The sequence below is a fragment of the Hirundo rustica genome, chromosome 13 (assembly GCF_015227805.2).
Source record: "Hirundo rustica isolate bHirRus1 chromosome 13, bHirRus1.pri.v3, whole genome shotgun sequence".
Lineage (NCBI taxonomy): Eukaryota > Metazoa > Chordata > Aves > Passeriformes > Hirundinidae > Hirundo > Hirundo rustica.
This window is the reverse complement of record NC_053462.1, coordinates 520,013-663,342: the sequence shown is the minus strand read 5'-3', so window position 1 is coordinate 663,342 and position 143,330 is coordinate 520,013. Positions and strand designations below refer to the sequence as shown.

Below are 143,330 nucleotides of genomic sequence, written 5' to 3'. Positions count from 1 at the left end.
TAAAAAAAGTTTTTACAAATATATCAATGATAAAAGGAAGGGTATAACCAACCTCGGTTCCTTACTGGATGAGGCAGGCAACTTAGTAACCAAAAATGAGGAAAAAGCGGAAATGCTTAATGCCTTCTTTGCCTCCGTCTTTATTGGTAGGACAGCTTATCCTCAAGACAACTGTCCTCAGGGGATGGTAGGTGGTGCCAGGGATCAGAATGGTCCTCTTGTTATCCAAGAGGAGGCAGTCAGAGAACTGCTGGGACACTTGGATATTTATAAATCAATGGGACCAGATGGGATCCACCCTAGGGTGATGAGGGAGCTGGCAGATGAGCTTGCGAAGCCGCTCTCCGTCATTTTTCAGAAGTCGTGGCTCACTGGCGAGGTTCCAGGCGATTGGAAACTGGCCAATGTGACACCCGTTTACAAAAAAGGTAGGAAGGAGGATCCTGGTAATTACAGGCCAGTTAGCCTGACCTCAGTACCAGGTAAGATAATGGAGCAGTTCATACTGAGTGCTATCACACAGCACTTACAAGATGGCCAGGGTATCAGACCCAGTCAACATGGGTTTACAAAGGGTAGGTCATGTCTGACCAACCTGGTCTCCTTCTATGACCAGGTAACTCGTCTGGTAGATGCAGGAAAGGCTGTGGATGTTGTCTATTTAGACTTCAGCAAGGCCTTTGATACTGTCTCCCACAGCACACTCCTAGATAAGCTGGCAGCCCACGGCTTGGACAGGAGCACTCTGTGCTGGGTTAGGAACTGGCTGGATGGCCGGGCACAGAGCGTGATGGTGAATGGTGCAGCATCCAGCTGGCGACCAGTCACCAGTGGTGTCCCTCAGGGGTCTGTATTGGGACCAGTTCTATTTAATATTTTTATAGACGACATGGATGAGGGCATTGAGTCCTTCATTAGTAAATTTGCAGATGACACTAAGCTGGGAGCTTGTGTTGATCCATTGGAAGGGAGGAGGGCTCTGCAGAGAGACCTAGATCGGTTGGATGAATGGGCAGAGTCCAACAGCATGAAGTTTAATATGTCTAAGTGTTGAGTTCTACATTTTGGCCACAAAAATCCCCTACAGTGTTACAGGCTGGGGACAGTGTGGCTGGACAGTGTTCAGGCAGAAAGGGACCTGGGGGTGCTGGTTGACAGCCGGTTGGATATGAGCCAGCAATGTGCCCAGGTGGCCAAGAGGGCCAATGGCATCCTGGCCTGCATTAGGAATTGTGTGACCAGCAGGAGTAGGGAGGTCATTCTTCCCCTGTACTCGGCTCTGGTGAGACCACATCTTGAGTATTGTGTCCAGTTCTGGGCTCCTCAGTTTAGGAAGGATGTTGAGATGCTTGAGCGTGTCCAGAGGAGGGCAACGAGGCTGGTGAGGGGCTTGGAACACAAGCCCTATGAGGAACGTTTGAAGGAGCTGGGGTTGTTTAGTCTGGAGAAGAGGAGGCTTAGAGGTGACCTTATCACTCTCTACAACTTCCTGAAGGGAGGTTGTAGACAGGTGGGGGTCGGTCTCTTCCACTGGGCAGCAACTGACAGAACAAGGGGACACAGTCTCAAGCTACGTCAGGGAAGGTACAAGTTAGATATTAGGAAAAAAATTTTCACTGAAAGAATAATAAAGCACTGGAATTGTCTTCCCAGGGAGGTGGTGGAGTCACCATCTCTGGATGTGTTTAAAAAAAGACTGGACATGGCACTTAGTGCTATAGTCTAGTTGAGGTGTTAAGGCATAGGTTGGACTTGATGATCTTAGAGGTCTCTTCCAACCTCATTATTCTGTGATTCTGTGATTCTGTGATTCTGTGATTCTGTAATAAACATATTTAGTTTTTTTTTTTTTTTCCTGCATGTTCCAAGTAGTTTCAAGCAGGAGATGTAAATAATCCACTTCTGGAGTCTAATTTCTGTAGGAGTGAATCAAATTACCTTTTGGAAGAAGTGACTTCTGGCTAGCACTCTACTTAATTCATTCTGTCAGCGTGTACTTTAGTGCTCTTGTGCGGGAGACTTTGTCCAGGACTGATGCTCTCTACACTATAAATTGAATCCACTGATGCATAATTGAACCCTTGACTGTATCAAGCATTTGCTTCACCAGACCCTCTTCTTAGTTACTTTTGCTATATTTGGCCTGTGAAAAATCTGCTGTTTTCATTCTGGGAAATGAAAACCGAGAGCCGTGCTGAGCATGCTCGGAGCCCTGGTAACATTTGATAGGTGTCACGTAACACCTTTGGTTTCTATTTTGCTACTTCTTTTGTTTTTACAACATGTTTTTTAAGCAAATCTAGTCTTTGTGTTGAAACATTAATTATATATTCTGGTTTTGGAAAGACAAGAACCAGGCAGCATCCTGTGAAGCTGTATGCATCTTACAAAGCTTACAGGGCTGCTCTTGGGGCAGTAACCCCGAGTCTGAAGCCTTTTGGCAGAGCCCACTCAGCACTCTGTGGGGCCCATGGATTGTACAGCACCCATAGCACACACTCTGTCACACACCTCAGATACTTCACCTGCAAAAAGAGGGAACACGTTTTTCCTTGATGAAGAAGTGTCCCATGGGGAGGTCAGTTTCCTTGTCCCTCTGTCAGTGCTCATTAATAGCACATCATGATTGGTTTTTACTCATTCAGAAAGAAGCACATAACAGCAGGATTGCCATTCTAAGTGCCATTTGTCTCTCTGTTACTGAACTTCCAGGCTTTGTTCCAAAGAGATTTGAAAGATGTTAGCAAGCAGCTGCTCAGAGCTGATGTCTGACAGGCACAAGTGCCTGAGCACAGCAGCCTGAGCCAGGAGTAAGCAGCTCCAGCACAGAGCCCAACCCCACGGGCTGTGCCTGTCCCACGGCTGCCCTGCCCTGGTAGCATTGCCTGCACTCAGCTGGAATCCCACTTCTTGCTGCATTTGAACTGTCAGAAAGCTTGCCTACTTCTCTGTGTATGGTGAAATGTAGAAAGGCACCCAAGTCCCACTAGCACCATGCAAAATGCATCAGTAAGGAGGAAGCAAAAATCAAGTTTTAGCCAACACACCTATTTGGAGAATCACATTTGTGGCCAAACATCACCAGACCTTTTGACAGAGGGGTCTGTGTGTGGGCTAAGAGGACAGAACAGCTTGAGATAATGGTACAGGAAAGTCAGACCTTTACTGCAGGGATTGCTTGTAACCCTCCTTAAACTCTTTTTGCTGTAACCGGGTGCTTTGTGACTATGCTAGCCTGGAACAGAGAAGCTTATTCCACAAACATAACATAATTACACCTCACTTGGTTATAGTGGGAATTCTGCCAAAACTTTTGAGGATCTCGTTAATCTTTCCTGGCTTAATATACAACAACTTTGTAATTCTGGAGAATTTCAAACCTAGTGTTTGAAAGAGAGGACAATGCTGGGGTTACCAACTCCAATGCAGTTTACCAGCTCGATTAAAAACCGTATCTGCCCCAGACTTCCTGCATGATCTGGCCAAGCTGCTCCCTGCCTACCTTGCAGAGAGAGAAGAACACTCTTCCTTCACCAATTGGTGTCCCCATGTGGGAAACTACAAATGGATGCTCTTTGGAGTAGTGTTGATGTTCCAGAGTATACAGCAGCACTCAGTGCAACAGGGCTCTGATTTTAAACCACTTAAAACCTAACAGTGTGTCACAGTGTATATAACAACAACCACCTCTGGATGGGGGATTTTCTGTTTGACAAATCTCTGCTTACCAGCAGCACGCATCCCCACCAAGAGACATGATCTACAACTTTTGCACAGGAAATAAAAAGAAGTCATAACAAAGAAAATTGAGCACTAAGTAAAAATAATTTCAAGTAAAACAAGCTGTAGCTAAACTTTTGGAAATAACTGTGCTGGGAATTCTACGTTGCACATACAGAAATTTGCCATCATTGTACATTTTTAGGTTTCCCTTGTTGGGTTTTGTCAAGAATGTATCTGTGGTATTTTTACAACACTGATGTCACTGGCACATGTAAGCTATCTCATGATTGTCATTCGTAACAAAATGGGGACAGGTTGTTACAAGTTTAACTTTTTCTAGAAGCCCTTGGGTTTCTCTGCACCAGTTAGGCAGATTGCTTTTGACATGTGGGTTGCACTTGCAGATGCCAGTCACAGAGCAGCAGAGAGCTTCAGAGCAGCCTCTGTCATCCCTCCAGCTCTAGAGGTCACTGCACAACCAGGATTACACTCAATACTGCATCCAGAGCCTCTGACTCACCCACAGCTGAACAGACCCTGTAGTGCCATTGGGCAAGGCCCACGTCCTTAAATTTCTCAGGTTCTTCCTACATGTATAATCAATATCATATTCTGCACCTTGGTTTATAGTAGTCCTAAAATAAAGAATATTTAGAAGACATTCAAATGAAGGCTGCTATGAAAAATAGTAAGAGTACTACCTGATAACACGAAGTTCCACATTTTCTGAATTTTTGGAAAGTATTAGGGGTTTTTTGTTTGTTTTGGTTTGGGTTTGGTTTTGTTTTTTAATGAAGTTAATGCAGAAGAGCTTTCTGCAGGTATAAACTGTCCTGCCTAGAATAACTGTAGATCAGTATGTACTGATCAGGAGCAGGACCTCAGGATGTGATTTCCAAGTTCTGAAGCACAAAGGAGTAAATTATTTGCAAACATATTGTGTAAAATTTGGCTGAATTACACTGCAGAAAATCTGTTCCCAAGCTCTTAAAAGCCCAGTAAAGGTTGTTCTATTTGATTTAATGCCATCCTTTGCTTATTCTGTTTTCACCTTACAGAACTGCACAGGACCCAACACAGCAGCAGTTGGTGGGTGAAATCAGACAAGCCCTTTCCTAGGAAGGCTGAAACACAATCAGCTCCATTTCCTGCATTCAAAAGGAGGGAATATGGTGAATATGATACCCCACCTTAATGTCTATGTACACATAGGAGAAGAGACATCCATGTGAGCCTCAGAAGCATTTGGAAAGAGCCAGAGGAAAAAAAGCCAGTTTCCAGTTCCCTCAAACATCTTTCCACTGTGTCTGCTATGATGAAGATGGACAGTGCTGATGCATTATTTACAGTGCTGTTGAGAATGCCTCAGAGCCAGTGGAAGCACATTGTAGGGAAGAGAACTGCTGCTGCTGTGGAGACACAGTGAAGAGCAGGGCAGGCTCCCCATGGAACCACAGCAGTGAGGGCACAGCTGAGGCTTTTGTGGGGGGAACAAAATTATTCTTTCTGGAAGGAATTCAATACTCATGAAGCAAGATATTTCTCAAAGGCACAAAGAAGCATAAAAGCTCAGCTCCTACCTTTAACAATGCTAACTTTCCATTATTTCCTTTATTTCATGGGCCTGCCTAGAGGTCATATATTAATTATGACCCTCTTTCTGCTGCAAAACAAGGCTCTTCTCTCACCAGACTTCCCTCTCCAGATTTCTTCCAAAGTTGTTCTCTTATCATTCACTTCCTTCCATGCTCCATGCACCAGCTCTCACCTCTACTCAAATCCTGCAATGTCAAAAATCCTCGTTTCAAATCCACCATGTCAAATATCCCACAGGAAAATGCTTTCAGATCTGCCCCAAGTTAAAAAGGCACACCAGTATCCTGTCTATAAGTTGTCTTTTCCTCAGTTGCAATGTATTAGTATCCAGTTGCTTGGCAAGGATGAGATGCTGCAATGGTTTTTGCTGCTACTGCAACTACAAACAGCTGAAAGCATCAACAAAGGTTTTACTGCTCACAGAGGTGGCACTAAGCTTTTAAACTCAAGACAACAGGAAGCATCCACCTCCCTCTGGCACAGCATCAAGAAATCTGCTGGCACTTGACAAATGAGTGCAATAATGACAGCAGCAGCAACTTCATCAGTAGGGACCTGCCTGGGCTTTCGTGCCTCTTTCTGCCTTCCCGTGCCTGAGAACCTGGTGGGAAGTAAGCCCTGAGGCAGCATCACAAACTGTGAGCAGAAGGCTGAGTATTCAGAGGGTCAGGCTGAGGGAAGAGCACTTTGCACACATGTGAGTAAAGACCTAGCACAGACGTGTCCAATGCTCAGCCAGAGCATCCAAGAGCTGCTGCAGCAACCAGCAGTGCAGAGAACTCTCCTTCGAGAGCTCAGATGTTTTCAGCCTGGGGCTATCGAGAGAGGATTCATTTCTCCTTCTGTATTTCCCTACTTCCTTCTGTATTTCCCTACTTAATTTCTTATTTTCAGGTGGCTGTTTTAAGACATGGTGCCTTGGTAAATATAAAAACATCAAATATTTCAGTAAGAAACATAGTTTCTTCTCAAGCATGGCCTCAGAGGGAAAGCTGGAACAAATCACAGCATTATAAATTACTGTGGACTGACCGCACAATGAATGTTATAAATTATAGACTAATATTTTAATGCCAGTAGCCAATCTGGATTTATATGCTACTCAATTATTTGTGGTCTTTTCTGTACAGGTCTGTGAGAAGTTGATGTAGAGCTGCAGGGTATTTTGACACCAGAAATTTTATCAAGCCTATATATTTGGGTTCTGAGGTTTTTTTTTTTTAATTGGTATTTTGACAATAAAGAAATATTTGAACCTGTAAGGGGGAATTTTGTTTTTAAAGACATGCCCTCTCTTTATTAAGTGACCAAATGTGATCAAAAGGGCTGGCAGATGAGATTCAAAGCCTCCCAAGCGTAATCAAGACCTCACTTTTACCCACTGTTAAACAAAAAGCAAGCAAACAAACAAACAAATACACAGGAAGACAAACACATTGAGCGCTAGCTCTATTCCTACTGGCCTAAAAGCATAAGGATCCCATCCTCAGGATGACTCCAGGGGTTTACTCTCAAGTGAACTACATGAACAAACCCAGCACACGATGAAAAGTCTGCATCTCAGGAGCAGGTGCAATTCCAGCTCTGAAGGGGTCGTGCCAAAGCTGAACAGGCATTTTGAAACCTGCAGCTCCAGTGAAACAAAGCTTTAATGTTACAGTTTGCTCTTAGCAGGTCATTCTGGTGAAGCTGGCCAAAGCTTTTTGCATGTTGATTAGCAGGCAGGAGCTATAAGCATGGAAATGCCATTTGAAACACTCATAGCACAATTTGCACATATTTGCTGCAAAGCCTAATCAGGATTGCAGTGCTTGAGATAGTAAACCGAAGATAAGTCGTAAGTCATAAACTTCTCCAACGAGTCAATGTCCAGCATTTTGCAGGAGCCAGGCAAACATAAGTGCTAAAATAAGAGTGCAGTCCAATGTAGGTTCCCACATCTACAGAATTAACACAAGTCCATTTATATTTAGAGAAGATGTATTGCACTCTGGAGTTTATCTGTTATGTGACGTATGAAAATGCTGCCTAATGAGGATTGACCTAGTTTTAAAAATGGAGTGAACACCCTCTGTTTGCTTCTCCTTTCACTGCTCACGAGCAAGTCCCTTCCCCTCTGACAGCCCTGTCCAAACAGTACAACACAAGGCTGATAATGGCATTTTTTTCACGCTCTCTTTAGGATCTCATTGTGTAACAGTAACCTTAAATTCTCCAGGGAAAAACAAAAATCACCACTTCCCTGCCCCTGAAGCTCAGGGGCTTCTCGATACTCCTCCTCATAGCAGGGGCCAGAGGAGGGTTCAGAGCCTCTGGCTGGGGAACCTGTTTGAAGAGCAGTTACTTCAGCAGCATTAATACACCATAAGGAGGAGATAACACTGCAAAGCTAATTAAAATATTTCTCTGATTGCATCAAAAATTCAGCTCCAATTAAAAATCATTGGGAAAAAATGGGACACTGGAAAAAGAAAAAGAAAAAAAAAAAAGGATCTGCTTGTCTCAAATGGCTCCTAAAGTAGAAGTCTGAGACAGGCCTCTCATCCAGGCAGATTTAATGAAATATTATTTCAGAAGCAGAGATAAAGACTGCACAGCAAAAGCACTTCATCAAAGGGAATCTGACTCATAGTGCATCTACATCCTAAATAGAAAAGGTATAGCCAAGGTCCAAGGGAAGGTAAAAGCTGATGGGGTGGAGGCAGTGTGCCCAAAATCATGCTGCAGACCTGAGCCAGTTCTGCCACTGGTCCTTCAAACCGTCCTGAAGGGCTACTGCTTACTGCATCATCTTCCTTCAGCTGGTCATGTGCAGATCACACTAAACACCTTACATGCAATTTCTGAATTAAAATACTTTTTTGTTTTATTTTTGGTCATATAACCAATGTCTTCCATATATACCTGGAAAACTTGCATTTGCTTCTGCAAAAATTCACCACTGCAAATATATCACACATCTTTCTATAGTCAATAAGCTTTAAGTTTTTAGGTGTCAATTTATTTTCTCTACTATTTCTATGACTTTTTTTTATAACACGGATACAGTATAAAGAAAAAATAGTAAAAGATAAAATCCTTTAGTCATGAAATGATGAAATTATCAGGATGAGGGAGCTGCTGAATAATCTGAAATTATTTAAGTTTGTATATGCATAGAAATTGCACCTGAATCAGATTAATAAACAAGTAGTTGCATGAAAAGCTATTGGATAAACATCCAATATTCAGACCAGTAATGCAAAAAGAAGCATTAGTGCATTTCTCACTGCCTCTTAGTACACATGTAAAAAAGAGAGGTGGTCTGCTCTTTTCACATCTGGCAAAAAGGAAAATTAACAGAGTCATTGTAGTATGAATACAGTAATTGAGTGAGATAGCACTTTCATATTTATAGGCAAAATTAAAAACAGTAAAACATTCATTTTAATCCTTTGAGGATCAGCTCTATAAAGCACAGCTCTACATACCAGGGTGATTTGACTTAAATGTTCTTGACCTACAGCCAGATGAAAACCCTCAACTCTTCCACAGAGATGAAGAAACACGTTTTTAATCTTAGCTAAGACACACAAGGCAAGTCCATATGCAAGGAACCTCTGATTTTCCAACTGAGACTCCCTGGCCTGCATTCTAAAATGATATGCAATTGGCAGTGCATTAAGCTGCCATCCTTGAGACATTTTCTTTCCCTGCTGCCTGCCCTGCCTGTGTGGACTGACATTCCCCACAGAGACCAGCACACAACCCACGCCCAAAGCACTGCCTTCCTCAGTCCTGCACTTCAAGGCAAATCCCACTCAGTTTGGACTCACTCGTGTTTCAGGCTAAAGATTGCAGCCTGTCTGGTGCTGGTTTGTGCCCCGTTGAGCTCGCTGGCACAGGGAGGAGCGGTGCAAAGGGTCACAACCGGTTTATCCTTTTCAACTTAATGCACTGCCAAGTGCATGTCAGTCCTGAGAGTGAGCTGACATGAAGTTTAGCCCTGAAAATGAACTGTGGCCAGCGCCATGTCACAGCGATCATTTAATCCTGTTCTTATTTACATTGACTACTAAATCGTGGCTTCCTCCAGTCAAGCAGGCTTAGCTGCTTGCAGTCCTGCACACGCAGGAGCAGTTCAGGTGAGGTACTGTGGATAAACAGTGATGAGTTCCTCTTGGTTCACTGTTCACTGCTAAAAGCAGCATCTACAAACCAGGCTAAGAAAAACACACCTGTCTCACGTGGCTCAAAAGGCCTCTGGAGAGGCAATGCCTGTGGTTTGCATGCATCACACCTGAGGGGCAAAATCAAGTCCAACTTCTTAAGGTAAAACATTCAATGTTAAAAAAAATACCCAAACCATAAAAGGAGCTGGCTAGTATCTTCCTCTCTCCTCTGCTTGCTTTATGCTCTTAGGTGGGCTAACCAGAAAGGGAAGCAGACCAGCATCAGGAAGGAGATAATTAAGTCATCCTGCATTATTTTGTGTATGATATTGACCATACACAAATATAACTGGCAGCTAGTGGTGAATTAGTGCTGCCAAGTCATCTTCTCTCAATTTTTCTCAAATAATTTCCCCTGGGGATGTGCTAGAAAGGAGACATTCCAACCCCCTTTAACAGGAGTTTATTTAATATAGCCACTGCCTTTCAGATTAAGTCATCAAAAAGGACAAAGCAGAGACAGTGATTTAGGAAATTAACTTCATAGACTGGAAAATGGATTTGTTCTCACATCAAGTGAAAAAGAATGTGATGGTCTCAAAGAAATCCCTCCTGGATTTGTCCAGGTCACATCACGTACAATGCAAAAAGGAAGCTCAGAGCTATTATATATGCAAATTTCAGCCTCAGACAACTCACCCAGGGCATAAACTCACGTCACGTACCATTGACCCAGCCCTGCCCCACAGCTCTGGGCAGCCCCACAGTGGGCACAGCTCCTCAAACACAGCCCCCCAGGGAAGGACAAAGCAGGTTTTTCCCAACAGGAGCTGTTCAATATTCAGAGGATTCACTCCTGGCAAAGTTAAGCGCTTTGTATCAAACAAACCCGGGCGTGCGTGGGGGACAAGGTACCGAGTCTGAAATGCATTCCTTCAGGTGAAGCAAATGGCTTACGGATGGCTGCTCCCAGGATACGTACTCTGAGCATCCCACAGCACCTACGGGTGGCTATAAACCATGAGGGGCACCCTTCCATCCAGTTTTCTTGATTTTATAGCAGTTATTTCCTCCTGTAAGAGCCTTTAGTTCTCTTTAAAAAAATTGTCCTCCAAAGAGTTTACCTTTCTCATCCAACCCCTGTACTTGCTGAAACCATGTCAAAGTGATAGTCCATGAGGAAATAGGAATTATGAATGCTTTATTACTCACATTTTATTGCATCTTTATGGAGAGGAGGCTTCACTTTCCTTATGATTTAAACAAGCCTTTTCTGTTCTTTACAATTCATAAAGAATTAAAAACTATTTTCAACTTTACTCTGTGAGGTTCATTTGTGATTGCTCTCCCAGCACTGGTTTGATTTTTTTAAATCAATTTTACCAATACAAATACTTATAGAGCAACTATATTATCAAGTGTTACCAAAACCCCTCCTGCTGCCACAATCAGTAGGGTTTACAATATTTAGATTACTTCAACATATTAATTATAGTTATCTAAAGTTATGGGTGTAAAAAGCAATACTGCAACTTAATTTCTGTCCTTAAATATCTAAAACAAATGTGTTTTCAGTACTGTTTCCTAGGAAAATGTGCATTCATCGCTAAATGCAAGAACTGCATTAATTCACAAGAACAGAAATTGAGAGTTTGAGTAGCTTGTCCCTGTGCACACCTGTGAAGTTTGATACTGGACACAGAAGGTTACTCTCCTCATTATCCACAGGCCTCATTGTACTTCTAAAGGCCTGGACTTCAGCATTTTCCATTTTATTTAGACATTTAAATCTGAAAAATAAAAGGTTAGCAATGCTATACCATCATTAGCAGAATAATAGCAGCACGAAAATCTGTATTTGTATTCAAAACATACACACATTCAAAATGCCTGTCTGAAAGATAATTTGCCTCACAGTCACACAATTCAGTGACTTGAATAAGAAACTTGCTTGATTGGTTTGGTAAAGATAGAAAGTTATTTCAGATAATTAAACCTAAATGTGACTGCAAGGAGTTACAGAAAGATCTCACAATGCTGAAGGAGTATTCTAATTCAATATCCTTAAAACACTGTAATGCACACAAGGGTAGAACACTGCTAACTAAATATACTTCTCAATATATACTCACCATCCCTAAATAAATATAAGTCATCATGAATGGATTTATGAAAGTGTTCGATACTCACAGGCAGCAAAAAGGCAGATATGTCTGGAATTCTTAAAAAGAAAACGTAGATAAACAGAAAAGATGAGCTTTTCTTAGCAGAAATCTCTGCATTTTGATCACTAATCAGTTTCTTTTATCCTTCTCTCAGTATTCTGTGTATTAGGGTCCCCTAGACCTTAACCTCTCCTATGGACTCCCTGTTTAACTGGTAGGTTGTCAATCAACCTCAGTGCCACACGCCCATTGGTCCATTGGCTGTTACTCTCCCCTGTATGACCTATATGGTCAGGTTTCTAGTAGTTTCCCAGTTCTTTGTAATCCCATTGGTTTGTACCCCTATCTGCTTACCCTTGTGTTTTCCTATTGGTCATTGTACCTCCTTCTCGCTCCCACAGCTCGCAGTGATTGGTTGTTACTGTTAGCTCCACCCCCTCTACCCACATACAAACCTGAGCCCGGCAACTGTTGGTGTTTTTAGCCTCTGGACCTCTTCAGTGTGTGTGCAATAAAAACGCTCTGGATTTCTGTGCAAAGGCCCTTCCCATCCTCCATCATCAGCAAGTCATCTGTGGTGTGTGTGATTGCTGTGCATCTGCCCAAACCCTTTCCTCTGGGAGACGCTTTTGGGAGGCTGCAGCGAGTCATCACTGACCCGCACTGCAGCAGTCAGCAGAGATCAGCAATCTGGGTCAGGACCTTTGTTTGCTCAAGAACAATTGTTCTCACCTATGTTTTAATTACCAGTCACCTTTCCCTACACACATTTTTGGCGGGATTATGTTCAAAAAAGATATAACTATTTATTATTTATTTTTCAACCCTCGCATACAGTTGAGCTGTGATGGCAGAAATTAGTGAGCAGTTATCACCGTTGCTTGCAGAAGGCATGAGCCAGCACTTCCCCTGCACCTGAGTGTCCCAGGAAACCCTCACCGGGATGTGCCCCAGCCCTGCCCTGCCTGCATTAGTTTGAAAGACAAGTGTCTGTCTGCTAGGGAGGGCAGGGCCTCCCTTGGAATGGACAATTCAAACCCCTTCCCTCCAAATTGTTATAATTTTGAGAATTAAGTGTGCTCTCAGGCAAAGATACGGGGATAGGAATAACAGTTCTTTACTAGTACGTATAGTATAACAAGGCAAACAAACAATAACAACCACAGCATTAACAATAAACAGAACCAGGACCCCAGGAACAGCTTCCCTGAGCGCGGCACTTCCCCCTTTGGTGCAGTTCCGGGCACAGCCGGCAGGGGCGCTGGTGGCTCCCGGTGGGCGGGGCAGGTGCCATGATCCCCCCGCGGCTGCAGGGGGCGCTGTGGGGCGGGCTCGGGGAGCGCGTGGTGATGGCGGCTTTGTCCGGGATGGGAAGGGATGGAAGGGATGGATCAGGAACTCCGGAGCTGAGGCTGAAGGGATGGAAGGGATGGATCAGAAACTCTGGAGTTGTGGCTGAAGGGATGGAAGGGATGGATCAGGAACTCCGGAGCTGAGGCTGAAGGGATGGAAGGGATGGATCAGAAACTCCGGAGCTGAGGCTGAAGGGATGGAAGGGATGGATCAGGAACTCTGGAGTTGTGGCTGAAGGGATGGAAGGGATGGATCAGAAACTCCGGAGCTGAGGCTGAAGGGATGGATCAGAAACTCCAGAGCTGAGGCTGAAGGGATGGAAGGGATGGATCAGAAACTCTGGAGCTGTGGCTGAAGGGATGGATCAGAAACTCCAGAGCTGTGGCTGAAGGGATGGAAGGGATGGATCAGAAACTCCGGAGCTGAGGCTGAAGGGATGGAAGGGATGGATGAGAAACTCCAGAGCTGAGGCTGAAGGGATGGAAGGGATGGATGAGAAACTCCGGAGCTGTGGCTGAAGGGATGGAAGGGATGGATCAGAAACTCTGGAGCTATGGCTGAAGGGATGGAAGGGATGGATCAGGAACTCTGGAGTTGTGGCTGAAGGGATGGAAGGGATGGATCAGAAACTCCGGAGCTGAGGCTGAAGGGATGGATCAGAAACTCCAGAGCTGAGGCTGAAGGGATGGATCAGAAACTCTGGAGCTGAGGCTGAAGGGATGGAAGGGATGGATCAGAAACTCTGGAGCTGTGGCTGAAGGGATGGAAGGGATGGATCAGAAACTCCGGAGCTGTGGCTGAAGGGATGGAAGGGATGGATCAGAAACTCTGGAGCTGTGGCTGAAGGGATGGAAAGGATGGATCAGAAACTCTGGAGCTGAGGCTGAAGGGATGGAAGGGATGGATCAGAAACTCTGGAGCTGTGGCTGAAGGGATGGGAGGGATGGATCAGAAACTCCAGAGCTGTGGCTGAAGGGATGGAAGGGATGGATCAGAAACTCCGGAGCTGAGGCTGAAGGGATGGAAGGGATGGATCAGAAACTCCAGAGCTGAGGCTGAAGGGATGGATCAGAAACTCTGGAGCTGTGGCTGAAGGGATGGAAGGGATGGATCAGAAACTCCGGAGCTGAGGCTGAAGGGATGGAAGGGATGGATCAGAAACTCCAGAGCTGTGGCTGAAGGGATGGATCAGAAACTCTGGAGCTGTGGCTGAAGGGATGGAAGGGATGGATCAGAAACTCCGGAGTTGAGGCTGAAGGGATGGAAGGGATGGATCAGAAACTCCGGAGCTGAGGCTGAAGGGATGGAAGGGATGGATCAGAAACTCCAGAGCTGTGGCTGAAGGGATGGATCAGAAACTCTGGAGCTGTGGCTGAAGGGATGGAAGGGATGGATCAGAAGCTCCGGAGCTGAGGCTGAAGGGATGTAAGGGATGCATCAGAAACTCTGGAGCTGAGACTGAAGACACGGGAGGTCTCAGCAGGCAGGGGGTGCAGGCCACAGAGCAGCGAAGGAGAGTCATAGCAGTGCCCAAGAAGCAGCAGGGTGGAGCGATCCCACTGCCAACATGGCAACAGCCCCTCTTTAGTGAGGCAGGGGATAACCAGATCCCAGTTCAGTGGCTGCTCCCAGGAGCAGGAGCTCACCTCACACCAGAAGAAACAGGACCGAGCTGGACTTCCAGAATAGGAGTGAGTTCTTTTCCCCAAGCTGCAGCCTGGCCGTCCTCTCTCCAAAAAGCCAAGAGCAAGAGCGAGCTGCTGCCCCCAGACCAAGAAAATCCCCGAGACAGAAAAATAGTGTCACCTGGTGCTACAACTCCTCTCCTTTGGCCCCTTTGTTCTGCTTAAGTACCTACAAGTACCAAGTATCCTAGCAATTTATAGGGAAAAGTTCTATAAGTAAAGAAGATAAACAAATCTAATGCCCAACACTGCCCCACGGCTGGACAGCCCATCAAATGCTCTGCTTGCCAGACATGTCTGCAGGACAAAGATGGGCTGAAGTGCGACTAATGCTGGTTCAGAGAGAACACCTTCCAGGCTGTCACAACACAAAGGTGTCAGAAGAACTAATAAATAATGAAACCTGACTTTGCTTTTCAATATCTGCAAATCTGACATTTAAGAAGTTGTCCGCAAACCCAAAGTATAAAAAACTTGATGATTTGAGGAGAATAATCAGTTATTGTATAAAGAGCAACTAATTCAATTCATGATAAAGCAAATCAGTTTCCCTGCATGGGCACAGCAGCGCAGTAAGCAGTGTTTGCTGAGCATCCCTCCCAGCTGCTGCACCCTTGCAACACAGTCACAGTGTGGCTACAGGGATGTAGCGGGACTGAGTGGCATGAGAAGGCAGCAAAACAGTCACATCATCCCCCTGGGAACTCACACATGGCCAGTGAAAGTCCAAGGCAGTGCCTCAACCCACCAGGAGATAACACTGCTGAAGAGGATTTCAGACGCAGACCAATATGGACACAAAGGTGCACCTGCAATTATCCAGGAATGCAGCACCTCAGTTTATTTGTACTGTTGAGAAATCACTAATCCTGCATAAGAGAAAACAACTGAAGGCAAGTACAGTCTTTATGGTGATTTACGTGGTCCTTAGATCAGGTTTTAAATGTAGTGTGTTCAACCACTGCCCCTGGAGACACTACAACTGCTCACAGCTTCCACACATGGAAAGCCCATAGCAGGTTCCTCCTGTGCAGAGTGATTCCTCTTCTGCTGTGTGTGCCCTGCTCTGCCTTGGGAACTGACAGAGAAAAACTTCCAGTTCCCTAACCTCCTCTCTGCTCCTTCATCTCGTCCCAGACAAAACTAGAGTGCTTACTCCTAATGGCCAGTTCTTGTCCTTCACAAATGAGGTCACTTTCGGTATTTGCACATTTCAGAGTTTGGAGTGAGCCACTTGAGTTTCTTCATCAGTTTCTGTATTTATGAAAGGTGGTAAGATCTATAATGTACAGACAGTCCTCCCCATTATGAGAGTATTGCTATAGATCACTATAAGCAAAAAAGTTCACATCATAAATGAGAGGACTTTTTGGTAACTATTTCATAGTGCTGGTTATAAATGGGGTCATTGATTTACCTACAGCCTGGTGCACACACCCCTGCAGGGCCAGACACCATTCATTTTTGCAACACTTTCCATTGTCTTCAAGTAGGACAGTGTTCTAATACCTAAATGCATTTGTAGAGTGAGTAGATTTCTCTATTCCCATTACTCATTGACTTTTCATTCAATGTCCTGCAAGTCTCAAACATTCTGAAATCAGCAGTGACTTCTTAAAAGAACCTATTATTAGACCAAGGCAGGAGCCCAAAACCATGAAGATACACTTTCAAAATCCCTTTGTCATGATTATGCATTTGCTATGCAGAAATGAACCTTCCAACTCAGACAGTGCAGAGTTCTGGCAAACAGGCAAAAGAGAGACAACATTAATTGTTATAAATTCCTTTTCTTGGTGTCAGTTTTCCATCTTGGAATTTTTACAAGGATGGCATTGTTCTACCAGCACTTGCTGGGATAGGAAACACTGAAAGAAACTGAATTAACAAACAAACAAAACCCCCAAAACAACAAAAAACCCCAGCAACAACAAAAAAGACATCAGCGTGACACTCAGTATGTCTATTTTCTTACTGGTCTCTGGGATAGCACGATCTAAAACAGCACACCCTCAGCAAAAGTGGAACAGAAAAGACACATATATTTAAATATTAATAACTTTTACTGCTCTGAAGCATTAGAAACAGATCTGCTCACTACACACTAGAGAGCTGATCCCAGAACTAGAGGCATAACCCATCATTATCTTCCTAATGTGGGTAACATTGATTTTCGTTCCTTTTGTTCATGCATCAGGGCTCCCAGTGAGTGCACGTGCACATATGTGTCTATTTGAGTGTGTGGAGTAAAAACCAGAGATGGATGATTTTCTCGGAGATTTCGATCCATGTCTCTGGACACAATAGCTTTTGCCCTAACATTTTATGGTTTTTCTGCTCCTTCCTGTAGGAGCTGTTGTTTCTGCACTCACCCTGCAGCTGTGAAATGAGAGTCTGAGCTGTGTCTCAGCTGAGAGCAAGCGGTGAAGCGTGATACAAACCTGACCTTCCATCCTCTCTGCAGGCAAATATGTTGCTTTTACAGTGCTTCCAGCCTCGGCTGAACTGAAGTTGAAAGGACAGACTTATTCCTGATCCTGCAGCTAGTGCAGGTTCTTGCACAGTGCACACATCAGATCTCAGCTGAAGTCCCTGTCAGCAAATTGAACCGTGTCAGAACTGTCTAGAAAAGCAGGAGAAATGGAGAGGAGAGCTAAGTAAATTCTCAGCAAAGTCAACTGACAACCCTGTATCTTATCACTCACTTAGCAGTATTTCTTTCTGTTTAAAAAAAATAATTGAGAGTGTGTAGCAATTGTTGTAGTTCTTCTGGTATTTTACTGATGTGGGAAAAGGTAATAGAAGAGACTTTGCCTGACACACCTTGCTGACATTCCTTACTCCCTGTTAGCCAGAGACCAACCCTGCATTTCAGGATAAACCTTTCTTGCAAAGGTAGAACTGGCCTCAAGTCCCATGCACATTTGGATCTTTGATGTGTCCTTACTACTTTCAAAAGAAAAAGATTTTTCCTACGGGGGAAGGCAGAAACCCCTGAATGAGTGTTCCAGAAGGCTGTTTTTGGAAATGTCTGAGCATTTGTGTGGAAGACATGGTTGCAATTACAGGACACACAACATGTGAATGGGAATGCCAGGGCTCATGTGAGGTCTGTCTGCAGATTCCAGCCTGTAGTATTTCTTCTCCAGCCACGACTTGGGAAATATATAAATAACACTTAGCGTGCTGGCAAACTGAGCTCTGACAAACTGCTGGGCTGAGTGCTCAGTGTCATCCTGAAGGAATCAGCACTTTTTTGCCATGCTACTTCAAATCTTAATAATTGGAATAGATTGAAAAGATTAAGTATGCCAAATACACTGATTCCATTTCAGAGCAAAATTGTAAATACACAAAAATCAGGAGCATAGAAGGAAAATTCCCTCTAGAAACAGTCTCTTTCCCTCTCTCATATCTAATCCAAAAGGATTTAGCCTAGTACGTAATGTGCACACTGGTTAGAGAAAACAATCTATCCAGCATTAAGTGCCTTCCATGGCATCTGCTGCACAAATCCAGTGTCCCCACTTAACCATGCTGGTTTTATGTGAGCCCACGGACAAAGGCAAGAGGAAGAAACGAATACAGGCAGATTGGACAGAAAATCCATTTCTAGAAATTCAGTCTCATCTTTTCACTGACCTCAGGGAGACTATAACAGAGATAATTCTGCTCCAAGTGTAGCATGGTGATGACTTTAAAAGGCTGTGCAGAAGAAACAGAGAGGAGTCTAACAAGGAGCTGTGCTTGGAGCATGTACAGGCCCAGAAAAGCTTCCCTGACTTTGTCCTGTTAGAACATGGAAAGTACTGAAGAAAAACCAAACCACCCCTTCCCTAGAAGTTTAGCTGGACTAATTTTCAGCTATAATTCAAAATTCATTCAACCTAGCCCTTGCCAAGAACTGCCTAAGTAAAACCAAGGTGACTTCCCCAGCCACCTCACTCTCCTATGTACACAAAAGGATCATGTGTTTCTCTACACTCCCCAAGAATAACCTCACTGGCTGGTAAAAAACCCAAGTATTCCTTTTATTATACACCTCTTTCAGACCCTAAAATAAAGACACTGTGTGATGACAAACCCAACAAAGGAGGCTTCAAACGTCATTTCAGAGACTAAAATAAACAAAATTGTGGTCTTGTCCAGACTTGCTATGAAGCTCTACCTCCAAAGGAGGCAGCCTGGGACTTTAGGCACTGAATGCTCCTGCTCAGACTGAGGAGGTCTCAGCAGAAGTCCGTGCGGTACCCACCTACATAAGCCTTTCAAGCACAGAAGAAAGGAGTGGAATCTAAAATGTCCTCTTTTCCTAAGTGTGATATCAGTAACTATTTGCCAAGATGTTTGCATCTAGGTATTACTCAGAGGTCATGATGTTCAGTGTGAGCTCTACTGCCTTATTAGGCTGTTAATGAACTCATAAATGTCTGAAGGGGACATACACTGAATGTCATTTTGAATTTCTGTAGAGGCCAGTTGATTATCATGGCCCTGAGTAAGGTGCTACTTGACCTACTAAGAGGCTGACTGCACGAAGATTCAGGCTCAGGAGCTTCTATGCATAGATGCACTTTTCATGCTCTGTATGCTCTAACTTACTGGGTATTTTTGCCTTACTAGAATTAATTTACTCTTATTTCTGTCAGTTTAGCTCAATCTCATAGAGCAAAATAATTGGCCTTTAACAAAGCAGGCATCCCAAAATATAACTGAAAGATACACTGACCAGAACTCAGACTTTTTGTTCCATTCCTTTGCTTGTATTTGTGTATTTTTCTGTTAAATTGCATTTTTCTGTTAAATTCAGTTGAATCTGACAGAACAGATTCAAGAAAGGATGGCAAAACCTTCTGTCAATAAATCCAGTGGGAATGGGAGTCGGAACTTTCTATTCTCCTCAAATACAGAACATCTTAGTTTTAACCCCATTGGTTCGATATTCAAGCTGCTGCAAATAGCTCTTTTTGGTCTTAAGAAAGTGTTGTTTGCATAAACCTAGCCTAAAGCAGACACCACTGGAGCAATTTTTAGAAACAATGCTAAAGCAACTGAATATCCTGGAAAAAGTGCAGCTCGACTGGCACATGAGTCAAGCTGAAGGGGTAAAATTCACATTAAGACATTATATAATGCATGTATTTGATCCCTGTTAACGTAGGATTTCACAGCCTCCAGCTTTGTAAGTCATCCTCTCAATATCCCAGTGAGGAAGCAGAGAGAAGCTAGAGGACTTAGCTTTAAGCACACAGAAATTGTGGGGAAGAATAAGGAATGCATCCAACCTAGACAAACCAGACTGTGTGCAGAGTCTGCTCTGCTTGTGCCACAGAGCCAATCCACCTGCTGAACTGTCCATGCAGAAAGAAAAGTAATGAGAACCATAGGAAACATCACACAAGAACCTAGATCTTAGGCAAAAGCAAGATTTCTTTCCATGGCTCTCCTCCCTGGTTGCTGGTTGCCTGCTCCAGTGATTTCAGCAAGGCCCAGGCTTACTCCAAATGCTTTTAATGAAAGACCAAGGAACCACCTGAAGCAACTCTATTCTCTGTTGCATTCAGTTATAAAGAATTTTTATGCTTCTGAGACAAAATTCCCGGATACAGAAAAAAATAATTAAGAACTGTCTCACATTTTGGTTCCTTCCTGCTCATTAGATGATTTATTAAGTAAATTAGCAGAAATAAAACCTAGCCAGTTAATCATCCTTTAAAATGGTAGATTACTTTGATTTTTTAACTGATGTAAGATTAAAAAAAAATCCCCAAATTAATGTGCCACACTTTATGAGCCAAACAGGTGAAGCTCATTATATGCCTCCCCCAGAAGCACATAACCCAAGGAGTCAGCTCAATACTGTGTCCCCTGGGAGCTACACAGGAACAGCAGTCTCTCTAGAAGAATACACAGCTGGCCTGGGCTCAGCAGCTCAGGAGCTGGGCTATTTATTTTTTGCCTGACAAAAGTAATCAGCTATGCTGCAGTCACCAGAAAATTCCCCCTGCAGGAACCTAGTGATGGACCCAAATGGTTCTCTAAGTGGTGAGAGAAGTAAAAATAAAACACATGACTTCTCCTTTTTAAATTATTTAAACTAATATTGCTAGCAATAAATACTGAGCCAGTAACCAGGAATTCTAATATCTTATTGCCAGACTTAGAGGACACATTTTTCATCCCGCCTGATTAGGGTGATGCTGATTGTACACAGGTTAGGATCTGGGTCTGCAGAAATGGCATAACTGATCTCAGAGGGGGAAGAAATCACTGATAGTAAAGCAAAAGTAAAATTCAGCCTTCCTCATGTGGAAAGCTACCAGTTGCTGCACCTGCTGCTTTCTGAACCCAGCCTCCTTCCTCCTTTACAAGAGCACTTGTAAATCTACAGATTAGTAATAAAAGTGAAAAGCTCCCATAGAGCATTTCTCTGTAATTCTGTGCCAGCAGAACATGACAGATGATCGCCCTTAGCTCCCCTACGCCTCTTGTCTACCCAGTGTGCACAAAACCAGCTCGAGTGTTGCTCTCAGAGTCGTAACAGAAAGGAAACAGAGGATGCACAGAAAGCAGTGGGTGGTTTGGATCTTACACTAATGTGAAGTTCAATGAAATTAGACTGAATCTGGCTTACCAGCATTTAGTTCTCCAGCTGGGTACTGGCAAACATAGCAAGAACCATCAGTGAAGTGGTTGCATGCATTTGCCAACCCACTGGTCCCCCAGTGCTGTGATAAAATCGGAAGATGAACCAGCTGATGTGTTAAGCAAAAGAGAAGGAGGTGGGTAAAGGCAAGGAAGTAGTAAGAGGGTGCAAAGAATCAAGTTAGAGAAGGAAAATATGTCTCTAGAAACTCAACAGTAAAAGGGGTCTTGTGGGTAGTTAATTCACCAAGACATTGGGATTAACAAATTGTGAGAGGTTTAAAGGAGCAAAATCAGAGAGGTTGGGAAAAGAAATGTAAATGTAAATACCATCCTAGTATGAAAAAAAAAGCCCCTATGAGTAAAAGCAAATACAACAAGGAAACGCCTATCTCCTTAACTTCTGTAGGTAGTGATCTTATGCTTTATATTCAAAGCCTTGTTTCGTGGTAAGAGTTCTTATTCATGTCACAATCCTGCCCAATAGGCCCCACTCACTTTGGAACTTCACAGCTGACTGAAGCTGTGCTCAGCAGAAGGGAAAGGCTTTGAACCACTTCAGTACCTCTGCAGACAGGCAACCACCAGCAGAGAGAAATCCCAATACTCTCATCTTGATTAATCAGGGGACCTGTACTAGAAAGAGCCTTGCAAACCAGACTCCATTTTCTGCCAGTTCCGAAATTCCTGGGTCTGACCTACTCATGACTGCAAACAATTCTTGAATGACCCAAGCAACTGAAGAGAATAAGGCTGGGTGTCAGAGTTTCTGGGGTTTCTTGGTGTTTTTAGGCAGTAGAAGCTGCTTAAATTACGGCACAACATAGCATTGTATGTAGTTGGGTGCTAACCCCAAATAAAATACTTAGCTTACCCTATATAAAATCCCACTACCTATCATGGGGACCGAGAGCCTTAATTCTTTGCATGACCTCAGGCAAAGCAGGGTCTTCAGATACTTTGAAGAGTTGACAGACAGTGGACAAAGGATTTTCCCATGGATACACACAGACATCCCCCCCAGGCATTCTGGTATTCAGTCAGTGCTTCCAGCTCTCACCTACACAAGCGTCCTCCTTGCCTTGACAAGCTGGCTGCGTGCAGTTCTGTGGAACCTGTCTCCTCAGACACCTGCCTGACTTGCAGCATTGCAGGGCTCTAAGCACAAGCTCCAAATCCTCTGTACTTCTGGTTTAGATCCCTATTTCTCAAAGCGCTCCTGATGGCAGCGTAGCCACGAGCAAGTGGTACAGCCCTTCAAGTGGTTTTAAAAGCACTGCATCCTTTCCAGCACTTTAGTTTTGGAGTGTGGTTCCTAGTTAGTTCAGAACTATCTTTTGTGAAGACTGCAATATAAAGTGAAGTATCAGGCACAGTCTTTCCAGCTGGGAGTCATTTATCCTCTGTACCACCTTCTGTGAGATTCCGTCTCTTCCTATTGCAGCTGCCTGAAAACAGCCTGTACAAATAATATTAATAAAACACTAATCTGCTTTAATTGAAGTATTTTCCAAGTGTACACAATAAGGTAATATGAAACACCCTGAAGATAATTTTTTTGAAAAGCACTGGAGCCAACATAAACCTCAATAATTGCTTGGCAAAGCATAAGGAAGAAAAAGACCCGTGGGATCTGCAGTTTCCTGCAGGCTCACATCCGTGCTACCCTCTGCTCAAACACAATACAAGGGCCAGGACAGATAGGCTCCACTGACATTTCCAGTATAGCTGTGCTTTGGAGAGTAGAGCTGGAATATTAACAACATGGCTCTTGGTTTAAAGGAAGCAGCACTTCACACTAACAGTGTGTGTGCTCAGTAGAGAAATAGAAATCAATTCTATTGCTGCAGCTTTGGAGGTGTCCCTGGGAAGGGAACCCACACAGACATGGGATGGGTAGTGGGAAGTAAAACATGAGGCAGGAGAGTCCTTTGAATACAAGCTGGCAGAGGCAGAACTTGGGAAAGCTGGGGGATGTGATATTTCCTCTTGCCCACCACTCAGCAGCTGACTTCAGTCAAAGAGGAATGCAAGGGGTGGGGGAAAATGCTAATACATGCAAATATTCAGTGCTCCCTCATGACCACCCTTCTCTGAAACTGTTCTACCAAGAGATCCAGCTGGTCACAGAAAGTCTGGAACAGTTCCTCCGATTCCTCTGTCAGCAGAGAGCTGTTCCATACAACATGAGTTTCCCAAAGCCACCTCTTGAAAGCCTTGTGCACTAATGAACAGCTCCTTCCTCTCTCTTCCCTCAGCTCCAGCTAACAAACCCCTACAGATCTGCTTTGAGAGCAGTGGGGAAATTCTGTTCGCTTGAAAATCCAATTTCATTCCCAGCACAGATATTTGAATCTTCATAATCCACACATTTCTGCTCTCCCGTGCCAATCACCGCAGCCTCCCTGATCCCAGTGCTGGTAGCCCAAAGCCAGAAAGAACCACTAGGCTCAGAGAAACACAAGACAGTTTGATTATAAGTGGATCATAAATTTTGCAGGTTAAAAGAGAGCTTTTTCTTGTGAGAATTAGGCAAAACCCAAGGGATTTATCTAAAAGAGAAGTTTTTGAATCTTGGAATGATACACTTTATCAAAGTTAGCTTCCCTTGATGTTGCTAAAGACACTATGAAAGGCCTGTGGCCTCTTTAATAGCCATTTCCATATACTAGGGGATGATGATAAATTTTTAAAAACCAGCAATTTAAAATTCTTTGTCCCAACACATTTGGCCTTTAAAAAGAAATCAAGCATTATAAGCTCTGAGCAGCTTGTCCCCCTTTCTCAGATAGAGTAACTGCATCCTGAAGAAGCTGGTTTTCAACACCTTGATTTCCAACTCCTTTCATGTCACATTCTAAGACTGCTTTACCTCTGTGTCTCAATGCCAGCAGCCTCAGGGACATCGTTTTCTCAAAGTGCAGGGATAAAGGATCCCAGGTCACTGGGAGGGCTGGGAGGCTTTGGACAAACCTCACAGCACCAATGACAAAGGATTCACCTTTCTCTCAGGTGCTCACATTCAGCAGCTGTCTTCGGGTGAAAAGTAACTCTTGACTGACAGCTGTTACAACAGTTAATTGCTCTTAGAACTAACTGAAACCTCAATAAAATGATATCTAAGGAGAAAAGAGTCATGTAAATCATAAGAAGTCAGGACACATCTGTCAGACACAAGGTAGGGGCAGGCAGAGATACTCAGCCTGGCTCAGAATTTCAAACGAGTGCACATGCTTCAAACCAAGCATCTTCCTACTCCCAGTGGAAAACAGCCATCTAAATGAAAAGAATTTTTAAAAGAGGAATGTGAGTATTTTTAAAACTCTGGGAGAGGAAATCAGTGGCAATCAGAAGCATTTCACCTCTGGGTATCTCCAGTTCAGTGCGTGCAATATTTACAACTTATTCAAAATTAGAGCATTTTGATTGGAATGATGGGAATACAAAACATTTATTAAAACATTTTCAGCAAGAAAAATCCTCACAAAATTGGTTCAGTGTTGATCTGACCTGATCTGTCTGATCTGCCAGTCCCACTAAATCAATTACTCTACTGCCTCAAATGGGACTGTAAAAAAAATATAACAGACATGGTTCTGGCCTAGTCAAAACAGGGTGGCTTTTGTCCCCTTGCAGGCTGGCATGCTTCAGACTGCCATAAATAAGGAGCAGATGGAACACAGATTGCACTGGGTAGAACTCAAAATAGGTTTTTGGCTATGGAAGAGAGTTGTCTCTGAAGCCTCTCAGTAACATATTAAAAACTGTAAGGTTCCAGTTGAATTCTAAAAATACACCACCTTTACTGACAAGCAAATGTATCCCATGTTTATATTTAGCTCATAGCCACTTCCAGAGCGACTGCTGTTGAGTTTTATGTGACAACAGGGCCACTATTGTTTTTGACCACACACAGGGACAGACATGTCACAAACCCAATTTGACAGATTTTATGGACCGCTAGAGAGGAATCGCACAGACATGATGCGGCAGGCGGCGGTCAAAGCGCTATGACCTTCCTGGAGAAGCATCCTTAGAAGGACGGCCCAGAAGCACAGGCGCATCTGCTGCCTGCTGAGTGATTTCAAGCTCTTCAGTGAAATCAGCTCTTCAGGGCAATGCTGAGTGATTTCAAGCTCTTCAGCCCTTCGAGGTGATGCTGAAGAAAGAGATGGAGCCTTCGTATGGAGTTCTACAGGAGTCTTTATTCAGCACCTTCTTCCTCAGAGTCCAGTGATGAAGTACTGAAGAGTCAGCGAAAACGGGGTTATATAGGGAAAGCAGGGGGCGGGGTAAAACATCTGAGCCAATCAGCTGAGGGATTCAGGGCAGAGCCAATCAGCTGAGGGATCAAGGGGAGGACCAATCAACAGAGGGATTAGGGGGGAAGCAAAGAGAAAGGGCCAATGGGGTACAAAAGATTTACAGAGCTCTTGCAAAGCCTCTTGGGGGTAACGCATTTCCTCACCATAGCAGAGAGAGCTGTCTGCCAAGGTTTCTTCCTGGGGGGGTTGTGTTTATACACTCTTTGGCTTGACTGCTCTTTTTTCCAGGGGAGCGTGCTTATATTATTGTCTGGCTTCTCTCCAAGGGAGTGTGTTTATGTTAATGCTATCTGGTTTAACAACCTCCAGACAGACATACATAAGTTAATTATACAGGATTAAACAAACAAACAAACAAACAAACAAAAAACCCCCAGAACATGTAGTAAGTCATATGCTTTGTTTATCACTTTATAATCACTTTATATGACTATTAGGAAACAAATGAATGACCCAGTGAGTCACATCTATTACCTGCTGAATCAAATGTTTTACTATCCAATCAGATTCCTCATCTCTTCAAACAGAAACATAGTTTCTTAAACGAGAGGCAATATATTGCCTTGTATATCATATAACATGGTTTCTAGCCACTGAGAAAAACCACAGAGGCAATGAGGTGCACATGGAAGGTAAAGATAAGGTCACAGATGCTGCTGGGTAGAGCTGCCCCAGTGAGCTCTGTGTGGCTCAGGGACAGCACAGGCTGGAAATAGAGAGGAGGTGTGCTCGCCTTGGGCACTGCAGCTGCCCACTTGGCACCAGCTTGGTGTGCTGAAGGCAAGGCCCATCAGCTCAGCCCTGGAAGGTTAAGAGCTACAAATAACCAACAAATGTCCATCCATCAATCTGGGCTGTCACAGGAGTTTACTGTTTGGGAGGAAGACCCAGCTTTTCATTCAGCATCAGTACCTCACTTCCACCAACCCCCTGAAATATCAATAATTTGTGTGGGTTTCCTTCCTTGGAAAAATGAATGTCTCCTGGGTTCTCATAAGCACAATTGCCACAAAGGATAGTAAAGCCCAGAAGTGGTTACAAAACTGAGGCACTCATAATGATTTCCTTTCAGTCATAAATTATTAAATTGACACAACAGAATCCCAAGACGTCACTAATGATAGAATCTGTCAGTATGTGAGATGCTATGAGACTGTGAATTAAATCCCATTATTGCCCTAAATTATGGATAAATTTCTCCTTTTCCTCAGTGATATGAAACATATTTTTTCTTCAGGGCAGTTAGATGATGTCAGCACAAATTACTTCTTTTCACATAGCGCAGATGATAGAACCAGAGGCATTAAAGAAACTTTAAAAAGCCGAATGTGAAGAGACAGAAGGAGCTGCTTCCTTTGACTTGGAAATAACAAATTCTGCCGTGGTATGATGGGTATGGCTAAAGAAAAAAAACTTTAATTTGGGACACTGATGGAGCTTCAAAAGCTTCACATACTTAAAAAGCTTAATTCAAGCCTGGATTCTTGCTCCAAATTACCAAAACACCCATAGAACAGAAGTGCTGTCTTTAGATACTCATGTCTCTCTGTTAAATATATATTGATGTGTAATACTGAGAGATTGAGTTATTATCTAGCAAACTAAGGAGCTCTATTTTCAGCTTGGAAAAAATAATGAATATGCAATTTGAGTGTTTTTCTAAATGGCTTCCTATTCTTTTAATTTTTCTTAGTATATCAAAGTTGAAGGAAAGGCAGAGGAAATGCTAGTGGTTACATGACTGTTCACAAGTTCTATACATGGCAAAGTTTGCAGACAGTAGTAGGATCTTTTACTAGATCAAGTGAGATAACCACAAAAAATCCCAACAGGCTGTCAAACATATGACTCTGTACTGGATTATGTAACCTAAAAATGTGTATTCTATTTCATCTGTTGAAAGCTGGTTTTTGGGAGATGTTTTATCCTTCTCTCACCCTTTCAGTGGAGAGGGGGCAGATGCCTTCTGACAATGGCCCAGCCATTAAAACCAGATGGGGCAGTGTTCCTTATCTCTGTCACCACCCCTCCACCCTCCAGGGGACATCTTCTGATAATGGGCCATTAGGGGCCACCAATGACATGACACATTCCATCATCCCATTGTGAGATGCTCCACCCAGTGGGGGAGGAGCCAGCTGTTCCCAGCTAGATAAAAACTGGGACTGAAGGACACAAGGCATCTGGGTTTTTCCATTGGATTCCTGGAGGAAGACTGGACCCATCTCATCACCACTGGACCTTCTAAAGGACCATCTCTACTCCACAGAACCACATCTGTTACTCCAGGAGGACTTATTTAGACTGCTTCCAACACCCTGATCAACAGGGTGCCAGGTCATATCCCTGACTCTGTCAGGGTTTACTGTTACCTGTTCCCGTATCTCTGCCTGAAAGCCCCTATTTGCAAAATTATAATAATTTGGAGGGAAGGGGGGTTTACATTCTCCATTCCAAGGGAGGCTCTAGCATTTGAAAGACAACTGTCTTTCAAAACCACAGACTCTATAAATTTTTTTCTTACTTGAGATAGAAATACTGAATTTTCAAATCTAAGACCTGGAAATTGCTTAATTATCCTGCATAATATTCCTTTATTATGCTTCCACTACTCCCCTGTGCACACCAGCAGCCAAGCTCTTGGTTGCCATCTGCTGTTCCTGCTCCTACAAGTCACCACTTTTGTCAGCATGGCCAGGCGACAGCAAGGAGTCTCCAAGAATTGTTAGGAACAGGCACAGCTGCTGCTTTCACACACAGCCTGGGGTCCAGCTGGTCACATGGAGAGGAATCAGTGTCCTCTCAAAATGAAGAGCACGAGTGGGGAGTCCAGGTTCAGTAGCAGCAGATCCACGAGATTGGCTGTAGATCATTTGGTGACCAGGGCTTTGGTATGAAAGCCTTCCTTGCCAGGGCCGCCTTCCTTGTAGCCAAGTCTGTACTCGCCATCTGTGTGACTGGCAGCACTCCCTGCTCCTGTCCTGTCCCTGCCTGTGGACAGAACTAAAAAAGATCCTGCTTAGACTTCCACTTCAGCTCTGGCACCATTACTTCCTTCATCCAACACGGAGTTCCATCTCCCACCTATCTGCTCTGGTATTAGACTTACGAGTTCCAATTCTCCCAGTGCCTGCTGCTTCCCAAGCTGAGAAGATACAAAGGCCCTAAATTTAAAGAATTAATTTTGGAGCTTCTCTCTAGGCAAAAATTAAGGCTGTATCTGCCTCTCCACCTGTGAGACGTTTTCCACCTGTGTTTTCAGTTCCGTCCTTCTCTGCAGTGCAGCAGGAACAATCTGACTTTTACCCAAACACTTTTAAGTGACCTTGAGGAAAGTCGTATTGAAAATTTTATGTATAGTGTCCTCCCATATTCACAGAGCCACATGCCCTGCTAATCTGTCCTAGACACATTTCTTTACATTTAACATGTTCAATTAATCAGTTTAGAGAGACCAAATTAACTCCATGGCAGACAAGCCCACTATCCATTTCATTTGCTTGTTAAGGAAAGCAAAAGCCTCTTTGGTAGCAGAAGTGTGAAAACTAAAATACTACACAGCTTCCCTGTGTTTTCATGATTCTTTTCCATTCCTTGCCATCCAGGCCCTTTACAAACATTAGTTAATTCTTTGAAAATCCTTATCTTTGTGCTACACCCGGGGAAAATGAAGCACTGAGCAAGGGTGGTACTTATTTAAACACAGCCCCAGAGGCACGTGGTAGAGCTGAGAACAAAGCCCATGTCTTTTGGCTCTCAGTCTTGTATCCCAAAGCTGTATTTTTTTAGTGCACTTTTTCAGTTTTCTCCTTTTGAAATGCAGCAGTTCTAAATAAAAAGCTCAAACAGTACAGTTGTCCTTCACTCTTCTCTTCCTTCTCCATTTGAAGGGATGTGCCACAAACGGTTGAGAGTTTACTTCTTTCCTGGCACACAGTGATCTCAGTAACAGGCAATTAATCCACAAATGCCAATGTCTCATCCTAAAAGACCAGAGCTATTACTATCCTGGCATGGGCCCAACAAGAAAGCAAGGAGGGAGGTAGCAGTGGGCTGGTCTGTTTCACTGAAGAGCAATGGTTAGAATTCAAGTAAAACTCTTCACGATTTTGCAGTGAATGTGTTCTGCACCACAGCACTGCTGGCTTTTCCAGATGACTGCCTATGTACTTATCTATTCCTACTGACATCGTGCAGTATGGAGAGGCATCTTGAGAAGGAAAATCATTTTACTGCCAAAAAAGTGATCCTTCTAAGAAAAGTCTGGCCAGTACAAAATTTGCCAAGCTCATGGATAAAACCCGTATCACTCTACAGTCCAAGCAAACCTGCAGGTCTGGCTCTGCGACATTAAATTCCACAACAGCTTGACAATATCATGTTTGATTTATTCAGTGTCCACTTTTGGTAGACAGTAGAGCTTTTCTCAAAAGCTTACCAATTACTGCAGAAAACACAGCAGTAGATGGTACTAAAATTTCAATCTGCATAGCTGACTGTGCATTTGCCTTAGCACAGGCTGCTTACTCTTTATGCTTGAAATAATGACGTTATATTTCACAGCAATGGTATATGCATTATAATTTTTGACACCTATGGTAAATATTTTTTTTGCCGTAGGTTTTTGCTAGAGGGTTTTTCACATATTTCAGTAGAAATGTGTAAATATTGAAAAAGCTGGAAATAAATCTTTATAATAAATTCTTACTAGGCTTTGTTTGATAATAAAGAAAGTGATGAGGATTAAGAGGGGAAATTCTAGAAAACACTGTGAATACTAAAAACTTACAAATGGACTTTTACCAAGGGATGTAATACACTCTGTTGTTACACCAAAGCTGGAAATTGCACAGCAATTACACTGATTTGGCAGGTAAACAAGCACAGTTTCTTAGTTAGAATAATGTAGCAAGATAGATAAACTTAAGAAATTGTTTCCTACTCTACATTTAGAGGTTTTACTTCAGAAAGTAAGAGCACACAAAAATGCTTATGCTGCATATAGAAGACAGATATTGCCAAGGATGTGCACATATTTAGCTCCTTTTTATTAACTTCATACAAAATACAGGCACTGCAAGAAAGGCTACAGCTTCCAATATTTTCTCAGAATGCATTACAGTTTGCCAGTCATATACTGGGCACTCAACAAGTTTTCGTGCACTAAATCTCAGAGCAAGTAAGAGGAAGCAAAAGAAGACTAATAAAAATAAGACTATCAGCTCCAAAATAGCATAACCACCTCCAGCTGATGCTTCTGCAGTGCTTTGGAGAGCTCTCTGGACTTGTTACACTTGTGCACTTCGAAGGCTAAAGATGTTAAAGGTAACCAGTGAGTGTTAGAGGCTTTAATATTATTGACTAAATACTCTACAAGCACAATACACCTGGAGCTCACAAAGCACATGGTGACAGCTTCCAAAATTAACCAGAAAAGGAAAGCACTGTTCCTCCAGGAGTGACTTTGTCTGCCATCAGGCGTATTCCAGAGCAGAAAGGTGGCTTTTCATTTTTCCATAATAATTAGTATTTTAACCATGAAAGCTGGAGTTGCATCCATTGCTACAGAGTCATTCCTGTTATTAACATCGTCCTATGAGTGGCAATTCTCTGGAACATTTTGGGGATTTGGAGCAGATTCTGATGGGATAACATATAGGATCATCTTCTGAAACCCTAAAGGAGTGTTATTTTTCTGATAATTTGTTATCATCCACAGCTGTTTTGCATGGCCCTTTGCAAAAGCTTAATGGTGTTTTGCCTTGCCTGAAGATAGCTTATTAGAAATACCTGTACAAATTGGTTAGAACCCATCTGGGAAGGCAAATGCATTTACAGAAATGCTGTAGGAAACAGACTTTATGACACGATTACCCACATAGACACAGTCCATCACTGTAGAGTAAGCCTCTGGATGAAAATTAGTTCTCCAGTATAAAGCATCTACTAATCCAAAAAAAGCTTACTAAATTCCAAAGCTTTGGATTACAGTGGCCTAAATGTTCCACATACCCTTGCCCTTCCCACTAATTTCTACGAACAGTTGTGGGGACTTAGCTAAGCTCATCCAGCTGACAGTTACTGGAACTACAGTGCCACAGTTTGGGTTGCCCTGCAGATTTTAAATCGGGCTGCACTACAGCACTGTGAAATGAAGCCGCAGCAGTACGATTTAACCCCAAAACATTAACACCAGAATGACTGAGGCATCCCACTTCTCTAATAGGACTGTAAGTGCACTTGTAAAGAAAAAAATTCCAGGAATGCAAAGCGTTAGCTCCAGTACAGCTGTTCCAATGAACTCATCTAGTAGTGGTGAGCAGGGAAAACCAGGATTTTACCAGCAGAGCCCTCTGGGTATTTGCAGAAGTTACCTGTAAAAAGTTCAGTTTTTCAAGCGAACAGAAAGCAACGTGAGCCTTGGTGCTGATGACATGAGCCAGGACTTTGGCAGATATCATTAACTTCACACTTATAAGGGGCTAGGCAAAAAAAAAAAAAAAAAAAAAAAAAAAGGCCACTAGTTAACATTTCCTGCAGCAATTTTCAACCAGAAAGTGACAGCTGTTCTGTTAGTGCAACATCAAGTCAGTTCTAAGTTTTCTGAAACTTCATTTCAGGATCACAACTGCTGGAAACTAACTGTGCCCTTCCACCCAGAAGCAGTTATTTTTGCAGCAAACTCCCTGTACCTATACTTGTGTCATTAAGGAAGCCAGCTCTACCCTAGGTTGTTTCCACTTTGAAAGCTCCAGCACTTCTGACTGGTTCTTTCCTAATGCAAACAGCAGCTGGAAATCACCATGATAAATTCACAGAAGGGGACTGCCTGCTTCCCTGGACACTTGAACATCTTGCGTTCCTCACGCACCTACGGCACACAAAGCATCTCAGCACCAGAACACCCCCAGCCAGTTCAGGGGATGGCTCCCTGCCTGCCATTCCCACACTTTCACAGTGCATTAACATGCAAATCCACAAGATCACATATATTAATATCTGCTAAGAAGGATTTCGTTTTGGGACCTCAACTTAACAAATGGAATCCTGCAACATCACTGTGGCGAAAACAATTGCAGAGCAGGAGTGACGAAGGAAGACGTTGAGTGCTCTGTGAGAATACGTGAATGCAAGTGGATGGCAAAGGAAGGAATATGAAAACCAGCTGTGGTAATTCCTCCCTTCCACCTCAGCTTCAGCAGGATAACCCAAGCATGGTCTGTATCCCTTTGGCTCTGTGCGGGCCCACTGCTTTGGTGAAGCAATCCCAACTTGTTTTTTTATACCCTGAACTGCGACTCAGCTCTCAAGTACCAAGCAGCAGAAGATGGTACAAGCACAGAGACTTCAGGGGCCACACATCTGCTCCTTCTACAACCACTGCCGAAGAGGCTGGGTTGGCAGATGGAAGATTTGCCTTTGGGGAGAACTAGGTCAGATATCATAAAGTAACAACTGAGAAACAGATGCAGTCTCTCTTCCCCATCACACTGGTACTTTGTTCAAACACACTCTTATTAACTGAAGGTGCAGCTCTGTGAGAGCAAATCCCTGTACACTACGAGAGACAGCCTTGCCCAGCAGGCTCAGGAGTGTAGCAAGGTCTCTGATGTACGAGCATCTGACAAGGTACGTGACAAGCACACTGTCCTGAGAAGCACAAAGTGGAAGGCTTGAGATAAAGACTTTACTTGGGACACATCTCCTACCTTTTTTGACTGTCATAAGAGAACAATTTTCTAAGGTCTCTTTTTACATGCCGTTGATTAAACATGAGAAAAACAGAGAAATAGTGTTATATTTTTATGCAGTTAGTCTATTTGCCAGGACTGCACTGATCTTTTTTAAGTCAAGTAGATTTCCCCACCTTGACTGTTCTGTTTGTCTTGCTGAAACCATCCACAATCCCCCTTGGGTCCCACACTATTTAGAATCATAGAATAATTTCAGTTGGAAGGGACCTTTAAAGGTCATCTAGTCCAACTCCACCCTTTAAAGGTCATCTAGTCCAACTCCACCCTGCACCCAGCAGGGACATCTTCAACTACACCAAGTTGCTCAGAGCTTCATCCAATCTCACCGTTTCCTTGGATGGGGCCTCTACCATCTACAGCTTCTCTGGGCAACCAGTTCCAGTGTCTCAACATCCCTATTGTAAAAAATTTATTCCTTATAGCTAGATTAAATCCGCTTCTTTTAGTTTAAAAACATCACCCCTTGTCCTATTAAAACATCTGTCCTCATCTTTCTTACAAGCCCCTTTAAGTACCCAAAGACTACATGAAGGTCTCCCAAAGCCTTCTCTTCTCCAGGCTAAACAGTCCCAGTTTAAACCAAATCTAGCTAATGGATAGTGAATAAGAGAGAAAAGGGAGTGATGAAAGCAGAAAAAAAGACTGGAAATAACAGGGAGGAACTTGCACAGTTGATCCCTGATACCAGGCTCAACTTAGTAATTAAGATATGCAGCAAACCCAGCACATTAATGTTGGTATGTTTAACAATAGGGCAATTTCTCAGTGTCCTGAGAAATTTTTTTGAGTACACAGAAGTCATCAAGTATCAATTCTGCTACATAGTCCACAGAACTTTCTATCATCTGAGACATTTGCATAGCATAAATACAATAAATGCACCTCTATACAAAATTGATTACATGTACGTATAAAAAAATTTTGAAGTTACAGGGAATCAAAGTTGGCTTGGGTTTTTTTTTTTTCTATCCATGGACGTCAGTGTCCTGCAGTGCTTGCAAAGTGCACATAAGATCTTCTTGCCCCCTCCTTCTACACAAATCTTCCCATAGCATGTCCCAAAACACAACACTCTACAGTCTGCTAAGCCCTTCAGCTCTAAAAGATGAATTCTACAAAATTTCTCTAATGCTCCTCTGAAGTGTCTTTATCCCTACTGCTACTTCACCACAGATTGCTTTAGCTTTCTTTTAAAAATCCTATCAAATGCTAATGACAACTAATTTTCTGTTCCTCTCTTGACGCTCCCAAAAAGTTTTTGGAGCTCTAGTTTAAAGAGATCACACATGTGGGTCTTGGAATTGAAAAGGATTAGCAATAGGTTATAATTTTTCTCTCTCGACACAGAAAATAACCCTCTGCTGGGGCTATAATTTATTGACACTAAGAGGTTTTATGGCACAAATTTATTACCAGCTCTTCTCACACAGCTATTCCCACCCAGTGCACTTATTAATCAGAAAGCCTTTTAAATGTGATCTAGTAGCGAGAATTAAGCAGTTGTGTCCTGCGCATCGTGTCCCTATTTCATTTTCTCTTTTTCAACATTATCACATTATGTTCACTCTTTTTATTTGCTTTTCCTCTTCACAAAGCTCTTTAAACAGCTGCAAAGGGGGAGGGACCACTATGCTCATGAAAATTCCACTTTGCAGAACGCTTCTGTCAGGTCCTGCTGTCTGTCTCTTTCCAGGCATTTCATACCTCCAAGATTCAGGTTTGCTTTTACATCTCTTCCCTTTGCCAAGAGAGCCTATTACCAGCTGTCTAAGCTGAAGAACAGTAATCCACATCTTACTGCCATGAGGAAAATGTACACCCTCCTTCTCTTTGTAGTGAGCTCCTTTTGTCTGAACGGTAAGTGACCTTTTCTTTCTCGTACAGTGTCAGAACAGCGAGAGCTTTTGGGGGTACAAGATAGGACAGTGACATGAGCTCCGTAACCATCACCTCGGGAGGTTGCTGACTTTGAGAGGATGTAGAAAATTGATTATTTAGTGTTGTTTTGGGCTTGTTTGGTATCAGCACATGCACTAGGATGGATATGGACAGAGAAGTTGGATATAAAATTACATAACTGTAGGAGATGACAATGATAATGACTAGATAATATCCCTTTAGATGCTCCCAGGATCATCTGTGATAGGAAAAGCAGATATTCTGCTGGAAGTGAAAAAATGAACTGTGACATGATCCATAAATATGACAGATCTCATCCCTCAACCATCATTTTATCAAGTTCCTATATTTTGCAAAGTTCATAATTCCTGATTTTTAAAATTAGAATGGAAACAGTTTAAATTAAGTTGTCATATGTAACTATATGCTACGAAAAACATATTTATGGTTTTTATGCAAGAACGTTTCCCTCAGTCTGTCAGGATTTCTTGGATATGTTTTAGGCAGCACAAACAGCCTGACAGCAGCATGGAATAGTGCATTTAGCATGGGAGCTTCTTCCCATGGAGAGGCTCCACTGAAGTGCTCTGAGAGAAACTAGCTGAAACTGAACCAAGATCAGATCACTTTTCATTATCACCTATTCATTCCACACTTGTTTTGTTTCTTCCATCTCTGAAAGGCAACTTTTGAAAACATCGGCTTTGTAACAAAAGGAGAGTGAGGGCCCACTTCAGATTTTTAAATTATACACTTCTAAACCCCTGAGTATTTCCTTTTTTATTTGCATTAATTGCAGTGTAAAAATTAAAAGTCTTTAAAATCCAGTAAATTCACTGCTACTTCCATTGGATCAATAAGCATTCCAAATCAGCATGTGTTCTTCTAAGAGGTTATGAAAACCTTTTTGCTTGAGAACATGTTGAGAAGTAACAAGATCCTGAAGTAATTTCAGAGAAAATAATGGGACTGTTTCATTGCTGCTTCTTACTTGCTCTTTACTAATTACAGATAGGAACTTGCTATGTCACTTGTTTGTGAGAGAGTAATGGACTGAAATGATTTCACATGCTACAATACTACTTCTGAACAAATACTATTTCAACATTTATTATGATAACTAAATTCAGAGAAACAATAGAAATATGTCTTATGTTAAATTTTGAAACGTAGACGGTGATAACAGTGAACTTGCCTGTATCTCAGCATTGCTCCTTTTTTTTTTCCTGTGGAAATCACTCCAACAAATTTGTCATTACACTGAAATCAAACAGCGCAACGCAAGATGTTTACTTATTTCATTTTATGTATTTAAATTAGATGATGTAAAAAGGAAAGTCTCCAAGCAGAGGAATGAAATCTGTGGTTTAGTTTCTTCTGCTGTGAAATCGGAAGCATCTTGGTGCCTTTTTTTTTTTTTTTTTTTTTTTTTTAATGTTCATAGTCCCACAGAGAAAACAAACTTACTGAGGAATACGTACTGCAAGTTACGTGGCAATTGCTCTCCTTGTCCCAGAGCAGATGTGTAGTGTGTTCAGTGATGCTAAACTAATTTCCCCAGCTCAAGATCTACCCCAATGGGCTTTATTTATTACTGCTTTCAGCACACAAAGATACTCCACTTCCAATTTAGGACTGCCTGATCATTATTGTTAAAATCAATTGTCTAAAAGCATCAGGCTACCTTCTTCAACATCTCTGGTGATTATTGCTATTTGGAGGGGAAAAAAAAAAAATTGTGGGGGAAACTGCACTTCTATTTCTTCCAACCCTGAGTGGAAAAAGAGAAGTTTCACAGGCCTGGCTACTGACATACAATGCACATAAAGATGAAACTAGATAGCTGGTAATTTTGTTCTCATTAAGTGCCATCTGGTTTATATGTGGATTGTTAATGGAAAGTAGACTATAAAAATTAGACAAGAAACAGTCATTTCCTCCGCAGTATTTACAGAGAGAGTGGTTTTAACAAGTTTTAAGACAGTGCAGAGCTGACACCTAGTGGTGTGGGATACAGGCTCCTGACAGAGCAGCCCCCTTATTTCTGGTCACTAAGCTACAAAGGCTGGAATGAACTGGCAATTTTAAAAAGGATTATCCCTAAAGAAGGAACCACTAAGAACAGGTAATAATTTCTCAACGGGATTCACTGTGGAATAAACATTTTTTATAACTGAAGTCATGGCTTGTCATTAATCCTCATAGTTTATGAACAGGCAGTCCTTGGAAATCTGAGCTGTTCTCATCAGACGTGCACACCCCACACTATGTTTGGATTTGCAGACCAGAAGACTGTGATGGCTAAACGCAGTTTTCAGAGTAAAAAGTAATTACAAATCCAGAATTAGCTTTCTGCAAATATTGTACAATTCCTACCTCTTACTCCCTGTTTAGCAAATACTCTCTGTGCTGGAATATTCACAAAGGCAGCAATGCAGTGAAAACATAGTTAACAATTCATTCAAACAAGAACTCATATCTTTGCTGACAGTATTCAGTGACCACTGAATGAGACAAACCAGCCAACAATTTATTTATCTTTGAATTACAGCCTTGTGTTTACGTCACTTACATAGCAACAGTGGGAATGTCTACTAAAAAAAAGTATCTGCTACAAACAAATCCAACATAAAACTCCACCAAACCACACAATAAAATAACTTTAACAAGGATTCTCTCTTATACTACCACAGGACTTCTAACCTATCCTTATAACTACAAGAAGATTCTTTCCTAGAACATGGTCCTCTTTCCTTCACAGTATCAAATTTAGCTTTTCTTTGATTGCTATACACAAAAAACCACCCCAGAATCTGAAGCTTAGCAAGACTCAGCATAACTTTAGCTTGATAAGCTTTTGATTAGACACCATGCACTGAGAACAAATGTCATATTAAAATATCACATGGTATAGGGCTTTTATAATTACTTGCAGGGAGGTGAAAAACAAGTGTGAATCAAAAAACAAACTGACCCAACAAACACAGATACATTCATCCAAATTTGTGTTCCCAAGTGCCTTGGAAAGTATTTGAAAAGCCTGTTCTGAAGGGAATTTTTTTAACCTGAGTTGGATTCAGGAGAGTTTTGTTTCAAGAGAGACTTGTTCAGCCTAGCAACTTGCATCCCAGTTCACAAGGAAACGTGGCACCTTCCAGACATGCACACAAACTTTGGCTGCTTATTTGATCCTGGCCTTTTGGTGTCTGCCTTTCCCCAGATTCCATGAATATGCTACAACATAAAGACAAACAAAAAAACAAACAAACCCAGAACAAATTAATGTACCACAAATTTAAAATACTTGCATGACTAGTGTTTTTTACTGTGTGGAATTGCTCCGGGAAATAATGAAGCAAGTATGCTGTAAGGACACTGCCCTCATTTCTGCAATATCTAGAGGTGAATTAGCTGAGCTGAATTAGGTGACCTTTTCTATGGAAAAGTCATTCTATCAATTGAATTGGAACCTGCTTTCACTAACACTGTAATTTCATCAGCATCACAACACAGAACTGCCAAACCACAGCCCAACGTCTCTGACTCAGTTCTGTTGGCAGGAGGTTATCAGGACCTCACGCATCAGTATTGTCAGGTGGTCAACAGTGGCTTGAAAAGTCCACTGGGATGACTTTAAAAAGCACACAAAGAACATGAGAACAGAACAAACGACCTGGGGTTGTGCCAGAAGCTGTTCTGCTCCACGGGGAATGTTCAGGCTTGTTTGATAGTCACCTGTAGATACTGTATTTTTGTAGTCACTGGACTCCAGCTTTGGCAATCAAAGATTTACAGTATTTGTGCTAGTCCATAAATCAGGTTTTACTTCTACACAAAATAAGCCTAATATACTGCCTTGGGTTTTCAAATTTTGAAACAGAAACATCACTAGGTACCAGAAGAGTCCCCAGTCATTAAAATATCCTTTATGACTCCTACAGCTTATCCCCTCATTTTCTCTACATAAATAAGAGTCTTTAAATTTGTACATGTTTCTGCAACTCTGTCTTCTACAGCAATAAAGAGAGAAGTCCAGCTGGACTCCTCCCTTTGGATCATAGAATAATGCTTCCCCTGCTATTAAGAGGGTGGTTTGCTCCAAGTTTCTGAGTATCTACCAATTTGAGCTTCACATTTTATTGCAAAAAACCCCAAAAGGGTTCTGATTGATCTGCTTTGATGTGTGCTCTGTGAAGGACAGTCAACTTCAGCAGAACAGATATCAGTGCAAGCACCATATCCTCCTGTTCACACAAACCTACAGTCTTTAGAAAATCAAAAGCTGTCATTATTTCTCAAAGATGATCTGGTGCACAGATATTCTGTGACCCCTACATCATGTTACTTTAGTCTTCCTTTCATAATCCTGTTTTGTGATGCTTTACAGGAAACATGGCAGCAGATGCTGAAGAAAAACTAATGAACCACCTACTGAGCCCAGACAGATACAACAAGTTAATTCGACCGGCTGTCAACTCCTCCCAGCTGGTATCCATAGAACTGCAGGTTTCCCTGGCACAGCTCATCAGTGTGGTGAGTTCAAATTAGGCTATGCCTTTACATTCAATACTACTGCACAGCATCCTAAGTAATAGTAATACTGGTATTGCTACGTCTCTGTTCTTTCCTCATTTGTGTAACACTATTAATAGGCAGAGCCCATACATGCCATTAATTGGTTTTATGCCTCACAATGGAGCTGCAATGAGGAAATCAGTCTATGCCTAAGCATTGAAGGACTGGGGCCAGATCTTCATGCAATAGAATTCCATCTAGCTAAAACTGAAAATCATTCCACTGATTTCAGTACAGTTACTGTAAGTTACCCCAGGTCAGGACCTATCCTGGACTGTGCACACCAGCAATGTGCACACCATCCACCATCAGTGGAATGCTAATCCATCTTCTACAGAGGTGGTTCAATGGCCTGAAAACAAGCTACAAAGCCACATCCAAAACACATGACATATCAGGGCTATCAATAAAGAACAGTGGAATGTTGTAAAGAAAAGCACACATTAATTTTGGCTGGAATAGCTTAACGTGGTTAGAACAATCCTCATGAAAGCAACTCCTCATATTCAATAAAAACTACTTCAGTGAGTCTAAAAGACCTTTTCACCCACAAGGTTAATATGTGTTTGACAGTTATTCTAAGGTATAAACACATCATTACTAAAAGAGGTTAACATTAACTGCAGTGGGAACAAAGAGCCAGAATATAAGCGGGAATAATTTCCTGAATTGGGGCTTTCAATTCTGCTGCTCTCTCCCTGGATGACAAGGAGATACAGATGACTGCCTCCCTGTCAGAATTTGTGTTAAGGGCTAGTGACTGGACTGCTGCAAACTTTAAGAGACACAGAGAATTTATGCTCTGAAATTCAGGAGAAAATGAGAAAGACTCTGTTGGAATGAAAGGGAAACTGTACAAACAACTGAGGTTTCATACACACATGCAGACTGGATATAATATATACAGACACACATAGATGTGTATGCACACAGGATTCAATGCCATGTATAGCAGATTATTCTAGTTAAGTGCCCTCTCTCTCCTGGGGAACTCTACCTGGACACAGGCATGCCTCTGTACATCCTGCACTACCACCACGAGAACAGTGTCCCCCCAGAGTGCAGATTCTGGGCATACAAAGGGAGGCGTCTTGCTCCAGAGGCCCCAGTGATCAACAACCTAAACAAGGTGCCAAATTCTGTCTGGGTTTGAAAGACAGATATCTGCTAGGGAGGGGTGGGGCCTCTCTAGGAAGGGGGAATTCCAATCCCCTCCCTCCAAGTTATTATAATTTAGAAAATTAAAAGGGCTTTTCAGGCAGAGCTATGGGGAAAGGAATAACAGTTCTTTACTAGTAAGTATAACAAGGCAAACAAACAACAGCAACTATAGCATGAATAAGAAACAGAATCAGGAACCTCGAGGGGCTTTGGCAGTCTGATCCCTTGGGACTCTGAGAGCACCAAGCTGGAAGGGTGGAGCACTCTGGGGCTGATGGCTGGAATGGCAGGATGTCCCAGCAGGCAGGGGGTGTCCCGGCAAAGTGAGCAGTGCTGAAGGAGCCACGATGGCTGGACAGGGCTGGCCCAGCTCCAGCAGGGCAGGTGAAGGGGCTCAGAATTCCTGGGCACATGAGCAGATGATGGTAGATTTCCCAGGACTGGACTTTCTGTTGACTGTGGACCCCTCCTGCAGCCAGCAGCAGCCTGACCGTCCTCTCCAATGCCGAGAGCAAGAAAATGCCCCCAGCCCCCCCAGCCCTGTCCTTTTTCCTCCCCCAAAACTTGTGTGTTGGTCAAACACCATCTAAGCACTAGCCCTTAGTCTCTTAGCAACTTATGGGGAAAAGTTCTCTCAGACAAAAAAAAAGGGACAAATCTAACCTCCAACAATGAGCAAGGATAAAGACTAGCACAGCTCAGTCCCTAACCCTCTATAGCCTCATTCTTTGAACAGAACAAAATTAAGCATCTTGTAGGCTCCAACAATCTCAAGTATCTTCAGGATCTGAGAATCAACTTATTTTCCTACAGAATTTCTCCTGACAGATCTTCTACAGGGAGGTTTCTCTTCTGAACTGCTGTCTAGAGACAGCAGCTCATGAAGCAGAGCCTGCCAGCTGAAAGATTAAATGGCAAACCTTACACCAACCTCACATAACCTCATGTAAGCCTCCCCGATGGTCAAATGTCTCTCCTGTTTCAAATCAAAGGTGGAGAAGTGGGATGGGATGGGGGAAGAAACCAGCTTAGCAAGGTGGTGGTCATTGTTTCCAAATAACTACTCTCACTCCTGCCCTAACTGTTCTTGTTAAAAGGCATTTGAAATTCTACATTTCTGGGGTTACCATTTATCATCACTAAGACTGCCATCTTACCTCAGAGAAATGTCTGTCTTGAAATACACTAGGCAAAACCATGCTCAAAAATCCACCGAATAAATCCTATTACTGCAATGAAATGAACCATTTTAGAGGCCAGTTTTTGTCTCCGTTTTTCCCTGCAGAATGAACGGGAGCAGATCATGACGACGAATGTCTGGCTGAACCAGGTAACGCACAAACCCACAGAGAAATGGCTCTTGCAAACCACAAATGTGATTGCTTTCACTGCATCACATGATTGTTTTGTTAGTGCTGGTCAGGACACTCCCATCACTACTGTACAATTCTTCTCTTAGGAGTGGATTGATTATCGGCTGGCTTGGAAGCCCTCTGACTATGAAGGAATAGATAAGCTGAGAATACCTGCCAAACACATCTGGTTGCCAGACATTGTGCTTTACAATAAGTAAGTAAAACGGGTGTAGTTTACGCAGACAATGAACAAAATTTTAACCAGGGAACAAACATCAGAAACAATGAAGAAGGAATGGTAAAATTTTAAAAGTGAATTTTGTCATTTTTAGATAGTAGCAAGTGTATCTGACTGGGCTACTGGGCTCAAAGATAATTTTAGTAACAGCAGCGCTCCGGTTAAAGAAATTCCAGCAGAGCTGGAAGATGTCTGCAGTGTGAGCAGTTACAGCAGAGGATCCATGACAAGGCTCAAAACCTTTTGAGGTTTGAGAGGTTTGAGACAGATTTATATGAAAATAGACTGTATGGAAAGAAGAAACTGTAGGTGTAAGTGCAGTTGCAAGAAGACATCTGAGATCCTATCAGACATCTTAGGGTCTGAGACAGTTTTGTCTCCTTCTTCCCCCACTCATTCTACCACAGACCCCAGGACATAAATCTGTTACAAAGTTCACACATACCAAACTCCATGAGTTCATATTCATGTATAAAACCAAATTATATTCAATTTTCATAAAACATTGAAAAAATCCATTCTATGAATACATAATAAATCTGTCAACATTTGACCCTCTTGCTTTATAGTACTGAGAAAAATATTATACTCCAGTTCCTCTTTCAAACAAACAGCTGACAACTGTTTTCCTCTGGTTTAAATCTCTAGCAAAAACTTGAAGTGGATGATAAACATTTTTTTTTAAATAATCAAAATTTATTTTTTTATGATACTTTGAAAACCAATGAATTCATGTACACATGATGATTTATAGACATATACAGATGGGAAACCTAGGAGATTTATATATAACTGATTAAGTCCTTGGAATCCTACTACTGGAAACTAGATTTGATGAACTCTTAAAATTAATGTATTAGTCACAAAATAATTCAGCTAGTGGATTAGGATGTACTGTGACTGTTCAAAGCTTGTTCTGGTAAATTGTGCCTCTGCCCTCTGTTTCTTTTTGCTACTGGCCAAGTGATACCATTTAACAGTTTGTAAAAATAGAAAGAAATAATTTCAAAAGGTTTCTTAAATGCACAGGAACAAGCCTCACTATATTGGATTTCTACATTAGTATAAAGCTTCAATTAAATTTTAGCTAAAGGACAGGTCCATGTAACTTCCTGCTGCTGGAGCAGAGTTTTACAGGCGTCAGTTCAAGGTGCTCAGGAAAACACAAAGCTCAGTGTGTGGCCTGTGCAGAGGGCTGTGAGACTGCAGCCCAGCCTCTTCCCACAACTCAGACAGGGCAGTCAGTGACAGAACTCACACATTTCCAGCCCAGGAGTGTGCCCAGCACATGGCATGGCACGATGGCACGATCAGGAGTGCAGATATGTCAGAACTAAAACACAATTCATTTCTCAAAAAAGAGCTAATTTATTGGCAATGAACTAATGACCCCCAGCAGTGGCTGTAGCCCCTCACTCCTGCATCTGGTTGTTTCACTGTCTGCATGAATTAGCTGCAAAGGTCTCAGCTCAGTGCCAGGCACTCATTGCCTCACCCAGGTGAGCCCTTTCCAGAGCCAAACCTAACTGATCCTAACTGATTCAGACACATGTGCCAAGCCTTAGATATTTGTAGGATTTCCCTGCTTAGGAAAAAAAAAAGAAAGTCACCCTTGGTACTGAAATAACTCTATTTTCCATGCTGCCTCGTCAACAAACACAAATACCACCTCAGGATACCTAATGGCTTAAACAGCCCTACCTTATTTGCCCAGACTGTTGGGCAGCAGAAGATACTGACTGATAATGATCTTCTCCCTGAGTTAAAGGCCCCATCACAACATAGAAGACTCCCCTGGTGGAAGTTCAGCAGTTGGAAGAGATACAAAGCCAAGATTATTTGTGGGCACTAAGAATGCCGTGCCTTGTCTGTTCTGATTTTGTAATAAGTAAACATTAACTGGAGTGACGCAATAAATTATAACCCGTATAATTACATTTCCTCTGCCTACTCTCTCTCTGCATTTCTAACTAATGCTGCTCATCCTTATTTCCTTGTCCAAGTCATTTAGGAGTGATGCACTGTGTTCGTAGCAGTGGCTATGTTCCAGATCAAAGGTACCTCTGCTTTCACATGGGATGATCTCATTTTTGCACAGCCTTCAGAAATGTAGGAAGCTTTAATTACTTAAGCAAACATTTAAAAAATATATTGATTTCTTTGGATGAAACAGAGGTGTGTATTTGGTATTTATAATAATTTTGTAACTTTTTTTTCCTGTAAGTATTGGACAAAAAAATCAACTCCCTAATTGGGAGAAATGCATACATTGATCTCCCTATCAAGTTATAGCTCCCTACAGCATAGATTTCAGAACAAAAGTATTACTAAATTTGATTCTTGGAACAACTGGGGCCCACAAGACCAAGAATGTCAGACCCTTTCTGTTTTGAACTATGTTTTTCCTCCTAATATTTTATGACTTTCTCCCCTCTCTCTTCTCTCCTCTCATTAGTGCAGACGGCACGTACGAGGTCTCGCTGTACACAAATGCCATTGTAAAGAACAATGGAAGCATTCGCTGGTTGCCACCAGCCATTTACAAGAGTGCCTGCAAGATTGAGGTGAAGCATTTCCCATTTGACCAACAAAACTGCACCCTGAAGTTCCGGTCCTGGACATACGACCACACAGAAATTGATATGGTGCTTAAGACTTCCATGGCAAGCATGGACGACTTCACGCCGAGCGGAGAGTGGGACATTGTAGCACTGCCAGGAAGAAGGACAGTAAATCCTCTGGACCCCAATTATGTCGATGTGACATATGACTTCATTATAAAAAGGAAACCACTTTTTTATACCATCAATCTTATAATTCCCTGTGTGCTAATTACATCCTTAGCCATCCTAGTATTCTACTTGCCTTCAGACTGTGGTGAAAAAATGACCTTATGCATATCTGTGTTGCTTGCCTTGACTGTGTTCTTGCTGCTGATCTCCAAAATTGTCCCTCCAACATCTCTAGATGTTCCACTGATTGGGAAGTATCTCATGTTTACAATGGTGCTGGTGACCTTCTCAATAGTTACCAGCGTCTGTGTGCTCAATGTCCACCACAGATCTCCAAGTACTCACACCATGCCCCCCTGGGTAAAGCTGGTTTTCCTTGAAAGACTCCCAGCCTATCTGTTCATGAAGCGCCCAGAAAATAATTCTCCACGGCAAAAGCCGTGCAACTGCAAAAAGACGAAAGCAGAGAATCCTTGTATGGAGCCATCTGACTTCTACAAGAGCTCTACCTATTTTTTGAATACAGCTTCAGCCAAAAGATATGATATGAAAGTCTCTGAGACACTTGACAATGTCAGCAGTCATCGAGATTTTAGGTTAAGAACAGGCACGAAATTTTCTCCTGAAGTGCAAGAAGCAATTGATGGAGTCAGTTTTATAGCAGAGCACATGAAAAGCGATGACAACGACCAGAGTGTAAGTAAAAATGAGAAATCCCTGTCCTTCCCAACTTCATCTTCTGTCCTCCTCTGTAACATGCTGTTCCTCAGAAAGCATATTTCTGAGAAACCAGGACAATATTTGAACTCTCTAGCTATTGTCAAGATTTTAGAGAGGTTCTAGGTCCAGCTCATAAGAGGAAATAATTTATACCATTAATGAACTGCTGTTTTGCTAACTGCAAATACTCTCCTGATAAATAACATGGCTATTTCTACAAAAAAGAGGTTGCATAGTAAATCCTGAAACATTCTTAAAAAAGCTTTGTTGTCACATTCAAGTGGTGATTGGCAGGGCAAGAAAACAATATTCAGTTTCAGGTTAGTAATAGAATATTTTTCACCATTGTTAATCAGTAAGACTGTGATTTGACCTATGGCCAGGCCAAGTTAACCAGAAACAATGTACCTGCAGCTCATGCATTTATTTACCTAACTGAGCACAGCAGGAGGATTTAGCAAAACTGGTAGAAGGCCTTTGCAAACACCCTTTCTTGGCTAAGACACCTGTCTGTATATGGCAAACACCATGGGTAGGATTAAAAACTTCAGCAGAGCTGACACTTCTGTCATTTGAGTTATTTTTATATATACCAGACTCACTACTGGTTAGGAGAAATACTGTATTTAAGCAGTGCTGCTGCTCTATTCCCCTGCCCTACTCATAGGCCACTAGCTAGCACAACAGAGCTGAGAGAAACACTCTGTGAGCAATGCTTGGAAAACTCAGGTGGGTCACAGGGTTTTTTTCAGACAAGCAACAAGCTGGGAAAAGTCATCCTCATACCTACCATTGTCCTGCCTCTAATCCAGACCCCAGTGAGACTCCAGGTTCCCTACTCCTATTGTGCTTTCTCTCCCTCAGCCAAGCGGATTAAATAAAGTCTGATTTCTGATCTTGCAGAAGTCCCTAGAGGAGCATGCTGCTGAGTAGTTCATGTTTTCTATTAACTGAAATTACTGTCAGTATAAATAAAGAAGTTCAGCTATTAACATTAGACACGAGCTTGTAAACATTGAGACTGACTGAACAGAAGCTGACTTCATAGTGTAGGAAAAGGTTTTCTAATAGCTCAGAAATTCTTGCAAGGATGTGTTGCACACTAAAGGATCTACAAAGCTTCCACCTGATGGTAAGAACAATTTTCAAGAGCATTTTATATATTGAAAATCCACTTACTGCTTTGCACATAGGGTCCTCTGATATTACATATAATTTTTCTAGATTCATACTTTATTCTCTGCTTCCTTCCCTCATCACAATGGTCTGATAACAACGGTTCATGTACATTTATATCGTCTGACTGCAGAAGCATTCAATTCCCATTAGCAGCAGCAGGAATTAAAAGTGTGCACCATTGGAAAAATATGTAATATTTTAATATCAAACAGGATTCAACTGACAAGGATGATAAAGTCACCAATGTGAGGACATTCCATGCATAACTACAATCAATGAGAGAGGAAAAATTGTTTCTGAGATGCAAATGAAGGTTGATATATTTCCCCTTTACATTAATGGCCCAATTAGTCACTTCAGTCTGAGACAGAATCTAAGGCTATGACTTTCACAGACAACACATGCAGGGCAAAAAGGGATTTTAATAAAAACATCAGTATTAATATTCATTAAACCCTCTGAATAAGATGGTTGCTGATAAGAAAGCAACTCTGAAGCTAACCATGTTTAACAGCAGTAAACAAGACCTATTTTTGCCCACTGAGATTAATAGCATTTACAAACAAAAAAAAAATTCCTCAATTAGATTGTAGTGTGGGTCCTTCAGGGCTGGCACCACACCAGGCAGCCACACTCAGTATCTCATGTATCCAAGACAGATAAGAAATATTTACTGTATTTCTCTCCACTGCTCAGATGGCTCGTAGGAGAAAAATCCCTTACCAAGGCTAAAGCCAGTTTATTCCTTGAACCTTGAGATCTGTTTCCATTTATTTTGATAAACAAAAAATCAGCATTAGCAAGAGGAAGACCAAAAGAATATGACAAATTGCTAATATCTTTAACTGGCTTTTTCTTCCAGGTCATTGAAGATTGGAAGTATGTTGCCATGGTAGTGGACAGGCTGTTTCTCTGGATATTTGTCCTTGTTTGTGTCCTGGGGACTGTTGGATTATTTCTGCAACCACTTTTTCAAAACCACACTGCTGCCATAAACCCTTAGCTATTATTTAAAACTGTCAATACTTACACAGACATTTGGTCTCATTCTGCTCTCCGTTCCCCTTTGTTAACTCCACAGAGGTGCCAAGTGAGTTGCACATCCCTTAAGAGTAGGGAAAAGGAAAGTAGAACTTGACTTACTGGGACAGGAAAAAAAGCAAAACAGAAAACTAATTTTTTTCTCCAGTGAGTCCAGTACTTCTGGTGATATCTTCCCTTTTTTTCAATTATTTGAAGTCTGAACATTACAGTGAAAGACTTCTACAAGATGTCATCCTGGCATCATCATCATCATATTACTATTATGTATTTTAAATGTATTGCCTTAGGAAGGATATTTTCTTTCCTTAGAATACTGCAGTTTCCCTATTACAAAGAAGGTACTGCTGTGAAATTTATTTCATTCAAATATATCAAAATTATTTGTGTCTGATTTATAAAGAGCTTTGCAGGTGGGTTTGATACTTAAATCTGAACTGAGAAACAAACTCTTCTGAGGTAACCATGGAAAGGTTTCTCACCTCGCCATCTCTGGTAACTAATGGATCAACAAAAGCCAAATTAATGTGTGATAAACAAACATGTACATAATACTCTGTTTGATGATGAAATATAAATAAAACATAAACTTTTCCTTTATATAGATTTAGTCCTCAAATTTCCTGCAAATTTAACAGCTCATGTATCTGGGGCACAAACACACTTTAATGAGTCTAAGGCTACGAGCACAGGAAAGCAACAGGAGAAGACAACGGTGAAAGGCAGCAAGAATGAGAGGACACCTGAGAGCACACAGACCTGTGTGTATTTTCTGGGGAGATTTTAATGTGGATTTAAGTATAACCCTCAATGGATCAGCTGGGGAAGCATGTAGAGTCTTAAAGTCTTTGGCAAAGAACAGATCATGGCCCTAGACCCCCATCACGGGACAATCCCACCACAGCTTGTTCCAGGTAACCTGCAAAAAGAGAAGCAGGCTCCTGGCACTTTTCAAGTTAAACCAATCTCAGTTTTTCCTTGGGGTGCTGTGAGGACACACAACAATTGTACCACCAGTTGTAAGTACAACTAATGCCTGATGAACAAAATTGAAATCACTATTACTTTTGAAGGGGATTTGAGGCTCACCTGTCCCAGGGGATTAGTTGACACCTAAACCTGTGTTCTTCAACAAGCCACAGCAGAAGACAGTTCCAGCTCTTACTTGCCTTCATCAAGACCAAGCTACATTTCCACTTTGATTGCCATTCCCAGGCAGCCCCAGATAAGTACATAGATTTAGCTGTGCCAAAACATCTGCATCCACACCTTTGCAATTGTTCACAGCAGCTGCAGGGCTGCATTCACTCCCTCGCAGCCTGTGGCTGAACCCCCTGCAGCAGCAGCACACACCCCCATCCCGGGGGTCTGGGAGGGCTCCCAGGGCCCTGAGCCCTTCAGCAGGGCCGGGTGCCCAGCAGTCTGAGAAGGAATGGGGGGAAGTACCACAAGTGGAGTGGGTGAGGCTGTCTTCAGCCCCACATTGGAAGAAGGAAGGGTTCACACTCTCACCCGCCCTTCCACTCACCTTCCTCTAAGCGTTGTAACTGTGTCCCTCTCACAGACAGGGCAGGGAGGTGGGAGATAACTGTAGGACTGCCTGCCCCAGTGGTGCAGGTACGCCCTGGGATCACCATATCCTCCTCTCACAGAGCGGGCAGGCCCCTGGCCATCTCCCGAAACATTAACGATTCTGGACACTCCCATGGTAACCGGTGGGTGGTGTAAAGTTTAAATGGGTTTAACGGGCTTTCCCCGCCTTAAATGATTTCCTTCTCCTTTCCAGACCTATAGAGCAGAGCCACTCCTCTGCAGGCAACTGAAACAACAGCAGTGAGGTGAGATGGGGCACAGACAGCTCCGCGAGCAGAGGGCTGCCTTCCCCAAGCAAGGACGTGCTGCTGTGTGTTAGGTTCCATCCCAACCACAGGTGCACACACTGCCCCAGCTGCTGAGCAGCTTTTTCTGCTTACAGAGAAGGCACAGGGAAACCAGAACAGCTGCCAGCACTGCGCAGGCAGTGTAAAGTTGAAGGCCCTTTAAATATCAAAGTAATCCTGAACAGAGAATGTGAAAGAGGCAGCGCAGACTTGCTGTGAGAGCTGCTGCACGCTCCTTCAGGGCAGGAGGGAGAGGGACTCACCCAGCCAAGCAGCCATGGATGCAGAAGGCAGCTGTAGCCACCCTGACTGACATGGTCCTGTGCAAAGCACAGACCCCCTTTCTATTGTCCTCACCCAGCATCAACAGCACTTTGGGCTTCATCCCACTTTTACCCTCATTACTCTCCTAACTCCTCTCCCTCTTATTCTCCCTCTTGCTGCCTGAATGCAGCTGAAATGAGGCCTCAGGTGCTCCCATCTCAGAATTTGCCTTATCTTTATGAGCAGCAAAGACTGATAAAGCTTGGCTCTGTAACTGCAGCCTTCAGCTGAATTATCCTCAGCATGGACAAAAGTTTTAGAAAGGATTTGGCAGCTCAGTTAGCAGCTATCACAGAGTCCAAGCAGATGAAGGCCTCAGACTTGACGAACCCAGAAAAAGCTTTCAAGAGGCACATCCCTGGCCCCAGGGAGATCCCTGCAGAACCAGAGCTCCTCATCCAGGAAATGGGCTCTGGTGCTTTCCATGCACTGTGGCCTCTTACTCCTTTCTTAATCATGACTAAAACAATAGACTCTTTCCTAGCTATGTTCTTGGAAACCACCCCTGTATCTTTAGCATTTCCAGATATAATTTAATCCATAGCAAACTTCAGAATAAAAAATTTCACCCCAAGTTCTAAAATTCTGAAAAATCTGTTCTAAAACTGCATTTTCCAATTGGCAAATGCTATTTTTGCCTAACCCTCAGCAGCTCCACCTACACAATAGGTATAACTACTCTTGGTTTAACTTGTCAAAGAATTGCAGGGTTTTCTGCTTTCAGTTTTTGGCAAAATTTTAAAACTAAAAGACTGGAGAAAAGGAAATACCAAAAATGTCTTCTTGTGGGCAAATATATATATGATAATGTCCCAGCTCATTGAAGAAAATAAACTTCAACATTTCTACTTTTCAGGGGCTTTACCATAATGCTTTCCATTAAAAAAAAAAAAAAAAGCAGACATTCAAAATGTCATTTTACACTAAAATTGGTTTTCAGTGGTAGTGTGCAACCAGTCTTTGCTTCCCTACCAGTGAGGAAAAACCTCTGGTTTCTCTCCATTCTCCACCATTGCAAAACTCTAATCCAGAAGCAATCTTGCCTTCCATCGGAACACGTAGCAATTCCAGCACCACTCACTTGCACCACCTGCACTCAGATGAGTTTACTGGGGGCTCTTTCTGCACCCCTGTAGCCACAGCAAATTGGGAACAACAGCAAGCAAACTGGGAACAACTGGAAGCATCAATACCCCAGACCAAAGGTGGGAAAATACTCTTTCCTTCATCACCTGAGTTGATAAAGATTTCATCTTAATAAATCTTAACAAAGCAGAAGCCCTCTAATAGCAGTGTGTTTGTTAAAGAACAAAGGCTGCATAGTTTGTTCCTGCAGATCTTCCTGGGTAGATCAGCTTCCCCCTACCCATATAAATTCCTCCTCTGTGTAGTTCTGCAATGCAGCCATGGTGACATATTCTCACCACATCATCCTCCCCAGCTATAAAAATAATTCTGCCACAATTCTGAGCTGATTTCACCAGGAGATCCAGCACGGGGTGTTAGAAACAAAATATCTGTGCCATACAAACACCACTGAAATTTTCAGTAACTAGGCAAATTAAGCTAAAATACCTCTTTCTCTTGATGCTATGGCTCTTTGCTTCCTCTGCAGGTCAGTGTTTCCAAATTATTCAGGTTAACCATTGACTTTTGGGGAAAACATATTATGATCTGATCTTTGAAGCTTTAACTCATTTCTCGTTGGAATTAAAAAGAACAAATAAAATTCTCAGTTACAATGCTGCTTATAGCAAGGAGACAAAAAGGGAAAACATTTAGCCTCAATGCCCTGGAAATGCAAAACCAAAAGTGTCCACAAAGGGTTAAGCTAAAATACCAAGCAGACGAGTTCTCTGGGGGGAAAAAAAAAAAATCAAATGGACAGTAAAACCTATTTCCTCCACACTAATAGAATTACAGAAATTATAAGAGCATGTGTCTGGGGACAAAGTGAATGATGCTCTGAGAGATAGGGCTAACAGGATAAACAAGCTCAGTGCCAAGAACGAGCCCAGTCTGGTACTCTTTCTCCCACTGCTCCCTCTCAACAGCACCAAACGGGATCATTGCTTATCCTTCCCTAAGGGCAGGCAATGAAGCACCTATTGGTGCAGCTCCCGTCCCAGGGAGCTTCCTTCTCATCGGTTCTAAAAATGAGGGTAGAATCCCATATTTTTCTCTCCCCGCTTCCTCCTTTTACACAGATGTGTGCAACAATCCCTGCACGAGCCTTGCAGCACCCTGTCATTCCAGATGGGGAGGGCAGTGCAAAAAGTGGCAATGTAAGATAACAAGGAAGTGGATGGGCACCTGTGAAATGCCTCATTTTGCAAATCATGATTTTATGGCTGAACTTCAAACAAATCCTCTTTTTAGCGTCCTTTCCCATGAACAATAAGATTTTGCAGGATCAAGTTGGGATCCTGTGCTCGTATTCCCCTTCTCAAATTCCACATTTCTAATCTACAAAATAGGAATGGTCCAAAGACAGTTATTCTAAAGGCTTTGGTCAAGTTTGATTTCCATTCAAAGCCCCAGATTCTTGCCAGATCCCAGCTGTTATGTTTACCACTCTGGGCTCAGATCCCACAGCAATTGTACATGCCTTTAATTACTCCTTGGGAATAGCATATCCTTTTTATATGGTCAAGCACCCAGCACATGATCTTGTGAGATGAGACACAAGCAGGAAAAAAAACCTCAACAGCATAATTGGAAATCAGGCCCATGATCTCAGTTCACTGCTAAATCAGGCATCTCTAATGTCAATATTAATTTCAGAACAATTCCGTTACAAGATTTGTATTAATTAAACTTCCCCTAGCAGATTGGCACGAGCTTCTGGTAAGATAAGGATCCTGTATAGCAGCTGGCTGGAAAACTCTTCAGCGTTGTTAGATTACCAGGCTCATTTATGCACCATTTTAAGGACTCTTGCCCACTATCTGTGCCAGAAGACTGCTCTTTGCCTACAATAACATCTGTTTTTCCTGCACTTTATTTGCTGTTTCCAAAGCTCTGGCTGCCTGGGCAGCTTGAAAGGGGGCAGCACAGCGAAGCTAATGGGAGCTCAGTGCGCAGAGCCGCGCTCAGGGTCCTGCCGCCTGCTGGTTGCAGGCATTTCACGCATCGGAGGAGCCGAGCCCTCCCTGCTCCCGCTGCTCCCACAGTCCTGGAGCGAAGCTCGTCCTCAATAGCCCCCGGCCACGAGCAGTAATTTCTAACATCATGGAGAGCCTGAACACTCTCCTTCTAACTGCTGCTGTTTGCTTTCTCTGTCAAGGTGAGTGATCTTTGATTTGTTATTTTTTGATGGTGAAGGGAGGCTTGAAAAGGGGAGCAGGAGATGGTTTTGGTGCAAATTATTTTTAAGAAGTGCAGAAGCACTCTCCAACCTAAGGAGCAAATGTACAGAATTGTGGTATAGCTCTTTCTGTTACATAGCTTGTTGTTCACTCTGTGTGTGTGTGTGTGTGTGTGTGTGTGTGTGTGTGTGTGTTAAGTTTATCCTTGCAAAGTAGTTAGGTAGTCCTGATTAAAGATGCCAAACAGGACAATAAAGCCATTTTAACATGAAGGAAAAGCACCTAACACATAAAAGTGTGGTTTCACATATTGCAGAGAAGACAAGAAAGTGACAACATTAAAGAGCTTTAAGTGCGTGCTGCAAACAGCACGTCTTCTGTCTGCAGATATGGAAAGCACAAAATACTTAAACAGAAACCACATCAATGCACTTCTCTAGAAACAGTGGATGCTAGATTTAATTAGAGTGCTGACATGTAAAAAGGCTGGCAGTTTGGGATTGACTATAATAGTTGTTAAGACCTAGATTTAAAATTATTTACCTATGAGATTGGGAGGTATTTATTCCAGGAAATCTCAGTCTAAGAGATAGAAGATATCCAGAAATAATATGGGCAAGCCTGCAGTTAAAAAGTGTTCATTTTTTAGTTAGCAAGTTAGCTTGAATGATTTCACTAATCTGAAAACACAATTGCACTCCAAGTGAACAAGAGAAAGCACAGGGAGTAAAAATTAACCAAACAAATCCCCCAAACAAACAAAAGACCTTTTAGCTGAGTAGTTTCACACGAGGGGAACCCTTATCTGAGGGAGAGAGGTGAGGACTCTCAGATTCGAGAGTAACACCTGCTTTGTGTAGTCTGTTACCTGCAGATACTTCAGCCTCCCCCCTTTCTCTACTAAAAAACAACTGGCAGAAAAGAAACATGCCCTTCCTTGCAAATATTAGTATTTCATATGTATCCATATTTCTGTTCCAAAGGAACTGTAGAATATGTTCAACAGACTTCAGCTTGTGCCTTTGACAAATTTGCATAGTGCTATCCTTTAATGACAAACTGACCTTTTCTGGTGTTTCTGTTAGAATTCATGAGGATGTGCTGTCCAGAAGAGAGTTTAAGAGATAGCCCTCTAAAAATAAAAAGCCACTGGCTTCTACTAGTGTCAGGACGGTTATTGCCTAGATAGTTTGATAGTAAAATGGCAGTGTAAAATACAGGCTCTCACACCTCATCTTAAAACAGGTGATGTACCTTGTTGTTTAAGAATTTCAGTTTGCAGTTTTTTGCTGGCCACAGGGTACGATGAACTGCACTTACAAGTGGCAAAAGGACTACAAGAATCTACTATAAATAAAACCTACTTAGAACAATAAAGGGGTAATCAGCATATTTCTTTGAGTGTGCTGAAAAGTCTTTGAAAGTAACAGTTAAGCACTTTGGTGGTGTTTTGGGGTTTTTGGTTTTTTTTTTTAATATTTTAAGAAGCAGGCTGTTATCCTCACTGTAATCATGCAATCATGACTCAGACTAGAAAGCAGACTTCTCATTTCCTGGGACTACTCCTACTGCGAGGCGTTCTGACCCCTTACCAGCGGCCTGGTCTGTTGGCCTACATTTCCCCTTTCCTCTGTTCCACAGCCCCGTGGCCTTGCCAGTTTCGGGGGCCTGGGACCGTGAGGCCAAAGGGCTTTTGCACCCTCAGTTCTTCAGTAATTCCCCGAAACGAATTTTTTAACTAATTCGCAGACTTGCGTTAGAAAACCTCTGTTGGTAGCGTTACCCTTCCCTGCTCTCCTCCTCGCAGCCCAAGCGAATGCCCCTCACGCAGGCTGCTCCCCGAGAGGCGGGCCCGGGGCTCGGTGGGCCCGGAACTCTGCGGGCCCGGGGCTCGGTGGGCCCAGGGCTCTGCGGGCCCGAAGCTCTGCGGGCCCGGGGCTCGGCGGGGCCGGAGCTCGGCGGGCCCACGGCTCTGCGGGGCCGGAGCTCGGCGGGGCCGGACCTCTGCGGGCCCGGGGCTCGGCGGGGCCGGGGCTCGGCGGGCCCGGGGCTCGGCGGGGCCGGAGCTCGGCGGGGCCGGGGCTCGGCGGGGCCGGAGCTCGGCGGGGCCGGGGCTCGGCGGGCCGGGGCTCGGCGGGCCCGGGGCTCGGCGGGGCCGGAGCTCGGCGGGGCCGGGGCTCGGCGGGGCCGGGGCTCGGCGGGGCCGGGGCTCTGCGGGGCCGGGGCTCTGCGGGGCCGGGGCTCTGCGGGGCCGCTGCGCAGTCAGGGCGGTAGTGGGGCGGCTCTGCCCCGCACGGGGCTGCCCCGCCGCTCACCCCCCGCTCGCCGCTCACCCCGTGCCCTCCGCAGGCTGCGGCGGCTCCGAGGCCGAGCACCGGCTCTACGCGGCCCTCTTCGAGAGCTACAACCAGTTCGTACGCCCCGTCAAGAACGTCTCGGACCCTGTTATCATTCAGTTCGAAGTGTCCATGTCGCAGCTGGTGAAGGTGGTGAGTACTGCCCCGCCGGACACCGCAGCAGGGCCGGCGCTTCTCCCGACACACCTCTCTTTTCCAGGACGAGGTCAACCAGATAATGGAAACCAACTTGTGGCTGAAGCACGTAAGTAGCGCTCGGTGACAGCCCGGACGACACCGGCTCACATCCCCTCCGGCGCGGAACTGTTCCGCGCTCCGCCCAGAGAGGCGTCTGCGGGCTCCGGGAGCACCGGGCTTGCGGGGCCGGCGCCAGGCTCGGGTCACTCGGGGCACAGAAGTCTCCCTGGACAGGATGCCGGGAGAGGATCCCTGGACAGGATCTCGGGAGAGCATCCCTGGACAGGATGCCGGGAGAGCATCCCTGGACAGGATCTCGGGAGAGCAGCCCTGGACAGGATGCCGGGAGAGCAGCCCTGGACAGGATGCCCGGAGAGCAGCCCTGGACAGGATGCCGGGAGAGCAGCCCTGGACAGGATGCCGGGAGAGCAGCCCTGGACAGGATGCCCGGAGAGCCGCCCCAGCTCCCCGCTCCCCGCTCCGCGCCGGCGGCGCTGCCCGAGCCCTTCCCCGGGGCGCTGCTGCCCCCCAGCGGCCGCCGCGCCGCCCGGGAGGCGGGCACGGAACGGGAGCGGGGCAGGGACGGGGAGGGAAGGGACGGGAGCCGAGCAGAGGAGGGCTGCTACACTTAGTGCAGTCGCTAAATACGAGATTTTTGCTCTGGAGACTTCCAGACGCGCTGCCTTAGCAGACAGCAACGCAAGGGAAGCACCTCGGCACGGAGGTCCCGAACAGCGCCACTTGGTGCTGGTGGTTAGCTCCCGTAAAGCGACAACAAACCAAAAATGTGTATTTCATGTTTAAAAGGCTTTTTTAAAAATGCAGTTACTCGCTGTTGCTGTCAGCTTAGTAACCAACTTAGTTTCCCACCTCCAGCTTGATATTGGAGTTCGTTAAAACGGGGTTTAACAAGCGCTAGTGACAAGGGCTGTTACCTGAGCCGTAACACGCTGGAGCACTCTCTGGCCCAAGGTGCCTCGAGTGATGCTCACAGCTTGCACCACAGCCTCCAGGAACTTGTTTCCACTGTCCCACAGATACCTGTTTTTTCGAGATCAAAGTTATCACAGTCCTACACTTTCTGAAAAAAGTGTCTCACTCCTTTTTTCAGCTTGTTCCAGCTACTGAGTAGGCATTCCTGGGGCAGAGTCACATATGTTTAAGTCATATGTGGATATGAACAACAAGGTCTAGATATCTAGGCCCACCTACAACCTGCATATGAACAAACACCACACATACATGTTTGTTAAAGAAGCATCTAAACACTGTAGTATCCAACATAAATCAACCTAGGAAGTGATACGACAGCACTTGGTTCAGATCTAGTCCAGTGAATTTCAGTTTCTTCACAAACCTAACATGGATTCATTTCTGCCATAATTAGATCTGGAATGACTACAAGCTTCGGTGGAATCCAGCAGACTATGGAGGTGCTGAATTCATCCGAGTTCCATCTGGCCAGATCTGGAAGCCAGATATTGTCTTATATAACAAGTAAGGCGCTTGCATATTTAACTTCTTACTTCAGGGAGAGAGGGGTGATGTTACCAGTTCTAAAAAAAAAAAAAAAAAAAAAAATCAGCAGCACGTTCACAGAATGCACTGAAAAGCTGCTTTTCAACACAGCTGTGTCCTGCATCCCCCCCATTGCTGTTCTCCCCTTCATGCCAGCTATGTCAGCATCACTGGGCAGGATCCAGCTCTAACCTGGAGCTGCAAGTGAACAGGCCAGAGTGAACTTGGCTTTTCCCCTTCACAAGCCCCTGTGAGTCACAACTTTAACTGGAAGAAATGCAGATTCTAGCTTTTTAACAGTCAAATTCACAATTTAACACCTTTGACAAATAAAAGCCACAGATAAAGTTTACTTTAGATGTCAATTTCTCAGACTGTAAAGAGCCAAACCATAACTGAATGGATCTGTAGGAAGGCAATTCTTAATGAAATTGACTCAACTACACAGATCCAAAACTCAGGTCTATGGATCAACAGTGATGACACTCCTTTTCTAACTGGGGCCTTAAAAATTCAAATTACCCTTTAATTTTACTTTTTCATATCCTCAGGATCATGTAAGTTACCAAAGTGGAACTGAACCTCTTACCAAATACACTCCTTATGCAAAGATACACCCCAGTCCTAATCCTTCCTTCCATAGTTACTACCTGCACTGTCCATGGAAATAGCAGTAATATTCTTATCATCCCTTGAGTTCTGATGTGCTTGATCAATCTAGAAGAGAATAGAATGAAATAATTCTGTTGGAATGGGCCCACAAGACTCATCTAGTCAGCCTGCCATTTGCAATCTGTTATTTGCCATTTTGAATATTGATTGCACTAAGCCATGCTATTAATAAGGGAGAATATTTGCTTTCAGCTCCTCCCTGGTGAGTTTATAGAGCTATTTGGTTCAGTTTAACTGTGCAAATTTATGATGGTCACTGACTCAGTCTTGCGTGAGCAATTCAGCTCCAAGTAAACAAATAATGGCTGACTTTTCCAAGACAGATTAGAGTTAATATATACAATCTGAACGTATGAAACTACCTGGAGCAGATAATTCTAATTTTTGTTATTTTTACTTGCCTTACAGCGCAGTTGGAGATTTCCAGGTTGATGACAAGACAAAGGCCCTTTTAAAATACACGGGTGATGTGACCTGGATACCTCCAGCTATATTTAAAAGTTCATGTAAAATAGATGTAACCTACTTCCCATTTGATTACCAGAACTGCACCATGAAGTTTGGTTCCTGGTCTTATGACAAAGCCAAAATTGACTTAGTTTTAATTGGCTCTACAATGAACCTGAAAGATTACTGGGAGAGCGGAGAATGGGCTATAATTAAAGCTCCTGGGTATAAACATGACATCAAATACAACTGTTGTGAAGAGATATATCCAGACATCACATATTCTCTTTACATTAGGCGTTTACCTTTATTTTACACTATCAATATGATTATTCCCTGTCTGCTGATTTCTTTTCTGACTGTATTAGTTTTCTATCTGCCCTCAGACTGTGGTGAGAAGGTGACACTCTGCATATCAGTGCTTCTCTCTTTAACAGTGTTCCTTCTTGTTATCACAGAAACCATACCTTCCACTTCCCTGGTAATTCCTCTTATTGGGGAATACCTCCTTTTCACCATGATATTTGTAACTCTCTCAATTGTCATTACAGTATTTGTACTAAATGTGCACTACAGAACACCCAAGACACACACAATGCCCGTGTGGGTGAGAACCATTTTCTTGAACTTACTCCCCCGGATCATGTTCATGACAAGACCTGCCAGTGATGAAGAGAATAATCAGAAGCCAAAACCATTATTCACTTCTGAGTTTTCAAACTTAAATTGCATCAATGGTTCTGAAACCAAATGCTGCAAAGATGGCTTTGTTTGTCAAGATACGGCGTGCAGCTGCTGTCAGTATCAGCATACAAAGATCTCGGATTTCAGTAGCAATCTCACTAGAAGTTCAAGCTCTGAGTCTGTAGATCCTATGTATTCATTTTCAGTTCTGTCTCCAGAAATGAGAGATGCTATTGAAAGTGTGAAATACATTGCAGAAAATATGAAAATGCAGAATGAAGCAAAAGAGGTAAGAACCTATTTTACTGTTACTCAAACTGCAGATACCTTTTGCTATTAGAGTGTTTGGTAAGAAAAAGATCTCAAACAGACAAAAAAGATAAAAGAGAGCATTATTTTATGCAAGTAAATTACACAAGCTGTATTACAAATATGTGCAATTTTGAACTTATATAAATGAGGAGCAGCTCTGCCGCAGTGATCTCTTTATTGACAATATATATGCTGAGTGAGACACGTTAAGGTAATCACTGCTAGGGGAACAGACCGAAGCACCCATCTCCTGAGAGTTGAAGTTATGATTTTCCAAGTTATAATCTTAATAGTGGAATTTGCTGACCCTATGGCCTTTAGAAAGTTACATTCTCCCTCCCACAGCTTATCATCAACAACAGAAATGTAAGAGTGAATGTCCCTCACAGTGATGATGGTGCTCATTGTTGCTGCTGCAAAGTGCTGTAGCTAAATGAGGCAACTACTGCAAGACAGGGAGGAGCATCTTTCATAAAGGTGCATCTTAATACAGTAAAGGAGAAAAAAATGAAAAGGTTTTATTCTACCGTATTCCTCAAACATACTATGAGCAGTAGCCAGACCATCACAATTTTTAAATCCCCAAACTATGGCACTTCATTTTAACTTCACTTTGTTTATACTGAAATCAGAACTCTGTTTAGATTGAGTTGGTACAGAAAATACAGGATTGCTTTGGGTTTTTAAGTTTCCCTTAACAAACAAGTTCCAAGCTAAAAAAACCCCCCAAATTTCAAAAACAACAAATGCATTATTCATTTCTTATCATTCTCGAAGAAGAACAAAAAATTTGAATTGTAATCTCAATAGTAACTAATATGATTACCGAGTTACTATTAATATATAACATATAGAATACTTCATTGTCATTTGCTATAAAATTCACTGTACAGAAAAGAAAATTAGAAAAATCAGGTGTTTTTTCAAACTTAGTTCCCTTTTTACATGGAAAGTACAGAGATGAATTCTACATCATGCATAAAAAGAGTCAAATTTTGGTACTACATAATAAAGCACCAAATAATTATATACCACTTAATCTTTGATTTTGACATACTACCTAATGACCAGTAGGAGCAGACTTTTTCAGTAACGTTTTCTGGACAAACCTGTTCATCTAAGAATTTAAAGCTTTACACTTTCATTTTTGGAATAGAGAAGTTGTGTCTCCTCAAGTCCAGTATCTTGGTGAACAAACTTTTGGATTTGGAGCAGCAGCTTTTGGCTTTGCTCCAAAGAGCATTTTCAGATAAAGCTTCTTCAAGATTAATTCATTTGTCAGTGAAAACAGATGTGGAAGTTGTGTATTTATAAGGATATCTACATGCAGGAAAAAACATGCTTCTTATATGAAATACTATTATTGCTAATGCAACTTATTCACCTAATAAACATGCCAACTGGCTATTCTTTTTTTCTTTTCAGATTCAAGATGATTGGAAATATGTTGCCATGGTAATTGATCGTATTTTTCTATGGGTTTTCATCCTGGTATGTATTCTAGGAACAGCAGGATTGTTTTTACAACCTCTCATGGCTGGAGATGAAATGTAAAGATTAAATAAAATGTTGTGAAATCAAATAAAACTGCAACCAACTCTGCATCCCCCTCCAAGCACCTCATGTCTCTTCCATGTGTAGTAGAACAAGGATCTCTCTTGGATTCAACTTCACTTGACCAAGGCAGCTTTGTTCAAAATGTGGAAAAAAAATTATTTGGAATCTTTATGACAGCTAATCTCAAAGTAATACGAGCTATGCTTTACAGCTACTTCCTGCAATAAATGGAGATGGAGGCAGTACATTAAACTTTATAGGAATGATTTAAGAAGGGGTTAGTAAAGAAATTTTAAATTACATGAATATTTGGAAAGTCAAGATGAGTTGAATGCTTTGGGCTACTGGGTTTGTTTCATAGCCTGGTGCCAAGCCTCCTTGGCACCTGGAAGGAGTTGATAGTGAGTTCCATGAATACCCTCAGCAGGATGGAATGGTGGGAAGCACAAGGACCAAGCGACTGGAATGCAGACATTGCCAACTGCTGTACAAACCGACCCACAAAGTGGCAAGAAAGGACTGAGGAGAGGTTTATTACAGAAGGAAAACAAATAGGTAAATAACAGAGGATGGTAAAAAAGCAGCCATAAAGTAAACTCTGTGTATCCCCAGACTGCAATGTATGTGAAGGCTGTCAGGAAAAAAACCTGCTCAAACCCAATGATGTTTAGAATTGTGTACAAGTAAAACACACAAAACACAGTCTGCAAGTAATGCAAAGGATCATAATACTCTGACAGGATAGTTTGGATACAGAAGCATCCTGCTGTAGTTAAGTGTTTTACGCCAAGGGAAGGCAGGTAGACAAAAAAAATCCTGTAAAGTGTGCTAGAATTGTTGCTTAGGCATATATGTATTCTCTTTTTTAAAAAAATCAGTAACTGCGGATTATTTAAGAGCATGAATAAAGAATGCAACAAAAACACTGTAATCAGATCATATTTTGTAAAAATACGAAATGTTCTCTCTGTACCAAATGGAAAACTTTACTGAAATGCAGTGTGTATCAAGTAATATAACACTTATGAAAATAAATAGAATCAAACTGTTGAAAATTGTGCCTTTTTTTTTATTTATTTTGAGCGAGTGACAGAAATCTATATAAGGTAGCATTGCCTAGAGTTCAATACAGTTCAATACAGTTCAAGTTACAGAAGTAAAAGCCCATGCTTCTGAGTATATTAACATTACTTTGTTTCAGACACACCTGATGAGCAGAAGACACCAAGGATTCCAGTGTCAGCTATGTTATCCGAGTCTATCATGATCAGACTAGAAGTCACTAAAAGAAGATCATGCATTTGCAAAAACTGTGAGTTACTACAATAGAGTATGACTCCACTGGGCAATATGCTGCCCATCATGATATAACTGGGCAGCCTGGAGACATCATTTAACAAGGGGAAAAAGATGAAATGGAGAGTTTAAAAAATATATATATATCTAATCTACAGTAGTACTCACTTTGCTTTCTCTGCAGGCAAGAGAAAATTTCAGTAATTCAAACCAATGGAAGACTTTAAAAAGAAATGTTGTTTGAAGAGGAAACAAGCTATCTGAAGTATTTCTGCAACTTGCACACAGAGAAAGTCATTGATGCATTCTTTAACCTCAGTAATAGTGAGAAGTTGAAGCTCTTATATTAATGAATTAAATCAGATCTTTTCAAATTAAACTTAAAGTTATGATGGGGATAGAGGAAACATGGATGTCCAATGTCAGATGTAATTGTGTAACTGAAGAAGAGTGACTCCCTAACTGCTATTAAAAAAAAAAAAAAAAAAAAAAAAAAAAAAAAGAAAAAAAAGGCCTGCCTGATATCATTCCCCTATCTGTGAGTCCTTAAAAGCTCAAAAAACAAACCCAAGAATCTGCTGCAGATTAAAACATTTTGAAATAAATATTCAATTATATAAAAGTTATGTCGTAAGTAATCACTATTATAATCACTATTATAATCAGTGCAGGGCTATTCAAAAGGAGTTCTGGGAGGGGGTGTGGGAGAAATATATATCTGTTGCTCAAATTTATAATCACTATAAAAATTTTAAATTATTGGAGATAGCAGAGTTTACATTAAAACTTCTCACCTGAACATGTTATTATTCATGTAGTAGTTTAACCAACAAAAGCTTCCTAAGATTTGCTCCAGCCTGGCACTCCTGTATTAGGCCTACAGGATGCAATTATATTATGAGCAACACTGAAAAAACTTTAGTGTAGGAAAACACCCAACTATTTTAGAGTATTTTCCTGAAACAAAGCTCTTAAGAAAGGAAGAAATGTGGCAGTGGAATCAATGTAAGGCATATATTTTAATGGAATAACTGAAAAATTGCAAGTTCGTTTTCAATGACCTTAGGAAAAAGGAAATATCGAAATCTCTAAGTCCTTGCTGCTTAGAGTTACATACAGTTTTGTAAGTGAAAGAACTAATTCAAGGTGGCTCTCTGAAGTTCAGTTTTGCAAATGCGAAAATCATTAATCATCTCCATTTGGTTCCACAGCATAATAATTTGTAATCCATTTCCTTCAGAAAGATGCTGCACAAATTCCTTCTGCCTGTGCTTAAAATGTTAATTCTGAGAAACCCCCAAAGCCAGGAAATAATGAACATGTCTGCAAACTCACACATTGTATCAAATTCTTCATCAAGAGTAAACAAATCTGAATATTCCAGCCCCTTGGAATACTTAAGCACCTTGGGAACTTAGTTAACTGCCTTTGCCTTCCTTTCCAAAGCTGATGGAGACACAATATACACATATGCTTTAGGCATTTTAAGGCTTATTAAATGCTCATGTTGGTATCACAGAATTAACAAGCTTTAAAATTTAGCAGCAAATTCCACCGAAAATTTATAAAGGCCAAACATGGCCAAATTGCTGTTCTTAGTTGTATATTATATATAGAGGAACTTTAACTTGTATTTTTATTATTATTTTAAATTACTCTGGCAAAATTTAAGACTTCTACAACACACTGAAGAGAATTGATAAAAATTCTCCTTTGTATACTAAATTAAAATAAGCAACTCTACTATGTAACTTCAAATACTTAATATTCAGTATTTAAATAGTAATTTAATAATTGGACTACAGTGATCTTCATCAAAAAATTTAAATCCTTCTATATCACAGTAGGTGTCAGTGTATGCTTTTTTGATAAATCATCATGTCATGGCTTGAGAAGGTTCTTTTAATTCTGACTTGGCTTAGCAGTAACTCAGTAGACTGGCAATAAGCAAATTGATTTCCATGTGTCCTGGGAATGCCATGCTTTAAGAAAAACCTAATTTTCTTATTTTGGATTTTTTTTTTCACTCTATCAGAAACACCCCTACAAAGAACATACACGGAAACAGAGCTACTGCAAAACTTAGAGCCAGATCAGCAGGACAGGGTTCCAAAGATGCTTTATGCATTTGTACTGCCTATATGGGTAGGTACTATTATACTTGCCCATTTATGAATAACAGGAATAAATAACACAAGTGATCCAATTATTGAAACCAGAAGAAAAGCCCATAAGAACATTCGATCAAGCACCTGAGCAATGTACTTCCAGTCTTCAACAACCTAAAACACAAAGAGCACAAGAGCTGGTCAGTGTGTGCAAGAACAGCTAAAAACACAGTACCAAACCCTGAAATCCCTAGTTATTTCAAAGTACACTTTCTTCAACTACGTCCATATGAGAACCCTCTTGAACAATATTTTATAATTACACTGTGAGTTGGAATAGAAACAATGTTCTGTGAAGATTGATAAGGTATGTAGATTTTGATGCAGAAACTGACCCTGAGAAGCACCAAACATCCTCATTTATAGAGAGACAAGACTGGTCTGTCGTTTTCCAACATACTGCAGGATTCATGGCACATGACACCACAACGTGGAATTCTCAAGCAAGAGTTGGAAGCAAAAGTTGTAAAAAAACTCCAAACAACCAAAACCACCAACCCACAACAGAAAACTAACCAGAAAACCAAAACCAAATCTCCCAAATAGTAATAATATATATATTTTAATTGTTAGTACAAAGCAGCTGTTGTGTTACATACAATTGCTGAAAGCTGCACAGTTACTGCTGCACAGAATTATGCATTGGGGAGAATACTCACACTAGTTTCTAGACTACTTTCCTTTTTGATAAAATTATTCGTGTCTATACACAGTTTTGCAAGTATTGCAAATAGAATTGTGCAAGCAAATTGAACCCTGTCAAACAATGGTCTTGGATTTGAACTGGAGCTATCCACATTTCCCAAGCCTAATGCTTCCTAAGATGTAAGGCTACAATAGCACTAGCTGTCTTGTGTTTATTAACAACTTTTGCAATTAAAGCTTGCAATCTCTGGAGCCCAGTAATAATAAAATAAATGAATCCCCAGTCAGCTGTATATTAATTTCCAAGGTTTATAGTAACAACAACATTACACTTGAAAAATAAAATATTTACTTCTTGTCGCTCGCAGTCAACTCTTAATTTACAGGAAATTATGTATTTAACAGTGAACTATTCTATTTCTGTTGTTCACAGAACACAGGGTTATTAGATGCTGCTTTAGCAGTACAGAAGATACATTTATTAAAAATCTAGGCCACATCCCTTGTGACAATGTCAGAATCAAGTCCTGAGAAGGCACATTAGAGGATATACTCCCAGTCTTGTATGGGAGAATACACTCTCAGCAACCAGAGCCCTCAGAAGACAGCAATTCCCATACAGACTGAAAGAACCTCAGGCTTTGCCATCAGAAACAGACAGTACACCACAAACTTCCATATTTCTACAAACTTCACTGGACTGAAAAAAAGCCTCTGACATATTTTGATAAAACTTAGGGACAAATAATAGTAATGGTAGAAGACAACACTTAGGAAGTCATTGAATCCATATTTCATCTGAGCACAAAATGACCAACATATGGCTATAGCCTGTATTTAAACTAATGTCAGTTAGAGCACTGAAATAGTTTTTATTTGGAATTGAAAGCTGCCAGATAAGTCCTGGCAGTATTTATTCAGAAAATACAAGGCAAATGCATTTTTCACAATATCCTTCAGGTACAGCATTAAAGTGAAAAGGAGCTCCTTCTCCTGTCATCTCAACAGTGCCGTAGGGAACAGTTACAGTACATGCTCTTACCACAGACAATTGTCTCACAATGACAAGACCTTCTAGAAGAAAACAGAAGACTTTTAAAGACCCCAAATACTGTACTGTATCAGCCAAATATTCTCAGTATTGTACCATATTTGCACTTTTTTCCAGTGGAAACAACTACACAGCTTTCAGCGGAGTAGGAAAGCTGGAAATCTGTAGCGCATCTTTAATACCCAACTGCACAGTAAAGTACTTGGTTTTCTAATTTCCACTTGTACAAAATCAGCGTAGCAGGAATAACACACCCACCTCGCGAACTTCATTCTCCTTCATAACGTGTCTGGTGATATAGCGGATGGAATCCAGAGCTGCTTCCAAGGTGTTCCTGGATGATTCTGATCCGTTCATGTTTGCTGTTTCCTCCTTCTGAGCAAAGTACCTATCAACGTGGCTTCTCATGCAAAGCAGCTTGGGCAACTTGTGCAGAAATATCTTGCGAACCCAGGGTGCCATGGCATTGTGTGTGGACGAGGAGCGGTGGTGGATATTGATGGCAAAGACCGTGATCACAATGGACAAGGTCACGAATATCATAGTGAACACCAAGTACTCTCCTATGAGTGGGATAACTTTAGAAGATGATGGAATAATTTCTTCAATGACAAGAAGGAAAACAGTCAAAGATACCAGTACTGAAGTGCAGAGTGAAATTTTTTCACCTTCATTTGAAGGAAGATAGAAGACAAGGACCGTTAGAAATGAAAGCCCAATACAAGGAATAATGAGAAACAAAGTATAAAAAAGTGGCAAACGTCTAATTATAAACGAATAGGTAACAAAAGGATACCAGCAGCATCCATCAGTCCTGTTTCCTTTGCTCCCTGTTGCAGTCACTATTTCCCATTCTCCATTATCAAAAAAATCTCTTTTGTCAACATCATAATCTTCAAGAATTAGATCAACCTGTGAGCCATCATAAGTCCAGGAACCAAATTTCATTGAGCAATTTTGAAGGTCAAAGGGGAAGAATGTTACATCAATAGTACAAGAACTTTTGTAGTTTGCTGGTGGAGTCCAAGCAATGGTGCCATCATATTTCACCACAGTTTTTGTAGATGTTCCCTCAAAACGTCCATCTGCACTGAAAGAAGAGAGATAAATGCACGTCATTACAATGGGGTGTGGGGGTGTATTTAAAGAAGAAATTATGCTTTGTTATTGTCATTTCTGCTCTCCATGCCTTGATAGCTAAAATTTTGTATTGTCTTTATAGTCAATTTTTTCCTCAAATCTGAATCTCACATAGGGAAACAGCTTTAGATGATTGAAGAATATTTTCAAGTCCTGAAAAGATCTGTGCAATTTTCTATGGTCCTAATGACTTATGAATGGATTATAAAATCCTGATCATTAACAGCATGACCCAGCTCTGGTGTTTTTATTAGTAAGACAGAATTAGTACTTTTAAATTTGGCCAAATCATAATCATTGAAGAAAAAGAGTCACAAAACAGATAAAATAATATTTGTGTCCAAAATTGAATTTACAATCACTGCAACAGCCTTTTATCCTGACTCAACAAGTCAGGAAATGTAAAAGCACTGTATGTCCACCTGAGTTGTGCAGAAGGGTTAATTCAAAAGTTATTGTTTCTAAGATCTGTTAATTTTCAAAAGAAAAAAACCAAAACCAACCCAACCAACCCCCTACAGTTAAATGTACCTGACTTTAATTCCATGTCTGAATCTGACCTACAACAGCATAAATTAGTTGCTTCCTTCCCATCACTCTACACTATTTATACCCAGCACTGTGCAAGACATTTCTTTCTAATTAAGAAAAAAAGTTTACACAACAAAATAACCTTTTCAAAGTGACTAGAAATTCCATTCAGAAGTAAAGAAAAACATTTGAGCATTTAACATGGCAAGTCCATTTGCATTCAGAAGCAAGTTCTTCCACAGGTTCTTAGCCCACTAAATGTACACATTATGTCTATCCAATGAACCTCCTAGAAGCAGTTTGGTCAGTGCAGTGATAAAGTAAATGCATTTTATATGAAATTATTCAAATCTTACTTGTCATACAACACAATATCTGGAATCCAAATAGAATCTGATGGGACACGGATAGATGTTATTCCAGCATAGTCTTCAGGATTCCACCTTAATTTTACATCTATCCATTCCTGTGGATATGTGAGAGGTAAACAAATCATTATTATTGGGCAGTGGATTTAAGCAGGGTGATAACAGATGAAAATAGATAACAAGGCAATTAACAATCAAAGTGGTTTCTAAAATTTGCATAAAACAATTAATTTGCTGAATAGGCATGTAGTTACATCACTCAGTATTTTTTTTCTGCTATAAGAACATTTGATAATGTTTCTGTATGAAACTTAAGATATGATGTTCCTTTTTCAGAGCATGTATTTAAAAGTAAGAGCTATTATAATGTAATTTAACTGTATAAATTAAATTTGAAAAAAGCTTGTTCTGGATAATACAAATGACTGGAAGCTAATCAGAAGCAATTTAGACATTTTCATTATACAAAATACCCATCATGCTCCAACTCTTAAAACTGGTTCAGTTTCAAGAAGATCTGCAGAAACTATTAAAGAGGGCACAAAGAATCATCAAGCCATACGGCCATCTCATATTTGCTGACTAGTCTCAAAAGTTTTCCTAAAAATAAAAACTTGGCCTAAAATTACAGTTACTGGAAAAGAAGGGAATGAGAAGCAAAAGAAAAAAAAAATCAAATAAACAAACAGAAAGGAATTAGCCCAAATAAAAATAATTCCATAAGTAAGTATACCCAGCATGTGCAAAGATTCTTCCCAGTTAAATCAAGAATGATTTACGAGCAGCATTTCCCAAATAAATAGTGGCAATTACATCTAGCACTGGACTCTTACAATTACAAAGTTTGAGGCATTTTCCTGCCCAAACCCAAATATTCTTAAGAGAAAAATGCATTTCCTTCTAGCAAGCATATTTAACTCTGAAACTGGAATTCTTCAGTAATCAGTTCTTCAGTGTATCCGATAATTTCAAATATCCCACAGGAAAAAGATCTCAAAACTATTACACAGAATACATCAACCATACTTTTCTTAAAGCTTTTGAATGAAAACTTTTGTACTGAAGCAGCAATTTATGGTTGGATATATACATCTTGGTATACTAAATGGCCATGCAATGCCATATCAGATTTCTTTTAATTTGGTGAATTTTTATTTACCTTGTTGTTATGGTTTTTTAAGAGGTTCGTCACAATCCTTTAAAGCTTTTCCAGGGATATTCTATGAAGATACTATGTGAAATAAAATTTCATGCAAGACCCAAGTTTTTTGAATATACAATTAACTAGACAATTTCTCCCAAGTTTTGATTTGCAGTTATGAAGCTTCAGAATTTTTCATCAATATTTAACACCTACCTGTTTTAACCATACATTTGTTGTCATCAATTGATTTTTCTCATCCTGTAAAATAAAGCATATATCACAGAAAATAATCTAGTCATGGGAAATAGCTGTTTTAGTTCACAGAGGTCTGTAACTTAAAATAGAAAACACACTGCTGAAAGCAGTGATTAGCATTCCAATTACTAAGTATGTTTATATGAGAACATTATATATCCACGTACACGGCATTTTTATTAGACAGATAATCATTTAGGATGCTTAATCTATTGTGTTTAACAGGCACAATTATTTCACAATAAATTATGCTCCTTTTAAAGTTAGTGGAAAGAAACTACAATTTATTTACTGCACATACCACATCTACTAGCTGAGAGATTGCAAGGCCAAACTTGATTTTTATTGTGTCATTCAAGCGTTCCACTGGACGAACCCATCTCTGATAGTCTTCAAATAAATGCTTAAACAAACGATCTTCACTTTTAGCAATGAAAGAAGGTTCAGACACAGCTATATTTAAAAAAAAAAAAAATTATACATATTAACATTGATTCAAATGAGCAGTGTAGATCTGCATTCTTGTGTGTGGTTACAGCTTCTTTTTTATGCACAGTTCAATTTCTCATCTCATCCCCTTGTCTGTGGAATCATGCCCAAGGTCCTGGAAGCAGAATTTTATGAAGTTACCTGGTTTTATTAGCATCCTCATACCATTATCACACTTCTAAAACTGATGACTCAAGAACATTAAGATAATCTCAGTAGGCAAAAAGCTCTTGTATCATTTACCCAATGCCATGCAACTATGGAAGTCCTCTAAAACTGAAAGCTGATCTACAAGGGACTGAAGTTCTGTCAACCTAGATCCACATTACACATGTGTAGTACATTGCATAACATACAATCCAGTTTGAAACCTCAGTCTTTTCATGTTTAGTGCATTTCTTCTAATGTTTGGCCACATTTACCATGTAAAAATTTTGCTGCAGTTGTAGAGCACTTTCCCTCACACTGTTTTGTAACTTAGACACATATGCCAAACTACTTACCAATATGTCTCTACCCATTCCAATGTTACACTGGAATGCACCTTTCTAGTGCTTTTTCATAGCTCTCAAGGGGTCATTTTGGGCAAAGAAGATGGAAAGAAAAGAGAGGCAAAAAGGGAAGATCAGAGTCTAGCTAAATAACTTGAGTAAGAACAGCTTTCAGAGGTGGTGTGAAATACCTGAAGATGGCCGCTGCACAAACTACACACGTCATCTTGCATGGAAGGGTCTCATCTCCAGACATGGATGACCACCAGAAAACACTGACATATGTTCGAGATAAAGATTTTTATTACTTACCAGTGAAGTTTAAAAGGAAACTAGTGCCAAAAAAAGACCTAGCAACTATTATCATCAGTTTAAGGGACAGCATAAACAAAAGAAAGGAGCTCACCACCATCTCTTTTTAATGCAGACTTAAAATATTATGCTATTACATAAATCTATGGCATGACCTTTCCAGAAATCATGTGCTCACTAACAGCATCCATCTAAAAAAAGACATATGAGAAGCAGAAAATCACCAGAGAATGTCATAAACAGATTAAAACCAGAGACAGTCATCCATACATGGAAAGATTTAAAAGATTAACATTGCTTCCTTTGGAGAGGAGGTGAATTTAGTCAACATAACAGCAGTAGATCAACTAGGAATGATACAAGCAGAAAAAACATGGGTGGTATTTAATCTTTCTCATAAAAGAATCTAAAGGAAACAATGTATCAATTAAAGGCAGCATAAATAATGTCTACTTGCAGTTCATTACCACCAATATTCAGTACAGCAATTCATAGATACTGAAGAGGACTAGGACTTTAGAGTTGCCTGGGATGACTACACGGGATGTCAGGTAGTGTCACACCTGCATAGGGTATCGGTTCTCATTCCCACAAAACTTGCAAAAGCTACCTCAGAGTTTGCCCAGCACTTCCATGACTTGGCATTTGTGGCAGAGGCTTGGCTAACACCACTTAAGGCATTAATTTGAATTGACCTAACTCAGTCCCACGTGACTGCAGCCACTTCAGCCTAGACAAATTAAGATGGGCAGCCTAAGTTTTAAGTTCCCTTCCATTCATCAAAGTGTGACAGCAGTGGATTCCTGTGCTGCAAAAGACTTCATGTACAGGTCCCTAGGACAAAACACCCAAAGCACTGCAGAGCACAGCAAGGGCAGTTCCCTGCCTTTGGTACTGCAGGTGTGGGGCAGTCCAGTAGAAATACGGTTATTTTACACACTAACCAGATTTCTCTGAAGTGCCATAGTAGCAGCAAAAGCAGAATGTAGCTTGAGAAATAGGATCAGCAAGTGGGAGCAGCAGGACCCCTTTTTCCTACAAGCCTTACCCTACAGCAACATGTTGCTGAACAGTTCTTGCTATGGGCCAAATCAACATTTGAGGTTTAAGACAGGTCACCCTTCTGTTTAAAAATACAAATCTTTTTGCTTAGAGTGCATTTCATTTGCTCACAAACCTACTGTTCTTTGCAATATATTATTTATACACGTTCTACAATTTGATACATCTCCATTTCAAGACTGTAGACTTGTGGGATGTGCAAAGAACTGATGGGCAACTTACACTTTACCACTGAGATAGCTCAGGTGGATATAGGACATCAGAATTGCTGCCAAAAAGGATCCAGCATCAGAATGTTGTGCATGTACAAGTTATCTTGTGAAAACAAGTGCCAAAAAAATATTTAACTGGTTCAGTATATCCTCATTAGCTAAGGACTTTTTTCTTATTTGTAGCTATTCACAGATGTGCCAAGCCCTACATTTTACAGGCATCCAAAAGAATGCTTCCTTAATTTCTCTATTTCTATATCCCTATTTCCTGAATTATGAATGGTTTTGTGTATATTTCAGCCGAATATTTCATAAATACTTGATTTTTATATTACCATTAATTACATTTCCCTCCTCCAGTTACAACTCTCAATTGAATTTTTCATACAATTTAAGACTAACTATGCAGCTGGATATTATTTCTCCATTAATTGACCTTGAAGCAGTGCAGAGGCAAAGTTGCACTTTCACCATTTCTGTGTTCCTGTAAGATGACCTCCTGTGCAACGATATAGAATCTTCAGGTTACATGCTATTTCCAGATTAAGTTTTTACAACACAGCATCTCCTCTGCCATGCTAGAAGGGAACTTGTTCCCCTACTGCTTTTATATATTTACAGATTATTTTCCAAATATCTTATACTCAGACCTATAGTATACTCACTGATCTATAACAATGACCATTATTTACCAACCATATAGTTCAATTATTCATTTTTTTTTCCTGATCACAGATGTATCCACATTTTTCAATATTTCTAGTTTATTCTGTTTATTAATATGCTGGGGCAAACTGGTCTAGAAAAGACATCTTAAACAAAGGACAGCTCCATGAGGAGGCTGAGAATGGTAACAGTATATTAAGACTTGGCAAAAACAAATCCTACCTTGTACATTTTATTTAATAGACCATTCAAATAATTTGTTCCACAGACTGTATATGTTTTATATATCTTTTCCATGTATCTATGATTTTAAGATTACAACAAAGGGCCGTGATTCTTAGTTACTCCTTGTATTAGCATAAATTTAAAAAAAAATTGTGAAGAGCTGGTGATAAGTGGAAAAAATGTAAAGAGGAGAAATCAGGTAAAACGGTTTTAGTGGCTTAAGGCAGCAGAAATCAGGTAAAACGGTTTTAGTGGCTTAAGGCAGCAGAGTAGCTATGCTGGTTGGAGAAAAAGCAAAAGAGGTTAAAACCTATGACTAGCAGGATTAGCACAAACAACTCAGAGTACAATCTCATACGAAATCAGATGGCAAGAGATTATGGCAACACTCAGCCCTGCCACTAGCTCAGTGATATAAATACTTAGAAGATCTGTAGCCTTTGGAGGGCAGTTCTAAGCTTGCATGTATTTGTATGTCTTCATTATTACTGAGGCCAGGTAACCTCTGCAGTTTAAATAAAAGGCAGTTCACTGCACTGTTCACTGGTAACTCTCAATGACAGTATTTACTTTATTATTTGCACCTTAAACTCTTCTCACTGCCCCTTCAGTATGAGTCCATATTAAGCAACAAACACAAACAAACAAACAAACAAACCTCCCACACCTAAATCACCTATGATGCTGGATGGCCTAAATTTCAATCCTGCACAAAGGAGGCAAATGTTTATGCACAAGGCAGACTAATGATTCATTTTTTTTTAAACTCTGAAGTAGCTGGAGAACACTTTTGACAAAAGGCTAAGTAAAAATCCTAATGAAACACTTGACCTTGAAAACATCGGATTTAAAAATTCAGTTCTACCATTTCCTCCATAAGTATTTAACAATTTTTTTTTTATTATTAAAGTACTTTGGAAGAACTATTTAGAAAATATGATGAAACACTACAAGCGCTTCAGATGCATGAATAGCATAATTGAAAGATGTACGTGTCTATTTATCTTGTTAACATTCTCAAGTCAAAATTTCTCATGGGCTGCTAATGGCTGAATTTTAAAATGTTGTAGATAAAAAACAAAAGATGGGTTTTACAAAAGAATCACAGTTTTGTAATTTACTGTACTATTACTGGGATTAAATTTCCTAGCATCTTAATATGATTTAACAACATTATTAGTTTCATAAGAATTACCAGTGAAATACTTCGTGTTACAGGCTTTATCCCAGATGTATTTTCATAAATCTTTGTTTTTAAATAGGAGAACATCACAGTCCATGTTTCTCTAAATAATAAGCTTTCTTTGAACTCTGTATTCCTCTGCCCTTCCTTAGATAAAGAATCTACGAGCCAGATTGACAGTGCAGGTGTAACACTGGTCATCACACATTAAACAATGGAGTTCAAAGCATTTTCTAATTTAAACAATGTAACTCAAAGCATTTTCTAATTGACAGAATTGAGAGTTAATGATTTCATGTTTTCTTTGTGTCACTAATGGGTGCAGTTTCAAAGGAGGCCCATGGGGAAAGGGTCACTTTTTAGAAGTGTAATGTTAAGAGGTATATTCAGAAGTAATATATATTTCTAATGCATGTTTTTAATCATATACCATTACAAAAAAAACCCCACTACTAAGGACAATAAACATTGCAAAATAGCCATACTTTGCAGTTAACATTATATTCTTTAACTCTGGGCTATTATAACACAAATTATTATCCACAAATCTAACTGCTACATACTACAAATAATAATTTGCTTAGAAATCTGGAAGGTGAATGAATATATACAGTACATCTGCCTTCAGTACTCTAGTAATGCTTATTAAGATGATCTCTGATCATTATTTCATTAGGTAAAAAAGACAGGTAAGATATTAAATTAAAGTTTTATTTTTATACTGATTCCTCTAACCCTTTGAAAAGGATCATGAGTCATTCTTCTTGCATGGTCTTTAATTTTTTGGCCTACTTTTCCTTCTATGCATTAGCAATTGCCCAGAATCCAATCACAGTCAAGCATTTAATTAACAGCAAGCATTTAGAAAGATCACAATCATCTTGACTAGGATGACTGTAAGTCAAAGCAGAAATACTAACACTATTCCACTTACTGAATAGGAGTCAGAAAAGCCAACTACTACATTCTAAACTTCCCTGAACTATCTTTTCCTCCCCTGGTTAAAAAATAAAGGCAAACCCCGTCACCACACCTGCATGGAAAAAGTGGCTTTAAAGTCACTGGGAGGATTTGTGTCTTCTCTCTTACCTAGCACATCAACCTCCAGCCAACCAGTAACAAAATAAAATTACATATACTGGACATGAAACTGAAGAATTTTGAACTGCAATACTACTTAGTACTTACCAATACGCACAAAGGTACAAGAGCTGCTCACAGAAAGCACGGAAGGTGTTTCTTTCACTCAACTCAAATTTAAAATGTTAAAGTTACAACTTGATAGCTGTAAAGGAGAATGAAACTATCCCCCAACAGCTTACCAATAAAGTATAATTATGGCACATATTTCTGAATACATTCACAAGTTTGGGTAATAACCATAACAGACTGCCATGTAGTTTGTAAGCTAACCCAAGAAATAGATGTGAACTGACAGTCTTTAGATTCAGAGCTAATTGGAGCTCAGACCGCTCCTTTCTGAACACCCGTGCTAGGGTAATTCACACCATGTGCCAAACAGCTGCCTCACCTCTCTAGTGACAGCGGTGACAGACACCTGCAGCTGTAACTGCAGGTCTGTGCTGTGCCACAGCACTTCCCCCCGAGCTCACTGACACACCAACGTGCTCCACTCAGCTCCCACGGACACAGCTGGCATCTTTCTCCCTGCCCAACAGCCAGGCCACAGGAAAAGGCTACCTCATGTCAGTCTGCCCTGGGGAAAAATCCTGTCACTCTGAAAGCAGAAGGACTTTCCTGTAACAGATCCAGGATTTTGCCATCTCTCTTTTAATCACTGCATCATTTTCACTGATTGCTGACCTGTCAGTAAAGACTGACAATGGACTGTGAAGTCAGCACCGAGGAATGCTGAAAGCAAGCAGCAAAAAGGCTCGATAGAAGTGTGGATAGCACAAGGAGCACAAGGAAGAACAAGTATACAGAAGTATACACTGATAAGTATAAATTTAGACACTATGTGTCATGGAATTAAACACAAATCTGACATGTATGTAAAAAAGATCTTATGGAAATAAGAAACAGGCCAGGGCTTCTCAGAGGCTGCCAGGGCAGCCCTGGGTGCTGCAGACATTGGACACCAATTACCTTCTGCCTCCGAGTGGCATTTTGCCCACTCAGCTCCATTCCAGTCTTGGATACACTGCAACACAGAACCCTACAGCTCACAGAAATCAGCTACATTGTTCAAAACCAGGTAAAGAGTAGGAGATTTCAAAACCTGTAATATCACACAAACCCCAGCTTTTACCATTCTAAAAAGCGGAAAACTATGTAAGTACTTCCTTCCACAGTTCCTTCTACAAATCAACACAGACATTTCTCCACTAATCAATGCTCACGTTCATCCCTCTAAGAATCTCTAAAGAAAGCACAAGAAACCCATACAAGCAGGAAAGTCTGCAGCTTCCTGTTGGGAGGGGAGAAGGATTTGTTCCGTTAAACTGAGTGGAAAATGCTTGGGCGCATGAACTGCCAAGGAAACACCATCACAGATCTGCAGCACAGCAGGGCTAGAGGTTGTTGTTAACCTCATCTCCATTTGGGTATTCGAGTCTCACCTGTTAGTTTAAAATTCAGAGCAAGAACAAAACCTGTACTTTGACTGTATATTAAATCAGCAAGTATTTTCTCCTGAAAATTCAGAGTTAGCCAAGATAAAATACTAGTTCACTACTAACTGGAGGGAATGCCAAATTAATTTGCAAGCACTCTTATACCAAATTTCATTTTATTTTAGGAAAAACAAGTTTTGAAAAGAAAACTTTAGCCTTACTATATTATGACCAGTTCTCAGTGAAGTCAAAATTGCTGGCTTGTGCCAAAAGGCAAATCTTGGCTTACCCTGACTGCAGCTAATTCCATGCAGTCATATAAATCATATAAGGCAACATAATGATTTTGCATCTTCTGTCATGAAGACAATGAAAAACACTACTTTTCCAACTGCTGAGACAAAGAATAATCTTTTAAATCACATTCAGCAATAACAGACTGAGCATCTGTAGGCTGAATTAAAACCTAGACATTGATACAATCAACTTTCCACAAACCTATTTACAACCACTTTTTCAATTTTCAGTGAATATAAAAAAGAAATCAAATTTATCCTTCATTAATTTTCTTTCTGCCTGTAATTATTGCAGTTATGGTTTCAAGACATTCTGCAAAACTCTTGGCAATGTACTTACAAATTATATAAGTGCAACATTTTGAAACAACTGTTTCTAAATATATCTGTGCAAGAGCAGTGATTTTGCTCCTTTAATCTTTGTGTAATTCTATAAACACTCCAGCTTCACATGCTATTTTACATCCTTCAACTCGGAAAGTTATATCCTGATTGAATTATGAGACTGCCTCTTTTGAAGTCAAAGTAAAGCACAACCAAACTAAAGAGAGTTCTGGTATAAATTTTTAAGAGGGTTGTTTTCATGTGCAGTCACATCCACATGCAAAATTACGGTTATTAAAATACATTCTGCAAGTTTACCTCTGTACCAGATGCAGAGCACACACCACAAACGTAAAACTGCACCTCCCCTCAAAAAGTGAGCAGAGCAAAAACTCAAAGCTATGGTAGCCGAGAGATCTTTAAAGCGTTACATATATACACATTTAGAAAGTGTATGTAATGCGATGAAATGTAAGGCAGTCAAGACTGAAAATGCACTTGAAAAGCTGCAGTTTAGCAAAGACATTTTCCCCCTCTTCTGTGAGGCGGCAGCCCTGGTGAGCCCGTTTGACAGCGGTCTCCGGAGGTCCCGCTGGTTTTCTGAGCGCCGACGCAGCCCAGCGATCCTCCCTCGGCAGCCGCCACCGGACCCGGCACCTGCCTTACCTTAACCTCGTCCGGGAAAAAGTTGACGGCGCGGAAAACGAAGCTGGTGCGCAGAGACGCCATCGCGGGCAGCGTTCCCCCCTCACGCAAATTCCCGCCTCGTTTCCCTCACGAACCGCTCCCGCCGCCCGCGCTCCCAGGCGGGGACAGCCGGGGCGGGCAGCGGCGCCCGCAGACCCCCGGCGGCCCCGCGACCCCCGGCGGCCGAGCTCTCTCCTCCCACACCCTCCCGGCTCCTCACCGGAGCGCCTTTCACCCTTCGCTCTTCTTCCCAGCGGCCCCGCCGATCCTCACCCCTCGGGGCCGCCCCGAGCCGCCTTACCCCCGTGCGAGGCTCCGGGCTGGCCGAGCAGCGGCGCGCAGAGCCAGGTGAGGAGGAGCAGGGACGGGGGGCGGCCGCAGCGCAGCCGCGCTCCGCGTCCGGCCATGGCTGGGGCACGGCCCCCGCTGCCTCCGAGCCCCGCGGCGCGGACGGGGCGCGGCAGCGGGAGCCGGGAGCCGCTGGGGCCGGGCAGGGCTGGCCCCGCCCCGCCGGGGCCGTGTGGGGCGCTGGGGGCGGGAGCCTCGGACGGCGCGGGCCCGGAGCCCACCGCGGGCCGGCCCTCGGGTGCGAGGAGCCGCTCCAGGCGCGGTGCGGGAGCCGGCGCCGCCGAAGGAGCTGCCGGCCGGTACCGCAGAGAGGAGGCGGCAGCGCTGCACCCGCAGGCTCGGCCCCCCGTGCCCGTCCCGCGGCCCGGGAGCGGCTCCTGCCGGGGCCGAGCAGGTGCGCGCCGCACGGGGCCGGGGCCGGGGCCGCCGTCCCGGCTGCTGCAGCGCCGGCGCTCGGTAACTCCGGCACATCCACCCGGGCAACGCCTGCGGCTCCAGCACCGTGCTTTTGGGAGGGTGCAAGTGTAAGTGACTTCTGGCGAAAAAAAACCCTTTTAATGTCCATTGCATTTGAAACACTAAGTAGGGGGGGTTTAAAAGTATCTAAATCGATTTTTAAAAGTTTCTAATTCAGAATATTTTGGAACTTTTAATCTAAAATAAATAAACTGATGCAAGCTAAAAAGACTTGGGATATTTCCACATCTTTAGGTATATTGTAGATATACTACACATATAATAAATACTCAAAGTACCAAACACCACATTTTTCTGTATCATATAAATAAAGTCTGTTACAAAAGACAACTTTCAATACACAAACTGTGAAATTCAATCAGTGATTTTTCCTAAATCATCCTAATGGAAATGTACAGTATGCACATTGCCACAAAAAAAAAAAAAAAAAAAAAAAAAAAAAAAAAATAGAGGCAGCTGGCATTAACGCATTTTTACATCTAAGACAGTATTTACTATTTTATAGAGAGAAAAGACTTGGAAAGAAGGGCTAAATGACTTTACAGTGTTAATCAGCTTCTACATTAAAAGTGATACATAACAGATTCCTAAGTAAAATGGTCCTTATTTAACTCAGATACTTTTAGCAACTTCATACTTTTCTAAAATGGGCACTACCCAAACAGCAATTTCATTAAGCATGTTGTCAATTGTCAAAATTCATTTATACCAATTGTTTAGTTTACAGAAACACTGCATCTCTGTGTGTAAACGGTGAATCTTTTCAATGACTGAAATAGAATTGTGGAGCATTTCAATCCCTTTCTTAATTTTTAAACTTGTGTTTTTCTGTATTATCTTTTCCTGCAGCCATATTTGGGCTATGCATGTCTGTGCAAGACATAATGTCGTCTGCACAAGCACACAAAACAGGCTGCTTACACAGGAGTTTCTTCCAGCACGCTTCTAGTGACAGGCTGTATTGCTTTGAATGCTCTGTGGTAAATATGGTCATTTTAAATATTGAGAATCCATTCGTATATGGCCAATCTTCCATGATCAAAATATTTGTGTAAAGGATGCAGCATGGCTCTTATTTTGAAATGCTTAGTGTATATGCAGTGGTCAACTCAAGATTTTATAGTAAATGAAAAATATATTTCAGCACAAAACACGGCACAACCCCCCCTTTTTTTTTTTTTTTTTTTTTTTTTTTTTTTTTTTTTTTTTTTGGTGACACTGTAGCTCTGATATTTTCTGAGTGCTTCAAGAATTACTGGGCAATATTTGTACTGAAATTGCAACTCTAGTAGTTTTTGATGGAAGCTGGTTCAGTACTGCACTGCACTTGCTGTTCCTAACATGGGGTTATCAGGTAAAATCTGTATTTCTGTGCACTGCAGTAGATGCATTTTAGAGCCATATTATGTTGCTACCAATGTTGAACATATAGCTGCCACTAGAACGTGCAGGACATAGGAAACTGGTTTCATTACATAACTGTGGATTTGTGTGCAGCTGGGTCATAACTAGGCAAAACAGATGCTGTAGGATATAAAAGGATTAAACAGTCTGGGTTACATGCCTAATGTTTTGCTAAATATTTTATGTAGCATCATCTGGCACATGTTAATTATGTTGTATTATTATTGTTTTAGAAAACAGTAGTTATAAATAAATAGCTGTTTCTTCCTGCTGCTTTGAACTTGGAGCAGAATGTTAATAGTATCAGCAGCATGTTAAGTTTAATATTTACCATTAAGTGAAAGCCTAAACAATTACATGAGTAATGCTGTCTTTCAAAGGACCCTTGTCAGCAGGAGGTGACATCTGAAGGTCCCTGCTAAAGAGAATCTGCAATAAATTGGCTGATGGCAGCTTTTACTGTGCACTGAAGAGTAGTTTAACTGGAAAGCCAAATGCCAAATTAAACCCAGATAAAAATAGCCAGCTGCTCAGCTCTATTTGTAAAATGAGAAATATTCTAAAAACTTGGTGAAGATTAATTTTCTCCAGATTAAAGCCAGTAAAGGGTACTCTTAGATCCAGAAACTTTAGAGGGTTTGCATATTGTAGTAGAAATAACTGCAATTAAAATTTGAAAATGAGGATAATTGATACTGCAGAAGAACCGTAGTGGAAAATACTCTTTAAAGAAAATGAAAGACATTTAAATAAGTCTTAGAATCTCCTCCAGTCTGAAACTACACAATGTATGTTGTTTAACAGATACTACATTATGTACTCATGTATGACATATTTGAGTGCACCAGCTTCTTGGACTTAAGTGTCTTGTATACGGACTTGTGTTATCTATGTATCACATACAGTCCTGAGGCCTCTGAAACCATTGAACACTTTTCAATCATTATATTCATTTTCACAACAGAGTGGAGAAGTATTTTTTTCCTAATTTTAAGGTTATGAACAGAAAGAATTAATAATTACCTTGGAAATACATAAACCAGAAGCAGCTGTCAAATTTAACATCAGGAGTCTCTTGCTGTCTCTTAATTTGGGCGCTTTTGTAACTGATAAGTAAAATATTTATATGAAGAAGGAAGCATACCTAAAGGAGGTCATAGAAGCAGCAGCCTTGGAAGTTAATTTGACTTTATTTGAACAGAATACAGTCACCTAGAAAACAAGCTAACTATTTTTAAACACTGACAGATGCAAGAGACAGCACAGGTAATTATTGGAGAAGCGGGAGTTTCATTATATCAAACTACTTAGAATAACAAACCACATTACAATTTCTTAGGACTATCTATTGGTGAATATTTGTGTATTTGCCCTAACAAGTTCTATCATGCACTCAAGTGAGATATAAGCTATCCAGTTTTTTAAGTTTACAAACATCGTATTAGGCAAACAATTTTAAGTAAATACTTTTACCTAACTTGAAAAATCTGTCACCTTCCACAGCACCACATGAAATTCTTGTTTTAAAATACCATTAAATCCACAGCAATAGCTAAATATTTTAAATACTTATGTAATACACTGTAAACTCTATGTAAACACTACGTACACCAAAAAAACCATACAAAGAACAGGAAGATAATTTTGATTAGCAAAGATACCTCAATTGTATCGCCAGAATCATTTTTCTGTTCTTACGACTTATCCCCAAACCACTCCCAGAAAAGGCACAGTTGGTGGTGGTTTTTTTTGTTGTTTTTTTTTTTTTTTTTTAAACACACAAAGCCAGAATCAACACAATAGGCCAACGCAGTGAAACACTGCTCTTATTTCTAGGAAGAACAGGTAAGAAACTTGCATTAGTGTCTGGATGGCTCAGGAAGATTCTAATCATGAAAGATCTCCAGCATCTGCTTACTGCCCTAGGCTCAAATGCAGAAAAGAATCACAAATTAAATTTTGGTTAGGAGAACTTGGCTGTACATCTTGGACATGACTGCCAGTTAGAGTTACTTGCCTATTCCAAGGCACTACTGAGGCTCACCTCACAATCAGCTATTAATGGCACTCAGGAAAGATGGGTTTTTAAATTATACTGGTAATTACTGATCAAAGATTACACTCATGAAGTATTAAACAATACTACTTCCACTTTGTGCAAACAAAACCTTTAAATAAATTGAGATTTTAAAACTTATCACAATGCTTCAATACATTTATTAAGTCATTCCAACTCTTTATTATTACAGCATCTAAAAAGTTCTCCTTTACCAGCAAATGATGCCATGTTTGGCAAAGAAATGGTATTGGTAATTCTTTAAACCAAGATATGCATATATGAGTTATCCCCATTTTTTTTAGAAAAAGATGCTTCTAAGAAAAATATTTTAGTAAGTCTATATTGTAAGCTATCTGATAATACTTACACTATTACACTAAACAGACTGCCTTTTATGAACTATATACATTGATAAACACAAGCTCAGATGCTCTAACAGTTTCCTAGAAGACAGAAAGCATTGCTGGAATCTATCACTTATTGTTGCAAGTAATCTTTGAGAAGTGAGAAAAAAACTCCATTTTGACATTGCTGCTTTTAGAGCATATTCCAAATACTTGTATAACCATCATCAGTGATCCAGAAATCTGCAAAAGATGCTGATATATTGCATTTATGGTATCAAAAAATAGAAAGCTTGAGCACTGAATTTCTACATAAAATGGAGCTTGAGGTATTTATACAATCCTTTTTAATGGAGATTAAATATTACCCATTGCATGTTACCCCTGCAACTATTCAGGACTTGTTACATGAAATACCTTTCCTGTGTTGTTATTTGGAAGATCTACTGTGGCACAAGGTGTAAATAAGTCAGTTGTACTTTCATTAGCTATAAAATTTGAGTATTAACGAAGTGCTGTCTAAGTTCAGTGCTAAAGACTAAAGCAATTTGTTTGCACCAAGACTTAGAGAATGACCAAGCAGGTCCTGCAGAGAACCCAGAGCCTCCCCCCTCTCTGTACAGAGGCCACCAGAGTGAGTGCAGGACGACTACACAAGCTGCAGCACAGACATCTTGAGTCAGATTCCTTCCCTCTGTTCTCAACAGTGACTTTTACAGCAGTGAGCTCAAAAAAGGGTTTAGCTGAGAGGAAGGGTTATTTCTGGCCATGCTGACAAAGTACATTTTAGTCAAAAATGTGTGTTAAAACCAACAAAACACTGTATAGATTCACTCAGTTTCTTTAAATGGTCATATTAAATCCTGTATACATCAGCTATCCTTTGGGGTAAGAAAACCAAACCAAACCTACAAGATCAATACAATCTGGGGTGGGCACAAATGAGCTGGATCACCACTGTCATAGTGTGAAATTCAGCAAGGCCTTATAAGCATGGCACTCAGACTTTTCACTTTGCTTTTGACAGCTGAAGGGGTGCACAGTAATTTTCAATAACTTGTTTTCATTTCTTTTGTTCACTCCAGATCACTTTTTTTTTTCAGAAGTAGAAGAGACTTTTGCTAATCTGACAATCATATATTTTTGCATTCAGTACAGGGGCAAGCTGGACAAGAATGACTGATTCCTAATTCACGCACAATTATGATTTCTTGGTGGTTAACTGCTTAGTTTTCTTGACTGCTCTCTCAGAGAAAGGAACCAAATTCACTGGGGAGGTATCAGCAACACTAAGCTAAACATAAAACATCTCTATTTCCTTTCAGGATAAAATGTGAAATAGTCAACATGGCCTAAAAATCATGCACTATTTTACTTACCTTTTTGTACTTCGACGAGATAAAGCATTTTCACGTGGCCTTTGTAAAATGTCTTTCTAGTTTGTGTGAATGTAACTAGTATTGTATGATTAATTCCTTAGAAAACACATGCACTTGTGAAGGCTATGATAAACTGAGCACATTTGCTACAGGTCATTTTTAAAACACTACTGCTTGCAAGACCATCAGTTTGACAGAGCCTGCTATAGAACAAAATAGGCCAAAACTAAAACTTGGCATGCCAGCACACTTTAATTCTGTATTTGTGAAATGACTTTTCAAACTTAGGAGCTCTTTTCACTACCTTTAAAAGGAAAACCCACACATACACACAAAATTCTAACAATTCTAACACCATATTTGTTCTTTACCAACTAGCATATACCTTGTTTTAATGGTTTAAAGCAATTAAATTCCTCAAGATTGTGCATATCCAGGCATTACTGAGGAAATAAAGACACCCATCACTATTCTTCTTAAATTTTATTCCATAATAAAAAATAGAAGATGAAAGAAAGAGTGTTGAAGAATTAAAGCAATTATTGGTCAATGTAAGGAGCAGTAAACTAATTATCTAAATGATGACTAAAGACCTGGTTCATCAAAAGTACTTCTGGGTCCTCCATGGCATTAACTGTAGGCTTCTACAGCACAGAAATCCAGACTATCTTTTGCTGAAGCAGGTCCATTATTATCTAGAGAACAACTGATTTCATATTCTATTTATCCTTCTCTTTTTGTTCTTTCTCCTTCTTTTCACGTTCAGCTTTTGCTTCCTCCTCCTCATGTTGTTTTATCAATTGTTCCACCTCCTTTTGCTTCAGAACCCTTATTACTGTCTTTCCGTTCTCTCTTGTCAGTGTTGCAATTTCAACTGAAACACATGGAACAGACAGCAGCGTTCAGGCAGAGCAATCATCAGCAGGGCAAGGTTTGAGATTACACGAGACAGCGAGGCAGAAGGCTCCAGTGCTCCCTGTGCCACACAGCCTGGCTGGAGGCAGCCACCCACAGTCCCCTCTTGCAGCAGAGCACAGCAGCGTGGTAGCTCCTCTCAGGGTTCTGCTCCCAGACTCGCAGGCATTTCAATCCCCAAACTGCAGCCTTGCCTTTGGAACTGGCCAACAGCCATCAGCCTGGACTAAACCTTCTGAATGACTCTTAGGCTCAGGCTGAGAACTCCTGCATCGTCTGAAAATATTTTTTTGTGACAACTAACATTCCAGTGAGCCCCACGTGGAACATGTGCACTCACCGCTCCCTTTGTTTAAGCAGAGAGTGCCATCCCGTGTCAGTGAACACTCACCTTTCTCAGCAGAGAGCTTGCTGACATCCATGGTTTTGTTTAGAACCTTAATGGCCAATGCCAGAGCAGTCTTTAAGGTCATTTCCCCTTCTTTGTAGTCTTGCTTCAGCATTGACACGGCTGCCTGTGAATTTCACAGAAATTAAAATGGTGTCTTTGGGCAATCAACCACACAGTTGGGGTTTTGCCAGGTAATACCAACACATGAGTTCACAGCAGCATTTCTACACTTACCTGTAAATCTCTCCCACACTAATAATCAACTCAGTTTAATTAATACAGTACAATTTACACTTTTAAACTTTTCTTTTTGAGAAGAAAAAACCCAGAACTTACAGCACTATTATTCCCAATGCATGTGGCTTTCCACCCTCCATAATTTCCACTGGGATCACTTTGATACAGCTGAAATCCATAATGCTTATCCCAGCCAATATAGAGCAATGAAACACCGAAAGGACGTTTTCCTGTTGAAAAGAAGGCTATTAGCAACCTAAATTTAGTAACAAGATTGGTCATGAGTGACAATTATTTTCTTTGATTTAGTTTTCCAATCTATTCCTGTGAACTAGGATTTAACAGACAGTTCTGCACTTCTGTTGCTTGAGATAAGCACGCCAGCACTTCCTTCTAAGTCATGGGGTGGGAGGCAGCAGAGGTTTATTCCATTTAACCTTAAGAGCAGTTCATTTGTGTCTCCACAAATTATAATTTATCATCTCAGGACTTAAAATTTCATATTTCAGGTATGTAGCTTAGCTGTTAAAGCATTTAACTTAGCAGTACCAAAAGCCGGGTAGTTTAAAAGGAATTCTCTCCCACTACACATATGCAAAACAACAGAATTAGCAGTTCACATACTAAGGAACACTACTTACAATATCATTTTTTAACATTACTTGCACCACATAAACAGTACTTTTTTCAAGTGTTAGAACACTGATACCCCTACATACAACCTTGGTTTTGATTCATTGTGCTATTATGCTGGATGGGCCCAAAATGTTGAAAGGTTGCCTGAACAATTCTCTACTGCTCTTTTGAAGGCATTCATTAACTGCAAAAGCACTCAAAGCATTATGTGCAATGGGCCGGCATCTCAGCTATTAATTTCCCAAGCCATAAGAAGCAGAAACCTCTGGCAGCAAAAACCAGTGACTGTGATTACTCATCCCCCTCTTAAATTAGGCTACTTTTTCCTAACTTTTTTAAGAGAATTCAGTAGAACTGTCCACAGACTTAGATCCTTCATATTATGTAAGAGAATTGTTCTTGAGACATTTAGTAACACAATGATTCATCACACTTCATTACCTCCGAACTGCGTATAAGCCTGCTTGATATCACACAGTGCTGTTACTAGTTGTTCACAGGGAATGGGCTCTTGATACTGTAACAAATACCTAAAAGAGGAAGAAAAAGCAGTCTCCAAAACTTGTTTTGCTGACTATATCCTGCATAACATTTAAGAGGAAACAAGTTGCCGAGTTAGAGCCTCTGTGATCTAGCTGTTCTATTTCAACCTACTTCTGATCTACTAAATGCATGCTCATTCTGATCTAATGCATACAGACAGCTGAATGTGACAGCACAGGCAAGTAAAGCCATGTCACTGTCAGCAGACCCACCTCTGTGCAATCAGCCTCAGCTCATTTGTTAGAACATTGGCATCTGAAGTTATTCCTGCAACGCTGCACGCCATATCCCTGCAAGAAAAGCATACAAATGAACTGAATTCCTGTCAATCTCCAACCAACACTCACATCTTCATACAGGGGTTCAAGCACAGCATCTACTGTCAGGCTTTTCTTATCAAAACTACACAGCCACCGTACAAAGTGGGTTCATCAGCTCCTGCCTTTGGGGTGCACCAAAAACATCAGTAACCATTTGCTAAGAGCAAAGGCGGACAGAAAGCCAGCAAATCAGTATATTGGTTATACATATAGTTCTGAGAAGAGGGTAATGCCAAGGATGATTAAGTCCTGACTGGTTTTACAAGAGCCATTAGGCACACACATACATACATACAGGTGCCTCTCAGAAGGCCACTTGACACAGCACACCTCAACACTGAAGGAGCCACACAGATGTGACAGGCCTTCCGTGGGAGTTCCTGGCTGACACATGTGGGTAACTGAAACTTTGTAGTCTTGATAGATGCCTAAGAAAAATAAGTACTTCAATCCTTGATTGTTTTGTTGATCTTAATTTAGTATCTCTTTAGCTCAATCTGGTATGCTATAAACCTTTTGCTGTATAAAAGAATTTGTGAAATTAGGGATTTTTCCAAAAGGTGAAAGGGCTGTTCCAGGTGACCACTCCAGTGTGCTGTTACACTGCCTCCTTGGAAATCCAGTACTTCCTACCATTCCAGGGTGCTTTCAAGATCAACATGGAATGGGAGACAGACAGGATGGAAAACTATTTGTGTTCATACGCAGCTTCTATCAAGGATGAAGCTCTACCTCCCTTGCAACAAGAAAGCATAATCCATAAAATTCTTTGCTCTGACATCACAAATTCAATTTCCAGGAGCTAGAATGAAAATGGCAATAGAAAGATGTTTCATTTCTGCTACAATTGTGGCAAAGAAGCCTAAGGCACATTTTACCCAGTTATCTTGCACTTTTCAAGCCACTGAAGAAAAAAAGAGATGTGGAAAGGGAGCTGAAATAGCATGGTAATTTTTGTTTGCTTTCTTAATTCTGCTCCTCAATGGTATTTTGTAAAACTGAGATTTCCCAGTCTTCTTAACTGCCACAATACTGTTACCTTGTATGGCATAGTACCAACAAACAGACTATTCCATCTAGAAAATTCTCCTAGAGATAAAAAAGACAAACCAGCAATACTTCTACTTTAGAAGGGGAACTACTGGAGTGAACAATGACAGAACAGTCATACTTGTCTGAAACACCAAACAAAAAGATTATTAATATTTCAAATAAAATAAGACCAGGTTATGTGCTAATCAGCACTCTGTTGTTAATAACATCATTGGACATTTAATCACCATCTCAACTTACTCATTAAGTTTGTATATTTTCTCTGAGAAAAACACTTCATCGAGAAGCTTGTGAATGTTGCGCCGCTCTGCTGCCAGCAGAACTCCATCGTTTGCTAGAATTCCCAGGCACGTGCCTGCATGCCCAATGGCTTCCATCGCGTACTCAACCTGGTACAAGCGACCTGGGAAAGGATTGGAATTCCTATCATCAAAAAATGACACTGAACAAAACCAACTACACAAGGTGTCTTAAAGTTACAAGAATCTGACAAGTGCTCATTGTCCCATCTACTTCTTCAGTCTTTTACCAGTCAATTGTAAATCAACTGTCTGAAAAGGAGGGAGTCAGAAGGAAAATAAGGTAATACTGGATATGGCCACTGGGGAAAAAAACCCCTTCTATTAAAAAAAAAATAAAAAAATTAAAGAACTCTTTGCTGCAGTAGAATAAACTAGGACAAATTTTCAATAAACAAAGAAGACATTTTATACTGGATTTCTTGGGTTCATCCCATCTGAAAATTAAGAAAACATGCAGGAATAACAAGGAGAGGCATGACTGCACTAGCAGGACATTATCCATTCCCAGGGCATAGTGACAAAATCTCACCATACTCAAACAAGAAATAAATGGTTATTTCAAAAACACGGCAGGCGATATTACTCACTAATGGGGACTCAGTCTCATTATTGCCTCAATTAGAATGAATTTGAAAGTGTCCACTTGGGATCCTTGCTGTCCCTACAGAACTGGGTGTGGGTAAATATGATTTCTGTAACTCATATTCATACAGAAACGTGCTACTAACAACCACGCTTTGTGCAAGTGTTTTGATAGTTTTGAGAATATGAAATAGAGTTTACTTGAAAGTGTCGGGTTAAAAAATACCTTCCGGAGAAAATATGGTCGTTCTGGAGTCATATCTTCGAGACTGTAAAAGAATAGCTCAGTAAGTATCACCAGTCTCTTGTCACCAACGCCCTAAAGCCCCCGTATAACAGACTCGGTGACCTCGGGTGGTCACTGGTGCCCGCCGCCCGCCGCCCCCGCTCGGGCCGTGACTCGGCAGGACCCGCGGCTCAGCAAAGTTCCGGGGAAGGCGAGTCACTCACCATGGTGCCGGGGACGCGCCGCGGACAGAGGGCAGCGGGCCAGCAGGAGGGCGCAGGGGACGGGAACCGGCACCGGGCCTGCCAAGAGCACAGGACACGTGAACCGGGAACCCCGGGAACCGGCACCGAGCGCACCCCGGCACGGCCCCAGGGGGCGCTGCCGCCCGCGCCCGCACTGCACAGTCATCCTCAGCGCGGCAGAACGCCGGGGCCGCGCCGCCTCCCGCGCCGCGCAAAGACGCGTCCCGCGCCCCACCGCCCACCTGCCGCCCGTCCTCACTCACGGCGGGCCGGAGGGAACCGCTAGGCAGGGCGGGGGGCGGCGAGACCCGGCCGCCGGGCAAGAACCGGGCGCTGCGGCCGCGCCCGAACCTTCACCACCGCGTCGGAAATGGCCGCCACACCTGCGCAGTGCCGCGTGCCGGTCTGGGGCGGAGCCTGCGCCCTTTCCTGTCGCCGCGGGGCGGGGCTGGCGCGCGCGGCCCGCAGAGTCACGTGCGCATGCCGGCGCTCCGCCAAAAGGGGCGGGGAACGGCCCCGCCCGCCCTGTGAGGGCAGGTAATGGTCACACTGCGCCCCGATGTGAGGGACAGTAGCAACCCCGCCCGCCGTGTGAGGGCAGGTAATGGTCACACTGCACCGCTTCCCTGAGGGGTAGGAACGGCCTCGCCCGCCGTGTGAGGGCAGGTAATGGTCACACCGCCCCCCGATGTGAGGGGCAGTAACAACCCCGCCCGCCGTGTGAGGGCAGGTAATGGTCACACTGCACCCCGATGTGAGGGGCAGTAACAACCCCGCCCGCCGTGTGAGGGCAGGTAATGGTCACACTGCACCCCTGCTCTGAGGGACAGTAACAACCCCGGCTGGCGTGTGAGGGCAGGTAATGGTCACACTGCACCCCTGCTCTGAGGGGCAGGAACGGCCCCGCCCGCCGTGTGAGGGCAGGTAATGGTCACACCGCCCCCCGATGTGAGGGACAGTAACAACCCTGCCCGCCGTGTGAGGGCAGGTAATGGTCACACCGCACCCCGATGTGAGGGACAGTAACAACCCCGCCCGCCGTGTGAGGGCAGGTAATGGTCACACCGCACCCTGATGCGAGGGGCAGGAACGGCCCCACCTGGCGTGTGAGGGCAGGTAATGGTCACACCGCCCCCCGATGTGAGGGACAGTAACAACCCCGCCCGCCCTGTGAGGGCAGGTAATGGTCACACTGCACCCCGATGTGAGGGACAGTAACAACCCCGCCCGCCCTGTGAGGGCAGGTAATGGTCACACCGCCCCCCGATGTGAGGGACAGTAACAACCCCGCCCGCCGTGTGAGGGCAGGTAATGGTCACACTGCACCCCGATGTGAGGGACAGTAACAACCCCGCCCGCCGTGTGAGGGCAGGTAATGGTCACACCGCCCCCCGATGTGAGGGACAGTAACAACCCCGCCCGCCGTGTGAGGGCAGGTAATGGTCACACTGCACCCCGATGTGAGGGACAGTAACAACCCCGCCCGCCGTGTGAGGGCAGGTAATGGTCACACCGCACCCCGATGTGAGGGCCCGGCTCCTGCCATGGGCGGGCATAGCGGTCACATATGCTCCCCCCGCCGTGAGGGCAGTAATCGCCACACTTCTGTGCCTGCTGTGAGGGCAGTAATGGTTTTCTCTCCCGGGACGATGAGCCTGGACTCGCCTCTGCTCTCGGATGCATTGCGGCGGACGCGCCCCATCCAGCCCAGGCAGCGCCGCCTTTATTGCTTTATTCAGTCTGGTGTCACCCCCAGTACCGCAGCAGCCGCAGAGCTACGGGGCAGGTGTGTGGTGCGTGTATGCCTGGGCAGTCTCAAACCACGTCTTCTCTACAGCTTCCTGGCCCACCTCGAACATTGTCATTAAGTGTTTCCAGCCAGTTTTGGCTGTGATTGTGAGGTACTCCTTGTTCTCTGGGTACAGCAGAGCCGTGTGGGCGGCAATGACGAGGGACTGTGCAAACCTCCCACTCACCAGGAGAAAAAGGGCACCTCTCTCCTCGGCAGTGAGTGGCAGAACGCTCTCAAATCCTGCGAGAACATGTCCCCCAACACTCAGTGGGTCTGGGCTCTCAATCATCATGTACATGATGGCTATCGCGACCTCAAACACGTAATACCCGTAACTCATGTCACTGAAATCCAGGATGCCAGACACTCTGTACTGGGGATTCTCCAGCGAATCAGAACTGGAGTCTACGAGAATGTTGTGGTCATTGAGGTCTCCATGATTGATACCTAAACACAGAAGAAATAGAAACAGTATTTAATAATTATTAAACAGTTGAAACAGCTTTGGGAAGATGCATGTCAAACTAACACTCAGCTACAAAACCACGCTAGTCCCCTGCAGCATCAAGCGCTGTCTTTCACAGCTTTACTGCTTCCTGTGAACCTCCACTGCACTGCCAGATCACTAACAGTGGTGGAAAAATGGGATCATTACAAGATTGTGCTCCAGGCTGCTGTGACCTGTGATACACTGCATGTTTGCAAACACACAACAGTAGTCTCCAACTATAGAACTGTCACATTATCATCAATATCAATGTCAACTGAATTTCAAAAATTGAATTAAGTACTTAATTGGGCCTTTATGAAAGGTAGTACTGTACTCCATATATGTTTAGTATGCTGAAATAGCAGCATGAAAATCATAAACTTAACTGGGAGCAAACTCATCAGAAAGATAAAGAACTGATCCTGACTGGACAGAACATTCCTCTTGGCTTACTCTGTGCTGTATTGTCCATGTCTAGGCTAGGGAAAAGTTATTTGTCCAAGCTTAGGCTAGGGAAAAGAGATTAACTTTTTTTGCTATTTTTGTTTTCCTTCTCTACAGAGCCAACTCCTGGAAGAAATTTCTGTGTCTCAGTTAAAAATAATTACAATGAAAATAAAATACTCACAGGCTCGGAAATTGCTTAGCTTGGGTATTACTTTGTCTTTAAACTGCTCAATAACTTGCTCCACCACTGCACGGTATTTATTCTGGCCCAAGGCATAAATGTATTGATCTAGAAGAGGAACATTTGCCAGGTTCCAAATGAACTGACCCCGATGCAGACTTTTTACTGATGGATGCTGGAATTTCTTTGGAAAAAGCACACAGTAATATAGGCATAAGAAAAAATGCTGACTTTATGATGAAAGGGCATCATTTAAAACCCCTATTCATTTTAACAGGTTTCTAATAAGACTCACCGAAGAGCACTGTGAGTTGTGCACAGCTGGTGCTGCAGAAAGCTGTGGGAGCACCAGAGACACAAGACCTGCCAGCGTGCTGGGAGCAGGCACACTCTGCTTCTAAAGGTGAGACCTTTGGGGGACAAGCCTTAGGAACAGCTGGTATGTGAAAAATCCTGAGCACAGGGGGACACTGACCTTGGCTTTATGCTTATGAAGTTTTGCCTTTGTACATCCAGGCCCCACTGCTTTAAACATACAAGGTCCTTAACCCCTCTCTCACTAGGAGATGGAAGGGATGGTTTGGAAAGTGACATTCGCAGAGGAAGAGCATCTCTCCCACTGCACACCTTATGCTTATCTTGGACTCCTCATATGCTTATTAAGGTGATCTCTGGGCCAGATTGGATCAGTGCATAGGGCAAATTTAAAAAAGAAAAACCTTCCCATAAGAGTAGCTGGCTTCAAGAAAAAACAAACAAACAAACAAACAAAACCAAAATAAAACACACACCCCCAAACAAATAAAAACTATGCTTGTAATTAAGGCTCTTCAAGATCACTAAATTATAATCAAAAGTGGACAGTGTATGAACAAGTGAAGAACAAACCTAAACCACCCTGGTGGATGATAATCCATATGTTAAGGGAATAAAGAGTGCTTTCCATCAGAATTGCTTCTCATTAACTACTTCCTCCTTAGCAGGATCAGTCACAGACATATTTTGAGATTAGCTGATTTTAATCATAAGAGTGTGACCAGTGTGTCAGAAGGCAACAGTAAGTTATCTTCCACAACTGAAAAATGCTCTTGAAATTTAAGAATGTGCTTAGTAAAACTGGCAATTCATATTTCATAACTGTCTGAAGCTGGAAGCCAGAACATGAGAAAGAAAGGTTAATGAAAGGTTAATAAATAATGTGAGGTCTTTCATGCATCAAACTTACTTACTGGCTGACTGATCAGCTTTATTATCCTGTGTAACTACAGAAAAAAGACAGAATTTTGCATTAAGACTATCTCAGGGGAAGTGGTGCAAATGAGAAGTGTCATAGGTCTCTGTTGGCACAGCTTGTTGGTGTGGGGAGGGTACCAATGTGAAATGGTGTCATGGGTTGGCACAGTTTAGTTTTTAGTTATGGACAAATGTGGAATGTATTTCCTGGTCAGGACCTGGGAATTGCTTTAGAAAGGACAGGGACCTATCAGAAGGTTAGTTGGTACATTGGCATCTGTTTTGACCACTGAGAATGTCAAACGTGACTTTGGGACGTACCCATGTAAAACCCTGATTTGCTGCAGCTCAGCCCCTTTCCCTTTGGCCAGAGAGAGGGAAAGGTAACGTGTGTGGCAGCCGGGAATGGCCGGGCTGGGCTGAGCCGGGCCCAGAGGAGCGGCCCTGGCCGGGCTGTGCTTCCGAGCCCATCTGCTGCCAGCTACGGGCCTGGCTGGGCCGGGGCCCGCCCCGATTTAAACCGAGGGGTGGGCTGAGAAGGCATTTATGAGCCTGCCTGGTTTTTTTGATTCCGGACTGCCCGGGTTCATCTGATCTCTGGTGTTTCTGTGTGAGTTCTTCCCCACCCCTCACCAGCACCCCTTGAAAATCTTAACACCCTGAGCTGCAGTAAGAGAAAAAGACTCTGGGCAGATTTAACCCTTTCCTGGCAACATGAAGCTTCCAAGGCCTAACCCTTCCCTGACAGAGGAAAGAAAAGGGACAGAGTGAACATAGAGGAAAAGCAGCATGAAGTCAGTGGAGCGAGAGTGAAAGGACTGTTGGGACAGGGGGTTGAGGAGTTTGTCATTCCATTCTTATTGAGATGTGGAAATGAACTCTAGATTATCCCTTTAAATCATGGGAAAGATATGCATTTGGGGAGATGATTGTTTAGGTTTGTGTGTGGATTTGAGCAAAGGTGTTTGTGATGGACTAAGTGATATTGATCCCATAAGATGCTTGAACAGAGACAGAGATGAGAAGCCCTCTGCGCCAGTGAGAAGGTATCTCTGTGCCTTGAGATGAAGAATCCTTTGCCTTTAGAGTTATTCATCTTTAAAAGGTGACACCCCAATATGCAAAAGTCTAAGGCCCCTGACCCATAAGCAGCTTGGGAACCTGCTAATGGGAGGGGTCACAGAGGCAGGTTTCTCTGAGGGGCTGTTTTTGTGACAATTAAAAAACCCACAAGAGAACTGTTCTAAGTTGTCAGTGGGATCCATGACTCTAAGAGAGACTCTTCTCCTAAAGAATTGATGAAAGATTATTTTCAAATGGTGAAAGTGACTGAAAATTACAGGTTTTGTCTCTTTATGTTGTTTTGTAGGAAAGTGAACAGTTTGTAGGGGGAGCAAAGAGTGGTTTTGGAGTTTCATTCTGTTTTATTTTCAAATGGTGAAACTGACTGAAAATCACAAGTTTTGTCTCTTTATGTTGTTTTGTAGGAAAGTTAATAGTCTGTAGGGAGAGAAAAGAGTATTTTTGGAGTTTCATTCTGTTTTGCTTTAGTTTTTTCCCAACTTTCTTTTTCCATTCTTTTAGTGTGTGTTAATAAAACTATTTGTTCATTTTTAAGCTTGAGCCTGCTTTGCTTTTCTCCTAATTTCTCTCCCACAGAAAAAGAATAAACAGTAAGACCACTACGCTAAATTTGGCAACCAGAATTTAGCGAACATGAAACCACTACAAACGGTCACAATGCTAATGATGAGAAGAAAGTCAGCAACTCAAAAGGAATTCAAAATAATAGATCAGCCAGCTGTGCACTACACAAAAATTCTGTAAAACGAGCTGGGCATTCTTCTAATTTGAGCACCCTAGGAGTCATTCTCCTTTATTGGCTTGGTGTGAAACACTAACAGGTGAGCTTTGCATAAGTAAAAAGAACTCCTTATCTTCCCATCTGTGGTACAAAAATGTATTGCAGAAGGATCACCAGTACCGTGTCACTTGTCACGTACTTGGGGAAAGGCTTTAGTAGCAGCCAGCTTGGAGGCTGGCACCTGAGCCGTGAGTCAAACTGACACTTGCATTTTGCAGGTCAGAAAAGCAGGCAGCAAGCACGTTAGCAAATGCTGAAGAGACATTGATTCAGAGACAAGTCTGAGGCTGAAGCATGAGAACTCACCTCTGAGAGCACTTTATCCACGCTGGCAGCGAGCCTCCCAATCTCATACAGAATCTGAGCATTGGTAGTGATTTTTGCTACTGGTGTACCTGGCAGGTAAGTCAGCAGTCTGACCATGTACTTCTTGTTCCCAGGTCTAGTACCTGATAAGGAGAGGTGCAGTCAGTCACTGCTATGTGCCACTGAGTATTAGTTAATGCAAGAGGCAAAAAAGGTGTATCCCAGTGTAGAAGTTGTCAGAAGTAGCTCATAAAACAGATTTAGTGTAAAGATTTGATTTACCAAATGTTGTATAATGATGTACAAACCTTTACACACTTAGAAAATCTATGCTGGATTTTTAGTCCTTGTGCTTGGACCCAACTCAGCACCAAGCAAGGTTCCTCGAGCACCCGTGTACACCCACATAAAGTTTTGCAGCAAACAGAACAGGCCTCAGGGATGCCAAATGTTGTATGGAAGTTACAGTGGCAGTAAAAGCTAAATGCCAACACAATTTTTCTTCCAAACACTATTAAAGCAATTTATTCTGGCTTCTGAGATGGGCTAGAACTGTATCTTACACCACTCTGAAGGCAAATAATTTCAAGCACCACATAGTCAATGAGGCACTTTTAACTCCATCTCTGCATGGACACAGATGTCAGATAAATGTTTTCTCCAAGTCCCAAGCTGAAGTGTTTTCCTAAGTGTTTTCCTAGTTAATTATTACTCCCTCTGAGTTGCTTTGCTTCTGGTATTTTAAGTTTGGACTGTTACGGCTGGAATACAGATCACCTGATGCATATCCCCACTATTCCAACACAAGCCTAGTTTTCCTTTAGCATACACATGGTATACCATATAGCAAGCTACTTCTGAGCTACGGGTGAGAGTGGGGAGGTAAAGGTACCCACAGTCGCTCACCTCCCAACTCCAGAGACATTATGTTACCATCTTTTGTCAGATAAGGCGTAGCTGAAGGGAAGCCTTCAGCACTGAGAAACATCATGGCCTGGGTCTGTACTTCAATGAGGTCAGGCTCTTGGCTGTCTTCTGAATTGGTGATTTTGAGGACATACTCATCAGCACCTTCAGCTGAGACACGCACGTGGAAGTTCTGATCATCATAGCTGGGGAGTGACCTGATCCAGGACACCTTCAATCCAAATACCCTGTCAACCAGTTCAGCTGCCTCTCTCTCACCAAGTGCAGGCTTGGTCAAGGTCTGGGGTTGACAGTCATTTCCAGAAGACATTGTGTTTCTAGGAGAAAAAGAAAAGCTGGATGATCTGATCTGTATTCTGACACCAGAAGCAGTAATTACTGCAAAAAAATGCATTTGGCTACTGGAGAAGAATTTCCAACATTTATTAAACAAGCAAAGAAAACCAACCCCCTGTGCCAGCTTGGGTTTCTTACATCATAGCTTATCAAATACTTAGGCTGCAGCCCCTCCAAAGAAAGACTGCTAAAGAGATGCACTCAATCTGTTCAGAACAGCAGACATGAAGAGCTTATTAACCAAGCTTTTATTAGCTCATTTCTAGCAGCAGCCTAACCTGGAATTGTTGATAGGTAAGAATGACTCCCTCAGGAACAGAGTTGCCGAATCCCTGATCAAGAGGTCTTCAATTCGTGCCTGAAAAAAGCAAGAAATATTTTAGTAAATCATAACATTTTTCTGCTTGGTCAAGGCCTTCCAAATTCCTACGCTAAGAAAATCAGCACAAACCTGCAGACGCTCGCTCGTCTGTCGCCGGCCCACCTGCAGCAATCTCGAGCCTCCCCAAACGAGCGCAACCCTTGGACGCGGCGGGAGCCGCACCAACCTTTGCCCAGCCCGGGGAGGCCGAGGAGCGGCAGAAGCTGCCGTCAGCCGGGGGCCCGGCCGGTCCAGCCCCCGCCTGTGCGGCTCGCAGCCGGAGCGCCCTGTGCCCAGCGCAACGCGGGGCTGCACCCGCCCCGAGCGTGGACAGGCGGGCCCGGGGCCCCGCGCTGCACCCGGCCCGGCCGCACCTCCCGCAGCCTCCCCGCGGCGCAGGAGCGCTGCCCCGGGCCCTGGGCTTTGTTTTCCAACAGTACGAGACGGGAGGAAAGCTACAACTTCCTGCCACAAAGGCAGAACGCTTAGAAAACCCTGCGCCCACTGCGGGCGGGAGGGAAGACATCGGTTTATTCTTTTGTTTTAAACCCTTTTAGCACCGTACCACATCAAAATCTGTTAAATGCTTGGACGGAAGACCACATGTAAATATATATAACGAACCTGAGGCATCTTGCTCAGGATGTCCTTTAGACTGTCCCAGAGAAAATTTTTACTGGGGCAGTGGGTCCAGCCCTAGAAAATTTTACCCTTAATGAAAACAATAACCAATCTCGAGGTTAATATAGAAATATCTTCTGAAACTCCTAATGAAAGAAAAGTAACTCGCCATAGTTGTCGTACTGCTATGATGGAATTAGGAACCCGAAGGAAAATGAATTTAGGAAGGGCATGCTGAAAAACTCCCAAAAGCCCAACAACACTTCCCCCCCAAACCCAAACACCACCTAAAGTATCTTGATTTTAAGTAAATCAGTTAAAAATCCTCTGTCACAAGATTTCAGTATTGTTTGTAATATTAAGGGCACAAAATTGAAAATATTATCTTAATCAAATGGTTTTTTTAATCAAATCAGCAATTTAGAAAAGGGAAACTGTTTCCTCAAGGAACAATTTTTTCTCTCTCCAATTTCAGAACAGATGCTAATAAAAGTAATCGACCAACTCTTCTCACTAGAAATCACAAAAATAAGGGGTTTTTTTCAAAAGAAAAGAGCTCTGTAAAATATTTAGGGTTCCCTCTCCTGATTTCTGAGGCCTCAAAGCTTTAGTTCATTGGAATAAAATCGATACAGTGGGAAAGCTTTCTTGCTCTGGTTTAACATCAGTGGTTACAGAAATGGGCTCCTGCTCTCTGCAAACAAGATGACTACACACTTTGCAGATCTGTACTCCTTACTCTTGCTTCAGTTGCCAGACTGGAGTGCCAGAACAGAAGATCTATAAACTTCTGTGCTTCTGCCCGCCCAGTACTCAGGGGGAAGCTCACTGTGGTTGAGGCAAGGCAGAGTTTGAAGATTGTACTTTGGCCTGACTTATTAGCTGTAGAAAAACAGACTTGAATAATTTAGCATCCATGAGTTGAACTCCAGTCTAATGCCTGTGCTGAAAGTGAGGGTTGAAGTAGGTTCATGTTGGACATCCCAAATCACTTCTGAGGATCTTGTCAGAGTTGTAATCTTGGCCAAGAAGCTCGCTTTAATACAGGATTTCATCCAGATTCTAAATTAGACATTTTTCAGAAGGGAAAGAAAAAGTTATTATAAAAGCATTTGATAGAGCATCCAGAGTGGTGTCTGGAGCACAGCTAACCCAGAGAACATCCTTCTACACCACCTAAGCATGCTTTGTGAGCCCAAACTCACTCCTAACAAGTAAATGGAACATGCACAATTATATAATACATATTATCCCCTTTCTTTATTCACCCTGCCCCATCATACACAGTACCATTTAAAGTATATTCCAGACTATCTTTCCATATTTCCATTCAAAATAGACAGTAACACACAAGAGCTGTGATACAATTTTCTTTATTAAAAATAATTTACAGCATTGGTGACATTGTATGCACAATTTTCATCAATTGAACTTAAGATATATCTATACAATACTTACTGAACTTAAAACTTACACTGTTCTGTTGGCTTTAAACAGCAGACAATGATTTGCAGTTGCTTAAATAGGATTAATATACATAGCTTCTTGTCCTTATACTTAGGTGTAAAATGTATAAACATCAAGACTATCCCAAAGCTTTGTAGTTTGGGATGGGGAGGAAGAGGGAAGCAAGAAGAGAAAACATTTACAAAAATTTCAACAAGATTCTCCCCCCAAATGCAAATGGAGAGAGGTCTAGGTTAAATACACATAACACACTGAGTCACTTCTCAGACAGGTACAGGGCCTCCTATGCTTCAGGATACTAAAGAAAGGTCTAATTGAGTATTTGATGTGTGAGCACAGCAATCCTGACTGTCCTGTGCTCTGCCCCTGCCACTCCTACCCACCTAAGCCTCTCAGGGTGCAAACAGTGTCCAAAGTTAAATCTCTTCATTGGCTGCTGGGCTCTTGAGCTGCACTTTGCACAAGGGAGAAGGAACAGGGCGTTCCCACCACTGAGCAGATGGTCCACGGGCAGTGCTGTCCCACGCAGCACGGCCACCCCACAGGGGACAGGTCCAAGGGCAGGAGTCAGCCTGCAGACCTCAGACATGCCACTGCCTTGGGCTTGTTTAGAGCTGCACCTGAAGCAGCAACAGTAGGAGCCTCCAGCTGAGCAGCCCCTGTGGCCAAGCACAGCTCAGAACCTCTCATGAACTACAAGACACAGTAGTGCAGCAAAATTAAAACAGCTGCTAAGGTAATGAAGTCCCCTGTGTGTCTAAAAAGAGGTGACTTGCTTTACTGGTGACAACTTGCAGATAAAGTGCAATTTCAACATGCCTCGAAATTGCACTTCACCTCATCAGTCTGCCTCGACATGGCTTGGATCCCTGTCCCCTAAAGCACAGAGAAAGGGCAGGGGGGCTGTTTCCTTTAAGCATGAGTAGTTACACAAGTTGTAAATAGGCGTGGAGTTGCAGTTGTATCATCGGCATGAGGCATCATTATGTACCAGCACCAACACATTATGTTCCCATTTTCTCCCCAAGAACATTTTCTTGAACTAAATCAAGATTATACCTTCGAGTTGGGATAAAACAGTATTAGACACTGTTGTACAAGAATTAGGATCTGCCCAGTCACTCTGGATAGAATTAATGGAAGTGTACCACAGAACAGGAACTCATTCAGCATTCAGTTGAATATAATATTCAAAACCGCATTGATTTATCCCCCTTAGAAGTGGTAGGAGTCACTGGAATGGTTTTCGTCTCACCTAAAAGAAAATCACATCAAACTAATGAAATATAAAGACAAATTATGCAGAACTTCGAAATTTAATGAGCTTTGTCTAACAAAACAGGAAAAAAATATGTATCCAATCTATGTAAATCAAATTAGTTTGGCCTTTGAACGGTCAAAAAATTAATACATTGTATTGGTATAATTATGCAAGAGGTTTGGGTTATTTTTGGTTTTGGGGCTTTTTTTAAAGGAATGTCAAACATACTGAAGATTTGAACAGTACATCTGTTAGTTCACAAGTCAACTATCTCAGTGTCTGGTTATAAATTAAAAGCACATGTAAATAAAGCTAATATAGTCCTCTTGAATGTTTTGATATTTAAGACAACATTTATGAACAGCAAAAAATCTTAAAGCGACATCTTGACAATTTATAGGCAAATATGGTAGTTTTGTTCTCCAGCAGAAATGAATCTCTACACAAACTGTAAGTGGAGGTACGAAGCTTTTCAAGACACAGGAGCACAGGAAGAGCCTGCTGGAGCTGCAGACTCACTCGACAGCACCAAAGCTCTGTGCAGTGGGAACTCGAGCCATGTTGCAGCAGCTCTGCATCTGCTGCCAATGAGCTATGGAACAGGGGCTTTACCCTCAGTGTGCTGACAGCTCCAGCCACAGCCACTGCAGTGCCATGAGACAGGTTTATTCAGTGCTCCAGGCTCCTCCTCAGAAGGGACGCTCGGTAAGAGCTGCCAGCACATCACAAAGCACTCAGAGGCAGTGTGGCCTGGCTCTTGAAAAACAGCCCTAGCAACTGTTTTAAAAAATTTTTAAAGGTTAAAACAATACGAGGAGGTACTTTGTCTGATGATATTGCAGATAGCACAATATAAATAGATGTCACAAATGACAAAGTGCATCCCTTGAAGCAGATGTGACAAACCTTAATTGAAGGGGACGAAGAAACACGGCTTAACCTGCATGACTGAAACAACTGGGAGATTTGTTTCTAAATGCAGAAATGTTTCCAATATTATTAAGCACATGGTATTTCATATATTTCATAGCTTGAGCAGTATAGATCTGGATCCAGGTGAAATATAATCCCGTAAAGGTAAGGAAGTCATCATCCGTCATACAGGATATACCATGGGCCTCGTGTGGACTGCTGTTTGTTCAGCCCATAACCTAAAGACATTGAAAACTCAGCATCCTTTTAAGGTCTGGATGAGAAAAAAAAATCTGTTTGGCCTTTAAGATTCTATGCCATCTGCTACTCTTACACCAACAGCAGTACTCAGATTTACAGGTGCAAAAACTGAGTTGAAACAACTGCAGAAAATCTTTTTACATAATAATCTTCAGCACAATCAGTTTCAATTTCGCATAGTTTATTTACAAAATGGTCTGATAAAACATTCCTTCCATACTTACAGCTCTCTTGTCACAATACACATGTTGATTTTAGCAATGTTTAATAGCACCATTAGAATATTATTTAAAATCAGAAAGGATCTCCTTGCAGTTACAATGATTCACAATCTTTTACATCCATGGACGAAGTAACTTTGAGCACACTAGGACTGTCTGCCGTTCCACAGTACAGATTCCTGGGTTCACACAAGGCATTTGCTGAGTTACCGGTTACACAAGGTACCCAGAGAGTCAGTAGCTACTATAAGAATCTTCGAGCCACAAAGTTTAGACTTCCACCATTCTTGTACAAAGTTATCTCCATATTGTTCTCAAACAAGGCAATCACGCTGAATACTTTTCCAGTGCTTGTCTTCAAAAGAAAAGCAAAAAAGAGAAACCAATTAAGCTTTGCTTATTTCTCAGTCAACATTCTAACCCCAAATTTTGTTGAACACAAGCAAATTGAGCCCTCTGGTGTGCCTGTACAGCCACAAGCCTGCTGGGGCAGATGGAAGGAAGGCTTGTAGTGCGGTTTAGATGCAGCTGGGACCATGCCAGGGGCCTGCTGGTGACCAAAACCACCACGTCCCTAAGATGGCACAAATTGTGTTATGGCTTGTTTACAGAGCATGGAGAGCTGAAGCCTCTCTCAAATCATCACACCTATGAGAGACAAACTCGATTCTACCCTAAGACTGAGCCCATGAGGGGAAAAATACCACCCAGACTGATCGAGAATATCAGGCTGCATACAAAGGTGCGTACAAAGAACGTGTGTATATGTACATTGGGAAACTCCAACAGCCATAACAAACTTCAGGCAGGACTATAAGCTTACCTTCCAAGAAAATTAAATTTTGTCTTTTCTTGCTTTGCTTCCTATCATCAGAATTAGGGTTTTTTTCTCTGCATCAGAACATTCAATAGAGAAATTAAAAATATTGCCAAGATACCTTAATATCCAAAGTCATTCTGGGCAACAGGTCTGGAGGGAAGAATATAGAAAATTGCTCTCTGCCAGTGAGTCCCAAAGTACTTGGATTTTCCCCAGGTCGAAACTGAAGTGGAGCGATGCCAATTCCAATCAGCTGACTCCTATGAACCTTCTCATAGCTCTCAGCTAGGACAGCTTTAACACCCTGCAAAAATACAAGCAGAGTGAAATACAGGAGTAATCTTCAAACACAGCTTATGTCCAACATCTCGCAATTCAAACTCAAGAGCAGAGTGAGTGCTTTGCAGAGTCCTTTAAGTACCCTGCTAACATCTTTTAGCTTCCCAGCTAGATGGAAGAAAACGAGCCAGAGCAGACCCAGGCACTGTGAAATGGAGTTTGTTACAGACAGTGCCTGTGCTGGAGTTAACAGGACATGAATCAAAGGCTGACTCAGAATATATTCTCAATGTTAGTGGAAATTAGTCTCCAGCAATGAGATACTGAACACCCCATGGAGATCAAACAGAGGTCAGCACAGACAAATGCCTGATTTGACTCAGTCTGGTATCGAAGACAGTAAATGACATAATGAGGAAATTCAGATCTATTCTGACTAGTGATTATCTCCCATGAAGATTCTAACAATGAAATTATACAATGTGTTTTCAGGTATTTCCAGAAAAAAACAAAACCACCCCCAAAGCCAAACAAAGCAGCAGTACCAGTAAAAAAGGCCCTTTTGCAGCCCAGTCTCTTGAGCTACCCAGTCCATACTTCTTTCCTGCAAGAATAATCAAAGGAATGCCTTCCTTCTGGTACAGCTCCGCCGCTTCAAACACATCTAGCTGTGGAATGACAAAGTAACACATTCTGAGCGAGTTCGAAATCTGCACTCCCCATTCCAGAGTAGCTGTGCAAACAAATATATTCCTACCGTTTGTCCTGATGGGAAGTGAACTGTTTTAGGAGCTGGTTTTCCTATGAACTTATTCAAAAGCTTGATATTTGCAAAGGTACCTCTTGTCATCACAGCATCATTACCTCTTCGAGCCCCATAAGAGTTGAATTCACGAGGTGTGAGTCTGGAATAAAAAGCAAATTTAAAGAAATCAGTTAAAAATGATCTGATTTAAAAGGAAATGATGGGTGTTTTTTTTTTTTTAATAATTATGGCAGCATATCTAAGTCTTCAGTGGAAAATATAAAGAACCAGAGCTCCAACAAATGTAATTATTATATATCATGAGCAACGTGTAAATCACTGCCAGGCTATTCATGAGAAAAGCTGCAATTTTAAATTCATTTCCTACAATTTTGTTATGAAGTGGTGCAAGCAGTGTGGTACTTAGAGAAGAATTACGGGGAGACTGCTCCAGGAAACAACCCACCTTACTAATCCTCTTACCATTACCAGCACATTTATTAACAACCATTAATTATTTTGCTTTTCCACAGGTAGTCTCCCCTTTCTGCAGACAGGCATTTCTAGAGGAAAGTGACAGTGCTGATCAATTATTCGGCACGTGCAGCAGCCCTGGGGCACAGCAGTGCTCACCCTTTGCTGGTCAGGTACTTGGCAGCAGCACTGCTCCTTGCAATGCTCCCGGCGGGGGAAATGTGATCCGTGGTGACAGAGTCCCCCAGGAACAGCAACACGTGGGCGTTTTCAACCGCTCGGGGTGGAGCTGCTTCTCTGGCCTGACAGGGCAGGGCGGGTAGAACAACAGAGGGGAACAAAAGGAACATTAAACATTGTCTTCCAGCAACTAGAGACATAAAACATATCTGCAGTATAGGAAGGCCCCTGGATGGACAGGCCCCACTCATTCCAAAGACACAAACAGGATTTAAAAGACTGAGAAATATTAATGATAATTAATTTTGTTAGTTCAACATTGAAGCTTTTTTGTAATAGCTATTCCTTTACTTCACTGTAATCTGGTGGACAGATCCATTGTACTTACGAGTTTATCAAAAAAGGAAGGACATCTAATATAAGTAGATTTTAAATCCCAGGGAAATAAAGTTGACTCTGGTGCTTCCAGTAAATTCCATCGTTTGTTTCCTTTCTACAAGAAAGAAAATTAATCAAAAAAACCCAGAAGTTAGTTTATTCTATTTTTACACTCAAAAACTAAAGACATACTGGTGATTTTATTAACTACTATTATTTAGTAAATAATTTCCTATTACATATTCCAAGTTAGTATCACGAATCACTTTTAAATACAAGTACTCCTTTCAATTAAGCCCTCCATTACCACAACAGAAATAAACGGCAAACAATCACATTCAGCTGCAAGATATTATAGAGCTACAATGAAATGCAACCTTTAAATGATGTAGAACACACCAATCTTACCTCCATCTTTTCTTTCAATTCCTTAAACATGGATGATATCACACACTCTTCCTCCACTGTGTGAAGTTCTTGTCGGGTAGGCCAAATATCTCGTAAGTAAATACTTTTGCCATTAGAGCCAGTGCCTGAGTAAGATTTTAAACACAACAGTAGTTTGGAAGAATAAAATATTAGACTTGAGATTTACATTAGAATATAGATGTATATATATTCAGGCCTGCAGAGATGGCACCAGATAGGCAAAGAATTTGATCAGTTAAGTGAATGCTTTGCTTTAGCCACCAGCAAACCAAATATGGCTGTGCTTTCTCTTCAAGTATATTGGCTCTGGGTGCTGAGATCACGTGCAGAAATCTGTGCACCAGCTGCAGAAACAGAAACTGTAGGAAAGCACTCACCCAAAGGCTCCGTGTCAAAGTCTATCTGCACCGTGCCAGCGATGGCGTAGGCCACGACCAGCGGAGGGGACGCCAGGTAGTTGGCACGGACACAGTCACACAGGCAGCCCTCAAAGTTCTTGGTGCCAGACAACACCCCACAGGCAATGATGTCACCCTGAAAGGCAGACACAGACATACTGGTCCAGTATGGGCTACTTCAACAGCTTATGCTATTCCTGTTGACTAAGTCAGATGTGCTTTTAGCATTCCACTTCAAATATTTACAACAACTGAAAGGCATTTTCCTCTCTCTCAATACCCTTCTCATTTTCCCTTTTGACTCTCTGATGTGCTTTCCTGTCACTTCAGTCAATTCCTCTCCTGCCATTTATTTATTTTATTTTTCTTCCGCTTTGGAAGAGAAAAAAGCTGTAGCTGTTTAGACACTGCTGGTTAAAATTACTCGAGCCCCTAGCTCTTTAAAACCCTCCTCTTCACTTATGATACAAAATCTACACATTGCATCCTCTGCAAGATTAGATCATATATATTTATCTTGTAATTTATAACTGTATTCTACAAATACTACTTATTACATTTATTTTACATAGGAATGAATTGGCATGGTCTCCCTCTAACAAGAAATTACGCCAACGACATCACGCTAAGTCCAAACCAAAAATGAAGTGTATTTTGCATGGATAACTGTATTTCTTGACTGCTTAACTGGGTGAGAAATACATTTCTGTGTTCAACAAGCCAGCCAGAGCTTTACCTGTTTGATTGCATTCCTGATGGCTTCTGGCAAAGGGGCTGTGTTCCCAACACAGGTGGAACACCCATAACCGACAACCTCAAACCTACATGGGAAAAACCAATCAAATCACACATGGTCATGAGCAATTTGTTAATAGAACTGCTTTTTCTTTTATTAACAATCCCCAAGAATTTTTTGTCCCTTGACACTTAAGACTTCTTAGAAAATGAACAGCAGACACACTACATGTCACCGATGCAAACCACAGCTGGGCACTGTTACAGAATATTGAACATATTGTGTTACTGCTACAGAGCAACCAAAAAAATACTAAATAACCCTTACAGCAGCAATGATAAGAAAAAGCCGATACAGACTGTCCTGACAAATTTGCATCCAGCTTCCACTTTTAAAATACATCATCAATATTCCATACATTACAATACATTATATTCATTCATTACAATATTCAATACATCCTGTCCTGAAAATCACTTAAATTGAAGTAATTTGTGACTAGAAAAACAGCTCTGATGTATTAGAGCTACACATCATGAATTTTGAAGTGGGAATACAATGAAGCAGAGTAATTTTTAAGTCAGCAAGCAAGTTGTTGTGGTAAGTTAGGAATCAGCCAACCTCAAATGAACAGCAATCCTATTTATCAGCCTGTACCACCAGCCCAAACTCACCCCTGGAGCCAGGCCTTACCCAAGCTTGCTGAGGTATGGCAATACTCCACTGGAACTGAGGTAATGTGTAACCATGCCACTGCCAGGTGATAAACTTGTCCTGATGTAGGGCTTCACCACGAGGCCAGCCTCAACAGCTTTTTTGGCCAGGAGTCCTACCAAACAAAAAGGAAAAAAAGCACACAGATGATGATTTGTATATCCTTTCATAGCACATCTGTATGCTTCTACCTTAGTTAAAAATCAAGCGTAAAAAACCCCAGAGGATTAGACAACTTTCAGTTTATTATACTATTCATGCAATCACTGGCCTGAATAAAGTTTCTTAATGCATAACAATGCCATGCATGGTTTTAATCTCATTTCTGGAAGGCAGACACCCATTTTACTTTCTCTAAGAAAAATCTCTTTGCCACGTTCTAGCTCACAGTGCCAATCCATTCAGTCTCCAGAGAGAGGCCACACAGCCCTAAGGCGAAGCTCATCTTGGCCACAGAGGATCTTAAAAAGAGGAGAGCAATGTCTGATGGATGAGCTGTTCCAGCAAAACCCCCTGCAGCCTGTGTAGGTGTGACAGATACCCCATGAGCAGTGACAGAACAACTGCTCAGCAATACAGAGTTTCTGCCCTGGCTGTGGCATCACAGGTCATCATCCTGGACAGGCAGGAAGCTGAAGCTCCCCTGCTGCATCAGCTGTGACACTGTGTGCATCCACCTGACAGGAGCCCTGGAACTGCTTCCTTGCTGTCATACTACCAAGTAAAGATTTTACAATTACTCTCCTTAATACTGCTTTATGGGACAAACTTAGATTGTATTATAGAAAAGCAACTTTCCCTATATAACCTTCAGAACCCACAAGCTAAGGCTACAAGTCTGCAGTTCCAAACCTGTGAAGAGAACCTACAATAGTGAAGATGAGGGCTGTGAAGCATGGGAGCACCATTAAGATGCTGAGCTGTCTGGTCCCAACATACCTGCAGCAAGCATGACAGATGGATTGCAATTGTTTGTACAGCTGATGACTGCAGCAATGACAACGCAGCCGTGGGACAGCTTGTATTCATTTCCTTCATACTGAACAGGCACAACATCATTCTGCTTCTCAGCTGCAATCTGAAACCCTTTAACACCAGACTGGATGACAAAAATACACGTTAGCAGTTGTTACAGTACAGAAAGGATGACATTACAGCAAGACCAAGTGAATACTGGTTTTGAAATAATACTCAGCTGTGCCACCAGGAACCCTTACACGATTTTAAAAGTAGCCCTCAGTTCATGTCTCTCTGTCTGTACACTGCTCTCAGCCTTCTTCCTTCACAACTGCTTGAACTTCGCAACAGTTGTGAAGCAACACCAGTCTGTGTGTGGCTGTTCCACAACTCACTTCCTTCTTTACATGGAAGAACATCCCCTTAAGAATACACATCTAACCTACACAATACTTCTTCCTGAATTAGAAGCATGTCCAAGATTTTAACTGCAAGAGGGTGGTAACTAAACCAGAGAAGGGCAATTAGCATTTTCCACACTCACCTGAGTGCTCTTCAGCACTCAAACATCCTCCAGAGCTCCCTTTCAACCTCATTCTTTAGCTTCCACCATCAGCTATGATTCTCCCTCCAGCACAACTGAACCACAGGCCTCATTATAAGCTGGTTCTAATACTGCTGAAAGTCTTGAACTTTAATGAGAAATGAAATGAAAATGAAGGTATATTCCTGTATTAGCTGCACTCTTCAGATACTCATGGATATTCCTAACCAAAACCAGTACCTTCAGAGCAAAAACATTCACTCTGTGAAGACAAATTAGGCTGTAAGCAAAAATCATTTGCTTATATAGGAACTCATCTTGGCAGCCTTTCTGCATCTCCCTTACGCTATGATGAGCTTTCCTAGGGTAAATTCTGTTTGGGAAATTAAATAATACACAACTGGGAAAAAAAAACCCTGAAAAAGTGAAAATGTTTGCTAAGCTCACACAATGCACTGTCTGAAGTTCTTTCTCCCTGGCAGTCTAAAGTGAAATTAAGAACTTTGGGAAGCTCATGTTCCTGCCAAACACACCTGTGATTTACAATTGGGATGCCTGTCAAGCAAGAACAGAACACCCTGGACAAGCAGTTGTAGCAATAAGGAGGGCTCAGCAGGCATGCAAGGAATAGGTAACATAACATTTATTCATGAATTCGAAGCAAACATCAGCAATACAAACCTTTTCATTTAAGCAGGCTTGGAAGTCACTTTTCATGTTATTAACAGCCACTCTATCTTGGGATCTCTTGGGGCCACTGACATATGGAATTATAGAACTTAGACTAACTTGCACTACCTAAGAAACCAAGAAACAGAAAGTGCAGGCATTACCAACCCCAGCCCAGCAGTGCATGGAATATATTCCCAAGACACCCAGGAACTCTTGTTCCAAATTGAATGTTCTCACATTTAGAACTCTGGGATTTCATTTTCAACAGCACTCACTCTAAGAGGCTATTCCTCTTATTCCAAACATTTCAACATTATCCCTCACGTTTCTACCATTCACAGTCCTTGGGATGACTGGAGTTCAGTATCTGCATTGACATAATGTTACTGTGCTTCTCTTCTTATCCCCACCCCCTCTATGTTTTATAAACCTGCTGTCTCAAAACTGTGAGCTAATAAAAACAACTCTGCTGAAAGCAATGAAAGTTACAGTGGGAGATGAGACTGTGAAATCATCAGTAGTTATTTATGATAAACAAACAAACAACTCCTTTCAAACATACCTGGGAATACTCAGGCTCTCTGGAAGAACTTTCATAATTTCTAAATAACTTCACAGCTTTAAGATATGCTTCTGTGACTTCAAGCCTGGCCTTATCAAAACCTAAAGAAGGTAATTTCAAACACAAGAAAAGTCACATTAAAGACATAAATTAAAAACAAAAACAAAAAAACAAACACACAAAAAAAAAAAAAAAAAAAAAAAACCCACACAATTTTCAGACACTCAGATTGTTTTAAGTGTAAGATTCAAAGTACTTTTTTTTCAAGTACACCACTTCCATATCCCAACATTTATTCAGCAATGACACACAAAACATTTATAAAATTATGACATATTGTTATAAATTTGCTGAACTTGTCTTCTTATATCAAGGAACAAAATAAGCTATTCCAGCTCTAGCAGTGGTTTAACTAAATTGACAGTTGTGTCCCTGAAGTCCACAAGGCTTTTCTGTGTTAGGGCTTCCTTGTTTAACACAGACCCCTGCTTAGCTGACAATAGGCAGCACTGTTGGCTGCTCTTCCAAACCCATTCATCTGCTCTGCACTGATCAGACAAAAATGTTTGCTGTTGAAAGCATTTAACTCTTATTTGAAAGTGACAGATTTCAGTCTCAGAAAGTCTCACTCATGAATGAGCTTTTTTTGGCACCTCTCACCCTGTGGTTTTCTGTTTGCAGTAGCTTGATAAGGAATTGACAATCTCCCTGCTTAGCTTGAGATGCCAGTGAAATCACGCACTTCAAAGGGAAACATAAACCACTGGGAAAAATCAGAGACATTCAGATTTCACTTGCTTCTAGTAATAATTTTCAATTTTGATTTTGTAGGGAATCTCCAGGTGGTTATGGGATTTATTTCAAATCAAGAAGACTTACATTCCATACATATTTCACAATGAGTGAAAATTTCCTTAATATTTTTATAGGTTTACATATGCTTCCAAAAACCCGGAGTCTGCATGTTGAAAAGCAGTATAATGTTTGTAAATCAGGAATCAGACAAATGGACCAGACTGGACACAAACCTCAAGCACAAGTCTAATTACACATTAAATCCACATAAGAACTCGGCAGAAAAGCGCCGTGTAAGAATTAAGGAGTTTAAGGAAAAACTCAATAGTTCTTACATGGAGTTTTTTCTGAAGAGCAAGAAACATATATGACCACAACTGAAAAACACAATTACAATGAATCCTTGCTTTAGTTTAATATTTACCTGCATGTTTTAAGTGCTTCAATGTCACATTATCAACAGGGAAAAAACTCAGAATAGCACCATATTCAGGACACATATTTGCTATTGTGGTTCGGTCTGCTACGGACAGTTGGGAAACACCACTCCCAAAAAACTCAACAAATTTTCCAGCGACATCGGCTTGTCTAAGATGCTGTTGGAAAGAACACACAATACCTGGTATATGAAGAGGTACGGTGCAAATTGTGTCTGTCACAATTCACAAGGCATGAGCATTTAAAACAAAAAGTTGAAACCCTAAGACCTACGTTTGCAAAAACAGAAAAATTATAAAATTATTATGAATTATTTTTAGTTAAAGAGGGTCTATAAGCAAACCACTAGAGGGAAAAAAACCCAGAACCAAACCACTACTTCAAAGGACTAGCAAATAAAAATGGTTAGAGATTACTTGTACCTTTCTGCACTGCCATGATTAAAGGTATACTAAAAACACTCCCTGGATTGAATTAATTTCTCACACACCACTGGTATTACTTGCAACAATCTCTCTTTTGTCCGAAAAGGCATTGAACTCTCACCTTTGTAACGCTGAGAACGATATCTATGGAGGTGGCAAAGGGGCTGACTGTGCCTGTCAGCTCACAGCCCACCACCTCCGGCAGCGTGAGGGTGAGTGGCATTCCCAGCATCACCGCTTCCGTCTCAATGCCCCCGACACCTGCAGGGAGAGTGGGACAAGGCTTTTCACACCCTCACCGACCTCCACTCAATGTGTTCAGCTCCAAAAACATAATACACCGCTTCAGATTAAGCCTAAAGACTCATGACAATAAACACATTGCTGCTTTTCTCTCACAAATGAAGGGCATTGCTCCATTTCCAACAAGAACGCAGCAAGAAATGTAGAACTTCCATTAAATATTTGCACATCAAAAATAAAATCAAGTAACACTATTGCTCAAATTAGACATCACAGTCAAACAGAAAATATTTTATATCTAAAACTAATTTCCTATGGTGAAACTAACCTCCACGCAAATTTCTGCTGTAAAAACAGCACTTATTTGAATATTAGCTGGTTTTTGGTTGTTTTCTCTTTAAATTACAGAGTGGTTTCTCAAGGGAAAGAAATTTTATTCAAGATTACTTCTAGACAAAAAAAACATTTGGAACAATAATTCAAGACAGTCTGTTATGCTTGAGATACAAACATCCAGTGGCAAGAAATATTTTTTAGTGAAGCTTTAATTGCCTTTCCAAGAGCAATGAAGTTCTGAGTATACTTACCCCAGCCCAAGATACCCAAGCCATTTACCATGGTTGTGTGTGAGTCTGTACCAACCACGCTATCAGGATGCAGGAAATTTTTCACGTCAAAAACCACTCGGGACAAATATTCCAAGTTCACTTGGTGCGCCGTTCCAGTCTCAGGTGGAATTATGGAAATATTCTCAAACACTTTTGAACTCCACTGTAATTTTTCCAAAAGGAGAATAAAAGAGTTGCATTTTTTTCAAAGCTATATGCAATTCTTAGAACATTACTAAAAAGACAAAACGAAGACACAATGAAAGAGTCCTTGCTATTTACCCAAGTGGCTTTTGTCCCTTTGTGAAACAGAGGTGTGTGATCCCCTTGGATACACTCTTAATCACCAACAAAAGCTTTCACTCAATTCCTCTGAAGGCTGAATCAGTAATTCGTGCCCACCTTTCAAAAGCAGGGCTGCAGAAATCTCTTACCTTCCTGTTCACACAACTGATTACAAGCCTGGTATTCAGACCCAGAACCTAAGCACTTGTATCTATAGCAGAATTTATATTTATAGCATAACCGAATTTAGGTTTGACACTCCAGGGTGAAACCGCTTGCAAACTCAGGATGGTACATTTAACAGAGCTGACACGGAAACTTGTAACAAGATTTAGCCTGGCCATTTCCTTCTTTAATGATGTAAAAGCTAATTTGCAACTTTCATACAGAAACCTCTAGTCTACATCCATGAAAAGAGTTTTACATCACTGCAGTGAATTCCTAAGCCATGTCAAAATAGAGGATAAGGGTCAAATAGGAATGTTGCAGAGCCCTGCCCAGCAGCAGAGAAGCTGATGTTCACCACAGGACTTCTGCTGCCCAGTTTGACAGCAACCATGTCTGAACACTGCTCTCCACTCAACACTTCCAACTTCAGGAACCTTTGTTTACACAGTTATGGATAAATGACCCTTTCAGCCAGGAACTCACTGTGACCTAAGGCACTGAGCTCATGAAAGGCATTAAAACCCCTAATGCTTCATAAATCCCCACTGACAAGAACCAAATCAGAGTAAATTTTTCAAGTTAGAAAGCCGATTTTCTGTTCTTGTTTACATTCGGATTTGAAAACCTGACACTTCCAAATGATTACATTTAATTTATCATCTAAACCTGAATGCTGGTAGACAATTGAGACTTAAAAAAGCCCAAACCACAAAGTCTGTAGGTACGCAGACATACCTTAAAAAATTGAAGCCTCTCTCTATTTCTGCCAAATTCCATCTCTTGATTTTTCAGTACTGTCTCAGGCCTAGGAAGAAAACAAGTTTACAAGTACTGTCATAATTTATTTCAAATCACAGAAGAGCAAGTTGTAGTTTTAGTCTGTTTGATGAAAGACTTATTTAAGCCTGCAGGACTCTTTGAAGAGGTTTATTAGAACAAAGATAATTGCTTCCCTGCAGCAAGCTTTCTGTAAACAGTGAAAAATAGCTGATTTCATATGTGCTGTGTCTGAGAACCTGTTTATTCTAGGTATGGTTTGACTGAAGTGTGTGACCTTAAAAATATTTTAGGAGATCTATTTCGAGCATCCGCTACAATACACAGAAGCTTTTTTACCCCCATCAGTTGAGTCACAGGCTACGCATCTCAAAGCTGCATACATTAAAGAACCAAGATGCTCACCAGTTCAATTGTAACTATCCTCCATTTTTGTATTTCCTTCCAAGCCACGGGTTTTTCTTCACAAGGACTCATCAGTACAGTCTCATAAAATGAACTCTCTTTTCTTAGTATGTGTTGTTTATTAAGATACTGATACTTGTTGTAACAGAGTTATCCATAATTTAAAAGGAATAACCTCTGCTTTGAGCAGCTGAACAAGAAAGGGAACACACTTGCTTTGTACCAGGAAGGAAGTCCTCAATTTTTTGAAGTGTATTTTACAGTCATGACCGTTCCCCTTCTTCTCTGCAGCAGGTCAGCAGCTCTCCTGCTTCACCAAGACCTGAGGGACAGTCAGTGTTCACACTGCAGCTTCATAAATTGCACTGCTGCTGTGCTGCCAGAACACCAGTATTGCTGAAAACATCACTCCTTCTGCATTCCTCCTGAGCAGGAATATTTCCACATCCATAATCCTACCACAGCATTCCACACAATATCACTGTGGGATACAGATCTGATCAGCTCTTTACTTGTACACTTGTCTAGCACAGGCAGATAGGGATCTCAACAGTCCATCAGACAAAGAGGCAGCAGATGAAGGAGGAGGATTCCGCATAATTGGCATAGACGGAACAGTGCACAACGACCTGTTAATAACAGAGAAATCTGGGAGAGGCACAGGCATGAGGCTCCCCTGGGCTACTGCACAGGCAGCATATTTACTGAATTTCAACTCAGTGACAGATGGACTGTGAGATGCTGTACAGGCTGGGAGATGATGTATAAGCTACTTCTTAGAAAGTTCTTCTTTCAGAGCCAGAAACTTCTGAAAAGTTATTACAAAAATCTGCAAGTTACTTTTAGAAATAAATTAACACTTCATTGAGTTATTCACTAGGAATAGTGAATAACTCACTATACACTATATATATATATATATATATAACACAATAGCTGCTCACTTTGCAACAGAGAATTAATCCTACACTTAGTTGTTGCTGTAAAGGAATGAGAGAATTACTAACATTTAATTTAAAACTCACAGCCATGAGCCAATAGGTGGCCATCTGCAGTGTGTTGAGTAAAGCTCTTCTTGTAAAAAGAAAAATTTATTTTAGACTTAATTCTTATCTGCTACATCCAACCTACTTCTAGATACTGAAACAACTTTTCTATGGCATGGGTGAAAACTACAGAAGGATGATTATAAAAGAAGGAAAGTCCCATTTCCCTGAGCTGTGACAGGCAGTACCTCACAACCCAAAGGTAGAACACAATTTAGCAAAGGATCTTTCATACTCAGGCACGGGCTGCAGGTGGAAGGGGCAGAGGATGGGGGTGTTCTCGATCTGCGCAGAGAAGGGTCCCGGGCTGCGGCCGGCTTCCCCCGCGCCGCACGAGCCCCGGCAGCCGCTGTGGCCCCGGCACGGGGGCGGCTTCCGCAGCGGCGGCTTCAGCGGGGACAGCCTGGCCGGTGGCTTCTGCTCGCCCCCTCCGGGGTTGGGAGCGTTCTGGATTGCACTGCAACATCAAACACAGCATTCAGTGAGACACTGGGAATCTGCTTCTTCATGCGCACAATCCTGCCCCCTCCACAGCCTGTTTTTTGCAACCCCTTCAACAGATTATAAAACGGTATCCGAAAAAAAAAGTTATTTTATTACAACTCAGTTGCAAAGTAAACTACTGCTGGATAAGGTTTCTTAAGTAATGTGTGGTAAGAAGTGAACAGAAATGGATTGTCTCAAAGATTAAAACCAAACAACTCCTTCCATTTGTTCACAACAGACCGGAAATCTTTATAAACAGCATTGCAAAGGCAGAACTCAGAGTCTTAAACTTTGAAGGTGTGGGTAGAGTCTCATTCAAAAGGTAGACTGAACCTGTTTCTTTTTTTAAGACGGTGCTGTACATGTTCTGTTAAAACCACAGAGGAATGATCACAGGCAAAGCTTTCTCAAGGACATAAACATAATCTGATCGTAATTAGGCTTTTTATACAAATTCTCGAAGGCGCAGATAAATTGCATACACTATTCAGGTCAGTCAGAAGGAAGAGAGAAAAGCCAGGGTTTTTTTAAAAAAAATAAAATCCATATAGCACACTACCCTCTATTTGTGCAACATTCAGTCTCTGCAGGAGAGCAAAGAAAGCTTATTGTGAAAAACTAATGACTTTCACCTCTCTCCATAATTATTAAAGCACAAAATTGCAATTAAAGCCACTGCTTTCTTCTGCCTTAGTAACACAGCCAGATCCTTAGTTATCCAAGTGCAGGGTATTGCCTGGCCTCAGAGGATACCCTGTCTAAATCCCACCACAGCCCCCAGGCTGTGACCCACAGATGGGAGCTCTCTATAAAAGCAGCACAAACCACCCTCAGCAAAAGGATTCTTATCACAGGCCAGCAGCTGCTGAGCTCCCACAGCTTTCCAAAGGGACGCTCCAGAGGCCGGATTTATCATTACAAAGCAGCATGTGGAGACCTCTTGCCAACACTTGGTCTGCCAGATAATTTTAGGCTGGCCTAATTGCAAAGGAATCAGCTGTCCCTCCAGACACAGGCATGGACAGAGCACAGAAATGACACAACACACGCAGCACAACAGATCATCTGCAGCTTCTTGCTCTTCTAACCCTCAGCAAACTGAGATCCTGTCAGTATTTGGAAGGTTGACAGAAATGATTCACACATCCATGTCCTTTGACCACAGCCTTTTTCCCCATGAACTTTTAAAATTCCCAAAGAGCCTGAGCAGTTTATGCAATTCCGCATGGGTATTGGAAGGCTCCGCAATCGAGAGGCAGAGGAGAAGGTGAAGGGAAGCTGCATTATTTAGTATTTACTTCAGCAAACACTAAACAAAAGTTCCAAGTTTTTCCTCTTGTGTGGTATTTATGTTTCTAGCAAAGGCAGCCTCAGGCTGTATTCATCACATCACTGCCTGCCAGACACGGAAAACCACGTTGGTAGCTTTCCAGTCCCCTTACTTTTCCAGACTTCTCCAAGTACACTTTCCTCTCTGAAAATATCTGCAGCCTCATTTATGTGGTGTTAAAACAAAGCCCGAAAAAAAACCCAGACCGGCCACAAGCCATGGGCTGCAATGACAATCTTTCAAAATGCCCAGTAGAATTGCAGGTCCCTTCTCTGGAGCTGTGACAAGGCAGCCACATTTGGAAATAAAGTTCTGTTTAACTTGAACAATAAAATCGGAGCGAAGCCCTCTGCCTCATTCTCTTGAGACATGTTATTTTCTGGAAACCATGCCAGATCCAGTTACTTCAGCAAAATCTTGCCTAGAATTTGGATTATCAGTCAGCTTCATCCGTAAGGCCTCACAAACATTCTTTCTCTCCCTTAAGAGTGCTTATCCATTTTTATCAAGCCCTTTTTCAGATACCACCAGGTCTTGTTTTAGGGATCCGCACTTGGCAAATGATTTGATGGGACAGTAACAAGACCTGAATGAATTCCATTTCAGTGTCAGACAAAAATATATGGCTCGTAAAAAAAAAATAAAATGGTATGTTACCATTTGCTGAAATCAATCTGCAGAGAATGGTCAACGGTGAGATCGGTTGGGCAGGCAGGATTGACTTTCACTGGATCTCCTCCAGCATTTCTCACAGCTTCTCTCATGGCAGCAAAATCCACCATTGCTGGAATTCCACTGACAGACAAAAAACCAAAACAGTAAAACATCACGAGGCATTAACTCGCTGAAATACATAAACTTCTTTTTAATTTTATTCAAATCTAGAAGTAGCTAAATCTTATTTCAGAAAATACACCTGTTATTCCCTAAATTTTAAAGGACTTGAACCACTTTTAAAGTCACTGGAGTTGGGTCACCCTCTCAATGAGCAGCAGCATGTCTGAAGGCAATGTACCAAACAAGAACATGGGACCATCTCAAAGATAACCACACTTCTCTTGTGCCGTGCTTTGCTTCTCAAGTGTGGTGGTACTTCAGCACAGAAGGGATCTTTACGTACTCCTTACCTTTACAACAGAACCTTGCTATGCAAGCAAAGCTCGTGCTATACATTTAACACCTCAATGTGTATCGTTTGTCTATCACAGCCATTTCTGAAGCTCGTAGCATTTCACAATATTTGTATTGCTGTACAAAACAAACAATGTTTATAGAACACAGTACTATGTAAATTTATTAGCTTTGCCTGCTAAACAAATATTACCTCATTTTTATTATCATCATAATTCCTTTTTTTTTAAAATTATCTCACTTCTTAATAAATATACAAAGTCAGCAGACAGCTTAAATTGAATATTTGCAAATTGCTGAAGGACTGCCCTTTTAGCTATGCCATAGTCAAATCACAAAAGAAGTTAATATCCTAAGAGGCTGCTTTTTCAATATATGTATTATTCATGGATTCAACTGGATTACTCATTGTGGAGTAAGCAATATTTAATCTTCAATTATCTCAAGGAAGAATTGTCAGTGACAGCGTGAACTGTCAACCATGTGGCTACAGCCAAAACATCACCACTTCCATTTGTATTCTGGCTCTTATCCTGTAAAGCCTTTCTTGCAGACCAGCAGTTTCAGCCTTGCCAACCTGGCCCAAAGCCAGAGTACCCTATGGAACAACTCATTGCATCATATGGAATTATCGTGAGGAACCTACTGCACAGCAGAGGCAGTGCACAGGTTTCCCCCTGGGTATCAAGAGGAGAAGTGTGATTTATTCTCACACCAAAGAACTGAACACAAATTCAGTGAGTTTGCACAGGTTCTTTTGGGAGTTTTGTGCGCGCGCACACACAAAAACACTTACGTGAAGTCTTGAAGAACAACTCTGGCAGGACAGAAGGGCACTTCAACACGGTTCTGTTTTGTTTTCCAGTCCAAGATGTTCATAGCATCTGTTTCTTTCACTAGGAAGCCATCACAGTTACGGACACTGGACTCAAACAACACTCGGATGGAGTAAGGCAGAGTATCTAGGGTGAGGCAAGGGACAGACACCATGATTGCAGCACTTGCAGCTTACACAGTTTTTTTAAATTACAATCTCACATTTCTAAGGAATTCCACTTTTCTAGGGTTTGTAAAGATGAGAGCTTCAGGATCCTGCTTTTCCAGTTGCCTTTGGGTTTGATCTTCCCTGTACAATATGGAACAGAGAGTGGCACAATGCACACATTGATGTGTTATCGTATAGGACTTCAATGGGAGAGCCCAACGGCTTGACCACGCTGTTCAGACAGTGACATTTAATAAGGTACCTTATGCTGGCAGGGGAGAGATGCAAGGAATATAGACCTGGGATTATTGATCAGAACAGGTCAAAAGCAACAGCTACTGGAATACTGAAAACCATTTTATCTGTAAATTTTGCCATTCCATTACTCAGGATACTAAGCCAAAGCAACCAATATTATTTTCAATAAATAGTGATACAAAGACCAGAAACTATTTTGCCATGCACCCCTTTTAAAATATAAAGAACATTTTATTAAATGTAACTTGAGTTAGCTTGCTACTGATATGAATCAAGGTACTGACAAGCAGCAGTTTTCTTCACAGAAAAAAAAAGGGAAATGGAAATGAGAATGAAATAAGAGGGAAGAGAAAAAAAATAAGCCAAATGTCACTATTCACTGCAAACAAAACAAAATAACCACTAAAGGAAAAAAAAATATCAAGACTGACATTTCTCTCCCAAATCCCACTATTTTCAGCATCATTCAAGTAGGCAAACAGCTTCATAAAAACAGTGAGAAATCCTAAAAAGTTAGCTTAAGGAAGTTGAAACTATTAACTTCAGGCTTTAATAAAAAAATAAAAGAAAATAAAAAAATTAGTGGTCTCAACCTAATCCAGGGGTTTGTTCACAAACTATTAATATAGAACTTGCTGACTCTGTTCTCACTGTGTCTTTCTAATATCCACTGTTGTCTAGTTAGACAAGTCACTATTTTGAGTTTAAGATTTAAGTAAATTTGAGTATAAAGATGTTATCCAAAAGGTCTCATGAACCTTCATGCCACCAGTCACTCGATTTAAAAGCCAGGTTCCCAGAGAAGAACCTGTTTGCTTTCTTGTGGGTTACAAATCTCACCGCCCCAGGGGCTGCTCAGCACCAGCTCTGGAGGAGCTGCTTCTCTCCATGAGGCACCAGCAGCTCCTATCTGCAACACCGTGTGCAGTTTGGGCCTTCCAGTGTACAGGACAGCTCCAGAAATGAGATCACATCTGGCACAGGGCGCTCTAGGAGGCTCTGGGACACAGAGCCTGACACACAGGAGCTGCAGGGAGAGCTGGGCTGGCTCCCCACGAGAAGAGATGGTGCCCAGGCTGCAGTGCCCAGCACCTCCCAGGGACTGCAGCCTAGGGGAGGCCTGACCTAACAGAAGTGCCTGCAAAAGCACAGAAGTCCCAGTGTGCAGGAAATGACACTGGGACCGGGCACAAGGAAAAGGCAGCTCACAGGGGCATAGTTAAGGACAGGATCATGGGAGGCAGTGGAATCTCTGTCCTCTCAAACTGGCACAGCTTAACAATGGAAGATTCCCCGCATCAGCTCCAGCCCCAGCATGAGCCTGTTCTAGATCTTGACGTGTCCTCTCTGCCCTAAATCCTTCTGACCTCTTCTCATTTTCCTGATAAGTCTTAAAACACTAGAAAACTGGCAACTAAATCAATTAACATTTACATTAGCAATCTGATTATTATCGACTGGCAATTAATGTCAAACTACAGCCAGAAGCCCCAAGGCAGAGGGCAAAGAGGTAAAACTCAAACTGTTCTAGTAACAAATGCAATGAGCAATTCCAGATGCTGGATTTGCTACCAGTGCTGTCCCACACTGTGTCTAGATGTTATTTAGTATTTTACTACCTTGCAGTTAACATGAGGCTTCCAGCTTCTGCACAGAAGTTTCTATTGGAAGACAAAGACCCTCTTAGTGCAGTCTGTTTAGACTCCTGAGAATATCTTCAGGAATACTCATTGCTGCTGCAAGCTTTATGGCACATTTTAGCAGAAAGTTGTATATTGTTATTTTATGTTCATTCTTGTCACGAGGCTTTTCACAAAACTGCTGTGGAACTGTCTGGTTTTGTTACTAACACAGCACTGCTTCTCCCTGGACCATGCCACCAGCAGAAGCACTGTTTCCTCCATGTGTGCTTATCTGAAAGATTGACTTTGTTACTACAAGCAGAGGAAATTTGCAAGAGCACACAGTTGTTGCACAAAATTTCAGCAGACACTGTGCCCCCCTCTCTCTTCCCCTTAAAAAACATGGAGTTAATAACTGTGGTCAAATATAGGTTTAAAGTAAAATACCCACTTCTTTTTTATTCAAGAAGAGTATCACAAATTCTGTGAATACAGAAGCATTCAGACCTTGCAAAACTGAAAAACAGGCCAAATGCCTTTCCTATGGAGCCCATATAAGTATTTCAGTTTAACATGAAGACAAAGGGAAAGAATAACACCAGTATGCTTTAACTACCTGCAAGACTAAAGCTTGTTCCAGCTGGCACTGAGCAAAGCTCCCTCCCCTGCATGGACTCCCCTCCTACCACACGTGCAACATTGTGAAAGGCACTTGGACACAGAGACCCAATGAAGGTCTCCTTGGCACAGACAGCCACTGCATACTAATGACAAGCTGAGATTAAGCAACAGCACGAGCACCACAAAACCTCAGCCTGCAGCAGGAGCCATGTTCTAGCAAACAGCCACCCACTATGTGAGGCTGCTGAGGAGGAGAAACTAGAACACCAGGAAGCTGTGCAAAATTAAAGTAAAAGCTGTATTTACTTTTGAAACATTAAATAGGAGTTCTTTCTTACTTCATTTTTTTCCAGAAGTGTAATTCTTCTGATTTGGAATACTGTTGAAAACTACAGAAACAGCTGTACTTTCTCCCTTACTAAAAAAGCCCCTACAAATATTACTCCTGCCAACTCCATAAAGCACCAAGAAATTAAGAAACTATCAGCTTCCAAACGCGCCCGTTAGGAATTCCCAGCTGCATCTCCTGCCACCGCAGGGCACCAGCGGTGCAGTTTGCCCCGATAACCCCCAGAGAACATCGTACCATACTTGGCGCCTCCGAGCCTCGACACATTGTAAAACTTTTTCTCCGGGTGGCTTTCCAAAGCTTCAATGGCGGGCTGGTAAGGGCTTCCTGCGGGACGAAACAAACATAGTTACACCCACAAAACAACGCGTCGTTTCAGCGCTGACTGAGGACTCAAAAAAAGAGATTTCTGATTCTGCCAGAAATAACGTTCCTCTAGACTGTAAGTAGATGCAATAGGGAAAGGTTTCTAAATGGATTGAGACACCTCGGATGCAGATGTGTGACTAAGGTGAAGTTTAAAAGCATCACTAATAGTAGGTACATGCAGGTCAATGCAGGTCGCCAGCACAACCTGAACACACCTGACCTTTGTTGTCTCAGTTAGCCATCTACACACAGGATAAGACATCTCACCAGCGCAGATAAGAGACATGGGTTTTAATACAGCAGGCAGCACAAAGCATTAACTGCTAAGCCAACGTCAAGGGAACAAGACATAAAAATAAACCTCGCAGCAGCCACTAGGTACTCGGAATAAATAACCACCCCGAGGGCGCAGACAGCGGGGCGGGGACGGGGCCGTTCTCCCCCCTGAGGGACCTCCGCGGCCTGGGACAGCGCCGTTCGGCGGCACAGAGGGCGAGGCGATGTCCCGGGCTGCGGTGTCCCGGCAAGCGGGGGGGGGCCCGTCCCCGCAGTGACCGACCTGTCCTGAGAGGGTCCATCGCCGGCGACCATATCAGCGTGAGGGAGCGGGCTGAGGGGCGCCGGCGGGCCGGCAGCTCTCGCGAGACTGCGCCCCACCCCCGCGCCGGGCGCCACTCTCGCGAGACTTTGCACCCTACCCGGGAGGAAAGGGCACGAGATCGCGCGAGGCTTCCCGGAGAGGGCGGAAGTAGTCAGTAGCGGGCAGCCCCTGCTCTCGCGATAGCAATTACGAGAACGCGGGCGGAGCGGCCGGTGGGGACGCGCCGGGGGAGGGGGGCCATGGTGGGGCGGGGCCACGCTGGGGACGGGGCAGTTGTGGGGCGTGACCATGCTGGGGCGGGGCCGCAGTGGAGCCGGGACGCGGGCCCGCGCAGTGGCGCCGCCTGGTGGCGGCGGGCGGCTCCGGCCGGACCGGGCCGTGCCCCCGGGCCGAGCCTGACCCATCCCCGGGCGCGGCCCCGCAGCGCAGGGCAGCTCAGGGTGCCGTGCTGAGGGGCTCAATGGGCCCTAAAGATCATATGCTCCCGTTTCAAGCTCCATCCGACCTGACGTTGGAACGCCTCCAGGGATGGGGCATACACAGTCTCACTGGACAGCCTGTTCCAGTGCCTCACCACCCTCACAGTAAAGAAGCCTTCCTAATATCTCGGCTAAATTTCCCCCTTTCAATTTGTACCCATTCCCCCTTCTCCTATCACCGTAGATCCTGCTCACCTTGCCTGCAGGACCCTTTAAGTTCCGGAACGCGTTGTGAGCTCTCCACACCACCTTCTCTTTCCCAGGCTGAAATCACGGCTCTACCTGTCCCAGCCTGTCTTCACAGGCGAGGTGCTCCAGCCCTCTGGACTCCTCAGGAGCTGCTCCAGCAGTTCCAGCGCTGCCCAGGCCGGCACTAAGGACAGCCGGTGCTGTGGGCAGCTCCCATCGAGCCTGCAGGGGCACGGGCACAGCAGCAGCACCCGGAACGCAACGCAGTTCATGGGGGTGCCGCCTCCATCGCTCTGACGGCAAAGAGCGGCCCTTAAGGAAATAACCATGTGCTAGCAAACCTGTCCCAGGGCAGGCCGTTAGAAGTCTCCATCAGCTGTGTCGAGTGCAGGGCATGAACACTGCCACAGCTCGCACTGAGAGCAGAAAGCCATGTGCTCAGTGTTCTGCTCTACAGCTGGCCTGACCTGGCTCTTCCTCTTAGTCTCTAATGTTAGATTTCTTCAGAAGGCTTTTTTTCTTTTTGTATCTTTCTTCTTTCCTTCCTCTTAAATAAGAGGGTTTTTTCTTTGCTTGATGGTGGAATTTGCTTTTTGTCTTCCTCTTTAGTGCAACAGTAGCAGTACATGAGCCCATGCTCGCAAGTGTCCAGTCATAGTCGTTTCTCCAAGCTATAAGACATTTGTAATACCTGGGGTTTAGGTGCTAATGCAGCCAGAACTCACCACCAGGCTCAGGCAGAAAAGATTACCAAAAAGTTGTCTTTGTCTCAGCCTCTAATCAATCCATTTACCCTTTTGCCTGTATCTCTTTTGACCTAAACTGCCATTGCCTGAACAGGCAACTTGACACACAGAGGGACTTGACACACAGATTGCAATAGTTATGCTCAAAACTGCATGAGCAACCCTAATTCTGACCTCTTTTTCCGTGTTTCGGGTTGCAGTGCTTTCTGGCTGATCTCTGACAGGCTGCAGGAACAGGGAACGAAATGGGTGGAAAGGTGGTGGAGAATGTGTCCAAGATGTGTCTAGAGGGGCTCCCTAAATTCTGCTGTGTAAAGCACGCTCAGGGTGCCCAAAGCTGCCTGTCTTTGAAGAGATCACTTGTGTGACATCTCAGGTGTAGCTTTTACTCTTTACTGTTGGATCAGTGCAGTCCTTCCCCATGAGAGAGCCCAGCCCAGTCCCTCGCCCCGTTGCACGTCTGCCTCTCATGCCAGGCACGCTTCACCGAACCCAGGCAGGAGTGTCTGGGGTCAGTGCTGGCAGCTGTGGTGACAAGCAGATGAAGTGTTGCCAGAGAGATGCTGGAGCTCTGTCTCTCGACAAATTCCCATAAGAAGTGTCTCCAGGGATGTGCTGCACCATCATTTGCCAGTTGTTTTCCTTTGCCAAGGACGCTCCAGTCTGGCAGGTCTCAGTCCTCAGGATGCCAGGGAGTGTTGGTTATCTCCCTCTGTTGGCTGAAGGCCGACTTCGGTGTGTCAGGTACATCCAGGGAATGGAATTTTTGGCAGTATGGAATGTTTCTTGCTCACATACAAAATCCTTAAGCCCAAATGTTTAGAGGTTTGTGTCCTTCCTTCTTGGAAAGCAAATTGGTTATATATTTGGCTTGAACACTGTTTGGCTTTCAATTTGTACTGGAAATTTTCTTTCCTTTTGCACCTGAGCTACTGCACTGTTCTGCTTACTATTTTTAATGTGATTCTTTTAGAATTAAGTCCCTTAAGGAAATGTGTAACTGTCTAGGAAAAAAGATAGTTTTGCAGTTCCCAGAATGTATTTTCCATTTCCCAGCTGGCCTCCAACATCCTGAAATAAGTCAAATTCAAGGGAGAGCTTATCCATAAGAAAGCGAGGATGGGTATTGCTGGTTTGTAATTAGAGCTGACAGAAGGAGGCTAAGCAGAGTCTTAGTGAAGAAGAGAGTGTGAGTAGTGGGAATTACACTGTGCTACTTGTGTGAAAGGCAGTCACTCCATAGAGAGAATTTCAGTATTGCTGTTTACCATATTTCAGCCTTCAAGCAGAGAAGGCAATTTTGGTGTGGAAAAAGATGAGCTAAACATTGCTCTCAGGTCTGTGTTCCACAGCACTGTCACCCAGAAGGGACCACAGCAAGCCAGAGAGAACCCAGTGCAGTGCAAGAGAGAACCCAGTGCAGTGCAAGAGACTTTTCTAGCTGTGCCCTTCTTTTGCCTTGCTGTTTTTTCCCATAAAGACAGATGGAAGGCAGTAGCAGTGACAGCCAGGCAGCGCCTACGCCATCCAGTCCTCTACAGGAGAAGCAGGTTGTTTCAGGAGTTTGAAGTACAGCCCTCTGAATCTAATAGCTTCTAATCCTGGCTTCCATATGACAGCTGTACTTGAAGATCAGATGCACTATATCTTACACTGTTCTTGTAAGGCAGTGAGACGTCTTTAAGGGAAGGGAGTAAAACTGCTCGTAACTACCTATAGATGGAAAAAACACTGCAACCTGGTTTTATTTCATTATAACTGAATGAATACATGAGATTTAGAAAGAAAATTTGGGAAACCTCTTTAGAATGTTTACTTAAGAAGTTTAGGTCAGTCCAATCAATTGAGTCTAAAATCCACAAGTGAATGTACAGAGCAGGTAAGACGCACAGTAATCTATGCATAGTCAAAGTTGGGCTAGTTGGGGCAGCCGATTAAAAAGATCACAAAGATATTTTGACATTGTCATATTTCAGTAACAAACTGGAAAGAGGGTTGGTAAAATTCAAACTGGACAATTTGTAAGAAGAAAATCGAGTCACATTCTCCAATGTCTTGTGCCACCGCAGCAAAGCCAGAGGAATTAGGTGAGCTGTAAACTGAGCACATGGCAGACTGGATACTTCAGTAAGAACATGACCGAATATTTAGTTTTGACACCACATGGTCTGAGATACAATCTTTACTTCTGTAAATTAATTTTTTTGTAATACAGTATCCCCAGTGCTACCATGTCCTCTTCAAGAATATGAACGTAAGCTTTGTTATGAATGGACTAGGAGACCAGCTCCAGAGTGATTTCAGCCTTTATTAAAAAAAATAAACAGCCTTTATTAAAAGAACAGCCTGGGAGAGGCGGACGTGGCACACACCGCTGCTGCTCCCGTGACAACTCAGAGGAGGCAACCAGTGCCATCTCTGTATGGCAGACCTGGGTCTTGTCTCACAAGAGTCTCCAGGAAGACCCTTGCTGGCTCTTGGTCTGGTGTAGAAATAACTTCTCTGCTGCTGCTGTAGACTCCAGGACGGTGTGTATGAATGTAGACGAGAGATCTCTGAAGTTGGGTTTTAGAAGATGAGGTTTATTGTAAGGGATATGAGGCCTTGCTCTGAGCTGCCAGATTGCAGCTCGTGGCAAGGCCTAGGGAGGTGGGGGAAGGGAGAGATAGGGAGAGGAAATTCCAAGAGCAGAGAGGCAAGAGGCAAGGGGAGAGGGCAAAGAGGAAGAGGGCCAAGAGACCGGCCCACCCTTGCAGCCCCCTGATAAGGGGTTTCAAGGTGGGCTGGAACAGGACTTGTGCCAATGGGGTTACAGATACTTGATACTTCAGGGGAGGGGTACAGGTGTGGGATGAACCATACATTGGGGGTTGAGACAGAACATCCCATTTGACCTCTGGGTCTGGCTGCAGGCAACCTTTAGCTGGTCACATAACTGTTTTCCCAGACATCCAGTAGCTAGGACATCTCAAACATCAAAACTCACGTTCAATTCTATCTCACTTACAGGTTTCACATTCTCAGAATCTAAGCAGTCATATTTATAGGGCTTTCTGGCTTCATCCTCCCCAACAGTCTGGGGGTGCCATGCCGATCGAGTGCAGTCATGGTCATGGCGGCAAGGCGAAAAGCTCTCCTTGGTGGTCTGATGTTCTCTTCTGTTTTCCTCATCTATTGGTACTAGCACTCGTTGGTTTTAGGGGCTTTTGTCTGCTAATTTAACTTCTGCCAGATACTGGGCCTTATGGGACTCTCACGTTTGCATAGGAGGTGATGCAATCTTCTGCCATCACGGGTACAAAGGGAGCAACAGGGCAATACTAGACAGTAAGGGTGGTATGAACTAGGAACTGATTACTTACATAACTTATGAGACATTTACAGAACATTCTAACAAACAACTGTGTAACTTAACATTGAAACAGGTAATTAACCTCTAGAAGCTTCATTTCCTACAAGCTTTGCTTTTTATTTTATATTGCTTAATAATCAGTATACAAAATCCCTTATATCAAAGTAAGTAGATTCAAAACTGCCGGAGAAAAAGCATTTTTTCCTGACATTTTTTCCATACTCATTGGTATGCCAACGAGTCTGTGCTGTGTGAACCCGTGTCATGAAAGACACTGAAAGTCAAGTTCCTCACCCATGCTAAGGCTCCACTAAGAAATAACGCTCCCTAGGTTTCTCATGCCTGGAATATTTGTTACCTCAGACTGGTTTTTATTAATTGATTCACTGCTGGCAGTTCAAGTTGCTGTCATAATTTTTCCTCTAAAATGCTGGCACTCAGGAAATAAAAAAAACAGTTTCAATCTCTTTTTACAGGGGCTGCCATTTAAAAAGAAGTACACAACTCTAACACCCCTCTAAAAGTCCATCCCTAGCATTCAGCAGACTCTTAGTAAATCAGATGATAATGCTGTCTTGTGAATACCTAGAGGTAGCAAGTGAACTGTTTTAAGGTCCAGGTTGGGTACATGAAGAGGCTCAAGTATCATGGAAGCCGCTTTTCAAAACTTACTTCTTGGGCTCAGTATGTTTTATTCTCCAGCTGAATGAAAGATGTTCAAGATGATTTTTGCTTGTGAGATTAGTGCTCGTGTACAGATCCTGCAGAAACTGTGTTTGGGAGAACAGCCTTGCTGTGGAGAGTTTATTAACACCAAAAGCAAAATTCAGTAAACATGCTTACTTCCAATTACATCATCTAATAGAGGAATAGGTTGTGAACTTTTGCTAATCTGAAACCAGGCACCTATTTTCAGGTTGCAGCACTGTTGGGCCTCCTGTATCATTAGGGAGCTTGAAAAATTGCCTTTTCTTGTTACCCAACAGAGTCTAAGTGAGTGCAAAGTCTTTTCCCAGAGATGTCAGGAAGAAGAAGGACTCTTTTGTGCTGATGGCAGACTAATTGAACTCCGAGTTTTGAGCCTGAGGTCTTCATTTCAGGAAGTGCAACAAGTGACTGGGGAACCTCAAGCTACACTGCCCAGCTCTTAGAGCAGTCTGTGAAGTATCAGGCTTAACAACCCCAGAGATCACATCTGGTTTGGTTCAGGCTGTGGTTGTAACTGACATGCTAGTTTTAAATGGATGGCATATGTTGCCTTCTTTCTTCAATGCTGCTGGAAAGCGAGGGGGGAGGCACAGTTCAACTTTCTTACCTCAGGATTTTTTGCAAGCTCAGGCACTTCTGGCCTCTGGGAGCAAGTGTTTTCCATCTCAGGAAGGTAGTGCTTACCTGCCATCTGCTCATACTTGCTCTGGAGAGCCAAACCGCTTTCCTTCCTCACTCAGTGCAGGAGAAAGCATCATTTGGCAAGAACCACTGTGGGCATTGCTCACACCTGTAGGGAAGAAGGTGACAGGGCACCACTGTTGAGTGCATCCCAGCTGCAGAGAGCCCAGAGCTCCATCCCCTCAGAGAGTGATGGCAGCAGGGAGCACACTGCATACATCCACGAGAAACAATTGGGGGATTTAGTGACAGTTAGCAAGAACAATCATTAAGTAACACCCTTCAGCACTAGGCACTGCAATTCCCCAGTGCATAAGGGAAATATGGATGGTGTTAAAACTCCTTTTAACTGCTGATTGCTATTAACTGCTTCTGCTATGATGACAGCTAATCCACACCTGACAGTCCTCAGTCATCCACGGAAACCTCCACAGCAGGACAAGCCACTTCTTGTGTTTGTTTTCTGGAGACCTGGGATGTGGCTCGCAGCAAGCTGTGCTTTGAGCTCAGTCATCATGACCCAAAGGACAGAGATGTTGGAGGTGTACTCAGGACTTCTGAATATATTGCACTGTCTGAGGCTTTCAGCAAGATAAGCCCCAACTCCTGAAGCTAATGAGGACTTAAAACCATACCCCTTCTTCTTACAAACTGCCAACAGTGTGAGCTAGGTGCATTGTACCCTCTGTCTGAGAAAATGGTCCTGGAGTCAGCACTGGGTAAGAGTCCCACCGACCTGTGCATGAGGCTTACTGGGATAGAAATCCACTGTGGGAGCAGACACCTCCAATCTTTCTGCCCAAATACTGTCAAACACTCTTCTACTGGAAGTAGGAAGCCCCCAGCTCTACAAAGAGAGACCTTCAATTTACAACTTAAAATAGGAGGGGTGCCTGAGCAAACCAATCTCCCCCAGCCCTGGACCCTGGCTGAGAGAGGTGGTTTTCCTGCCACCCACCACTGCGGCTCTCCCCACAAAAACGGGCTGTGCTTCCTTCCTGGGGTGCAGGCAGGGAGGCAGATGGAGTCTCTCTTCTGTCACCTCTTTGACTACTAGAATTAGATCTTCCCTTCACAGCTATTGCAGCTTGCAGGAGGCTGGATCGAGTGGCTCCTGCAGATGGCACCTGCATCCTAGGGATGGAGTGGAATCTAGGCTAGAGCACGGCAGTGCATCAGAGAGATAGCAAAGGAGCTTAGACAACTCTGAACCCTACTTCTGTCACTCTGTTCTTCAGCATCCCGCTGGGCTCACCCATCTGCAGTTCTTTAACAGAAGAGGAGCTGTCCTGGCTTCTGCACAGACACTTTTCTTTTAAATTTACACTCTCTGCTACTCACTTCCAAATGCAGTTAGTCCTCCAGCCCCTCTTCATCCCTGCATTGCTACCAGAGATTTCTGCATCCCTTTATCCACAGAAGAGGCAGAAACACTTGTTATTGCTGGTTTTACAGTCCTCACCATCTGAAAGTTTCACCTCCACATGGCCTGTCCGAGGAAATAGCTGTCCTGCCTCTGCTGGGCAGCTCCCTGGCACACAGGAGGTTGTGGCTCTGGCTCCAGCAGAGTTCACCTGTCAATGAAGGAAGAGCCGTGCAGAGCATCCAGTCCTGGTGCCCAAGCCCAGTGTAGAGGGGAGAGCAGAGCAGGAGTAACCTGGCATCTCCCATACTCAGAGCCCCGCTTGTTCTTGTGGGCAATTCCATTTCCTTGTTTGTAACCCCCAGCATCCCACTCATTGTGCTGGAGGTTGTGGCTGGGAAGTGCATGGGATATAGGGATGGAGCCTTAGGTCTAAAGCAAACACACAGGGAAGGAGGAGGAAGAGAAGGAGGAGGAGGAGGAGGGAGAAGTAGAAGAGGAGAAGAGCAAGTATTTGAGCTAAGCTGAGCAGAATGATGCAGCTTCCAGAAGGAGGGACAGCAACAGCAGGAAGTGGCATTTACTGGAAGCATTTTTAAAGTCAGTTGGGGGACAGCTGTGCTGATTTTAATCCAACTGGACTGAAGTGGCTCCAGAAGAGCCGAAAAGCCTTTTGATACCTACTGCCCAGGCAATAAAATGTTAATCAGAGTTGAAAGTCTTTGTTCTCTTAGTAGCAGTATTTTTCTGTTTAGCAGAAATGTACTGCTGCCTCCACTCGCAGACCCCACTGTAGTATGGACTGTGCACATGGGGCAGAGGCTGCTCCTGCTGCAATGGCCTCAGCATCCGAGAGCTGGCAGGGAGCTCAGGGCACCAGTGACCATCAGGAGCGGTGGCACTGCCCCTCTGCCCCCACAGCGCTGCCCCGTGTGTCAGAGGCTGCTTGGCACAGGCAGATCTTCTAAAGACAGGTGATATTGTGGCTCTGTGGGTTTTTGCAAATCTGTGAAAGTCTAAGAGAGCTAGTAGGGCAAATTTAAAAAGGAGCAGGCCGAGGTTTCAAGGGCAAGTGCGAAACAGATTCTCAAAAGGATTTGAAATTATTAACCAGTAGAGGAGAGGCCCTGAAAGGCCTCATTTCTAACCCATCCTAGTCAAGTTAGCAGTTGGTCTCGCTCTGGGAGGTCACAGACTCCCATGATGTATGTACATTCTCCTTGGATAACAGATTAACCCTTACAGGCTGCCAGCTGTTCTTTCAGCACTGATCTCTAAGTACAGCTATCCCCGTGGTGCGTGTCCCTTTCAGCTACAGCCTTGTTCTTACCAGACCTTAATGACAACCTTGTATTTTTGTACATAGAACAGGCCTGTCCTGCTGCTCAGGGCTCTCCAGGGCTCAGGCAGTGCCTGCACTGTTATCCAGGGATGGAGTTGGATAGAAATGAACCCAGTTTCCTCCTTCTCCATATGGTTCACCCTGTTACCCTGGTTTTTTCTGAGTTTCTTTATTAGCCTTTTGATTTTCATAAATGGAGTCAGATCTTTTAGTTACTGTAGAATATTAGAGCAGTTTTTCTACCTTTCCCACAGAAGTAATATAAACAAATCCTTTGTTTTTCATTCTCTGTCCTTTGTCTGCATATTTCTATCCTGAAAAGAATTGTAACTGACAATTGGTCTGGCCACTGAGGCTGAGGGGTGGAAACCCCAAAAAGCCAATCTTCTGCTAGACCCACAAATGTATAAAAAGTAAAAGAATAAACAAAGGGCTCTCTTCTCTCCGCTCTTACAGCTGGGAGCTGGATCAGAAGAACCTCTGCGAAAATCTCTTGTCTGCATGTGATTTCTTTGTGTGTCTCAGTGACATCACCCCATCCTTGAATTTTCTCAATTCCCTCTCTGGCTCAGAATATGCTTTTTTCTATTCAGTCACATTTAAATTATGTTCCAAAATTTCTTAAAAATCAGAGGAAGTAACACAAAAAGACACTCCAGCCTTGCTGTGTTATCAGATCTATCACAAATATCATTAAGTGTGAACTGATAAGGTGACCAGTATTCTGTTTTAGAAGTGCATGTAGTTTAGATTTCTTTCTCTCAGATCTTTCCATCACTTTTAGGAATTAGGAGAATCTCCAGGCTGCCAAAAATCTCTTAGCAAAAGCAGGCATCTTCTGTGTGATCTGACTGAAGCTCATGGCATCATCTAAGCAGGAAGAGGAATGTAGAACAAACTTTCCAGTGTCTCTTGTAATACTGTTGAGTGCCGAATTACTGGGACGTTTTCTATAGGTGGCTGCTTTTTCAGTAGAAATCCTACCCTAAACCTACTGAGTTTTCAGTTAATCTTCCGTTGCTGATAGGAGAAGTTTGGAGCCTGACTGATGTTTCTTGACCAAAAAGAAGTGTATTTCTGAAAATGTTCTCTTTTCCAGTTAATGCTGTTTGCTGAAATATCTCATTTTGCAGAGGGCACTAGAGATGCTACTCTTTCTATCTGCAGATAAAGGTAGAGAGGTTGGGAAAGTATTTCTGATATTCTGATCATTCTGATATCATGACCGTTCATGCTTCCATGATTTCAGTGATGATTTCCTGCCTCAGACTCTTTTGTACACATCTCTTGGAGATTTTAAGTAACCCTTCATCCTTGCAGTTTTGGTCAATTTCTGCCTCTTACTGCATTAAAAGGCTGCTTTATGCTATTGTCTTTGTTGCCATCAGAATCTAAAGCTGAGGTGAATTCTAGGCGTAGCCTATTTCCATTATTATCTTTATTTTGAAGGAATCATTTGTCTTCATTATCTGCAGCTGCATCCTGAAGGATCTTGAAATGGTACATATGATATTTTCCACTTATGGGAGCTTGGGCTTTATGCAGGGCTTTCCCCCCTCCTCCTGCCTGTTTAAAAAAGAAGTTTCCACTCCACTGCTGGCATGACGGTATAGAAAGTGTCTTGCAGACAGACTGTCTCTCAAAGAAGCAAGAATCCTGAAATTCAGCAGATCCATGTCTAAACCTCATTCTTTCCCTGCTGCATTATGAATCAATGTACCCTGCTGCAGTTTCTTTCCCTCTGCAGTTTTCAGCATAGTCCACCTTTTTAATTTCCTCTGTAGCTCTGCCTGCAGCTGGAAAACTAATCAGTTTGCGTGAGCAGTGCACCTCAAAATATTTGTTTATGTGGAATGAGCCTAGCTGCATTTTCTGTTTCCCGTCATCTTAATGTCTTTCAATGTTTGGTTCGTGTACTGAGCTCAAAGAACAATTATTTTATTCAGGGAAAGGAAGTGAGGCACTAGCAAAAACATAACTTGAGCTAGCTGTGAAAGTGAGTGTTTGGCACACTTTTAGCATGAAGAGAAGAAGAGACTTTTAGCAATAGCACAGGTAAGAGAGATACAGGGTCATCGCGTGGACTTACAGAAATGTACAATTCATTTTTTTCCCACTGCAGACATGGCTACAGACCTCTCTTGCCACAGAGTATTTAATGTTGCAAACATCTCGCTTAGACTTAGACAGCTGTTGAACATGGGTAATTTCAGCTTCCCTCCTTTTGCCTTCAGTCAGTCCCCCCCACAGCCTTTGTTGCTGTGACCTACATTGGGAGCAAATGCTTTCTGATGGCGTTTCAAAGGAAACTAATCTTGCACTCCAACTGAATCATGGCTGGATTCATCTGTGTTCCATATTCTGTGCATATGTAATTTTATTTCTGCCTCCATCCCGGAGCAGCAAATCCTTAATGATCTGTGCTTACACATAGGCTCATCTGCAAGGCACGACTGCCTGGAAGGAGGACTTCCAGGGCTTTTCTTTCTCCAAAAGCTAAGCTGCTGCTGGCTACAGGGGCTAAAGGTTTATTAATGCTATTCAATGTTTTTCAAAATTCTAATGTGCAAAGGAAGATGAAAAGCTTTAATTAATAACTTTAAAAACATGCCATAATGATGCTCCAGTAATTACCACGTACCCTGGTGATACTGTGCTACCCAAATTCCCTATCCAGTTGTACTGTCAATAATACACCATGTGGAGAGCAGGATGCCAGTGTCAGTGTTTTCCTCAGCGAGGGGTCCTCACAGCCTCCCAAGCTCTGGGATCAACAGTGAGATAGAGTGAAATACAAGAAAGACAGCTACTCAGAGAACTCTTTTCAGTTAAAGAATGTACTGTTAGATTTCTGTGTGAAAATGGTGACATTGAAATGGCCCTTTGAGAATGATGTATCAATATTAGTCTCCTAAATGTGTCTACCTACACACTATGAGGCAACTTTTTCTTTCTTTATTTATTTCTCCAAAGTACACTGCCCATTCCCTTCCTGTTAAAGGTGCTGAAGCATCTGCTACTGCAAACCACAAACTTGTCCTTACTGTTTCCACACAGACAATGCAATTGTCCTGTCCAGGCATTATTAAAGCCTTGCTGTTACAAGGGCACAGTCTGATTCAGGCCTTGCTTGCACTGTCACATTTGCACAAGCAATCACTCCATAAGAGGGACAGCTGCAGAGAAAGTGCCACATTTATGGCGTTTATGGATTGATCCATGCACTGCCACGGTCTCAGGTGTGGAAGGGTTTGATTTTGCATCCCTCTGAAGCAGGCTTTCATGGGCTAAGAGCAATAGAGTAGAATTACACCGGTTTCTTTCCAGTCCTCTCCTAGGGCATCACTGGGGTTATCCCTGCACCCACAGGCTCCTTTACCCAAGGGAAATTCTTCACGCTGCCACCAAAACTGCAACGTGGATGCAAAGGGGATTGAAATCAGCTGCAGTAATTTTTGGCACTGAGGCCCAGGGCTGGTGGGCTTCCTTCCAGGGACATCTGGTCATTAACCCTCACAGAATAAAGGCTTTTAGGTCCTTTCAGTCAGGACAATGGGCTTTATGGTAGGAAACGCTAACTTCATGGAGCAGAGGCTTAATCACACCTTTTGGGACTTTAAAAGCTGGTAGCTATTGATTGAGGCAAGGGTGATGAAGCGAGGTCACAGCTGCCTTCATCTTTTATCTGAGGTCCATGGAGACCACATGTAGTAACGTGCAGAGTTCCCTATTGATTCAAGTGGCTTGGCAATTTAAAAACCCTGGTTTTATCCTTTCAGTCATTTACCTTTCACCAGATGAAGCCAATGGCTGCCCAACCAAAGTGGGTGCACTCAGCTGTAACTGCAGATAAAGCTGAGCACAGCTTAATTTCATGCAAGTGAGAGTTGCCTGAGACACACACACCTCCAACAGATGGGGCAATGTTTCCCAGACAGACTGAGGCCAAAAACCTGGTGGTGTGGCTCTGGAGAAAGGCTTTCCTGTGGGGACAGCGGAGAGGGGAGGCACTGAAGCAAGGCTGTGTGAATGATTTATTTTCTGTGCTGCCTAAATCTCCCTCCCATCCCTCCAGCTCACCACTGAAACTGAAGAGATGACAACCTCCATGTGGATCATTTGAACTCCATGGGGCAGAGGAGTGTGTCCTTCTGTCCCCAGGACTATTGTCCCGGGGCGTTTACAAAGGCTGAAGCGTGGGAAGCGTGAACCCTCTTTGTTCAGCACACAGCACAGTAGAGCTGGGGGCGGTGGGGGGGCTCAGTCCTCCTGTGCACTCCAACAATCCCAATGGTAACAACGATGGCAAAGGCATGGTCTCAGCTCTGGGGCTTGAAGCACACATGGACTTCCCAGCAGGGAAGTGGATGTGTCTTTTCACGAATCACTTTGTTGCCTAAATACAATAAAAGGCCATTCCATTTTCTTAGCCAGTTTTATAAAAGAGTAGTCAAGGATGCCCAGTTTATCGTGCACATGGACGACAAGACAGCAGAAAAATGCATTCAAGCTACAAAGAGTCCCAGAAACAATAGAGGACTTTGCCATGTGTTGTGGAGAAAACATCTCTGGTGAAGGCTCATGCAAGCTGAATGTCCTCTGGCTATTCTTGCAACACTACACATGAGAAGGCAGTTATTATACCAATAACGTACCAGTGCCAATGATGATAATTATTATACCAATATAAGACAAATGATGCCCCTAAAGTCATATATAAGTGAAACTATACTTCCCTGTAGCCACCCCCCGGCTCTCGCTAGCTCAGTTGTTCAGGGGTTTTAGGGAAATATATTTCAGAGAGACAGAATAAAGATTTCAGAAGAGTGGCTCTCACCCCAGCTCCAGTCCGAGCTTTATTCTCGATGTGATGTTCCTGGAGCCCAAGAAGAGAGAAAGAGAACCAGGAAGAAACAGGGGTTTGTCTAGGTTTGGGCCAAGGAAGGATATTGGCCCTGAGCCAATGGGGTCAGGGGTATGTATGATAGGGAAAAAGGGTTAAACTACATAGCACAGGCTTCAGGGGGACTCTGAGGGGAAAAACCATTCCTCAGAGGAACACAACATATAAGAAAGACACTGTTGCTATTTTTATAGTTGGAGATGCAGCTGGCACTCTCCAGATGAACTTTGAAAGAAATCCTTTATGCCTACACCAAGATCTCAGGGTGCTGAAGTCTGTAGGTGCTTGGTGCTCACATCCTGAGCAGCTTCGAGCAAGGAACCCTCTTGCTGTCAGGTGAGCAGCACTGAACACAGCTTGCAGCATTGAAACCTCAGCTAGGTGGAGTGAAAAGCTGAGTAAGTCATCCTTAAATGTAAGGACACCCTTGCATCTATTTTGAAGGGATAGAAGTCTGTTCCACACAAACACCTTCTGTTCGTGGCTGCAGTTCCTGACCATTCACCTTCCTGTCATTCCCTTCATTCCTGAAACTTATTCCTAGACTCAGCCAGAAAGGAATATCTTGACTCAGTTCAGGCAGGAGCAGAGGAGGAGCAAGAGCTGCTTCCTTGACCAAAAGCAAGTTTTGGGCTGCTGAATGGCACTGGCTCTCTGTATTGCATCCCTGTTGCTCCGTGAACTCTTCTCACATATTTGTTGCCATGGGTAACCCTCCAAAACCAGCTAGTTCCCTCCATCTTCTGTGCAGTAATGCTAAACTCTGGACGGTGCAGAAGCTCTGTTGACTCCACTGGGAACATTTGTCCAAACTACAGAGAGAAAACTTGATTTTAAAAAGCACGTTTACGTATATGTGGGTAATATGGTAGTAAAATCCTTGCAAAGCAACAATGCAGTTTCACAGGGATAAGTTTAAAATTGCTGCCCAGAGTGCAGTGTAACAGGGGGATTATGTGCCTCCAGGACTGGTTAACTGAGAGGGAGATTCACACCATTCCCAGCTGGTGAGCACCGTAGTGGTTGTAGGTTCTCATCATTTCCTTCAGAGTGAATTCGTCTGTTTACAACCAGCGAGATGAATTGTTCTCTTTACCAGCTGGGGGTTACTGGGCTGCCATCAGAGGCTTGTGCTGTGCCCAGGACAAAGAGTGATGGCCCCTGCCATCCCCACGGGCTGCCTCTGCCTCCAGTCACCCAGCTGTGACGGCTGCTGCCTGCCAGAGGAACGCCGGCACCGTGGCTCTCTTGAATCAGCTCCAGAAACTTAACAGTTAACTCTTGTCTTGCTCATAGAGAAATGTATTTTAAACTGTTATCCCAATATCTTCTTCTTCAAGATACCAACTTTTCCTCCTCAATTTTCCTCTGTATTTACTTTGTGTTATTAGATGATGAAATCTGGCTAATGGGCACCCTAATTATTGCAGCATCCAAATGACAGGCTTCAGGCAAAATGGTAATTACTTATTCAAAATTATTCATAAAATTAACATATCCTGAATAAATTCAGGCCTAATTTAACAGGCCGCTGCACCTATTACAAGCATTTAGCACATGCAATTGTTTAAACTTAGTAGAGAGCAACTTACTCTTTCAAAAAATATCTGGGCCAGAAGTAGATGTAACCATAATTTGCCCTAACAAGAGCAAATGTCAAACAGTTTAGGGAGCTATACAGCAACTTGTTCAAATGCATGTAAGTTAAAAAGCCTACAAAGAAGCTCTTCTCAGGCTTTTAATTATGGCAAAGTATCCACACCCTTTCTTAAATTTTGTTTCTCGGCCAAAATCAAGAAGGAAAAAAAAGTTATAGAAAAAGATATAAATTCCCTTTCTCTCCTCCTCCTCCCTACCTTGGAACAGATTCGGGGCTTTGTGCTGAGATCCTTCTATGGTTCCAAGTATTATATTTGAGATTTTTTAGGCTCTGATATACATGGCAGAGTCTTCCCCACCGACATACTAACACTCTAAGTATTAGCAGTGGTGAGAGGGGAAAGAGCTATTTGTGTTCACATGAAAAATCTGGTGTGCTACGGCATCAACCCCCATGGCAAAATGAAAAAGCTTTGGGAAAATAACGGAATGGTTCATTTCATAGCGCCATTCACCCTACCTGCAGGAGTGTCCAGTGTTCCTTCTGTCACTAACCCTGTCACCCATACATGGCTCATTGTATTTCAGCCTGGTTTCCCAAGACTGGGGGGACGTCCTTCTGTCATGCCATCTCTCTATCTTTCAGTCAAGTAGAAGTAAATAACTTTTGAACAAAATGGGTCACTTTCCAATAAATTGAAAGAAAAGCAAGCGAGCACTGTGTTCATCTTTAGCTAGGGCTACTAGAGCTTTGTGAAAACCAGGTCCTGTGACATGATGGCTATTCCACACACAGACAAACACACCTCTCTTGCCTCCTTCCCTTTCCTGAAAGCACAATTTTGTGTCCATACTGCTTGGGACCCTGACTATGAGGACAGGAGAAACATTGCAAGGCATTCCCCATCCCAAGTCCTGGAGAATATTCTTAGATATTTTTCCAGCTGGATGAAATGCTGGTGGCAAATCAGTGGGTTAACTGTTACTTAATAGCAAGGAAGAAAGCTCAGTCCCTGAAAATGATCCCTTTAAACCTCTCTGACCATTCCCATACCTGCCCTGTGGTCTGTTTTGAAGATTTCCTTTGTTGCTGCAATGAAATCAACAACAGCAACATTTCTGTATAACCTGTACTAATGGAAATCATTACAGATCCTTGCTGTTTATTCTTCCTGTTCATCAGATAGCATTGATATCCAGTTCATTAAAGGAATTATGGAGTAAATCACACTTGAAAGAACATGATGCCAGTCATGTCCAGATGCTTCCAATTTACTTCACTAAAACACTTCTGATTAAAACACATTACCAGTGACGTGTCTTAAAAGGAACTTGGACTTCAAGCTCCGTAATAGCTGCAATATGTTCTCAGTCTCTAGCCTTGCCACATGCCTAAGCTCAGTGTTAACAACTCCTGCGAAAAGAGTTATTAGGTGCTTACTTCAGAGACAGGCTTTCTCACTACAGTCATTGCTGATGTCCTGGCACACCCTACGGAGGATCATGCAAATTAATATCATTATTTAGATGTTCCAGGCTCACAACACATCATTATGGCCTAGTGTCAGTTCTACATAAACTTCCACAAATGGAACACTTTAAAAATCTCCCAAAAGCAGCAAGAGAAGTGGAAAGCAATAGTGTCAGCAATCATCGGTGTCTTAAAAGCAGCAGAATCCCAGCACAGGCATGGACTAAATATTAGTGCTCGAAAGATCTTTCTGAGTAACTTTGATATGCAGGCTCCCAGGAGTCTCAGGGAGGAGTCTTTGGCACTGAATTCTAGAGGAGAGAGGACCTTTACACCGACCCACTGTAGCTATTCCTAGCTGCAGTTCTGTAAGAACACTGCAATTCCAGCTGCACCTTTATCTCCCAGCACCAGCAGCTACTTAGACATGAAAGCTTCAGCCCTTTGAAAACTTTCTGTGAACTCATCAGACTGATGATGAAATTGGTCCCCCAGCTCCCCATGAACATCCTGTGAAGATTAACATTGAGATGCAGAGCTTTTAAGGGATCTGTAGTTCAGTCAGTCACCTAGGCTGTCACATCCTTTCTGCTTGAGCAGCTGAACTGCCTCTCCTGGTGAGCAGCTGGTTTGTGCAGGAGAGAGCAGTGTCTGGTAGAAAATGTGGTATTGTCTGCTGCAGAAACAATTTCAAGCCTCACCACCCTCTTCTCTGGTGGCGGTGTGTGTGACACTACAGCAAATTCTAACAGCAAATCTTCCTCAAGCTTGTGGAAGAGTTCAGTGCCATGTTCCTCTTTGTTCTGAGGACATGGCCAAAGAACGGCGGGCCTGCCACAGATCATGTTGGCAGAGCATCAGGTTGTTCCAATTCTGACATGGCAGTGCTCAGAGAGCAGGTATTTTAAAAATGTTCAAAGACTCTAGATTCTGCAGCCATGTGGGATTTGAGGCTTCCTGTTAGCAGAAAAGTTCTCTTTGCACTCAGTGTGCAAGAAGTGATAACCTGAGCTGAAGCAGCACTAGGTCTCCAGAGCACACACCATGCAATGGGACAGCTCTGATCCACACAAAAGGAGCTGGTGAGATAGATATCTGTGAACTGAACTGTTCAGTGCAGTATCAAATTTCTGGCCAAGAATTTTTGTCATATTTTGAGTTTCCCACAGCGGATTATTTTGAATCCAACTTTGCTGTCTGATCTGTTTACTGGTTAGGATGTTTATTTTTCCTGAAGAGAAACAATAAATGTTTTATGAAAACAGCTTAAGAATAAAGTACGGAAAATCAAAAGAAAATCTTAAAACGAACTCTTCTTGCCTTAGGACAGAGAACATGGCCACTGGATCCTCGTGTAGCAGCCATGTGGGCAAGTCTTGTTGTGAAATGTTCCCCCTGTGGCAAGCTGCTGCAGATACCCATCTAAGCCTTTCTTTGCCTTGCTGCAGCAGCTGTTTGTCAGCTTGGCCCCTGCCACGCTCAGTCCCAAGCAGCAGGCACAGAGGCTGGCAGTCGCTTGCCCAGTCACAGCCACCCCCGTTGTGATGCCCTCAGGCTTTGTCCCCGGAGTGCTGCTGCCCTTCCAAAACCAGGGACAGCTCCCCTGAAGATCCTGCTTTGTGAGGATGTCTTGCAGACAGATACCTAACAGCTGGAGAGAGTCACGTTTAGGCATCATACTGAATACTCACTTGTACTGAATCCATTCAAAGACTGTTCAGACACTGGCAAGACAAAGCCTTCCAACTTCAAGGAGGAAGAATTCTCACCTTCTTAGCTGCCTGTATTCTGCTGCGTCTGTGTGGAGAAATGCTCTCAAACACAGACAGTAGTGTGTAATACACTCACAAGGAAGGCTCCCTCATGCATTCATTTCTATAGTCAGAAAGTTTCTAAAGTCCTTTGGCCATCGGCACTGAGCTCTGCAGAGCTCAGGAGTCTGGCTGGTGGGGCACAGGGATGTGCAGACAGCAGGTGGGGGTGGTGCTTATGCATCCAGAGGTCAATCAGCAGCCATCCAGACAGAGGGGTTTGTCACCAGTTAGTGCTTGGAACCTTAGAGGGTTCCCAGCCCAAGTGACAAAGTGCTGCTTAGAACAGCAGCTGAATGAGGGGAAGTTTCTGCTCACCCACTGGTAACAACCCTAAGCCAGGCTTTGTCCCTGGCTGATTACCTAAAGCCACAGAGAGCATCTCTTTGGCTTGAATCTGGAAGACAATATCTGTGAAATCCCTGGGGCCCTTTTCACACATCCACATGCTATCAAATAATCAACAAACCGCTGAAGTAACCCTTAGGTGCTCCACTGTCCTGGCACTTTTGCCTATAAAAGTCCCTCCCTCCTGTGTGCAGAGAGCAGCTGCCTAAAGCTTTCAGGATCCTATTCTGCTAAGCAACCCTTTAACACTCAGACATCATGAGACTTAATTTTGGTGGATGAAAGTTACAGTAAATCTATTCTGTTTCCATCACCCCATCTTGGGGGGGAGTGTGTGTGAATTCATAACTTTTTACACAAAAAGTGGATAAAACTGTCTCTGTTGGCTGCCATGGCATTATTCAACTTCCATGTTCCCAAAGGAGCTTAATCTCAGCAATAAAAAAAAGCAGGAGACAACTGCAAGGCTTTTGGCCAATAAATTCACTCCAAATCCTTGAGTGCCTAGATTTGAAGGCTTTTAAATCCGAGAGCACTCACAAAATGCAATTTGGCCTTTGCACTTTCAACACTGAGCCATAAAACTAACACCCTGGACCAGTTCTCGTCTCTGTTCATAGGAATTTACCCATGCACCAGTACGTTTATTATAACTTCACAAAAGTCAATCAAGTGGTGAAGCTTCCACACTGAAATTATTAAAGAAAAGAACT

The 143,330-nt window shown here is 42.5% G+C and overlaps 6 protein-coding genes across 11 annotated transcripts; 2 read left to right on the top strand and 4 right to left on the bottom strand.

The window, feature by feature from the left end:
- The first annotated feature begins 35,029 nt into the window (after positions 1–35,029).
- LOC120758667 (neuronal acetylcholine receptor subunit beta-4) lies at positions 35,030–48,804 on the top strand. Its single transcript, XM_040077198.2, has 6 exons — positions 35,030–35,254; positions 39,684–39,829; positions 42,318–42,362; positions 42,492–42,601; positions 45,081–46,053; positions 48,119–48,804. Exons 1-6 carry the CDS (start codon positions 35,200–35,202, stop codon positions 48,257–48,259), a joined length of 1,470 nt encoding a protein of 489 aa, XP_039933132.1. The 5' UTR covers positions 35,030–35,199; the 3' UTR covers positions 48,260–48,804.
- A 4,763-nt stretch (positions 48,805–53,567) lies between these two features.
- On the top strand, positions 53,568–62,582 carry CHRNA3 (cholinergic receptor nicotinic alpha 3 subunit). The gene is made up of 6 exons (XM_040077304.2): positions 53,568–53,787; positions 56,159–56,298; positions 56,366–56,410; positions 57,731–57,840; positions 58,942–59,953; positions 61,402–62,582. The coding sequence occupies exons 1-6, from the start codon at positions 53,733–53,735 to the stop codon at positions 61,528–61,530; spliced, it is 1,491 nt and encodes a 496-aa protein (XP_039933238.1). The 5' UTR covers positions 53,568–53,732; the 3' UTR covers positions 61,531–62,582.
- On the bottom strand, positions 62,469–79,061 carry CHRNA5 (cholinergic receptor nicotinic alpha 5 subunit). Of its 3 annotated transcripts, none has more exons than XM_040077305.1 (6): positions 78,956–79,061; positions 70,433–70,584; positions 70,090–70,134; positions 68,721–68,830; positions 66,952–67,783; positions 62,469–65,111 (listed from the first exon to the last, which is right to left on the bottom strand). In XM_040077305.1, exons 1-6 carry the CDS (start codon positions 79,059–79,061, stop codon positions 64,950–64,952), a joined length of 1,407 nt encoding a protein of 468 aa, XP_039933239.1. In that variant the 3' UTR covers positions 62,469–64,949. The 3 variants fall into 3 exon arrangements, with proteins under 3 accessions (XP_039933239.1, XP_039933240.1, XP_039933242.1); XM_040077306.2 differs by lacking the exon at positions 78,956–79,061 and adding an exon at positions 75,960–76,118; XM_040077308.1 differs by lacking the exon at positions 62,469–65,111 and having other exon boundaries at positions 67,175–67,295; positions 67,490–67,783.
- A 6,072-nt stretch (positions 79,062–85,133) lies between these two features.
- On the bottom strand, positions 85,134–90,494 carry PSMA4 (proteasome 20S subunit alpha 4). 2 transcript variants are annotated; one of them, XM_040077149.2, is made up of 9 exons: positions 90,379–90,494; positions 90,095–90,172; positions 89,871–89,913; positions 89,001–89,163; positions 87,600–87,677; positions 87,286–87,374; positions 86,308–86,438; positions 85,972–86,095; positions 85,134–85,539 (listed from the first exon to the last, which is right to left on the bottom strand). In XM_040077149.2, the coding sequence occupies exons 2-9, from the start codon at positions 90,095–90,097 to the stop codon at positions 85,385–85,387; spliced, it is 786 nt and encodes a 261-aa protein (XP_039933083.1). In that variant the 5' UTR covers positions 90,098–90,172; positions 90,379–90,494; the 3' UTR covers positions 85,134–85,384. The 2 variants fall into 2 exon arrangements, with proteins under 2 accessions (XP_039933083.1, XP_039933084.1); XM_040077150.2 differs by having other exon boundaries at positions 90,358–90,391.
- A 1,346-nt stretch (positions 90,495–91,840) lies between these two features.
- Positions 91,841–98,285, bottom strand: HYKK (hydroxylysine kinase). Its single transcript, XM_040077352.1, has 6 exons — positions 98,143–98,285; positions 97,970–98,049; positions 97,335–97,672; positions 96,429–96,571; positions 93,026–93,209; positions 91,841–92,354 (listed from the first exon to the last, which is right to left on the bottom strand). Exons 3-6 carry the CDS (start codon positions 97,663–97,665, stop codon positions 91,891–91,893), a joined length of 1,122 nt encoding a protein of 373 aa, XP_039933286.1. The 5' UTR covers positions 97,666–97,672; positions 97,970–98,049; positions 98,143–98,285; the 3' UTR covers positions 91,841–91,890.
- A 1,745-nt stretch (positions 98,286–100,030) lies between these two features.
- Positions 100,031–123,717, bottom strand: IREB2 (iron responsive element binding protein 2). Of its 3 annotated transcripts, none has more exons than XM_040077108.1 (22): positions 123,584–123,717; positions 122,893–122,982; positions 119,617–119,782; positions 118,347–118,484; positions 116,109–116,330; positions 114,381–114,450; positions 113,172–113,355; positions 112,463–112,602; positions 111,903–112,074; positions 110,684–110,784; positions 110,131–110,247; positions 108,888–109,047; positions 107,928–108,063; positions 107,235–107,319; positions 106,478–106,634; positions 106,080–106,204; positions 105,682–105,786; positions 105,273–105,415; positions 104,652–104,799; positions 104,440–104,562; positions 103,734–103,919; positions 100,031–103,150 (listed from the first exon to the last, which is right to left on the bottom strand). In XM_040077108.1, the coding sequence occupies exons 1-22, from the start codon at positions 123,600–123,602 to the stop codon at positions 103,040–103,042; spliced, it is 2,898 nt and encodes a 965-aa protein (XP_039933042.1). In that variant the 5' UTR covers positions 123,603–123,717; the 3' UTR covers positions 100,031–103,039. The 3 variants fall into 3 exon arrangements, with proteins under 3 accessions (XP_039933042.1, XP_039933043.1, XP_039933044.1); XM_040077109.2 differs by lacking the exon at positions 123,584–123,717 and adding an exon at positions 123,386–123,532; XM_040077110.2 differs by lacking the exon at positions 123,584–123,717 and adding an exon at positions 123,240–123,266.
- Positions 123,718–143,330: the final 19,613 nt, after the last annotated feature.

Coding starts and splice junctions, on each gene's coding strand:
- CHRNA3 (XM_040077304.2), top strand. CDS start 53,733: ATGGAGAGCCTGAACACTCTCCTTCTAACTGCTGCTGTTTGCTTTCTC. Junction 53,788..56,158: donor TGTTTGCTTTCTCTGTCAAG/GTGAGTGATCTT, acceptor TGCCCTCCGCAG/GCTGCGGCGGCTCCGAGGCC. Junction 56,299..56,365: donor TGTCGCAGCTGGTGAAGGTG/GTGAGTACTGCC, acceptor TCTCTTTTCCAG/GACGAGGTCAACCAGATAAT.
- CHRNA5 (XM_040077305.1), bottom strand. CDS start 79,061: ATGGCCGGACGCGGAGCGCGGCTGCGCTGCGGCCGCCCCCCGTCCCTG. Junction 70,135..70,432: donor TCTCTCAGCTAGTAGATGTG/GTATGTGCAGTA, acceptor TTTATTTTACAG/GATGAGAAAAATCAATTGAT. Junction 68,831..70,089: donor CAAATGTATGGTTAAAACAG/GTAGGTGTTAAA, acceptor ACATATCCACAG/GAATGGATAGATGTAAAATT.
- HYKK (XM_040077352.1), bottom strand. CDS start 97,665: ATGTCTTCTGGAAATGACTGTCAACCCCAGACCTTGACCAAGCCTGCA. Junction 96,572..97,334: donor AATGTCTCTGGAGTTGGGAG/GTGAGCGACTGT, acceptor TCTCCTTATCAG/GTACTAGACCTGGGAACAAG. Junction 92,355..93,025: donor GCTAAGCAATTTCCGAGCCT/GTGAGTATTTTA, acceptor TTCTGTGTTTAG/GTATCAATCATGGAGACCTC.
- LOC120758667 (XM_040077198.2), top strand. CDS start 35,200: ATGAGGAAAATGTACACCCTCCTTCTCTTTGTAGTGAGCTCCTTTTGT. Junction 39,830..42,317: donor TGGCACAGCTCATCAGTGTG/GTGAGTTCAAAT, acceptor TTTTCCCTGCAG/AATGAACGGGAGCAGATCAT. Junction 42,602..45,080: donor GACATTGTGCTTTACAATAA/GTAAGTAAAACG, acceptor TCCTCTCATTAG/TGCAGACGGCACGTACGAGG.
- IREB2 (XM_040077108.1), bottom strand. Junction 110,785..111,902: donor GAAGCACTTAAAACATGCAG/GTAAATATTAAA, acceptor TACCTTCTTTAG/GTTTTGATAAGGCCAGGCTT. Junction 104,563..104,651: donor ACTTCCCATCAGGACAAACG/GTAGGAATATAT, acceptor GTCATTCCACAG/CTAGATGTGTTTGAAGCGGC.
- PSMA4 (XM_040077149.2), bottom strand. Junction 87,375..87,599: donor CTGAGGCTGATTGCACAGAG/GTGGGTCTGCTG, acceptor TTCCTCTTTTAG/GTATTTGTTACAGTATCAAG. Junction 85,540..85,971: donor CAAGCTCTCTGCTGAGAAAG/GTGAGTGTTCAC, acceptor CATGTGTTTCAG/TTGAAATTGCAACACTGACA.